This window comes from Phoca vitulina, unplaced genomic scaffold (assembly GCF_004348235.1).
Source record: "Phoca vitulina isolate PV1807 unplaced genomic scaffold, GSC_HSeal_1.0 scaffold33, whole genome shotgun sequence".
NCBI classification, from domain to species: Eukaryota; Metazoa; Chordata; class Mammalia; order Carnivora; family Phocidae; genus Phoca; species Phoca vitulina.
Genome location: NW_022589736.1, coordinates 23,478,557 through 23,622,735, shown reverse-complemented (window position 1 = coordinate 23,622,735; position 144,179 = coordinate 23,478,557). Strand labels below are relative to the sequence as shown.

The 144,179-nt window shown below is 39.4% G+C and overlaps 1 protein-coding gene across 1 annotated transcript; it reads right to left on the bottom strand.

Annotated features, from left to right (window-relative positions):
- Nucleotides 1–23,954: 23,954 nt before the first annotated feature.
- On the bottom strand, nt 23,955–114,787 carry ARMC3 (armadillo repeat containing 3). The gene is made up of 19 exons (XM_032426041.1): nt 114,714–114,787; nt 111,343–111,391; nt 97,668–97,785; nt 89,628–89,753; nt 84,273–84,341; nt 83,860–84,035; nt 81,208–81,402; nt 78,860–79,043; nt 70,464–70,616; nt 70,266–70,371; nt 52,491–52,740; nt 48,818–48,954; nt 47,791–47,959; nt 45,082–45,179; nt 44,305–44,406; nt 43,770–43,865; nt 31,486–31,686; nt 29,255–29,417; nt 23,955–24,164 (listed from the first exon to the last, which is right to left on the bottom strand). The coding sequence occupies exons 2-19, from the start codon at nt 111,388–111,390 to the stop codon at nt 23,955–23,957; spliced, it is 2,601 nt and encodes an 866-aa protein (XP_032281932.1). The 5' UTR covers nt 111,391; nt 114,714–114,787.
- Nucleotides 114,788–144,179: the final 29,392 nt, after the last annotated feature.

Here is a 144,179-nt window from a genome sequence, read left to right as displayed (position 1 = left end):
CTGCCCACCTGTCCTCATTTCTCTCTGTGCCTCAAGCAGCCGTCACCGCTGTACTCTAGCCATGTCCCGTTCTTCCTCTGGGACATGTGTGGGAATTGTTCTTTCCGGGAAACGTCACTATTCCTCTTAGCTTCCGTCATCACTATGAGACCCAGAGACCTCAAATCAGACCCGACTGAACAAGGTAGGAATTAGCTTGCATCAAATAGGACCGAGGAGTCATCAGTGCCTGCATGAAGCCCGTTAAAAGAACAGTCACACCGGTCACATATTCATGTCCTGCCATTTGTCAGGGACTTCCAAGTCTCTAAATGTTACCTTAAAAATGCCTAAATGGAAGTACCATTCCCAGCCTAACGTGAGCTTGAGCCTGTAGCTGAGGAGCGGTCTCTCCAATCTCGCAGAACAAGCAGACAGTTATTAATGGAACTGTTCTTCCTTCTTATAGATGTACTAACAGCTGTTAAAATTGCATTTGCATGGGATTGCACGAATGATTGATATAAGACCCTCTCACTTGGATAAACACAAGCTTTATGATTTCATGATGAGGTTTACCAGAGGTCTAGGTTAGGACAGTCTGACTTGAAAAGTTACAAGTTAGAGCAATCTGCTTGCATCCTGGGTTGAGTGTACAGGAGAGATTTTCAGCTGGAACCATCCGCCATTTAAAGAGAATGGGGTCTTGGCCCCGGAGGGAAAAGAATCTGTGGCTGGGAGTCCTTCGGGGCCTCCCGAGGTGGTTGGGTAGCCTGGCACAGTGCGGCTCTTCCAAGGAAGCGTGTGAAGCTCAGAATAGAGAAATGTGCTCTATTAGTCCAGGGGTCCTCACTTACTGCCTGCTGGGGAGGGCGACCGCAGGGAGGGAAGCGGGATGCGCAGCGAACACAGACCTTCTTGCTCGCACATCGAGGCCAAGGGCATTCAGGCCCTTGAACTTAACTTACGTTCGGGTATAAATCAGCAGGCTCCAAGTGCCCGTGGGTCAAGCCTCAGCTAGTGCCGGACCCACATGAGCGAGCCGAGAGGGTTTCCACGGTGCTGTTGTATTATTAGGACAGAATCATTCATTATTCTCTCAACCTTCTTTCTCCTGAGGGACAGGATCTTCGGCTCCGGACCAAGAGGTCATTGTGTCTGTGGAGTTGGCGTGACGAAGGGCCCACTAGGGGGCGCCCAGCGCCTCGGAATGGCTCGCCTTTCTGCAACGAGGAGGCAGGCTGCCAGCCCTGGTCTTGGGATGCCTCCGACTCCCGGAGGCTCTGGAACTGTTCCTGGAAGGCCTTCATCTGTCTGTTAATGGGTTTGACAGAGAAGAGCTCTGCCAGCGCCCGGATGGAGGGGTGAGGAGGGGGATCAGGGAGAAGGGAGTGGTGAGCTGGTGAGGGAGGAAGGAGAGGAGGAAGAGGGGGAGGCAGGGGAGGGAAGAGAGGCTGCTTTTTGTGGGACTGGGGAGCTCCAGAGACATTGGGGTATGGTGTTTTGCTGAGCAAATGGAGTGGCAGTGGCAGGGTTAGGGAAGGAGGCAGGTTTGGCCTTGATTAGGGGAGCCTGATGTCTCTAAGCGCAGAAGGCCGTGGGCATCCCGTGGGCCTGGCTGTCTGGGTCACTCAGGTCCCCCCAGGCCCCTGTGTCAACCACAGCCTCCATGATTTTTCTCTTGCTTTAGAGTCACACGTCTTTCTCACGTCCTCTTTCTGGAAAACAACAACGATCCATTTTGACTTCAGGGCCTGCCCAACGGAAGCGGGAGACAGAGATGGAGAAGGCCAGTTTTGTAATGGCCTCCAGCCTTTTAGAATTCCTACATGATTGTGACTAATGATTTTGAACCTCGATATAATGAACCAAGAAGGAGCTTGTCCTATTTAAATTGTTTCAGGCTAAAAATGGTGACTGGAATTTACGGGGCTCTTACTATGCTCGAGGAACAGGTGTAAACACTTAGAAAGGACCCGTGCCATTTAATCCTCAGAGCCACCTGATGAAGGAGTATTTTAGTTGTCCCTCTTTACCAAGGTAAAATGACTCAGCCAAAGTCACACGGCCGGCACAAGGTGGGGCCACATTATAATCCCAGACAGTCTGACTTGTACTGCACTTAAGTGTCTTTCCTAAAAACAAATTCAGTGAAGTGACAAAACTGGGACTCGAATTTAGAACCTCCACCTTCAAATCCTGCTGTGTCCTTTACATCACTGTTCTCAAATGCTTCCGTCTCAGGACCCCTTCACATTCTAATTATTGAGGACCCTGAAGAGTAATGTTTCTGTAGGATAGATCTATTATGATTGACTGTATTAGAAATTAAAACTGAGAAATTTAAATGTGTTAATTCATTAAAAATCACAGCAATAAACCCATTCCATGGTTACAAGCAACACATTTTTATGAAAAGAACTACTTTCCAAAATAATAAAAAAATTAATGAGGAGAAAAGGTTTCCATTTTCTGCTTAATGTAAATGTAATATTATTTGATACAGAAAAGCATGAAGAAAAGAAAAAACAAAAATCACCTGAGGGGTGCCTGGGTGGCTCAGTTGGTTAAGCATGCGACTCTTGATTTCAGCTTGGGTCATGACCTCGGGGTCGTGAGATCGAGTCCTGCACTGGGCTCTGCACTGAGCATGCAGCCTGCTTGAGATTCTCTCTCTCCCTCTCCATCTACCCATCCCCCAACTCATGTTCTCATTCTCTCTCTCTCTCTCTCTGAAAAAAAAAAAAATTACCTGCAAACCTACCACCTAAGAGAGAACCACTGTGAATATTTTTGTATATTGTTCTAGCCTCCTGGAAAGACTATATCTCCCAGACATTGTGCCTTCCAGAAACTAAAATAGTAACCTTAAATTGTAGCAATTTAAAAATTCCCACAAAATCGGTGTAGGATACCTCAAGGTTGAGCCAAGACCTGGAGGGGAAAGGGAATGACTCTTGACCATATATTTCTAGATGGAATCAAGGCCCCACTATTCATTATCCAAGGAACCCTGGGCTTGGGCAAGTCATCCAAATTTCCAGCTGTAGGTTTTATCTCTCAAAGGGAAAATAATAATTGTACCTTCAAAGGATTATAGAGATAATTAAATGAGTAATGTGTATAAACACTTTGAACAGTACCTGGAATGTAAGTATTCAAAATGTTATTATGCTTACCATTTAAAATGATTTCCTGGCACCCTTTATATTCCTTATTCAATCATATGCTCCCTTTGGCTTTAACATCTCTTGTATATTGTTACGTGTAATCTTAAATAATCGGGCAATTCTGGAGACAAAGGTAACACCCATCCTGGTACGGTGTTCAATCTCAGAAGATCATGATTTCTATTCTTACTATTATCATTAGCAGTTTTCTTCCCACACCAAGAGATTCTGATAAAGACGTGGGTGCTGTGGATCGTTAGGTTGGGCAGAGAAAACTTCCGGCAATTAACCTGTTACATGTCAGTGAAAATATAATATATAAACTTTGTGTAAAGGAAAGAGCTTGGCAGTTGGTTGGCATTGAATGCATTGTGTATTAAATGGACAAGTTAATGGAGCTTGATCGGGCCCATAGCTCTCTGAGCTGCTTTCTTCAAAATCTGGAGGCCGGAAATCATCGAAGTGTGGGATGCAAGCAGTAGAGGCCAGGCGGTCTCTACTGTACAAAGAAGCCATCTTCTTTGTAAGGTGTTCATTCCGTAGGGATGATTCCAGGGGAGTGGAGAACCTTCCATAAACAATCTGTATACCTTGGCAGGCTGGTAAAGACTCCTGCTCGTAACCTGCCAGTAAGATGAGGAAAGAGCAAACGGGTTTCCCAAAGGTCAGTTAATCTACCTATGAGAGCAAGGAACCATGCATTTTGGCACCAAGATAAGGACGAATATAATAGATCTACTATTTTTGGGTGAATTCCCAAATATTCCATCATAAGCAAGCCAATCTCTCTCTCTGCACACATACTGTGATAAGGCATATCGTTGTCCCCAGACCTTTCTCACTCTCTATATTCACTCCTCTTGCCCTGTGACTTTGCAGTTTTTCCCCACCAAAGGGGCAGAGTATATTTCCCAACCCTTTGACCTTGTGTTTGGCCATGTGACTTGTCTTGGCCAAGAGAATGGGGTGCAAGTGAGTGTGCAAGTTCTGACCCTAGGTCTTAAGAGGCCTTGTGTGTTTTCACTTGCGCTCTTGAGATTTAGCCATTTCCCTGAGAAGAACAGGCTTAGGCAGGCCCTCTGGTCTGAGGAGGGGGATGAGAGACATGGAGCAGAGTCACCCTGGTGAAGCCCCGCCTAGATCAGCCAACCTCTAGCATGCCCACAAACATGTAAGCTAAATAAATTGTTCAAAGTTATATGCCACTAGTTATAGTTGTTTGTTACACAGCAATAGCTAAGTCATCCATCAGCTCACCATCTGGCTGGAGTAAGGAAGAAGGCGGATACGATAATAAGAGAAAAGCCCTTTCCCTCTACTGGTGGAATGGGGAGAGTCAGAAAAGAAGTAAGCTGAGAAGGTCAGGGGCCAACCTTCTTATTCTTTCTTTGTTCTTGAGTATGACGGATGGGGAACACAAGAGATATTCTGTCGATTTTGGAAAAGCTGAGACCATCAGGAACCAATGGCCCATTTTCCTGGGTTAGCATGGGGGAGGCTGTGAGCCTCCAAAAGACACCTGCATTTTGCTTAACACTGCCAGGGAGCTATCGTAGAGCTTGGGCAGGTGTCTGGGCCGGTGGTCATGGCACTCAGTACTTCTGGCTTTCCCCAGTCTTTAGAGAGTTCATGGGGGATCTAGAACTCACTGTGTGCTCCAGGAAAGGGGCTTAAAGGGGTCAATGGCCTGACAGAAGCCCGGCATTAGCCAGAGAACATGTGGAATTTGTGGTCAGAGACAAAAGGCTGGGGTCTTGGTGCCAGCATAATGGTCCCCCCTCCCTGAAAGACAGGTCAGGGGCCAGCAGTTCTCCATCAGTGGTCTTACCAACCCCGTGGCTCTGCAGACCGCTGACCACCCAGATGTCATCATGGGGAGAAGTGGGATGGGAGGCGATGCGCAAGCGAAACATGCCACATCAAGCGTCTACCTAAAAGATGCTGGGTCACCCCCCCCAGAAAGCAGCATCAAATGGCAAGTGGCACATCTCAGTGGTTTCCTCGCCGCTCTGGGTATTGTAGTGAGTGCTCTTGCGAAGTTTAAACCTGTTACTGAGTGTGGTTTATTCTTTCTTAGAACCTCATTCTTTATAATGTTGTTTTCTCCAAATGGTAACAAATGTTAAGTTTTTAGTTTACAAAGAGCCCCTAAAATCCACGACCCATCTGAGACTCCAGCACACAAACATCTGCTCGCCAGGACCAGTTAAAACGTCTTCCTTCAGCTGTTGGCTCTCAGCAGCTCTTTGCAGCCTGGGTTCAGTTGGACAGGAACAACTGTAAGGGAGGGCCGCGCGGAATTATCCAGATGCGATGTAACCAAAACTGCATTTTCACGGCAGAGAGAACAGAAGCAGGCCTCCAAGCAGATTTCAGAGCCCTTTCCCGATTCTCATGCCCATGTCCTATATCCAGTTTCCCACCTCGTTTTGCATTTCAACGAAAGAGCAGCGCCTTGCAGAGTTTATTTGGCCAATGTCATCTGAGACTGCAACGGGGTGATTTGTGGAGGTAGCGATGTGTTAACTGGGCCCCAACTGCTATCCAATACCCCACCCGTAAACCTCTTCCTGGGGGCTGAAAGAGGAGCTGAGCCCTTTGGCAAGTTTACCTTTCATTTTTTCTGAGGCCTTCCAATGTCTTGGCTGCAGCTGGGTGTGCTCTCAGAGCAGAGGAGATGCTCTGGGAAAGCAGAGGTTGTCCGTCATGCTGCCCAGCGGGGGGGCAGTGAGAGCTGGAACCTTCCAGGGGCAGCGCGTCCCTGCCTCTGTGTCCCAGGTCAGCCGCCCGCAGGGCCCCGGGGCTCAGCCCGACGTGGATGAATCCCGGGGCTGATTGGATTCTCCAGGAAGAGCCGCATACCACCAAATGACCTTTCAGCTCCTGTAGATTTTATTTTCCCCAGTCAAGCATCCTTCCCCGAGTCTTTATGAAGCAAGGGGCAGGCACCATGCTTGGAACTCAGGACCCATTTGCCAGTTATTCCTTTCGGAAATTGTTTTGCAGGCAAAATGAGATGTTTGATGATTAGCAGCAATCCTTACTTCTCTACGTACGCAGTGCTTCTGGACTTAGGATCGGCTCTAGTTTGAAAACACTTAGTTTTGTGACTTTCAAAGTGAAGCCCTGGGTTCAAGGGTCCTGGGTAGAATTCTTGTGATTTGTTCCAAAGACAGTTGAGGGCTGAAGGGATTTGTGGGAAACGTAGTTTCTACTTCTGATGCTTCCTTCCCCCTTGGTAATTGGGAAGGAGTTTTAACTGGCAAGCCAGAGTCTCCCCAAATGCGAAAGAGGTTGTTGGAGGTGGGGGTGTGAACAAGGCCTCGGTCCTGGTGCCTTGGCTCCCCGGGAGGCATTTGGATGACTTACAGTGAGGGATACTGAGCAGCCACGGCACGCCTGCAAATTCATCTCCCTGAACCACGGCCTCCCTGCTCTGTTCCAGCCTCTAATTACAAATGCAAAAAATAGCTAATTTGCAATGGCATCATAAAAAGGGAAAATATGAATGATTTAAGAGCTGCTCTGCGCTATGTTGTTCGTGTTTTACACACTCAGGCAGAGAGGAATTGCTCTTTCTCCGCATGTCGGGAGAGCTCCCTCACATCTGCCAGTTTCTGATTTGGCCAGACTGTGGGAGAATTCCCACAAAGTTGCAAAGAGGAGGAGGGGTCCCAGGATGGGCCGGTCGCTGGGGTTACTGCTCAAGGCCAGGAGTCTGCCATAATTTCTGATTTGAGCTCCTTGGGGAAATCTATAATGTGGACACAGTACCTGGAGTCAAACTATGATTGCTAGAAATTATTATTTTTTAACTGTGCTGGTGATGAAATAAGGAGGGTTTGTCATGGATCATCATGGATCATCATCCAAAAAAGACGTAGAAAGGTATGTGCACGCACAGAGCCATCGATCTGACTTCCTTTTCTTCCTCTCTTCCTCCTTGCCCTGCCCTTGGTCCTCCACCATCCGAGGGGCAGAGGCATGGGATAGAGGAAGGAGCAAGCAGTTTGGAGTCCGGGGCTGCCTCTAGATTCCTGGTGTGCTCCCCGAACCAGTGGTTACCCCACAAACAGGGCAGGCCACAACCTCCCCCAGCCTGGCTTCTCCTGGGTGTGGATGGGCATGAACAGCACCTGCTCTGCCTCCCAGGTCTCTGTGGCCATCCTGTGGCCTCCCATGTGACAGTTGCTTGGTCAACCAGAAAGCCCCGGTCCAGCTCTTTCATCCTCTACCCTGCTTACTGCAGAGCCTCACCCTTGCACTTGGCCCCAGCACTCACCTACACACTCACGATGCCTTCGACACTCCCTTGGCACCCAGGGCTGTGCTGACTCCTGGGGGAGGGGCCTGGGGGGTAGGGACAGGCTCTGGTGGAGGCCACAAAAGAAGACTCTTTGCTCTTGAGGAGCGAGTTGGTCCTGTTTTACACCTCCCTTCAGAATGGAAAGGCAACTTCCCTGCGAGTGCAGAGACCTATATTCAGAACTGGCATTGCCAGGAACTGATTAAGAACCCTGAGCAAATCACTTTGCTTCTCTGGGCCTCAGTATTTCCCTGCTGTAAAATAAGAAGGTTGAACAAGATGTTCTCTAGGAATTCTTCAAGCTTTAAATCTCTATTGTTAGAATATTATTGAGTCTAGGGCAGCTGCTTTTGTTCTATTTACTGTAGATTTGAAATACCCATTTTCTCCGGGATGCTTTGGTTGCCTTAAACACGGTATGACTCGTCATTTCCATCTTTAATGGTGGTATATGTGCAATAGGAAGATAATACATCAAAGTTCTTTCAGAAAAAGTAAAAACAGGGATACCTGGGTGGCTCAGTCAGTTCAGCAACTGCCTTGGGCTCAGGTTGAGATCCCAGGACCCTGGGATCGAGCCCTGTATCGGACTCCTTGCTCAGCGAGGAGTCTGCTTCTCCCTCTCCCTCTGTTGCTTGAGTTCTCCCTCTCTCAAATGATTAAATAAAATCTTAAAAAAAAAAAAGAAAGAAAAGGTAAAAACAAAATATCAATGGACAATTCTTAGAGGTAAGCTTTAAATAAGCTTCAAATAGCAGATTTTTGGGGGTGCTAGGAAAAAATTATTCTGACATTTGTTAAAAGGACAAGGAAGGCTGTATTCAGGACTACTGCAATAGACATCAAGACTATTGCAGTAGGGGAGAGAAATCAGGCTTAATTCCAAATACAGTAAAGACAGCTAGGGACTGGGGCACCTGGGTGGCACAGTCGGTTAAGTGTCTGACCCTTGGTTTTGGCTCAGGTCCTGATCACAGGGTCATGAGATCGAGCCCCGGATCCGGCTCCATGCTCAGTGCGGAGTCTGCTGAGATTCTCTCTCCTCTAAATCTGCCCTTCCTGCTTGTGCTCTCTCTCTCTCTAAAATAAATAAAATCTTAAAAAAAAAAAAAAGCTAGAAATTTATAGCCAAGGAGCAGAGTGGCACAGAGTTGTACTAGGCAAAAAAATCAAGTGGTTATTGCAGGGTCACTTTCCCTGCAGGGGATGACAAGGGTCTATCAGGCAGACTGCCCAACTGGTGCTGGTCAGGAAATTCCTGGTTGGTTTAAGATTCCATTTCTAGGAAAGCCAAAACTGTAATTAAGTCTTGGTTTGATGACCTGGGTCTTAGCACAAGCAAACTCCATTTTGGACCTGTTGTCTTGTTTTTAACAAGGGATTCTTGCTAAACCCATGTAACAGGATTCTCGTTGGAGGCAAGGTATTAAGGATGGGGGAATTCTTACCAAACTGACTTGGCAGGACTTTTGCTATGACTGGACAAGGCAGGTCAAAGACAAGGTCGGAGGATGAGACCTAGTTGAAAAGAAACCTCAGAGGAGCCTGTCTAAAGTTTGGTCAAGGAAAGAATCTTTGTCAGTGGGAGCAAATAATCCATTTTCTAGGACAGTGAAACCCCTTTTAGGTGAATTTTTAGTATAATTATTATCAGATGATAGGTTCTTCATAGATTCTTTACAAATAAATTAAATGATGGAGGAGGGGAGGATGGTACAGGAGAAGGATAGATTCCACTTTGGTTAATGAGATGGAATCCTTAGATCGCCAGTGTGGTCGACACTCCTATTTGCAGGGGAGCTTTGTATCTTGGATTACATGATATGGGGAGAAACTACAGATCTGAGTCAACTATCTATGCCTCTGTGAAAAAGCTGCCATTACATTATGTTTACCAGGTGAAGAGACCTGCTGGAATATTTCTTGGATTTTTCACAATCCCATCATTTTGCACAGAAAGAAGCTTTAATAACCCTGTGTACTATTGACTAGTGTTCGGAAGGTGCGAAGTAAATTTCACAGCGTAGACACATATCACATTGTCTACAATGCATGCTTCTATCCCCTCCCTCTTCGTTACTGCTCCATCCCCATGCACACTTAGGATCCTTGGTTCTGGGGGTTCAATGATTCTGTCTGTAGAACAGTTCAAAAAGGAGAACAAGTTTTCTGGGTCCTAATCCACTATTTTAATTCAAGATTTGAAAATGCAAACAATTTTGAGAGAGAGATTTTGAACTAAGAGGACAACAGAGTGGGTAACTTGCGCCCTCCATCCAGGCTGCCCTAGGGGCTTGGGTAGGGCTGGTCTGGACTCAAGGAGGATGAGAAGGTAGACACAATGGTTCTGTCTTTCAGGAGTTTTTGGTTAATGGGGGAGCGCTGCTAGGAGGTACACGGAACCACTGGTACCACTGGTGTGTTAGAGAACTCTCAGAACAGGAGAAAGGTTAGCACAGGTGGAAAAAGAACCCTGAGCATAAACCACCACCAAAGACTTAGAACAGTGGAGACTCAGAAAAATGTCCACTTCTATTTGGCCTTCTCAGGGTTTCAAAACCTTCCAGAAGCCAAAGAGAAAAATGGCAAAACAGAAGAAACAGACTATCTTTCTGCAAAGGGAAAAGGAAAAATGTTTCTCACTCACCTCAGATATGGAGAGTGGAGAACATTAAGAAAACCAAAAAGCTTTTTGCTTTTCATTTATATGTACGAATACTTTGTTGTTTTCCATGGAAGAAAGCAGTTTTCAAATTGCATTCGCAGATTGATTTTGCTGAATAGATGTAGCTTCATTTTATTCAATCGGAAAATAATTCTTTTCAATTATAACCCTATTTGCAAACAACGTATTTTTAGCCATTGAACGGAACTTTTAGAGCTGTGATTGAGTGCTTCTTTGCGACAGTCTGGGAGTTCCAATGTTTGTATTTTCTCGTATTCAGGCACGCAGACTTTGGAACCTGCGTGAAAAGGCGTCCCTAAGCTATAAATGGCACAGAAAAAAAGGGAATGGTTTGCTCTTATCCACAGTCTGAGCGACTTCAAGAAAGCATTCTCTGGTTAATCTGGACATGGCTAATCAGCTCAAGTGGATTCTAGAAAGGACTTTAAACATAAGTTATATTCCAATTGTTTCCATCTAAGTCACTCTCAGTTCCTGGGCTCCTGGAATTCTGATTTAGCATTTCCATAACACCTCAGTGAATTAGAGGAGCTTTCTGGGTAATTAGCATGCAAATGTGCATTTCAATGCAAGATCTAGACAAGCTTTCACTCTCCTGCTGAGGGATTGATTTTGTTAGAGGGCCCAAGAAGGTATGTTTTTCATTTAGACACGCTTATGGCAAATTCCATGTAGGCTGTAATGGATAAGGAGCCTTATGAGAAATGAGATATATCCCCACAGCAAGTAAAAAATATCTGTGCCCTGTCCTGGTCTGCATCTGCTGGTTGAAAGATGAGGAATCAAGGAATGTTCATTTAAAGCGATTCCTGGGGCGCCTGGGTGGCTCAGTCGTTAAGCGTCTGCCTTCGGCTTAGGTCATGATCCCAGGGTCCTGGGATCAAGCCCCGCATCGGGCTCCCTGCTCCGCGGGAAGCCGGCTTCCCCCTCTCCCACTCCCCCTGCTTGTGTTCCCTCTCTCGCTGTGTCTCTCTCTGTCAAATAAATAAAATCTTAAAAAAAATAAAAATAAAAAAAATAAAGTGATTCCTGCTTTGTATGAATTTAAATTGTCGTAAAGGGGCTTTAAAGAAAGCTTCAGTCATTATCTGCAAAATAACTGTGTTAGAGGACTTTATTAAGTCGCACAATCTGACTTCATTTATTATTTCTAAGAATGACTCCTGTAGGAATGAGGGAATCAAGCCTTTGTTCGGTCTCCTTTTCCTCGCAGGAAGGAGGCCCACTGGAGAGAAGTCTGTGAAGGTTTTCCCCGGTGACATTCAGGAGGACAGTAGCCGTGCTCTCCGGCAAACGGCTCGGCTTGGAGTGCCGAAAATGTGTACCAGATTTCCAAGGGTTTTTTTTTTGTTTGTTTGTTTTCGTTACTGTTTTTTTGTAGTGGAATATTTTTCCTGTCTGGGTTGAGATTTTGTGGATGGGAGGACACCTCTTGTAGTATGTGAATTCAGACTGAGCAGAGAGGATTTAGAATGTCAGGGGGATAAGGGCAGCTCGAAGCTTCTGGAGCCATCTTTTGACAAGGAAGTGGTTGCCTGACATTTGAGCTCCCTGCCTTTTGAACAAGGGGAAGGGAAGATGAATTGGCCCCTCGGTGGTGGTGGTGGTGCGGAGAGCAGGGAAGCTGTCCTTGAATGGGTGGTGATGGGGGCAGAGGATGGAAATGCACCACTTTTTCACACCCAGGATTATGGGTACGCCATTTTTTTTTTTTTAAAGATTTTATTTATTTATTTGATAGAGCGAAAGAGAGAGCACAAGCAGGGGGAACAGTAGAGGGAGAGGGAGAAGCTGGTTCCCCGCCAAGCAGGGAGCCCGATGCGGGGCTCGATCCCAGGACGCCGGGATCATGACCTGAGCCGAAGGCAGACGCTTAACCATCTGAGCCATCCAGGTGCCCCATGGGTACGCCATTTTTTTAAGCCTGAAAGGGGATAAAATGTTAACAGCGGTTAGTCACCTCTGGTCATGGGGCTGTGAGTGACACTCTCTACAATGAGACTGTATTACCTTCAGAATCCTAAAGCATTATTTTAACCGTCCCCCCCTAACCCCCAGCAGGAGGAGGTCACGAGGTATCACGGAACTGATAATAGCAGGAAGGCACCAAGGCAAGAGCCCAGCCTCGTCTGGGCTGGAACCCCTCCTGAGGCTCCACGAACCCAGACACTGGCGGCCACAGCATGGCTCCCCACTTAGGAAATCTCCCATTCTCTGCAAGGTGCTCCAAAGGGCCGCCTCTGCCTCCGTCCTCACCTTGCCTTCGCCGAGAGCTGCCCTTGACTGTGTACCAGCTTCTAGCACGTTGATTTATGGAGCTATTTGGTGTCAGGTAATTGCCCATCAATATCCTATTTATCACCCAGCTTGTCACGGGTAGTGACTGCTATTCCACAAAGCCAAGGCCTCTGAGAAAGGCCCAGTGGCTCAAAGCACAGGAAGAGGAGGTAGGAAATGTACCATGGCCAAGTTCTTTTCTTCCCACTTCACTTATTGCTGGGCTTTCCCTTGAGCGAGGGGAGGGAAGGTGGCATGTGTCCAGAGCGGTCGCACGACTTCTGGACGCCAGGAGGATCCCTCGTGTTCCAGCCCTTCTCCCCCCAATATCCTTCTTAAATAAATGTGATCTACGTTGGATAGGCACAGCATCTGCCTATTCGGCAGGTCATTAAGTTTTTTAAAAAGTACATATGAATAGGCTGGAAAGAAATCTATCAAAACACAAATACTCTGTGGTTGATAGAAAACTTCTTCTTTGCTATATTTGCTGCGTTGTCTGCAATGAGCATGTATTTCTTAAAAACAAAATAATGCATTTGTGCCTGTTCACTGGTAACTTGAAATTCCACAATTAAGTAGTCATTCATTTGGCTTCCAGTTTTTTATATCTTTAAAATGCAGATTCTGAAGAGTCCATCATTCTAGAAAGAAAGCTTTAGAATTGATGGGCCTCCAGAGAGCGGGCTCTGGTGAGCCTGAGGGTGTGTGGGGGCTGGTGGGGAGCGTGTTGGGAAAAGAGGGTGGAAAGTGGGCTGGGAAGCCACCCTTGCCCACTCCAGGGTTTGCCAGGGGGCGCACCTGCTGACCCAGCACGCTGGGAATCTCAAGTACAGACAGGAGGACGCTCCCCGCTTTGCAGCACTGAATTCCTGGAGAGCCCAGCCATTGTCTAGAGCCCTGGAGATCAGGAAACCCTGGACTTTCCCGGCCCTCCCTTGCCCTTGAGTTTCAAGGGCTCGGCCCAGACGCCCTTGTCTCCTCCGGCCTGGCTCTGCAAGGGGAGCAAAGGAAGCTGGAGCTCTGGTTGTTTCACAACAGAAAGTCCCGGCTCCTGACACTGAGTGATTAAAAGTGATTTTTCTTTTAAGAAAAAAGAAGGCTTTTATCATACTCCTAGGGCTGTCAGAAACCATTTGGACAGATTTTCCTAGTCTTGTTTTTTTAGATGCAAACGTGGGAGGGCGTAGCTGTCCTCACCCCAACTCACCCTTACAAACCACGGGGAGAAGAGAGAGGCTTTCCGGTGTGGCCAGGGAGGTGGTTGGCTCCACTGTTCTCCTCACATCCTGTGTGGCCCTCCCCGAATGGAAGGAGGCTGTGGATGGCTTCGATCCGCAGATTCCCCCTTTATGTGGATTATGTCTGAAAATCTGGGTCCCAGGGCATGGTGTGAATGGGCTGAGGAGAGTGAACATTCACTGGATTCATTCCCTGTGCCAGGCACCGTTTTTAACAGCTTTGTGTTTATTCATCTATTCGATTCTCACAACAACCTGATGAGAAAGGAGTATTGTCATCGCCATTTTCTGGGCAAAGAAACTGAGAGCCAGAGTCACTCGCCCAAGACCTCGCGTTCGGTGAGTAGCAGAGCCAGGCTATGAACCTGGCCTTCACCCGATAAACAGACTCAAATCTCCCACCATGGTGTTTGCCAATGGCCATTTCAAATTTTGCTTATAGCTGTGCATAAAAGTTTTAAAAATTATAATGGGATACCTTTCCAGGCATTATGCTAATTACAATGTGCTCACAATTTACATCCGTAATTAGGAGACTGGGGAGTGAGTGATTCTATTGCTTGAAAAGGGAGAGTACAAATATTACTCCCTGTGGAAACCACATACCCAAGTCCCAAGAATAAGAATAGCATACCAATGGGTACTGGTGCCCAATGGGAGCCCATCATCTAAATATTCTCAAGGCCCAAGGATTTTAGCGATTAAGTATCTCAATGGCATGAATCTAAAAAGACAAGGAGTTGGGCCAACCAGCTTAAGCCTGTGCCTCTTCAGTGCAGGGGAGGAGATAAGGTCTTTTTCCACCTACCCTCCTAGGTTCTCTGGCTGGAGCCTGTAGATTGAACGGACAAAATTCTCATAACAAGAGAAAAGCATACACATTTATTTAATATAAGTTTTACATGACACAGGAGCCTTCATAAGAAAATGAAGACCCCCCAGAAAGGTGAAACCTTCGTGTTTGTATACTAGGTTTGATGAAAAGTGAAAGTCGTGGAAAACACGATAGGACAAAGGATACGAGCTAATTGTTGTAACGTTGGAGGAAACTTAGCAAAGCCTTTTATTTCAAATTCTCAGAGCCCTTCAGTCTCAGAGATGAGGAGGTTCCTTTCCTCTGGGCATAGGGAGGGCATCTCTCACATGAGGATCTCATGACCTGTTTTGGGGGACACAGGGAAAGTCAGGGAGACCTTTCTGCACCTGGCATTTCTCAAATTCCTTCAGCTAAAAATTTTCATATGCCAAGTGACCATATTTTGGAGTAGTGTGTGAACCCTGTCATCAGCCAACAACAAAACTGGAATAACAAAATTTTAAAGCCAATGGCATCTTGCAACCAAGGCATTCAGTGCAACACGGGTCTCAAGTTTCTTAGACAATTTATTTCATGTATTTTTAAATTGTCTTTTTATAGAAATTAATATACTCATTAAAAAAGTTGGGGTGGGAGGAGCCTGGCTGGCTCAGTTGGCAGACCATGCAACTCATGATCTTGGGGTTGTGAGCTCAAGCCCCATGTTGGCTATAGAGCCTACTCAAAAAAAAAAAAAAAAGTTTGGTTCTATTTTTTTTAAAAAACTTTGAAGAAGAGTTACTTGCAAATCTCTGCTTGGATTAATGTCTTAATATCCACACTTAACCTGTGACATTGAAACCTGAGCTGAAAGAACACTTTGGAGCACTTGCTAAAGACCCACTCTGATCTTCTCTGTGGAAATTTCTAGTTCATAGCTGACCTCTGTAGGTTGTTGTGTCCTTTCTACATGGTGTCTTTGACAAAGATGCCAATGGTACATGAAAAATGATAATAGAACATGTCCTGGGAGAAGCTACTCTCTGAGCATCCTCTCCCAGGCTCTGAAGCTCGGCCAGCGACAGGCCAAAGGCAAGACTTGGTTTGTTTCCTGGAGTGATTGACTTTATGGCTCTGGACTAGATTCCCAGCCAGACACCATCCCCAATCTAGCCCAGGCCTTCGGGACTATGCCAATAATGTAATGGTGAACCTAAAACTAGGCCTAAATGGAATCAGATGGTTGGTATTTGAGAGATACTCCAAAGCCTTCCTCATTTCTTCATTTGCTTTCTATGGGATTTCATATTTGTGAGCATATTCTCTGAACGTGATGGTGTAGCGTGGCACATGGCAATCCTGAGTCCCAGGGCACTCATTTAGTAAAGAACATGAGTGAGAAGGGAGCATTTGACTGATCCCATAAATGTTTTTAACTCACCAATAAGGTCTGTGTAGCTAGTAATTGTGGCTCCCGGCATGGAGAGGGCTTTCCTGTTGCTAAATTTTGGGCTGATCCTTAAAGCCAGCTAAGGTGGGTTCCATATTATTACTTCTGAGTGGGGCAGTGACGACCACCTCTGGCAATTCTTAGCTCCCTTTTTATTTTTTATTTTATTATTGTCTTGTTTGGCTAGAGAAAATAACTGCATAACGAAAATCTCATCTCATTGAACACTTAAGTTTTCTCTCTCATCCTAATCCTTAAAGGAATAAATAATTGCATATAAGCCAAGCTTTCCATTCTGTAAGCATCTATCCTATTGATCTCTCTTTCTGCATGTCTCTCTTATATGTATTAATAAAGTTAAAATTAAATTTTTTTTTTCCAGGAAGCAAATAAACGAAATCACACAGCTAGAAAATTGTGTATGCAGGATTGACTTTCAGTGATTTAGCAGATAAATGACTTGATAATATAAATATAAATGCATTCATCTGGGGTTTTCAAGGTTTTTTTCTTCTAAAAGTAAAGACCATGGAATCAAAGAGGAAAGATAGGCACTAAGATTTTTCAAAGAAAGGAACCTATAAATAACTAATTGGACTATCACTTGATTTGTATGTCAGATATGTGAGTACTTGGAGAGAACACTGTTTGTTTCAGCTGTTCTCATCAGTATGATTAATGACTACTTAAAAGTGCTTGATTCCATTTGTGTGCCGGCTGTTCTTGTGTAAAACAAACTGGGACTTTCTCAAGGTAATCAGAGTCGGACTGTCTGCAGGATTTGGGGGCTGATACCTATGAGCTGGAAAAGGAATTTGACGGCTCTCAGCTCATCATCTTGAGGTCAGACCCAGACGCTCGTGATTGAAATATCCCCAAAACAGATGCTGATTACTGGGGACTTGTAAGAACAAGGGCCTGCTCCTTTGCAGATTTTGGATGATGGCAAGATCTTAGGCAATATGGAGCTTTATGCGCTGTTAGCAAGTTAACAAGGACCTGAGAAGTCTTCACTACACAGATTACTTTAAAAGGTAAATATGAAAGAAGAATCATTCAAAATCACAGGCAAGCTGGGCCAAGCAGCAATACAAAATCATTAAACCATGGAAGCAATGCTCCACGCTTTCCTAATGAAGCACTCATGACAGGTTGCATCCTGCGGGTAGGCAAGGGGTTGGTTACATGGGAATGCACACATGCAGGATGAGGGTGATTTCAGCATAAGCTCCAAAGACAGTGAGTGTTTCTGAATTATCACTTCCCGTTGCACAAATTCAAAAGTGGCTGTGCAGTCATTATCTCCTCTACACGGAAAGGTAAAAGGAAACCAGTACCTAATCAGAGATGGCAGTGTTCTTCTTGAGCACACGGCTTCTTTCAAAAGTACTCAAATGAAAATGAAAATCCCATTTTAGTCTTTAAAGTCAGTTAGTTTAAGGCGTCAGGACAGTCAACAAATATCGTTCGAGTTATCCTTGTGCTAGCAAGTCTGCCAGTAAGGTAGTTGCCAGACCTGAAATAGCTTTCCGTCTCGTTGCAGGAGATCAAAGCATAATAGCTTGCAGTTGTCAGCTGCTTACTATGTTTAGCACCGTACTGAGCACATTACAAGCACTATCTTATTTATTCCTCAGAGCAACTTTATGAGGTCACTATTATTACATCCTCATTTTTTAAAATTTTTATTTATTTATTTTTATTTTTTTTAAAGATTTTATTTTATTTATTTGACAGAGAGAGAGAGACAGCTAGAGAGAGAACACAAGCAGGGGAGTGGGAGAGGGAGAAGCAGGCTCCTGGCCGAGCAGGGAGCCCGATGCGGGGCTCGATCCCAGGACCCTGGGATCATGACCTGAGCCGAAGGCAGACGCTTAACGACTGAGCCACCCAGGTGCCCCTTACATCCTCATTTTAAAGACAAGAAAATGCTCAACATCCCACAGCTAAGAATGGTAGATGGAGGACTCAAACCCAAGTTTCTCTGACTCCAAGGACCATGTGTGCTCTGAACTAGTCCCCGATAGTTACGTGCATTAGGAAAATGGCAGTGCCGGGCAGTAAGCATAAGGGGAAAAGCCAAAATGTGTGCCAAAGATAGGGTTATAGAGGTCATCAGAAGAGCAAAAGGCATCTGGGGAAGCTTAGGGGAGAAAGTGAGGCTTATCTGAATCTGGATTTGAACTTGTAGACAAAAGATTAGTGGGATGGTATTGAGGATAATTACCATACTTTCTCACCAACACTCCTTTGTCAAGAAAGAAAATTTGGACTCATGAGTCATTGAGCTGATACATAAGTCATTGAACTGATATATAATAAACTTTTATGTATTTATATAAAATTTTATAAAAGTGTATATATATAATTATAGAGATAATGGCTAGGGTAGGTTTCCATAACCATGTGTCAATTATCTCTATTTTATAGATGAGAAATTCCATAAAGCCTTTTATACTGTAAGAATTGATCAAGCTCCTGGGAGACAATCCTCCATGAGTTTCCTTTGTTTCTGCATGTCTTTTAAACAGAGGCTTCCTAACTGCCCTTTGTTCCAGACTATCTTTTCATGGATGTTGGCACCCAGCCTGGGAAGATATAGTGTCTCCCTCTGGTGAAAGGGTAAGTATGTTTACTGCCCATTATAAAAGATTGGGCTCTCTAAGCCCAGGGTCCCCCTCCTGAAATGCAATCCACTGCACCTGTAGGCATCCTTCTGGGTCTATCCAGGTTGTCCCCATGATACTTGGGAGCAAGGAGAATTAACACACTGCACTGGCTCATGCTGCTTGCTGTGCTATGAGTAACAAAGTCCTTTGTCTCTGACCCAGGAGTCTCATGTCTTATGCCAGCAACCATGAAACTGTGGCAGTTAGCTTGCCACTGGGGTAAAACCTCAGATACTTCACACTTCAGAAGACAGGAATATTTCTTTTCTTTTCTAGAGAGGTCAAATTTGTCCTCATCCTTATAGAAAAATAAGGCATCTGCTTTGGGCGTCCATTGGATTAATATCAAGTAGATCCATCTTAGAGCCTAAAGAAACGAAGGAAGACAAAAAGGCAGTGTTGGGGGGGGCTCCCCTGAATGTTAGCCAGGTGCTCAGAGATGAGGCTAAGTAAAGTACAACTACTTCCATGTCCATACCCTCAAAATGCTCATTACTGAAAGCAAGGGTTGACTGGCCCATGAGCCAAATCCGGCCCACACATTTTTCGGTAAGTACATTTCTATGGTTTAGGCATTATCGGTGGCTGTTTTTATGCTACAATAGCAGAACTGAATGGTTGCAACAGAGACTCCATGGCCTGCAAAGCCTAAAATATTTACTGTCTGGCCTTTTACAGAAAACACTTGGTGACCTCTGATCTAAAGAAATAAACAGATTCATGTAGAATAAAGAATTCCCCCAAAATGTGCTGAAGAGGTATGAACAGAACATTATGTGAGCATAGAAAAGAGAGCTGTAGGGCACCTGGGTGGCTCAGATGGTTAAGCGTCTGCCTTCGGTTCGGGACATGATCCCAGGGATCGAGTCCTGCATCGGGCTCCCTGCTCAGTGGGGAGCCTGCTTCTCCCTCTCCCTCTGCCGTTCCCTCTGCTTGTGCTCTCTGGCTCTGTCTATCTCTCTGTCAAATAAATACGTAAATCTTTAAAAAGAAAAAAAGAAAAGAGAGCTGTAAACGCAGGCACATACGCGCTTGTACACACACAAGATATTACCATGTTATTCCTCTGCCAAAGGAGTAATCTGGAATATGACTTAGAGAGTTTTGGGAGATGGTGCATTTTCCTTTAGAATTCTTCACAGAAAGGCTGGAATACACATACTAGTGGTGATAGTTGCTTTTTTTCCCCCCTCTAACTCAGTACTACTAAGGGTTGGATCAACTGACTCTATGAAAATTACATGGAAAATATCACTGTTTGGGGGTAGATTCTTAAAGCAATGCAATAGTAACACATCATTTGTCTACAGTTTAATAGTTAAAGATACTATTCTTTCATTAAAATGACCTGAATATCATCATATAGATAACTGACAAAAGCTTTGCTTAGGCTTGTGCTCTTAAAATCATGAATATAATTATTTTAATGATAAAAGTGGACTTGACTTCAAGGGATCGCCATCAAAGCGTCAGGTGGGAATATATAATGAATTCAAATAAGGCTGTTGCAGAACTCAGGACAAGAGATCTGTAGGATCTGCCAATAAACAACCCACAAATCACAATTTTACAAATATTAAGTATTGTTGGACAGGGTAAATTCTATTATGATTTTATGTATGAATTCTATAGGCCTTTAATATTGAGAGGCAATATAATAGCAACGGTAGAGGCCCAGATTTTAGAGTCAGAGCTGAAATTAAGTTGTGCATCTACCTTTTTTTACCCGTATGACCTTAACAAAAGTACTTAACCTCTCTGTCCCTCAGTTTACTCTTCTGGAAAATAAGAAATATTTGCATATTGTATACTTTGTATAATCCTTCCATGGACACTATGTTGTTTAGGAATTTTACAAGTAACAAAACTGAGGCTCAGAGAAGTTAAATGACTTATCCAAAAATCACTCAGCTAGTAAGGAGCCAAGTTTTAAATTTGGACTGAATTTGTCACCAGAGGCTCTGCTCCCAAATCTATATGCCTAATAACTCTGCTGTGGAGATGAAATAAGACCATGATGCAAATGACAGACGGGTGTGTGATTAGGGGCAGGAAGGGATGTGTACATATGTGAGTATACACACTGAGGCCTTTGATTCTGACAGAGTAACAACAAGCTACTTTATAGAAATTGTTTTGAAACCTCACAACCACAACAGCTGCCAGAGTTTGCACACTATTTAGGTGACAGGGTAGGATTCTAACTCAGACCTTCTTGGTTCCAGACATTACCCCATATTTCCCGGGTCTAGTTCTGACCAAATTACATGCTATGTCAGCCCAAAGCACGTAATTCCTGAAGGAGATCCTCGGCATTTTCTCCTCCCACTGTAGTGGCTTAGAAGGTCCTGTATTCCAGATAGTGCTGCTACAAAACAGAGGGATTGCTGTCAGCCTGGGTCCTTGGGAGACTGTGTGAAGCAGAGCCCCTTCTACCAACCTGGGTTTGACATGTAAAGTGACAAAAGACAAGCTACTGCGATCAGAAATCTGGGGTTTATTGCCACTGTATAGATGTCTTATTGAAATACTGCTGTCTTTTGACTATTCTCCAGGTGAATTATCTTTTCCTCATTGGTTTACAGAAACTCTTTATTTGTTAAGAATATTGACATGGTGTCTGTTACGTATGCTGCAAATGTTTTCCTCCCTATGATTTTGCTTACATTTTATTTTGCCGAACAGAAATATTTTTGCTGATGCTGTATTTTTCTGAACAGGAATTTAAAGTTTTACAGAGCCAAACTTGTCAGATATTTTCCTCTATGGCTTCTAGTTTATCTGTCAGAAATAGAGAGGATGTTCTTTTGCCAAGATAATAACTTTCCCATAGTCATTTACTGAATAGGCTATCATTGTGCCCTGCTCCTGGCAGAAAAGCTATTTTTATCAACACTAAATCCATATATATATATATCCATATATATATATATATATATATATATATATACACATATATATAATCCATATATACATATATATAATGTATCTGTATCTGTACTCTTAATATTGTTCTATTTTTATGCCCATTCCATACTAATTTCTTACTTTTTAATATATGTTCTGATATATAATGGACCCAATTCCTCTTCATTTTTTTATTGCAAATATTATTGGCATACACATGTATTCATTCTTCCAGATAAAGTTTACTATTTGTCAGGTTTCAGAAAAGAAAATGCATTGGGATTCTAAATGAGATACTAAATGTGTATATTAATACGGGGAGCACTGAAATCTTTATATTGTTGAGTTTCCATCAAGGAAAATGATGTGCATCTTCATTTATTCAGATCTCATTAAAATTTTATAGTTTTTCCTGTGTATTTCTTATTGAATCTATTTCTAGGTACTTTATACTTTGTGTTGCTATTGTGAATGTGTTGTCTTTTGGTAACACAAAATAGATGAACTTCGAAGAACTGTCTAAAAATAGAATTGAAACTCAAACCTGTGCAATAATTACCTAGAAGCCAGTTGAGAGAGACATTATACATAAATGTTTCTAAGATGAGAAAAGGGGAGGGGGATGGCCCTTGGCTTGGGCCAGACTGAAGAATGTCACGTCTACATGAACCACAGCACAGTGGCTCTGAATGCAACTTCTGCTTCCTTCCATTTTGCTGTTAGGCCATTGCCTACAAAATCCCTTTCCAGAACTTACTAGGAGGTTGTTTTTCAACAATGTTATTTTCTATATTACATTTGTCATCTGTATGAAGCTCCCAAAGAGGAATCCCCCTGGTCTTTATTCCTCCTGAGAAACTGCTTTGTGCTTTTAGCTAGCGGACCCTATTATAAATCATGTAACTGATAGCATTTCCCACTACATTGTCTGCTAGAGAGCTTAGCGTCAACTTCTCACCCACTGCTAACATATGCATGGGATTTTCATGGATGCATTCAAATTCTAAGCTTATTCCTGGCCTTGTCGAACTTTCTTTCCAACATTTACGCCTGTTTTTCATTTATTTTTATCTTGTTACATCTTACATATCTTTGTAATCCACTTTAAATGTGTTCTGGATCAAAACAGACTTGAAAATGCTTAGACGGGTATAATCCACGCACCAGTTCACGAAATTGCATGATAAATATAATTACCACACCATTTGATATAAAGAACTTTAATTTGAAATAAGGAAATACAAATTCTTTGAAGTTACCATCGGTTTGTGTAGAATCATCTCAGCCTTAATTTCTAAAATCAATCTGACTTTTGAAAACCTTCTAGTAAAATGATTACAGTAAACTTTAGACTTAAAGTCAGGCGAGGATATATATACTTTATGAGAGTCATCATATTACTAGTTTTTATTTATCTTTTAAAATGTGTGTTTGCTCCCTGTTTCATTCTCAATACTGAAAACAATTTCTCACAAAGATTTACTCTCTTTCTATATCTAAAATTTTCCAAAGAAGAATTTTTAGGCTACATAAATTCAAAACAACTATTTTTGTGACCCAGCATGAAAATGTGTAAAAGCAAATCAGAGTTGTTTTTAACTGAAGGTATATCTTCAAGTAAAACAAAGACAGGACCAAAGACAAACACAGTTTATGGGAATGGGTTTTAGAAAGATTTTTAGTTCAGTGAAGTATATTAGACGGTGTTCTTAATAATACGTTGTTTTTAAGTGTGAACAAAAAAATTTTAGAAAGGAATTTGTAATACTAAAATCGATCTATACATATTCGAACTATCAATAATCTGACTTTAAGAAAGTGGGACAAGGTGACTGAAGACATAAAACACTATTGAGTTTACGGGGCGCCTGGGTGACTCAATTGTTAAGCGTCTGCCTTCGGCTCAGGTCATGGTCCCAGGGTCCTGGGATCAAGTCCCATAGTGGGCTCCCTGCTCAGCAGGAAGCCTGCTTCTCCCTCTCCCGCTCCCCCTGCTTGTGTTCCCTCTCTCGCTGTCTCTCTCTCTGTCAAATAAATAAGTAAAATCTTTAAAAAAAAAATACTACTGAGTTTATTTAACCAACTGTTCCTGAACCATTCTGGGCGTGAAGAATGACAGGCATGAGGCCACGGTATTGTCCCAGGAACAGCGGCCGGCAGCTGGGTGCTTTACCACATGATTCCCAAAGGGCAGAGAGGCTCCTCGGGAAATAGTGGGGTGGATTACTTTTGACAATAATAAACTTTACATGAGGGACAGTGAGCATAATAGGATCTAATCAGACTGAACTCTTGCCAAGAACCTGAAATCAGAACCACCACCACCACCAAGTTCAATCCAAGTGTCCTCATTTCTACACAGAGAGAACATTTCTAATACTTTTATTTAAAGAAATAAAATCAATTGGTGAACTTCATAAGAAGTGTACGTAATGCACTTCTTGTGTGAACCCCTTTTTGTTCATTTGGTAGCTTAGAGATATCTGTAAAGATCTGCCTCTTTACTTTTTAACTTCATCAACCCGCCTGGATGGAACATGAGGTCAACGATATACACCTCAGGGGGAGGGAGAGCCCCAATCAGTCCCTTACGAGATTCATTCATCAACTTAACTTCATTCCAGGCTCTGCCATACTCCCCACGAACCAGAGAGCAGCCGATGCCAATTTTATCAGCCAGCGCCTGTGGGAGAAAACACAAGATCAACCAAAAGTGAGGAGGGAGAGGGGAGGAGAAAAATCCTTAGCTGGAAGACCCACCTTGTTGAAGGGGAAATACACAACTCTTGCAAAGAAGTGCTTAGAAAGGAGGCTGGAAAAAAAATGTGGAATATTGTGATAGGAGCCAATAAAATGTGATAAGTTCCCTTGTTCCCCAAGATCCTGTAGACTCAAAATCTCTGCGTAGGTCCTGCTGGGAAGTGACATTTTTCAGGCAGTTACACTGCATTGTATCAGCACAAGATTGATAACGTCATTGGAGAATAGCTATTCCACGGGCTTTCAGCACTACCGCATCTATCAATCTTTCCATGCTTCTAGGCTGCTCTGTGGGTGTGCTATGCAGCGGGATTGAATGGAGGGATCAAATTGGTGGGGATCTCTTTCTTGCCGATTTATTCTGTGTGATGGGGACGCTGCCGTGAGCAGGGGGTTGGCCCTTTTTGGGATGCCTGATGCCACTTCCTCCGGAGTGGCTTATGTTCCTTAGAAGCGCTCTCTTCAGTTTGTCCTGATTTTGAAGTTATTTAAAAAGTACCTTTAAAATAATCTGGAAACTTCTTAGCCACATCATAGTGGATTAAGAGACTGCTCAGACTGCCTGGATTTGAATTTTGGCTCAGCCACATACTAGTTGTTGTCACCTCAGGCAAATGACTCAGCCTCTCTGTACTATTTCTTCATCTGAGAAATGAGGATAACAACAGTCGAACCTCCTTCCTAGCAGGGTGGTTATGGAGATGAAGGGAATGAATACGTGTCAAGGGCCTAGAGCTATGAATGCTGCACAGAGTAGGTACTCAATAAGTGTTCCTAGTAGAAGACAAGAATTGTGTTGTTTTAAAAATCCATCTATATATTAATGTGATTTATTGATTACCTACTGTGTATTGACTTCACCAAGGTAGTCTTTCTTGGGTGGACCAAGATAATTAAGACATGGTTGTCACTTTTAGAGCCTTCCATCCTATCAAGTCTGAGCCTGCCTGGTAAACAGTCAACTAGAATACAACAGAATCCAAATGGATGGCATTCTGTGGTATTGTCATTTATAATAGGAAATACGCGTTTGGTCTTTGTCCCGTTTCTGGCACGGAACTCCTAAACCCTTGGAATTTCCTAAGTGATGAGAACGATAAAAGTGTCTTTCCTTATGTTAATGAGGTGACTTCTGGACCGCACTTAAGGATGGGGGCTGTTTGGCAGGGGAACCAATCTTATGATTGGGTTACAACATTTAGTCCCACCCTGAACCTGGGGAGGGGAGAGGGGTTGCAGGTTGAATCAGCCCCCAGTGGCAATGATTTCATCAATCATGGCTATGAAATGAAGCTTCCCTGAAAACCCAAAAGGCGAGAATTCGGAAAGGTTCCGGATTGGTGACCCCGTGGAGATTCAGGGAGAGTGGGGCGCCTGGAGCAGGGCACAGAAGCTCCAAGCCTTCTCCCCCTACCTTTCTCTGTGCATCTCTTCCATCTGGCTGTTCCTGAGTTATATCTTTTTATGATAAACTGGTGATCTAGTAAGTAAAATGTTTCTGAGTTCTGTGAGCCCCTCTGGCAAATTAATCAACCCTGAGGGGCTGTGTTCTTGGGAACCTCCAATCTATAGCAGGCTGGTCAGAAGCGCAGATGACAGCCGGGCTTGTGACTGGTTGGCTGAAGTTTGTGTGGCGGGGAGGGAGCAGTGTTGCAGGAGTGAGCCCGTAACCTGTGGGGTCTGACGCTGTCCCCAGGTGGGTAGTGTCAGAATTGAGTTGCATTGACCTAGCTGATGTCTGAGGATTGGGTGGATGTATAAAAGCTGCTCCCCCCACCCCGGGCCTGCCACCCCTCCCCCCACTGGAATTGGTACAAGAATCCTCTTATACTCATTGTCTAGTGGGATAGAGAGTCAAAAATAAACATGTTCTCTGAAATAATATTTATTGCTCTCTTAACTCCATGTCAAGGCACTTTAAATCATCAAAATAATCCTGTGAAATAGATAACGATTGCGTTTCCCATTTTATGGAGAGTGAAACTGAGGCCAGATCACTTTCCTGAGGAAGGTCACCGTAAGTGGTGACCTAATGTGGAAGCCAGGGAATCTGTCCCCAGAGTCTGAGTTCCTAGCCTCAGGGTGATACTGCCTCCCACTGAGTTGAATGAGTTCCCAGCTGAAAGTCTCCATCTTCTCTGCAAAGTGCGAAACAAAGTCGTCTGCTTAGAGGAAGAGGCAGAGATGAAAGTGTTAGTAGGACAGACACGTGGGGCAGAGCTGCTGCGGGAAAAGGAAAAGCCTCTGACCAGGAGCTGGAAAAGAGTGGCCAGGCCAAATGACTGTCCACATGAGTTGGGCACGCTGACTCGGCTGTGGCACTCCCCACTGTCAAGTTTCATAGCCCGAGTGTCACAGTGGAAAGGGCAAGCAATCCGACTGGCCCCGGGGGGACTGGCAAGGCAGGAGGGAAGACGGATGGGGTCAAGAAAGTGGGGGAAGTTAGTGAGCCAATTATAAGGTCTAAGGATAATTCATCTAGGCTGCCAAGGGGTAAAAATAAAGCCAAAAAGGAGGCAACAAACTGGAAGAAAATAGGGAAGATGAAGAGTATTTACAGGAGTGAACAATTTAGGAGGGTGGAAGGATAAAAGATTTTATCATTGGTATTAGCGGTCAGGCCGTCAGGGGTGGGCAAGACCCAGCTAATGAATTGTGTCACTCGATGCAGGTGTGAGGGTAATAGATTCAGTTTGGCATAATGAGATGGACTGATTGTTCGTGTCTCCCCCCACCCCCCACCCAGTTCATATGCTGAAACCTTGATCCCCAGTAGGGTGGTATTGGGAGATGGGTCTTTAGGTAGTTAGGTTCAGAGGAGGTCATGAACATGGAGCCCCCACTGCGGGATTAATGCTTTAGTAAGAGGAGGAAGAGATCAGAGCCTCCTGTCTGTCCGGGATGTGAGGACAGAGGCGGAAAGTGGCCACTGCAAACCAGGAAGAGGGTCCTCACCAGATGCTGACTCTGCTGGCACCTTGATCTTAGACTTCCCAGTCTCCACAATTGTGAGAAATAAATGTTTACTGTTTAAGCCCCCCAGTGTATGGTATTTTGAGACAGCAGCATGAGCACACTAATACAGTGCCTAGGAGATGCTCGGGTGCGGCCAGCTGGGCGCAAACAGATCAGGAATCGGGAGAGGTCTGTGGGACAGAGGAGAGAATCTGGGTACCTTAGGCAGTTAGTGTTTAAGGTCACGTGACAGGAGGACCGCACCGTAGAAAGTACATAAAGTGAGAAAAGAGTCTGGGTTGGAACCGTGAGGGACCCCCACATTGAAGGGGCATGGAGGAAAAGAGGTCACCAAAGGCGACTGAGATGAGGTGGAAAGAGAGGACAGAAGTTACTAAAGAGAGTGATGTCAAGGGATGAGAAGGATCAGTGACAAATTCTTTGACATATCAAGTAAGACAGGGAGCTAAGGCCAGGCTGCAGTGGGCTGAGGAGAAAAATGAGGCATGCTAAGGAGGGACTGAGATGACTAAGGTGCTGAGATGACTTTGAATTTTGCCCTGGAATGAGAATTATCTACAGATAGAAGCAATGTGGTAGGTTTGATTCAGACAGGCATGGGTACGAGTTCCAGCTGGGCCTCTGGTTGACCTTGGGTAAATTCTCTCTTTGAGTTCGGTTTTCTTGTCTTTCAAACAAGGGTAGTAATTTCAACCTTTGGCATTTGTGAGACTCTTCACAATTGCATTTATCAGGTGCTTGACACGTAGCTCAAAATGATGGTGGTCATGGTAATAGGAGCTATAGGAGTAGTTGTAGCTATGATGAGAAAAGATTTCTATTTCCTCTTCAAAGAGTACAGACTTAACTTTAGATTTTAAAGGAAAAACAGCTAATAGAGAGAAAGAGATTTAAGGAGGAGAAAATTTGATAAAGCAAGAAATCCAAGAAAATATGGAAGGTTGGCATTTGGATTAGAGATAGAATTCGCTTAGAACTGGAAGCAAGATATACATGGATGTAAAGAGGTTTGTAGGTATTTGGGAGGGGATAGGAATCTTATACATTCAGTCTAGAGTTCAGAAACCATTTTTGCAGCTCCTATTGTATTCCAGACACTTGACACAATGGAGAAAAAAATCACCCCCTCTTTCTCGTATCTGATCCTTCTTTAGTGTCCCCATCTCAGTGAATAATGCCATCATTACCAGTTGCCCTGCCCAGGACCTGAAAATCACTTTGTTCTCATGCAGTCCCTCATACCACACCTAGGCAGACACCCAACTGTTTTAAATCTCCCTGTAAATTCACACCTTCTTCCACGTCTTCACAGCTATTGCTTTAGTAAAGGTCACCTGTATTTCTTGCTCCAATGACCTTCCAGTTGGTCTTCCTGTCTCCAGTCCTGCCCCTGCTCTAATTGATTCCCCATTCTGTTGCCTGAACGGTCTTCCAAAATCATGTTGCTGCTTTCCCCTTAACAACATTCAGTGGCTACTCACAGATTTTAGGATCAAGTGCAAACTCACATGGTGCTTTGTGATCTGGCCCTTAGCCTCATCCAACCCCTCCTCTTTCCTTCATCCAGACAAACTACTCTACACTCCTCAGATGGACCAGGGGCTCTCATTCCAGTTATTTTGTATAAAATATTGGTTTGTTTAGAATGCTCTTGTCTTCCTTCTTTACCTGCTGAAATCCTACTTAGCCTCTAATACTCAGGCTGCATATCACTTCATCCCCTGAAACTTTCCCTGACATCTCCTTAGAACCCACAAGTCGGGCTTAGGCACCTGGGGTAGGGGCTGCCACTTTAGTATCTCTATATTCCCAGACCTTAGGAGAGCCCTTGGCCTATAGTAGATGTACGATAAATGTTGAATGAATATGCTTCCGATAGTCTGGCAAATACACACGTTACATATATATCTCAAATAGAAGTAACTCTAAACGATAGGATTGATATTAGCCAGTTAAGTGTTAGCCGACGGCTCACACCATTATAATAACGACAAACATTTGTACCTACTGGCAAGTGAGGCAAAACATCTTAAGTACCTTGAAAAGCAAAGCTCGATGGTAGAAGATTCCTTTTTTGATCAGTCCAATTGGTGTAACGTTGGATTTAAGTTGAAATTTTAGTTCACTTATATGAAGTTCCCAGCTGAAATCATGTAGTTTCTCTTTTGACACTTTACCGCCCATTTTTTCTGCCACATACCTGTGTCAATTACATTGAGATCAAATCAGTCAAGTTTAATATCTCGTTTTGGATGCTTTGAGTGTAACTGTATGTGTGAAAACTATATTTCCTCTGACTTTTATCATTGGCTTTACTTTTTAAACTTACTATAAGCGTGTTAACATTATGCCTACTGTCTTCAAACTCTCATGTATAAACTGAAATTCTAACAATTTCATTCAACACAAAGGAAGAAATGAATGCTAATTTCGATATTTATAACAAGATACAAATCAATATCACACTAAATTTGTATCAGTGCAGTCTTAAAGTTCTATCTTGCTCTTGAAAAGTATTTTCAAACGTTTCAATCTGAAATCCAAGGCATTGTACTAACATATGGTCCTTCTTTTAAGGAATTTGAACTCAGAGATAATGTGAACACATAGGAAATTTTCCCATTGGATTCCCAAATATTTTCAAGTTTTATAAGTTTTTTCCTTTTAAGTTGTCTTATTTTTATTTATTTTTTTTATTTAGAGGCATTTATGTAACCCTGAAGTGAGAGGAGAGAGGAAGGGGGCAGAAGGAAAACTAAGGAAGTTGGGTGGTATAGTTTGCCTAGGGGTTTCCTCCTCATTTGAGGCTCTCCCTGAAGAAGTCAATAAACACACCTGCAAAAATCTTCTGTCGACTGATGAAGCCTACTACATCTTGGAGTAAAGGCAGAACTGCAAATTTTAAGAAAGAATTTCCTCTTGCTGTATGTAGAATCAAGCAAAGAAGAACAACGTTGAAAAACAGAGAAAGGGGCGGGGAGAGAGCTGTCGCACGGACCCCCGCCAGGTATCCTGTAATGAATGTGGGAAACCAAAGGCACGGGGACAAATCTCTGGATCTCGCCTCGAAAAGGGCTCAGGTTAAAAAAACAATTATTTGGGAATGATGAAAAGTATTTCTGATAGGAACAAAGCATGAGGACATCTGACAAATGCTGAAATGAGCTAAATCAGAGTTCTGCTCGAGTCATCACTTCTCAAGGACATCAGGAAAACTTCAGTCGCCAAAAATGTTCTCTTCCAGTTCTGGCTGACAAGAAGTCAATGATCTGGCGGCTGTGTTTCTTGCAGTTGTCACATCCAGGTTTGATGAGTGCAATGCACTGCTACTTGGAATAGACACAAGCTCCCGTGGAGACTACAGCTGTTGCAGGATCCAGTAGCTCACTAACTGGTTGTCGGTGCCAGTTATGGAGGCCACCCTCCACTTCCTGCAATTCCTAACCCCTTACAGCTACCAAGTCAAGTTCTCAGATGTCTCTTAGTGGACTCACATTAAATGCTCTAATTAAGAAGGCAACATCACTGGCTCACACAGAGCGTCTAGCCTGCCCAAACAGCCACCTCTTAGAACGCTCACAACCACACTCGAGAGCAACGCGAAACGCAAAATATCAGACATCTGTCTGACCTAAAAATAGCGACGGTTATTTGTATCAGAAAAGAATTTGTGGGGATGGGGTAACCTGGTGATGGGCATTAAGGAGCACACGTGATGGAATGAGCACTGGGTGTTATAGAAGACTGATCAATCACTGAACTCTACCTCTTAAACTGATAATACACTATATGTTAATTCATTGAATTCAAATTGAAAAAATTAAAAAAAGAAAATAATTTGTGAGTTTACAAAGAATTCACAATACGCTTCGTTAAATTGTGAGCACCCCAGGTACCTAAGGAGTAATTTAATTTTCTTTCTTTCTTTTTTTATTTTTGGAGTAATTTAATTTTCAAACTTTTGATTCATTCCTAACTTCTTCAGGATCACGTTGAACGATGCCTTTAATGGTTTAGCTGGAGAAAATGACAAAAGTGTTTTTCTTTAAGCAATTTCCAGCTCCTAGCTCTGATTCTTGGCGGAAATAGGACCTAAAATAGAAATTGGGCATTTTTTCCAATTTATTATGTTTCTGCTTCAAGGTCAGAAGTGGGGGTGCAGTAATTACAATGTCGTTAGCTGAAAATGGGCTAAGAAATGCAAACCACTAAAATCAAAAACTTTGCTTCAGAAACTTAAAATGCCGATGTATATAGAGACCACTTACTTTGCAAGAGCCTCAATCTGCTCCTTAATATTGGTTATGGGAAATATTGACTTGGTCACTTCATACACATAAACACAGAAGCCCGGGTCGGAGGGAGGGTACCATTCTTTATCAGGGCTCCCTTCTCCGGCCAATTTTGGGGCTGCCGCAAACTCCTCTTCCTCCTTCACTTTTTCCTCTTCTTTTTTCCCTCGGTCTTTCCTTTGAGAGGAAACGGCAGCAATCAAAGTCACAAAATGAATAGGCACTAACTGCACTCCAAGTTCATCTGAAGAGCACCCCAGAAAGAGAGTATTTTATACCTTAACGACCGTATCATGTGCAGTTTTCAAATTTTTGATGACAACAATAGAGTTTTATGGTTTCTATATTATGTAAGAGAAATTAACTGTCAAGAGAACACAACATGATTGATACATATTATGAAAATCATATACTGGTCTTGCGTACAATTGCCTAGCCAGATGTCTGGTGCATAGTAGGTATGTAATAAACATTTATTGAATTGGGAAAAAATAGGTTGCCTCCTCAGGGAGTGTAAGCCAGTCTTACATCATCTCTTGCTTCAGGTGAGACCTTCTGCAAGAAGAGTTTGAATCACTGTTTTTAAGAAAAATGACCCAAAACCTGGAAAAAAGGCAAAACAAAATAAGGCTAGCATGGAATTTTCATGTCATGCAGGGGAAGACTTACCTAAAGTTTTTATAGGGAAATGTACTTAGTTCTGTACTTAGGAAAACTGGAATGTACTTTGTAAAGATATTGTTTAATTAAAATATTCTGTGAATTAATCGTTTCAAACTTAGAGAATTTGCTAGCTAACATGTAAGTGTTTGTTTAGTAGAGATGCACATTATTTCTGTCAATGGAGAAGATATGGCCAGAGGTTATAGTTTATTGTCCTGTAGGATGGTAACCAGTTTTTGGTTTATTTTTAATGTAACTCAGCCATCTTTTTCTAACATTCTTTAATTAAATTGGATATAAATCCCTAGCTCCTCAAATGTCCTTTGGACCAATATTAACATCTTACTGGTTCCCTCATTAATTTATGAGTTGAACAAAAGCAATGACATGTATTCTCATTCCAGGTAACATGGAGTAGGCACATTTAACCCTGTTTCTCCTACTGAATACAGTCCATCAAACCTGGACAGGATTCAACAGCTACTTGAAGACTCTGAAAAGCAAATGGTAGCAGGAAGATCCGAGAAGGTCTCTGGAATTACTGAACAGATGGTGAGTTTATCTTTTTATTTTTCTCCAGTATTCTCTAGACATAGCTCAAAATCCTGGAAGTGGGCATCAGCACAGAGAGAGTTCAAGGAGAAGCCCTCTTGAGAAACAGGAAAGACACAGAGTAGAGGAAAGCCATGTTTTGTTGTTTTCTTTTTTTCCCTCCATTCTCTTGTTTCCCAGCCCCCAAGGAATCCTGTGACTGTGGCAGCAGTGGTGACATCAGCATCTCATAAGAACCTAAAATAACTTTATACTCGCTCAGTCCTCATGTTGCTTGGCTGGAGATAATAGGGGCAGTCACGGCCAGAGTATAGCAGGGCAGGGTAAATAAAGTTTTCCGACTTGAGGACCAAAAAAACCCCCCAAGGAACCAACAAAGACAAGGGAGATCATGAAAAGGGAAAAGCTCAGGAAAAAAAATCAAGTTATTTATGAATTCTTAGGCTTACCCCCAAGCTGTGTACATATCGTTCTGACCCTAAACAGTACATCACAGATGTTGAGGATAGAACGATGGGAGTGACCACCACCCAAATCCTAAACTGGACACTAGTTGGCACACAGTCAGGACTGCTCCAAATAGCACGGCAAAGCCTTTGGAAACTGGGCTGACAGTGGAATGACAACCCACAGAACACTGGCTGAAACTTGTTGAAGATTGAAAGCAGCTGGGTCTGGGCACCTGACGTCTCAGAGCATGTGACTCTTGATCTTGGGGTGGTGAGTTCGAGTCCCACGTTGGGTGTAGAGATTACTTAAATAAACACAACTTAAAAAAAAAAAGAAGAAATCAACTTGGTCAACTGCTGGTTAAAACAGACACAAAAAAAGGGAAATTCTTCTTAGAATGCACATAAGACACATTTACCAATATTTTGATTACTGTAACTTTATCATAAATCATTAAATCGAGAGATTTTTTCAACTTTATTCTTTCTTTAAAATTATTTTATATACCCTTCCATAAAGGTTTTAGATTTAGCATGTCTATATCTAAAAAAATCCTGCTGGAATTTTGATAGAATTATACCAAATCTATAGATCAGTTTGGGGGAAAACTGACATTTTTACTATGTTGAGTTTTCCAATACATGAACATGGTATATCTCTTCACTTATTTAGTGATTCTTTGATTTCCTTTGTGTTTGATGGTTCTCAATATATGTTTTGAGATATTTCATATCTCATTTTTAAAGCTGTTAAAAATGGTATTCAACAAATTTTTGGTTTTCAATTTTTCATTGCCAGCATATAGAAATATGATTGATTTTTATGTTTTGACCTGATATACTGATCTGTTGCTAAAGTCACCTATTAGTCCTAAGAGGTTTTTTAAAAAATAGACTCCTTATGGATTTTCTATTCAGACTATCTTGTTGTCTGCAAATAGGAACTGTTTTTTCCCCCTCATTTTCCAGTCTTTATACTTTTAAAAATTGCCTTATTGCAATGTGTAGGTGATGAATAGGAGTGATAAGGATACAGTGATGAATAGGAGTGATAAGAATAGTTATCCTTGTTTTGTTCATGATTTTTTCAGAAAAGCATCCAGTCTTTCACCATTAAGTATGATATAATCAGTTGTTTCTCCCCCCCTCCCCCAGCCCGTGGATGCCTTTCATCAGGTCGAGAAAGTTCCCTTATATTCCTACTTCACTGACAGTTGTATTTTTAATCATAAATGATGTTGAATTTTGTCAAATTATTTTTCTGCATCAATTAATATGATCATGTGGGTTTTTTTCTTTATACTGTCAATATGGTGGATTACATTGATTGATTTTCAAATATTGAACGAGCCTTACATTCCTGGGATAAACTCCTCTTAGATGAATTATTCTTTCTATGTATCACTGGATTTGATTTGCTAATATTTCGTAGAGGACTTTTACATCTGTATTCATGATGGATACTGGGCCGTAATTTTCTTTTTGTACAACACCTTGTCTGATATTGGCATTAGGATAATGCTGGTATCATACATTGGGAAACATTCTCCCTTATTTCCTGGAAAAGACTGTTTGGAGTTGGTATTGATTCTCGAAACATTTAGCAAAATTCACTAAATGAAACCATCGGGGTCAGGAGATTCTTTTTAGGAAGGGTTTTATGAATTCAGTTTCTTTCATAGTTCTGGACTATTTAGGTCATCTATTTCATCCTTGGTGAGTTTTGATAGTTGGCAGATTTTGATGAATTTGTTCATTTCATCTAAGTGGCTGAATTAAAGTGCTCATAGCATTATCCTTCAATGTGTGTAGGGTTTGTGATGATAATTCTCTCTTTCATTTCTAATATTGATAATTTACATATCCTCTTTTTTATGCTTTGTCAGTCTTGCTAGAAGTTTATCAATGTTACTGACATTTTTAAAGAACCAGCTTTTGATTTCATTGGCCTTCTCTATTGCTTTTCTGTTTTCAATTTCATTGATTTCTGCTCCTTACTATTTTCTTCCTTCTGCTTGTATTGGGTTTATTTTGCTTGTCTTTTTCTAATTTCTTGAGGTAAGAGCTTAGCTTACTGACTCAAGACCTCCCTTTTATTCTAATACATTTAGTAAAATAAATTTCCCTCTTAGAACTGCTTTGCCTGTATCCCACAAATTTTCATATGCTACATCTTCACTTTCATTTAGTTCTTTGTAGTTTTAAACTTCCTTTGAGACTTTTGTCCCATAGATTATTTAGAAATGTGTCATTCAATTTCTGCACATCTAGAGATTTTCTTGTCTTTCTGTTGTTAATTTCTAGTTTGTTTCTATAAGGGTCAGAGATCATATTCTGTATGATTTCAATTATTTTAAAGTTGCTGAGTTCTGTTTTATGACCCCAGGTATTTGTAAATGTTCCACATGAAGTTGAAAAAATGTGTTTTCTGTTGTTAGTGGTGGAATGTTCTATAATTCATTGATTAGATCCTATTTATTGCTGGTATTGTTCAAATCTTTTATATCTTTGCTGATTTCAGGTCAAGTAGTTCTATCAGTTGCTCAGAGGGGAGTGTTGAAGTCCTCAACAATAATTTTGGACTTGTCTATTTCTACTTTCTGCTCTATCAGTTTTTGTTTCATGTATTTGAGGCTCTGTTGTTTGGTGCTATATATTAGATCATTGTGTCTTCCTCACAGATTAATCCATTTTTCATATGTCTTTGTCTCTAGAAATTTTCTTTGCTCTGAAGTCTACTTTATTATGTATTAAAGAGCCACTCCTGCTTTTTAAAAAGTTAATGTTTACATGGTATCTTTTTCCATCTTTTCACTTTCAACCTACCTATATCAATGAATTTAAAGTGAGTTTCTTTAAACAGCATATAGTTCCATATAACTTTTTTTTTTTAAGCTTTTATTTTTAAGTAATCTCTACACCCAACATGGGGCTCGAACTAACAACCCTGAGATCAAGAGTCGCATGCTCTACTGGCTGAGGCAGCCAGGTGCCCCTCCATTATAACTTTTTAATCCACTCTGTCAATCTCTGCCTTTTGATTGGTTCTTATTCCTCTGTTTTTCCTTTTTTGCCTTTCTGTTGGTTACCTGAACATTTTTTAGTTTTCCATCTTGATTTATTTACACCATTTTTGAGTGTAGCTCTTTGTATTGGTTTGTAGTGGTTACTGTAGAATTTTAGTATACATACATGGCTTATCACAGTCTGCTGGTATCCACATCTTATCACTTTGAGGGAAGTGTGGAAACCTCACATCCATTTAGCTCTCTTTACCTCTCTTCATTTTTGTTTCAATCATCAAATATGATTTATAAAACTCATGAGGAAACAGATAGCCTATTGTATGTACCCATATTTCAATTCTTTTTGCTATTCCTTCTTCCTTCCTTGATGCTTCCAGATTCTTTCATCATTTTCTTCTTGTTTGAAGAACTTCTAGTAACTAGTCAATACGTAAAGGTAGAACTGCTGGCAATAAATGTTTTGTTTTCCTTCACTTGGGAATGTCTTTACTTTCCCCTCTTCATTACTAAAGGGTAGTCTCCCCAGAGAGAGAACACGTGGTTGACTCCTTTAGCAGTTGAGAAATGTTATGCCACCTCCTTCTAGCCTGAGAGAAATGTACCGTCATTCAAATTGGAGTTTCCCTATAGGAGACTGGAGCTTACACCTGTATGAATTCTGGATCCCATGACTCAGGTGGGCTTCCTTAGGCGGAGCTATCTCCCACAAGAAAATTGCATCCTATGCTATGCTAGCAGAAAGAGAGGGAAGACAAGGACACCTCTGTGTGACTTCTATAGCCTTTGCTTAAGTGTATCTTTTCCCTGCATCTCCTGTATTATATCTTTTGCTATAATAAATCTCGGCCATAATTATATATATATATCCCCACCAGCCAAGAAAATGGGGCTAGTTCAGGTGAATTTCCTAAATTATGTCTTTGCAACTATTGAACATTCTGTTCCGCTAGCAGTAAATTAGGGGCAGGAATTATCTTTAAGTATTTCTTGAAGTATAGGGTGAAAGGTGGGGATCAGCTAAAGGTCATGTGAGTTTTCTCTTTATTTTGAGGAAAAAATACAAAAATAATTTTATTAAATGCTTTTGGATAATTACACAAAACTCTATAATCATAACAAATACAAAAGTTTTGTATATTTTTAAAAATTTATTATTTATTTGAGAGAGAGAGAGGGAGAAGCAGACTCCCCACTGAGCAGAGAGCCCGACGCAGGGCCTGATCCCAGGACCCTGGAATCATGACCCAAGTCGAAGGCAGATAGCTTAACTGACTGAGCCACCCAGGAGCCCCAAGTTTTATATTTTCTAATTCAATATTCTATTGACTGTAGCTAAGTAAAGGAGAGAGCTTAATCATGTATGAAATGTACTCACCATATATTACGGTAAAATCTCCAAGCAAAAATTAGTATTTCCCAGCTCTACCATCTAAAAACCTTTCTTCTTTTTTGTAAATGGAACATCTTCACACCCATAGTAAGATTTTCGTGAGCTGGGAACTACCACTGGAAAGGTCAATTAGAATGGCAGGAAGCATATTTAGGTTTACCTATTCCTACAGTTACAGGGTAGCTTTATAATATTTAACAGTCTGACTCAGAGACACCTGTAAAACAAAGCAGGTGTATTTCTCACTGAGTGTGCTGCCAGGAGAAAGAATCATTTGGCACATAGAAGATGCCAGCCAGCACATAGGGCTAAGTGCATCGCGGAGGGCAATCTTATTGAGTGATTAAAAAGGGATAATTTACTGGAGCTCCTGAGCTGTAGTTTTCCGCTGTTGTATATAGAAGTATTTCATCTGGACCTCTTTCCCATGAAGTCTGCCCAGTTGTGTTAATAAGGGCTTTAATGCTTGAAGGAATTTCATCTCTAAGTAAATATTGGAACAAGTGCTCAGAAATTACAAAAATAACGCTCGTAAAATTAACCCTCAGAAAGAACATCAATTTGTGATTAAGGATAGCAGAACTTTTAACTTTCTTACAGAGGCTTGAACCAAACTACCTCAGAAAACAGAGACTTACTGTGGGAATCCAAAACAGTAAGGATATTTTCTATTGTTCATAGGTGGATGAGAAGGTAGGCAGCTAAGTAGAGAGATTTGTCTGGCTCCAAATTGTGTATTGACATTTTCAGAGTTTAATCACTTGCTCCTTTTTGACACCATCAACTATTTGAACAAATAAATTAGAAGGCAAGGCTGCTGGGAGCAATATAAGTCACGAATCTGGCCCACACGGGTTTTCAATTTAGGTGGGAAGATTTTGGTCTATGGAAAATAATCACCATGCCTGGTAGCATTCGATAAATTCCACATGAGTGATAAAAATAAGAAACTCAAGATGTTCCAGAAATCTATCCCAACTGGGCATCCTGTTCAACCCATTCTATTCCAAAAGAATGAGAAGAGAGTATCATACAGGGTGGACACACAATGTATTCTGGGCTTAGAAGGATGCATGTGCGTGTGTGTGTGTGTGTGTGTGTGTGTGTGTGGTTTATTTTGTTATTTGTCAATGTCCCAGTAGGTAAGCTCTTTGAAAACAGAGGTTTTGTTCACTGCTATATCTCTAACACTAGAACAACTCCTAGCACCTAGTACAGTAAGTATTTGCTGAATGAATGAATAATTTCAAGAAAAGAAGGTGAGAAGGTATTTAAATGTGATTAAGATGTTAAGTGTGATTAAGAGACAATATCTATTTCTGAAAGACTTTTGCAGTCAGTAAAGATTTGGGGGGAAGGGAAAAAATGGCTAAGCTAAGGTTAAAAAGAAGAGCTTGAGGGAAATTATTTTAAAAATAAAAATGTTTTAGGAAGTCATTATGATGAAGATTAAGACTGAACAGCAGAAATGTTTAGGTACATGTGTAAATTTCTAAAAGACTCCAGAGATGAACAGACTGGAAGGAAACAAAATGGAGACAGGAAAGCAATAAACTTTTAAGTGTGTGTAATAAACTCATGTGCAGTCAACTTAAATATTTATGAAAATTGGTCTGAATACAAAAATACAGTACACATAGAACTTACAATACATTTACAAATAGGTACAGTAAATGGTTATCGTAAGGGAAATGGTCTTTATAAAGAAAAGCTTTAGAGGGCATATTAGATTTGTTGGCTTCAGTGAAGCCTAGGAAAGTATCAAGATAGTGGCTGGATAGAAAGGAAACTGATCACCTCTCCCATGAGTGTTTTCCCGCAAAGGAGAGCACAACTGAAACCTTCACACACAAAAATAATCTGATTACTGGTCACCCAGTGAGAGCCTGTTGCTTTAGGATTTTAATTCATGGAGCATATGGTGACAATATTCATGAGGAGAAAGAGAAAAATCATTCTTTCCTTGTCCATATTAGGCCACCCCACATGCATAATTGATTTGCTTGTTTCCCATCCTTTCTCTCCTCTTCTTTTCAAGAATTTAGCCACTTTGTGGTCCAAGATGGCTCATCATTCTTTGTCAGTATCTCTCAGTAACTTTTTGTTAACATTAAACATTCTCTATGACATTCTCAGATGAATAGAGTTAAAATGTTTTACTCTATCTCCAGGGATCCAAAGGACTAATAAGTCACAAGACGAGAAGGGTTTATCAAAAAACAGACAACAGGACAACAAGATTATGACCAATCTATCCCCCCAGTGGACCCAGGACTGAGGAGGGGAAAAGGACTGGACATACACTGATCACTTAAGTATGCAAGGCAATGGTGTAGGCACTGGGCAAACATTGTTTCACTTACTCTCACAGCACGTCTGTGAGGCAGGACTCATTTCCGTTTTAGAGATAAGAAAACCAAGTACCGGTTTTGTCTGGATGCAAAATGTGTGTTCTCCATCATGCTAACAATCTGTTTGAATGTTGGGAGTACATCAGGGTTTATCTTCAAGTGGGGGAGAAGATGCAGGGACAAGGAGGAGAATGGAAATGGTATGAGAAGAAATAATTATCTTCATTTGTTTACTTATTCTCCTGGGGCATATTGGGAGGGAGTCAAACCTCTATTCCTTTCAACAACAAGCATTCAGTATTTTAAATAATTTGTGAATACTTAAACGATAAATGTTTCTTTACTGTCTCTGGTGTTCATGATATTATTCTAGGCTCTATGACTATAAAAATGAAAAAGTCCTGGTCCCAGGTCTCAAGTAATCCGTGGCTTAGTAAGAAAGACAAATAGATCAACACCAAGCAGTTCAGGTTATATATAAGATTATTTGAATTCATGAAGCAGTGAACGCAAAGAGAATACCTAACCTGGGGTGACCAGGGAATGCCTCACAAAAACAAAATGTATAAAGAGAATGAAGAAGAGTAGGAATTTGCTGTGCATACAAGACTTGTAAGATTCTTACAGAGGATGCCATGGTTGCTGTTTGGACTTCATCTGGAGGAAGACAGGGAATCGTTGCTTTAGGCAGAGTAATATCATCAGCCTTTCATTTTGGGAAGGTAACTCAGGGGGGTAGCATGGAGGATGGGTTTGTGGAGGGCTATACAAAAGGGAGAAGAATCTTACAATAATGAGGTCAGTGTCTTGAGATATAATACAAAGGCCTGAACTGGGGAGGTAAAGCTGAAAATGGAGGGAAACCATGACTTAAGAGACATTGAAGACATCTAGTGCACGGGACTGAGACTCATTCAGTGTAGGGAGGAAAGAAGAAGGACTTTAAGACGATTCCTAGGCTTGAGCACTTGCATGGGAAGAGGGTAACATTCATCAGCTTAGGGAAGAGAGGAGGAAGTTTGGGAGTTGGGGGAACAATGAGTTTCATTTGGAACACATTGTTTACAGGGTAGCAGGAGAGAGCAGACTGGACTCCGGAGAGGTGTATCTAACTGTCAGCAGTAGCTAAAACCATGGAGAGTGAGAAAGGGAGTAAATGAAGAATCCTGGAGCATGTCAACATGTAAGGTAGTTGTGATGGGTAGATGAGGATATAGCAAAAAGGGCCAAAAAAGAGACTTATCTATAGAAGAAGAAGGTATGGATCAAATGAGATAAAGATGTGAGTGCTTCCAAGTAGTACAGAAAAATCAAACTATCAAATATTGTAATTAAAAACCCATGGCTATCTGAAGATCAGCACTTTAAAAAATTTATTTAAATTCTAGTTAGTTGACATACAGTTCAATATTGGTTTCAGGAGTAGAGTTCAGTGCTCTGAACATTTACCTGTAACACCCAGTGTTTGTCATAACAAGTGCCCTCCTTCATCCCCATCCCCCATCTAGCCCATCCCCCACCCCCCTCCCTCCATCAACCCTCGGTTTGTTCTCTATAGTTAAGATCTTGTCTCTCATGATTTGTTTCCCCCTTTCTCTCTTTTTCTGCCTCCCTGAAGATCAGCATTTTGATATTTACAAGTACACAAAATAACTTTCAACCCAGTAGGACTGCCCATTCTCCCCCAAAAGATTTAGGATTAAGAACCAGACTAAGTTGTAAGAAAAATAGATGATATTCTGCCAAGAATAGCAGCATCACCAAAGATTAAAGCTGATGTGGTATCAGAGGTAGCAGAGGGAAAAATACGCTTTGATTGATGATGGTAAGTACAATATGTATGTAATGGTCACCCATCAGACAAGTGGCCTACCCTCCCCTTATCAAGGGGGCAGAAGGTCGATTCTTCCCCAGGGCCATGGCTGGGTAGACCAAAGGGAGACACCTGCCTCAAAGCCAGCCAATACTTTGGCCTATGACGGTACGATGGTCTCTTTGGCCAATATGCACTTGAATATGCACAAATATGCTTTAGAACTGAAAGTTTGCTTGGAATCAGAGCCAGATTTGTCCCCTGGCAAACCAAAGTCACATATAAGCCACGGTTATGGGTGAGGCGGTAATCAAAAGAAAGTCAAGGAGGATAACAAAGCATCTGTAAATAAGATACCCGCAGTGGAGAGAGAAAAAGAGAGGGAGAGAGACAGAGTCCCTACAGTTACTGACTTCATCCGAGCTCCTGTCCTTTAGGGGGTGGCTGCATTTCCTGCGCTGGACTCTGGAGACTCCTCTATATCCCTGCAAGGGTTGAGTGGATTTGGGCTCCTTGCAACCGTTTCGTACAACAGCACTAACATTTGTTGAGCGTCCACTTTGTGCCAGGCACTGCTCTATGCACTTTCTACGTGCTAATTTCTTTACTCCTCACCATACCCTATGTTCTGTTCATTTTACTGATGAGGGGACTCAGGCAAAGAGAAGGAAACCAACTTGCTCAGACACACAGTTTATAAGGGTGGACCTTGTCAAAAATAACCTTTTCCTGCAACCGTTCAGATTTCTATTCTCTTGAATACACATGAATGCCTCTGTATGCCCACCAAGCCCTGGGCTAAACACTAGGGATGGGAAGAGAAATTCCTCAAATCAGAACATGTTCTTGTCCTCAAGGAGCTCTCCATGCAGTAGAGGTGAAGCACAGAGAAGCCAAAGGAGGAAAGGAAAGACAGGAAGAGAAGGTGCGGGGTGGGGCGCAGGATAGGGAGGGGAGGGGAGGGGGGGGGGGGGGGAAAGGGGGGGGGGGAAGGGAAAGGTGGGGTAGGGAGGGGTGGGTGGGGACGAGACGGGTGAAAGGGAAGGGAGGGGAGGGAAGGGCAAAAAATATCATTCCTGGAACAATAGGAGCAGTTAAGAAGCTGCGATGAGAAGAGCGAGCAAAGGAGACTTACAACAGAGAAGGAAGTCAGAAATAGGGAAACAGCCGCTCTGAGGTCTGAGGAGAGCAAACCACCGCCCAGACCTCGGGAGGCCGTAGGGGGCGGTCTCAGTTTAGAGAGCGGATACTCGAAATGCCTGCCAAACAGCCTCCGATACCACAGTGGTTCGGAAGGGCTTAAGTCAACAATAATTAAAGGGTCACGGAGTGTGGCAAGAGGTCCAAGTGGGTTTTTGAGGAATCCACGAAAGTGCTCATTAGAGAAATAATGGGTTTAAAAATACGTAAACATACGGAAAGCATGTTTAAAACATGCCAGGCCTAAAAAGCATGAAACCACATTCTAATTGTTCCATCAAGTAAGAGCTGGGTCCTATTTCCCTTTCCTCCTCTCGCTGCCTCCTGAGGGGTCAGAGGTTTCTCTGGGCGAGCGGGGGGGAGGCGGGGTAGAAGCACAAGCCGGAGAGGGACAGGACCGTGCTCCTGCGTGTGGGGCTCACCATCCGCAAGGGCAGCCGCCGGGGGAGGGCAGGGGGTCATTCTACCTTGATCATGACACAGGGTTGGACTTTTAAATGACTGGCTAGAGACTACTTTTGCTGTTTTCGAATTCAAGTGTCTGTAGGACTGTATAGTTGATCAAAGTGACCTGAGTTCTCACCCAGAGGCAGGAGAAGCAATTCACTCTGGTTAAGTTTTCAAGAGATTGCAAGAGGCAAAAATGAAGTGACTTGTTAATTACATTTCATGAGTCTCCCCTCCTACCCAACATCCTGATTCGGTAAGAAAAGCTTCCTATTTTAAAGGCCACCCCTTCCGTTCACCAACTTTGGTGCGGAATCAAAACCTCACATGACTATCCTTAGGAAAAGAAGACAGTCCTGCATTTCCTACCTTGATCTTTTCTCCTTAGTGGTGCTTTTGCTAAGAGCAGTATTTCGTCCAGAAGTAGGTTCCGATTTGTCTTCTGTGGGAGATCCAAATCCAGTACTAAAATGAAAAATATTTGTTCTAAGGACAAGGAAAAATTCATCATCGATTTCAATCATATGAGAAATAATAAAATATTACATTTGCAAGGCATTTCGTCATTTAGAAGGCATGTTTCTTTGCCATGACATGCCTGGGCTCCCTTCCCCGACGTGAAGCCGGGCACCAGGCATGACTCCATCTACAGAAAATCGAACAGAGCCGGCTCACAGCTCCTAAGTCCTGTGCTCGAGGGCTCACTGGAGATTCACAGCAAATAGCACAGAAAGCCTACTTTTCCCAGAGATCTTTTCCACAGCAATTTAAAAAGGCAATTATGAAATTATAGTACTAGAAGAATGAAAAGAATTAAGTTGCCCCAATCTAAAACCTAAATTTGTTCTTCCTCCCAGGTTGAGGGGAGAATTATTTGAGTACAGACAAAATACCATTTTCTTACTTCGTCTTTTCTTTGCTTGCTCTTCTTAAAGAAGATGAGGAAGAAATACTCCGTCCATAACCAATATCTGATGACTTATCTTCCATAGATGGAGGTGGAGAACTAAAATTTTATGTATTTGAATTATATACAAGTTAAAATACTTCATTTGTCAATATTGGATTTGTCCTACAAAACAGATTTTTTTTTCAGAAAATCATAATTGGAGATGACATTTAACAGTGATAGAATGAAAACATAAAGGAGAGGTGAAGGTAAGACAAAAAGAATATTGTTCATGAACTGGAACTGGAAATATTTTTATAAAATACATCACATAAAATAAATTATGACAGATACATAGGTAATGCATGACCATTTTAAGGAAGCATTTTGAAGCTTTAATTTTTAGCTGTACTATTTACTTCTTATTTTATAGTAAAAAAAAAAAAAAACACCTCTGGGCAGCAGTTAGAGTCCTGTAAACATAATTCGTTTTGGTTTGCTCCTATCTGCTTACACTTCCTTCAATTACTTCATGTTACCAGCATTGACTACAGAAATACATCTGGAATTGAGTGGTAAAAGGGAATCAAAGGAAAAACCACGTTGCCGGTGATTTCATGGCCTTTACTATGTCAGGCTATGAGTTTATGGACTGGTGTTCGTTTTCAGGGTGATGCCAAATACAGGGGGGCAAAAAGATACCGTCCTGGGAATCTTATATATTCATGTGATGATGTACAGACAAAAAGCATTATGCGCTTCCCTGCATCCCTCCTCCCCCAAGAGACTCACACGTCAGATTTACTGTTAACTAAGAGTACAGCACGTAGATCACTTGGTTCTTGTAAGCAGAGATCTTTCAAAGGCAAAAGTTTGGTGCCGGGATTTATCTACAGATAATTTAAGAAAGAAAAAGTAATATCCACATGGATTATATTGTTTTAAATGAATACTGATGTTCTCAGCTGTTTGAAGTAATGTAATTTCGCACACACATATGCACAGTTAGAAAGAGGAACTTGAACTTGTGGGCATCTTGCCTCCAGTTCCCCACAATCTGTATTGCTTTATACTCTCAGCTGTTTCACACCATAATTATCAGTTTGGCCCCCAAAAGCAGTTGAGTTTGCAATGTAAACATAAGGGAGTTTGCAATGTATGCAATGTATATATAAGGGAGAATTTGTTGTCTGTAAGAGTAACTGATTACTCAACAGATGACTAAAAATGTTGTGAGGATATGTAAAAATAGGTTAGTCTAGGTCCTATATTAGCAATTTTACCAGCCTGCTGAGGGGGGTCAGGCCACACCACCTTCTGGGGTCTTTTCCCAGTCGTATTACAGTTAGATCCCTCTCTCATCCAAGATACTTTCCAGGATCCTTTAAAAATCAGACAGATCATATTATTTTTCTGCCCACAACTCTGCCAAGTTTTCCTACTTCATTCAGAATAAAGGCCCAAATCCTTCCGATGGTCTACAAGACTTACATGATCTGGTCTCTACCTCTCTGATTTAGTCCTTACTGGTCTGCCCCTTGGTTCACTCAGCTACGGCTACACTGACCTTGTTGTTTTTTAAATATGCCAGGCATGCATATTCCTCTGCCTGGAAAGCTCTTCCCCCAGCCATCCCCACGCCTAAGTCCCCCAACCTTCTAGCTTTGGCTCACAGAGAGGGGAATCCCTCTCTGTGAGACCTCCCTGACCACAATTTCTAAAATCACGATGAACATCAACCCCAGTACCCACGCAGCACTATAGAACCCCCTTATCCTGCCTCTGCTCTACTTTTCCCCCCAAAGCTCCAATCATTTTGATCATGTGATATAAATTATTTATCTATTTGTCATGTTTACTGTTTATTGTCTATTTCTTCTCACTGGGGTGGTGAAAGTAGAGATCTAGGTCTTTTATTTACTGATATCTTCAAACCTACAATATTAGAAACTTAATATTTACTGAATGAAGGAATCAGAGAATTCTCTGAATTCACTGAATGAGACGGGCTTTCTTGGAGCAGTGATTTCTCAGTGGGGTGTGTGTGTGTGTGTGTGTGTGTGTGTATGTCTTATGATAGGTATGGTGGCGGCGGCAGCCGGGGAAAGCAGAAGGAAGAGCAGGAGTCAAGTTTTAGGCTAGTCATTTTTCATTATTCAAAATGTCTCGGGACGCTTGGGTGGCTCAGTCAGTTAAGCGTCTGCCTTTGGCTCAAGTCATGATCCCAGGGTCCTGGGATCGAGTCCCGCATCGGGCTCCCTGCTCAGCGGGGAGCCTGCTTCTCCCTCTCCCTGCCGCTCCCCCTGCTTGTGCTCTCTCTCTCTCTGACAAATAAATTAAAAAAATCTTTAAAAAAAATGTCTCTAGGGGCGCCTCGCTGGCTCCGCCGGTAGAGCATGTGACTCTTGATCTCGGAGTGGTGAGTTCGAGCCCCATGTGGTAGAGATTACTTAAAAAAAATTAAAAAATTTAAAAATGTCTCCGATTCGATTACCATGATAGAGTGTTTCCTGCAAATACGGTTCAGCTATGTGATTCTTTCATGGCCCTATCTCTTCTGCTTTTTTGAATCAAACTGGTCCAAACTGGCTTTTGCTCCTAGCCTTGCCCATCCCAGGGCCTCGGGTCCTGCACCTGCCCAGCAAACAGAGCATTTGGCTTTTGCACTTCTGAGCTCTCCCTTCACCTGAGGCAGGGATGGCACTTTCTGAGACCTGCACCACTAGCTGCTTGTCCCACTCTGGGCTTATTTTTTTCCCCCTTTTCATTCCTCTTCCTGCACCCCTTCTGCCTGATCTCAGGGATTTTCAGTAACTCCTACATTTTTTTTAATGAAGTCTGTGGATCATATCTGTTTCCTAGATTTGCCTAAAGTGGCATTTGTAGATTTAAAAATTGTTTTCCTGTTCTCCTTATTGCTCTTGGTTTCCAGAAGAAAGGAAAATGCTGGCTTAAGCAGCAGTGCCAAAATGTCCTTAAGATTCTAATTTTTAGCTTCCCATTTCTCTTGACATTAACTCTGAATTCCACTGTATATTGTTTTTAAAATCAGAGTCAAAAATGCAGCTTAAATGACGTTCTTCTATATTACATTTTAAAATTTGGTATTACAATTTGGCTCATTTCAATTAGATTATAATAAAATGAAACACTCATACTTCTATCCTTAATCACTAAGGCTGAACCCTGGAATTAATAGAACAGAAAATGCTCCTTCTTTTCTATCTTCCCTGAAACTTGAGAGTAGCCTCAGCAAGCTGATTCTACTACAAGTAATCAGATTCTTGTTAAATCGTATTTCCCAGTCGTATTACAGTTAGATCCCTCTCACACAAATGCAAGATCTTACAGCCAAAGTTAAGAATAAAGCTCTGATTCCCAAGTTTCTGCCTATAAAAATATACATTCTGTGAGGTGGTTAAAAAATTGCAATGTAATGGCACTGTGACTAAAGAAGAAATGATCGTACATACTAAAATACAAATTAATGCTGTCACTTACCTGACCGTAATCATAGAATCCGTCACTAATTATGTTACTTGATGACAAATAGCCAGTCAGGCTATATTTCAGAGACAGGTAGTTGTTGAGCAATTTGTTATAAGCTGCCTCACTGAATTTATTTTTTCGACTTACTGATAGATTAACTTCTTCAAGGATATCTAAAGCCCTGTCAATAAGAGAAAAAAAGCATGATTTGCTTTAAACAAGCAATCCAATATTAAGTTCTCATTTATATACCCAGCCAAGACCCTGAATGAAGAATTGAGATGGAAAGGTTAAAGACATCTCACCCTTTCAGATAAAGTAATACTGACAGAATTGTGAAGATGAATCAGTCCTTTTTGAGAATATATATGCCATGTAGTGACTCATATTCAAACAGCTGAAAAGGACACTTTGATGGGGGGGGAAAGTTCTTCATTTAAAGCAAAATTAGTATTGGGTTCCAACTTTTTCAGCTAACCAGGCAATATGCACAAACACAGAGATGGTTAGAAATAGGATGAGCCCATCAGTGGACCCTTGAGACCCTATTTGCCAGTACGCTAAGGCAACTCGCTCATCTGCTGCAGCTGGAGGACCTGCTTTGGTGGGTGGGTTAAATGCCTAATTCTGATGGAGAGGTTTGGGTGAAGGCAGGAGAAAAAGTAGATGCAGTCATGGCTCACCCATTTTATTTTCGCTTCAAAAGTGGAGAGACAGAGTTGCTGTCTAGCAATAGCAGAGGGGAGGGAAAGAGAGGCATTGATCAGGGTGAAAAGGTGGACAGGGAGATGGTAAAGATGGTTTTGTAAGGGTGCTGGGGAGATCTCCAGGTGGGGGGAATGGGAGGGGACCCCCCCCTCCCGCCCCGCCAGGCCGTCCCTTCCTAGGGAAGGTCCGCTGAGCCAGTCACAGGTCTCGAGGGCTCAGCCGCCTGCGAGCGGGAGTGTGGACTCTGCCTGACCTTCCTTGGGCCCAAAGAGTGCGCTCCTTCATCTTCTGCTCTTCCTCTGAGCCGGAGACTCCAGGCAGCTCCACTCACCCAAGCCTGCATAATTCAACAGCCATCAGCTCATCGTTGGCGCAGACCATCACTGCCCAGCTGGCGTGCCTTCTCACTTCTGCATTCTTAGAGCGCAGGAGCTCCACCAGCGGCTCCAGGCCGCCTGAATTTCTTAACTGAACGTGGAAACCAAAAGTTTATGCACTGGGAGTACAGAATATAAACGCTGATGTTTTTTTTTTTTTAAAAAAAATCTCACTTGATTGTTAAACGATTTTAACTATGTAAGAACACTTTAGGATATTTAGATTTATTACATCTAGGGGGAAGCAGTCTATTACAAAACCTTAAAGACAGGAGACCAGATTTCTGTTCAAGGTCAAGAGGAGGCCACAGGCAAATAACCGAGGGAGGTCACTGTGATTTTGCATGGAGGTCACTGTGATTTTGCATGGGAGGGAGACTGAGAACCTGTCCTCTTGCTCCCTGTGTTCATTCATTCTGCTCATCAATACTGACTGTTCATTTGGCCCTATGGTAGACAGAATGATGGTCCCCCAAAGGTGTCCTTTTCCCTGGAAGGGATTTTGCAGATGTGACATGTTAGTCAGTTTGAAATGGGGAGATTGTCCCAGGTAATCAGGTGGGCCCAATTTAGTTATAAGGGTCCTTATAAGATGGAGATATGGGTGCCTGGAGCTGAGAAAGGAGTCGTGTAGAAGCAGAGATTGGAGTAATACCCTTTGAAGATGGAGGAAGGGGCCACAGAAGGGATGGAGGTGGGTGGTAAAAGCTAGAAAGGGCAGATTTTCCCTCAAAGTCTCCCAAAGGAACATAGCTCTGCCAACACCTTGATTTTAACCCGTAAGACCTGTTTTCAGACTTCTGACCTCCTATACTATACGATAACAGATTTCTATTACTTTAAGCCACAATGTTGTGGTCATTTGTTACAGCAGTAATAGGGAATGAATCTGGTCCCCAAGGCTGGGCAGGAGGAATTGATACAGTTGACATGCTACCCATGTCACTGGACACCGCCACCAAATCGTCAGTGTGGCCAAAGCAGTACCATAGCAATGCCCTAGAAGAAGACCAATTTTTGTTATCGCTGCACAGCGTCTTCTCTTCAATTCTCCAAGGAGTGAGGAAGAGATAAAAAAGAATAAGAAGAGAATTGGACAGAACTACATTAATTACATCGTTAAAGGAAATTCAAGTAATAAAGGTAATTATTCATGGATAAAATTATTCCAATCCGGAAAAAAAAAAAAAAAGATTTGATAGAGCTCTTGTCATACTGCCTGAAATGCAATATTCTATCATCTGAACCTAGAGGACAAAAAAAGCATATTTTACCAGTTTCTATGTGTAGTATCTGAAGACAAGAGCCCTTATGGGGTATGATCCACTTGATTCAGATTCAGTGGTTTTCCGTCAATGTCCAGTGACATTTTCTTCTCAGGGATCACACTTTAGTACTTGTAACATTACAGCTTTAAAAAGTTTACTTGAAGCATCTTAGGCTTTAGCAAGTCAAATTTCTGAACATCTTTATTTCTGAGTATAATACAAGATAGTCTAACTCCATGTGTTCTTTTGGAAAAGATCTAATTCATTTATTAATTCCCTCACTCATTTACCCATTCATTTAATGACTGTTTATTAAGTATGCACTCTGTGCCAGGTATCTATTAATGGCATGGACACAGGGAAGAAAAACTCTCGGGTCATTTCCCTAAAGCCTCAAGGGGCTTATAGTCTTTCATACAAGAACCATATATGCAAAGCAGAAGACAAGGGAAGCATGCATAGGGTGTAAGGGAAGCATAGAAGAGGATGCTCCCTAGCTTGAGGGCTGAAGAAAGGTCTCATGGAAGACAGAATGGCTGACATGGGTTTTGAAGGAGAAGTGTGATTTTATCAGGTGGACAAAAGTGAGAATAGTTTTCCAAGAGGAGAAATCAAAGACATATAAATAAGAGAACAGAGCATATGGACAGAATTACAAATGGTATCGTATTTCTGGAGAATGGAGTTAGGCCTGGGAAGAGGCTTCAGGCACAGGTGGGTAGGTGTGGGTCATTGGGAGCCCATGCGCATCACGCTAAGCAGCTCAACTTTTCCTCTGGGGCAATGGCGCGCCACTGGGGACTTGCAGTGACGTGATGAGGGTCATATATTTGAAAGATCAGTCTGGAGGCAGTGTGGGAAGCAGGGGTGGCAGGCGTAGGGAGAGCAGGAGACTCAGCTGCAATATTCCTGGAAAGAGACGGACTATTCTGCAGACTGCATTGAGGTAGGACCAAAACGCTTTGATCGCTGTGTTGCCGAAGCCTAGCATAGTCCCTGACACAGAGTAGATGGTAAATAAACATCTGGTAGTCTTGGGGCGCCTGGGCGGCTCAGCCAGTTGGGCGTCCAGCTCTTGGTTTCAGCTCAGGTCCTGATGTCTTGGGTGGTGGGATCGAGCCCCCTGTTGGGCTCCTCACTCAGCAGGGAGTGACGCTTAAAAGCTTGTCGAGTGCTTAGCACAGTGCTCACTGCCTAGTAAGTGCTCAGTAAGTGTTAGCTATTGTTATTTATACTGGAGGGAGAGGAACAAAGCCCTAGGCTGTTTGGAGAGTGCTGCCTGACAAGTAAATGTGACAAAAGCAAGAGAAAAAAGGATGTTTGTAGGTTTACATTACCTTTTTGAATAGAACCAAAGACACTTTTATATGATACACTTGTAAAAAAAATGCAATTCTATGTTTTTAAAACTTTGAAATATACAAGGAACACAGGAGTATGTGGAACCCATGTGTATAATGTAACGCACTGTAGTAAAGGCACGCCTGTTTGTCTACCGCTCAGCTTAAGAAATGACGAATTTAAATGACCTTGAACCCCTGTTTTTTCCTCTCAGTTATATCCACTCCCTTGATCCCTCAAGAGGATTTCTTGAATTTGGGGTTAATCATTCTCTACCTTTGCCTTTATAGTTGCAACGTACATGTATGTTTATCTAAACAATATATTGCTTAGATTTGTATACTTTCGAGTGCTACATAAACAGAATCAGAAGTTGTATTCTTCTGCAATTTGATTTTGCTCAGCATGGCTTGAGATTCCTCTCTGTTGATGTCTGTAGCTATAGTTCATTCATTTTCACGGATGTGAAACTCCATTTTATGAATATACCACAAATTTATTTACCCATTCTCTTAAAATACTAGGCAATTGGTGTGTTTCCAGTTGTTTAGATATTATAAACAATGCATCTGGTGCACAGAGGCAAGAGACTGTTTTAGCTGTATAACTTAGAAACAGAACTGCTGGATTATACCGGATTATAGGACATGCTCTTCTTTGCTAGGTAATGCCAATTTCTTTTCCAAATGTTGCACCAATTTAATAATTTAATTTTTTAGAGTAGTTTTAGGTTCACAGCAAAACTGAGCAGCAGGTACAGAGATTTCCCCTACTCCCTGCCCCCACACACGAGCAGCTTTCCCATTATCAACATCCGTTGCCGGATTGGTACATTTGTTACAACTGATGAACATACACTGACACATTATTATCACCCAGAGTCCATGGTTGAAGTGTTGCACCGATTTCGAAGGCTCTAAATGATGGGTAGGTTCAAACACTTGAAAATGTTTCAAATTAATCCACCCAGAGGTAGGGACCAGAAAAATAAGAGAACAGACGTTATAAAAGCTCTCACCTCTGTCCGGGCCTCAACATCGCATGCGGTTGCAGCCACCACGAGAGCCGCTTTGCTCTGCACGGTCGTGTTTGCAGACCGGAGCGGGCTGATGAGGGCGTGCATGACATCGTGGTTCTGTATGCTCACACGCAGGGGCTCCTGCATTGCCATGTTCGCTAATACTGTAGCAGCGTTGGAAATGGCTCCATCTCGTTTACTGGACAGCATGTTTATTAATGGATCAATACCATCAGCTTCAGCAGCAGCACTGGGTAAATGGAGGAGAAATGAATGTCATTCATCCGAGTTCAAGAAATTGTCTTTGGAGTATACAACGGAGCTTATTAAACAAATGAGTACATAAATACGGTTTTAGAAAGAAATTAATTTACAATGCAATGAACCCAGACTTGATGTGCTAGTGATGTAAGTGGAGTCTGGGAAAATGTCAGTTGAGAATGAATTTAAATAACCCTTTTCTTACTTCTACAGCTTGTAGTTATAGAAAAATGCATGACTTCTTAGAAACTCTCCTACAGCTGTTCATTTTTTTTAACTCAGCGGTACTTACAAGACAGGAATTCTATTCAAAGAAAGCGGATTAAGATATTCTCAACCAGTAGGAAAACAGAGCTTTATTTTTATTTTATTTTAGCTTATTTATTTATTTTTTAAGAGAGAGAACCTTAATCTTAATCTGGGCATGGAGCCTGACCTGGGGCTCGATCTCACAACCCTGAGCTCAGGCCCTGAGCCAAAATCAAAAGTCAGATGTTTAACCCAACTGAGCCACCCAAGTGGCCCTAGGAAAACAAGACTTTAAATAGGGGAAATGAGTGAGTGGGAGATGCTCCTGGTTTAAGTTAAAACTCTTTAGCTCATCCTCCCCATTTTTAAAGGAGGTTGTTAATTGTAGGCAGAGGTTAACACATTTGAAGCCAGCAAAACATTTTGGAGATAAATGCTGCTTTTACAAATTAAACATCAAAGATCAAAGTCCTAATATTGACATAATAACTAGTTTTAGTAATGTAGGCATATTCAGTTGTTAAATTTCCTATTTCTGCTATAAAAAGACCACGATTATCCATAAAATATATTAATAGTCTCACAAGTAATAAGCCTACACCTCTTTTTAAGAACGCCATACTGGGGCGCCTGGGTGGCTCAGTCGTTAAGCATCTGCCTTCGGCTCAGGTCATGATCCCGGGGTCCTGGGAACGGGCCCCACATTGGGCTCCCTGCTCTGTGGGAAGCCTGCTTCTCCCTCTCCCCCCCCCCCCCCTTGTGTTCCCTCTCTCGCTGTATCTGTCTCTGTCAAATAAATAAATAAAATCTTAAAAAAAAAAAAAAAGAACGCCATACTTTCTATAGTCCTTGCTTTCTAATCACTTAAAAAGCTCATAAAGTAGTGAAAATAAAAAAGGGTATCATTTTAACAAGAGGAAGATGATTTAATTATGTTCTTTAATATTTGGAATTCTTTCAAATAAGAGATGTTCCAAGCCATAAGATTATACAGAGCATCTTAGTTTCAAAGGAAGACCCCAAACTCTGTGTTAAAAACCCATTTATATCATCATGGGAATAGAGGTAATCAAGACAATAAAAAAACATACCTGAGACTCCAATAATATGAACATCCCTTTAAGGTTTATATCTGACACATTTTTTTCCACTTAAGATCATATTAAGAACCAAAACTGAAAACAACAAGTGAGACTATATGATTCAGCCCATCACCCTGTATTCTGATGAATATTCTGATAATTAAATTTAATTTGGTAGTCACTTAAATTTGCTGATTGTGAAGGAGAAGTGACAATCTCAAAAACAGAGGTTATCACAACTGTCCGAGAGAGGGCACAATGTAAATGAAGTGTCCCGGAGGAGAAAGGAAGCTGTGATTGTCACTCAGAGTAGCTCTGAAGTGGACTGAACAACAGCAGCTGGGAAGGAATGAAATGACGAAGGCGGCCACTCTGGGGAATGCTGGGCTCCATTGGTGTTAACCCTGAAGGCACCTCCCACCCTGTTTTGAATAAATCCGTCCAGAAAACACACTGTATTGATATGAAGGCAAAATCAGAGTTTGGTTCCATATCTTCCCATAACCTAGTCCTTGGTATATATTTAATCCTTCTTGTGGTGTCTCCCATTCCTTTCCTAGGAAGGCATCCCTTTAAAATTTGGTTAGATGACACGTAAGCAGAATTTGTTTCTATAAAAATATTGGTAAGAAGGGCCTGCATCTCACTATGATAGCTGGAGGGCCAGAACTTGCTCTCCTTTCCTAGAGGACAAAATAAACACTCTTAAGATAATCTTACTTTTACTTTTAATTCTCTCCTACCATTAATCAAACGGTGGTCATTTGACCGTATGAGTAAGGAAAAATTTGGAGGCTCTAGTGTATTAGTTTCTCAGAAACTTCTCGTATTTTTACTTAGAGTGGAAATATTGAATTTTTTAAAACTGCCAGCAAGAATTTTAAATTATGCATATTTTCTAATTAATATGAGACGTAAACCTGCTCAAAAATAATTTTATTTCTTTGACTTATTTTTCAGGCACTGAACGCAATTGGTCCCTTCAACCAAAATACTCTGTAGTTTGTAATCATTGCAAACATTCCTCAGTTAGAAGGCACGATGCCTTTTGTCACTTAGTGATTTTTCCTTTGACAAGGTTCACCTTTCAAAACATCCTGGAGAATCAGGGAGGAGAACACAGTGGAGGTGTTTCATTGTAACCGTGACAGAAACTACAAGTATTATAGGTAAGTGCATACTAGTACATTCTCCAGGTCTGTGTCTTTTGTATGTTTCAGGGGTTTTCTGGAAAATTTAAGTGAATACATAGGATCCCACTTTGTCATTTCAGTTTATCTTATTTATTAAAAAAAAAAAAAAAGGGCTGCGAGATACCGAATTTTCATCAGATGCGCCTCTGCTCACAGCTTTGGTGCTTGGGTTTGCTTCCTCCTCTCTCCTGGACAAAGGCATATTTTGCCTTGATTCATTTCTATCTCTGCCTTCTGCTCTTTTCTGTGCTTTTTATGAACCAGTAAAGAGAAGTACATAAAATCCTAGCTGGTTAAGGAACCGAAGATTCTAGTACACAGTGGAATACAGCTTTTACTAAATTGAACATAACCGCCAGCACCAAAAGACAAATCGTACGTGTGCAGCTGGGAGAACAATTTGCATTGTGTGTACATACCTGCCCATAATGTGCTGTGTGCAGTCTAGTTAGGTGTGAAAAGCATAACCAAGATTAAGTTATTATGGTGGAAAAAAATCAAGCTATTATTCTTACCTAAGAAAACCTAATTTCATTCTAGAAATAGAGCACAGAATTTACATTTTTTTTTAAAAAAAGAACTGCATTAATTTTGTGTTTCAAACCCAAGACATTCTGTTTTATTTTTCCCTGTATCTGATATGTACACAGGCTGGAGCCTGTCATATTTTAAAAACACATTTCCGTTTCCTAGATAGTATGGCATTATCCAAATGAACGGGACAGAAGTCAAACTGCTTTGTTACAAAATCCAGAATTATAGGGCCATATGTCATCATGATAATCTGAAAATATTGTGATTCTTACTATCGTGAACCTCCATCAGTTGGAGTTTAATCAAGTAAGAGTTCAAAAAACTAACTAAAACCCAAATATGGTAAAGTATAAAAACATCTGTTTATATCATTTGATATATGTAAACAGAAGTGAAGTTCGGCACGTCATGTGTATCCAATTTATTACCAAGTCCTAACTCTTTTCCGCTTCCCTATTTCTCCAATCTCTCTCTTGTCTCCAGCTCCATCTCTCCTATCTAATCCAGTTCATTAATCCCTTGTGAATTGATGTGCTCTTCTAACAGGTCTCTCCAGACCAGACCCCCCCCCCCCCCCCCCCCCACCGATTCTTTCTCCAACTTTTAGCTAACGTGATCTTTTAAAATAATAATCAGATTATTATATACATCATACACATCATCAGATTTCTCCCTTCCTTAAAATGTTTCTGGTTTCCCATTGCTCAGGGTGAAGCCCTAAATTTACCACATGGCCTCCAAGGCCCTGCACGAGCCCACCTGCCTCCCCCACCAGCACACGCCCCCTCACCTCTCCCTGTGGCTTTGTGCTCTGGGCCTCTCTGCGACCTGCAACAGGCCAGGCTCTGGCTTACCTCTGGGTATTCCCATACGCCTGCGGTTCTTACTTCCTGATGAACTCTTCCCCCGGATAATTCCCACTCACCTTGCCAAGCTCAGCACAAATGCCTCTTCCTCAAGGAAGCATATCTTGACCCTCAAACTAGATACCAGGTCTCTTTTCCCCATGAGCTCAAGATCATTTGTTTGCTAAACATATATACGTTTTTTAAAATGATGTTTTGGCACAAATGGTCACACAGAACGGCAACAATCTTGAAATACTATGTTATAGAAGCTTGTTGTGGAAAGGAGTTTACCACAAAGCTTTTTGGTTAAATCCCTGAGACCCACAATGAAAAAGCACTTACAGCAGGGGCACTAAGAACGTGGTTAAGGAAAAATACAATGACTGTGCACACATAGTGTCTGTTTACAGCTCGCTGAAAATACTATGTGATTTCATGTGAGTGTGTCTTTGCATTCACGTTTTCTCTGCCCAAAAGTCCCGGCCCTACCTGTCCACACCCCTTTCCCCAGGGAACTGTAGCTCACCCTTCAAAAGCCGCTCAACTGCCCCTTCCTGTGCGGTCATTCTTGTCCATCCCCACCTCTCCTTTTTACTCACACCTTCCTTTTGCTATGTCTACACCTGGTCCCCACTTCTTAGAGGCAGGGCTTGAGTCTCATTCATATCCCCGGTGCTGAGAAGATCAATATATTTAAATTGACTTGACTCCACTCAAGGGGAGCGATGAAGAAAACCTCAGTAGGAGTCGAGAGAGGGTGAGGGAAAAATACCCAGTTCAGCTTTACATTTGCAAGAAGGCATAGGGCCCAACACAATTGAGATCTCTGCTTGTAGCACCTACAGCTGCTCTCCCCATCCCCAACACTTCCCTATTTATTTAGTGAAGCAATTTTTATACAGAGTTTAGGGAATGACATCTTGCACTTTAGACCACGTCTTAGGGATATGTCCTTTATATACCAAAGGATGTCCCTATTTTGTCTTTGCAGACACGGTCGACTCTATTTGGGTCGCGTCATCAGATGACACTTATTTGGTACTTCTCAGAAAACCTTTGTTGCACTTCGGAGGTTCACATTTACCCCATCTGCAAAGGCTGGTTACATGAATCAAGGGTGACCTTGGGCAGTACAGAAATCTGTTTAACAGAGCCCACATACAGGGTAATATGTGGAACCCGATGGAACAGATGGTAATATTGGCAATCAGAACCTTGTTTGTTAACAGTGATTACAACCATTCCCACCAGCATGACTTTTCATATGTCTCGGCGAGGTTTGTCACACCAAGGAAGACATACTGGCAGCAGACTCGCTGCAAGTGGTCAGAAGAGGTGCTCAGGCAGCGGGCGCGGGGGGCGCACGTGTGAGCCTTGTCAGCTGCCCGTGAGCCTACACAGGTGCGTGGGGCTGGGGCGCTGGCCGGGATGATAAACGGGTCTACTGGTTGTCACAGCCAGATTTGGAATGCTGTGACAGGATTCCTGACTCTCGTTCCAGCCAATTTTTCAACAAAAGTAATGATCCAAGAAGTCGAGTGTGTTCGTTAAATTGATCAATTTCTGACTACATCCAAAACAACCATGACCCTGCCGCCAGCCCCACAGTGGCAGAAGAATGGGATGTTGGCCCCCAACTCTGGCCGAACTCCACGGCTGACAAAAGTAGCCAAGAGAATTTTCTCCTGTGAAAGAAATATTATTTAAAGAAGCTGATCAGTAGTTAAGGGAGAGGATCACAATTAACTGTAGGCAAATGCTTAAAATGAAGGGTTTTTTAAGTAGCATGTAATTATTAAAGGAAAACCCAGCCAGGAAAACAATTGCATGCAGTTTTACATCCTATTGCAAAATAGGGAGAATGCAAAAAAAAAATGTTTTTTTAAAGTATGTGACCTAATTGTTTCCCTCATATTGATGTATCTCAGTGGCATAATTTTGAGACTTTCAGAGTGTGCTCTTCTGCTACGGTTGCTATGACATCATGGTTTCTAAAGAGAGCGCGGCCAGTTGCGAAGAGACTAACTAGTCCTTGCTAACCCAGCACCTCCACAAACAGCGTGCAGGTTTTTGTTACCAATTATGAGGCAGTCAGTCAAAGTCTAGGGAGATCAAATGTAATTTTCTTACAAGTGACATGGAATCCTTACTGACCTATCTGCTCAATCACAATCCTTCACTTCCATACATACCACCTTCTGTTTTGAGAGCTGGAATGCCTGCCAATAATTAACTAGCTGCCATCAGGAAAGAACAACCGTCTTCATGTTACATGGCTGACTTGTCTCCCGATAAAATAGGAATATTGGTCAAGGTGTTGGAATACTCATAATAAATGGCTTTTGCAGTTACTGAATGTTTCTGTTTAGCCTGGAAATCAGTCTATTTACGTATCTGCATGTGACAAGTGACGCAATCCCAAAGTAATTAGAGGTACCATTGTTTATTTTCTTCACTAAATAGTAAGGACGCCGCATGCTTTCTTGCAACAGCACATCAAAACCCCTGGCACTTGCCCGGCTGCCTTATTCTCGTCAGCTCTAATGTCCCCTCTTTGGAGAGGCTGTCTTGGACGAGCTTTATGTCATCCTCCCTGACCCCTTTCACAACCCGGTGTCACGCATGCTCCTCTCTAGGACATTGTGCTGCTTTATTTAATTGATACTGTTATCTCTTCTCAAATTACCTTCTTAAAATTACTCCCTATGGTCCGACTCCCTGTGCGAAATGTAGGTTTCATGACAGCAGTCTGATGGAACCTTCGATGTGCTCCCCACAGTATCCCTGCAGCCTAGAACAGTGCCTAGACATAAAGAACCCCCAAGAAATGGAGAAAGAGTTACAAAAGAAACCTAAACTCTTAACTGCCTTCACCTCTGAGATAAAATGATAAAAGTGGTAAAGAGTGATCCCAACTAGTTCCTAGTGGAAGTTGTGCTCAAGACTCCCTATGATACTGGCTAGAGGTAGTTACTCAGATGCACAAAATATAACAGATAATCTAGGCTCGCTTTTCTTTGTTCTGTAGTTAAGAAAGATAACATTTAGAGAGACTAAGACTTGCTCGTGAGGCAAGTCAATCAACCAACACAGGATTAAAACACTGGTGGTCTGACTTTTAGTCTATAACCTTTTTTACAATCATCCCTCTCTGAAGCTTTAAAAAGTGTGGTGTTTTCTAGAAAAAAAAAAAAATCCAGGGAATGAGAAATGAGGCAGGCCAGTTTGATATACAGCATAGTGGGAAATTCTTACTAACCAATGGATATATTTTTTCCCTTTTCCTTATTCTCCTTACAGAAGGAGGGGGAAGGAGAGGAAGGATAACAGAAAGGAAGCTGGGAGGAATGGAGTGGTCCTTATTATTTAGGAAGGAAAGGAGGAAATGAAGATTCACCCCTCCGGAGGGGCCGACTGGAGTTCCAGGAGCCCTGGGCAGGCCAGTCTGGATTCAGAGATCAGGAAAGCAAAGAAAAGCATTTTGGTGAAGATCTGGAGAAGTTCAGACTCAGATACTAAGCAGGAGGCAGAGAGAGAGAAAAGTTGCAGGAGTGGAGACTAGGAGTTTCAACTCCCACAAACTCCCTATGGTTGTGCATAGCGGACTACCTCGGGGTGTGTCCACCCCGCTGCCATGACCCTGGGCAAAGACTGTTCCTCTGTTTCCTCATCCGCAAAGTGGACCTAACAATTATCCCTGCCTCATGGGACTGCTTCGAGGATTTAATAATATATTCCATTTCAAGTATCTAGCTCAAAGCCTGGCCCACACACGCCAGTTCTCACCATCACCACCATCTGCTATATTCAGTGAGCCACGAGGCAGAGATTTTCCTATATCCTATCTCGATTTTTTGGACCATGGAAAAATATCGTATTTCCAAATTTGCATGTGTGTATGAAATTTTCATTTTCAGACAACTTTTCAGCGAAGTGGTCAAACCTCCAACACCTGCAGGGCTAGAGCTGTGACAGTTTCCTCGGGAGTCCCACCCAAGTCTTTCCCATTTAGGTGCAGCCAGTGAGTAATAAATGTCATTTCCAGAGAGGAAAAAAAAATCACAGAAAATGACTAATATAAAAAGTCAAGGATGAGTAAAAATGGAATTTTTGTAGGTTTTAAGTACTGCTTCAAAGTGACAGTGTGAGAAAAAAAAATCACACAATAATTTGAAAATTTTCTATGAAAATCAATAATGTTAGAAATCAAACCTGAGGGCGCCTGGGTGGCTCAGTCGTGAAGCGTCTGCCTTCAGCTCAGGTCATGATCCCAGGGTCCTGTGATCGAGCCCCACATCGGGCTCCCTGCTCCGCGGGAAGCCTGCTCCTCCCTCTCCCACTCCCCCTGCTTGTGTTCCCTCTCTCGCTGTCTCTCTTTCTGTCAAATAAATAAATAAAATCTTAAAAAAAAAAAAAAAAAGAAATCAAACCTGAAAGGGGTACCAGAAACTTTAAGATAAGAATATGCAAATGTCAGTGTCTGCTCTCTGGGTAATAAAAGCAGCACAGACAATTTTCTAATTGAACATTTCATGGGATCCCCACAGCCTCACGAAACTAGTAGCCAATAAATTTTAAACTGTGAAGGTCGACTAGGCAACAACTAACACAAAATGGAGATATGGAATCAACCTGTTTTATTGTAATATCCAGCTTTTCACTGTATATCTTTCTTCAAATCCAGTATGATTTTTCCAACCTACTACAGCCTGTGTTACAACAACATTCTCTCAGGCGGAGAAGGAATCAAGGTGCTAACAGGTAGAAATGAAAAATATCCATTCAGTAAACTTGGATGGAAATAATACAAGAATCAATTTTAAGTTTACCACAAAGACTCTTCCCATTTATTTGATCTATTAACTTCAGAAGCCTTTTAAAATAGTAAATAAACACTTTAAATTCTTTGAGATATCATCCTTAATACAAAAGTTTAAAACATCCTTATACAAAACTGAATTTCCTAAAAGGTTATGAAACTAACTCAGTTATCTTGTAGGATGCTCACATTGTGAGCATTCTAATTCAAAGGAGGTAGCATCTTACAGCAAAGTGATACTAATAAGAATTTTAAAACAAAATAATCTTTTCTATTATACAAAGTCAAGAGCAAAAAATCAGCTCTAGAGAGACTACAATAACCATGAGATTAACTAATGCTGTCCAAGCATATGCTATTAATCCTATATGGTTATATAGCACAGCAGATATTCAGTCACCAGAACAATGAATGTGTCAAAACATTTTAAAGTGACTGCACCTTAAAAGGGACCAAAGACAAATGTAAGCATCTATTAACACACATTTAGCAGGAGAATATTCTTTCTTCAAAAGCAACACAATGAAATGCTTACGAGATGACAATATTTTAACAATGTTTTAAAATATTATTTTAGATGCACCAGAGAGTGTTTCAAATTAAATTATTGTGCCTTTCATTAAAATTCAGAGCAATCTTTCCATTGCCTTTTTTGCCCCTCCCCCAACTTCCTTCTTAATGACCACTAGGGGTCAGTATGAAGACACAGTTCCCTTCACAGCAGTGAAAACAGAGCTCTGGAAACATTTTCCTGGTGAAAAACCCTTACGCAACAAAGACAATAACTGTACAGCTTTGGCATTCTGAAGTCCAACCGATACATCAAGCCTGTTACATGAGTTTGCATTTTTCATGAGACTGCATTTTAATTTTGTAAATCACAGTGGATTAGTTCTACAGTCGATGTTTCTTTAATAGCAAAGTATTCAAAGTGACAAGATTACTTACTCTAAGTGTATATGTGTGAACTGGCCAAGAAGTATGTTCTAGAACAGACGGTAAAATTTATTTTCAAAGGGTGAGATTACACGACTCTTGGCCATCTCAAAGCCATACATCCCATCTCTTCCCATAGAGGAACAGAGATGGAAGTGAAGCTTGTGGTGTTTTGCCAACTTTAGGGGAGACTGTTTTTTTTCTCCTTCAAAGTGACTGTCCTCGTTGGGTGCACAATAGCTTCGAGTGCATAATATAGCCAATTCTAAGACATTGCATTAGTCTATATATTTAAGTCTACAAATTAAAAGAAATACTTGTAGAAATAAATATACAAATATATTACCTTCCCCCAACTCTATTTAATGGGGTGAGAACGGGAAAAAAAAAAAAAAAAAGCTTTGAGAAGTGCTTTCTATACAATACTAGAGAGATTTAACATTCCAAGAAATGACTTATGGTCAGGCTCTCCCCGGACAATGCCCAATGACCGATAGGGAGTTGGGTCATGGTGAACAGATGAAGTCCTGCCTTTTCTTGAAGTGCTGTATAAAGTTCTGTACATGGCACACCTTTCAAATGGTTTCTCTACGCCTTACGTGGCTTTCTTAGGCATGGTACACCATGAATAATTCTACTATTCAGTCAATGCTTTATTTCTACGTTAGTGAAGAGAAATATTAATACTGATAATACAAAATGACAGGTTATCCACAAATAATAAAGAACATTCAAAAGTTTCCAAAGTACTCAAACACACATCCATATAATTTGGGGGCATTGTGTCTCTTTCTGGAATCCCTTTGAGGTATACTCCTTACTCATCTCCTCATTTCCTTTTTTGTGGTCCTGACCATAGGTCACACAATAGCAGATGGGTCCCTACAAAAGAGCTTTGTCTCTAGGGGCCCCTAGGTGGCTCAGTCAGTTAAGTGTCTGCCCTCGGCTCAGGTCATGGTCCCGGGGTCCTGGGATCGAGCCCCATGTTGGGCTCACTGCTCAGCGGGGAACCTGCTTCCCCCTCTTCTCCCCACTTGTGTTCTCTCTCTCTCTAAGTAAATGAATAAAATCTTGAAGAAGAAGAAGAAGAAAGAAGAAAGAAGAAGAGCAGCTTTGTCTCTGGTATTATGAAGGCCTGCAGTGGCCCAGCAATCAACTTTTTGTTTGTTTAAGTAACCACTATATGTGCTGTCATTTAGAACTTACTTAACTCACTGCTGTTGCGGAAAGCGAAGAAGGGGTATAAGAAATAAAAAATAAAAAACAAAGAAATGGAGATTAGAAGGTCTCTAAGCTTGGGCAAAATCACCCAGTTGTTCATGGAGAGAACATGGAATAAGTATGAAGAATCAGGAGTTAGTATGATTTATGAATAAACAATAGAGACTTGATTATGTATTTTCTACAGCAAAACCACAGTTTGTATTTACTTATCTATGGGTATTAATTGTATTATTACTTTTTATGTTTTTATTTTATTCATTGTCTTATTTCCTAAAATAACTATCTTTTGAGAACTATGTAGTCACCAACCATACTATTTTCTAATCTTTTCATAGTTTACTAATAGCCAAAATTTACTTAGTGTTGGCAAGGAAAATGAAAACCACAGAACTCTTTTTAATTCTTAGGACAACTCAGAAACTCTAATTCTGATCAGATCCAACAGATGGCAGTGATGTTATAAATTAACAGTTTAAAATACTCCTATAATATGTAGAATCTGCCCCTCAGAAGAATGTCAACCAAGAATATTTCTCTCGGTATTTGCATAAATAATGTACAGCTTTGATATGAATAATTGGATAGAAGAGTACAAGGTAAATATCACATGAAATTTCGCTGAAATGGTATTTCCTGTATCAAAAATCAACAACTTTCTCCTTTCCAAAAAGTATTATAAATTGAGAATTGTCAGAAAGATTAGCAGTGAACCAAGAAAGGGTAACAGTGTCCAGAGTAACTAAGGGGGTTACATTTTTTTTAAGATTATTTATTTTTAGGGAGAAAGAGGGCACATGCATGTGAGCCCCGGCGGGGGGTGGGGTGGGGGGGTGGGGGGCGGGTAGGAGCAGAGAGAGAGGGAGAGACTCTTTAAGCAGGCTCCTTGCTGAGAGCAGAGCCTGATGCAGGGCTCGATCCCACCACCCTGAGATCATGACCCGAGCCAAAACCAAGATTTGGACGCTTAACTGACAGAGTCACCCAGCCACCCCAATGGGTTACATTTTTATATAAAAATTCATTATTGCTCTTTGGTTTCTATTTTCACTTATTTTTTCCTATGGGGTTGTCTTAGCCTTCTCACTTTTTATTTATTCACTTAAAAAATAATTTTACTTTTCTTTCTCCTCTATCACTTTAAATAAGTGAATCTGGTTGGGACACCTGCGTGGCTCAGTCGGTTAAGCGTCTGCCTTCGGCTCAGGTCATGATCCCAGGGTCCTGGGATTGAGTCCCACTTCTGGCTCCTTGCTCAGCGGGGAGCCTGCTTCTCCCTCTGCCCACTGCTTCCCCTGCTTATGCTTGTTCTCTCTCTCTGACAAATAAATAAATAAAATCTTAAAATAAATGAATGAATGAATCAATCAATCTGGCTGTTCTTGTCCTTTTTTCCTACACCTCCAAACTGTTATTTTTATTTGTGTTTGTGGCCTTACCATGTTTTTATCCACTTTAAGTGATTTTTACCCTGAAGATAATAAAGAATGAGAAGTATGACTAGAAAACTCTCAGAGGTGTGTTTCCATGGCTGCTTCTGTGATTCCAATTATGTAAAAGTGAACACACAAAACAATAGAGATGATCGCTTTCTGTTTGAAGTTACGGGCACTGGTTGATGTCAGACAGACCTGTTTTTTCACTGTCCTGTTGCTTTCCATTGTATTTTGGGTAAGTCCACTTCCCCCAAATGCCTACTCTGCAGTGGGCACTATTCTAGATGCTTGGTAGGCATCAGCGAATTAAACAGACAAAGGCACTTCCTTCATGGGTGCTGGTCAGAGGAGGGTTGGGGACAGAAAATAAATAACAAACATAATGAGTGAGTTACACAGTATGTTAGAAAATCATAAGTGCGATGGAAAAGGGGCAGCAGGGAAAGAGGTTTGAGAAAAAGTGTGTGTGGGTGCAACAGTAAACAATGTGGTCATGGTGGGTCTCTTTAAGAAGGTGACATTTGGGGGCACCTGGGTGGCTCAGTCGTTAAGTGTCTGCCTTCGGCTCAGGTCATGATCCCAGGGTCCTGGGATCGAGCCCCACATCGGGCTCCCTGCTCGGCGGGAAGCCTGCTCCTCCCTCTCCCACTACCCCTGCTTGTGTTCCCTCTCTCGCTGTCTCTCTCTCTGTGTCAAATAAATAAATAAAATCTTAAAAAAAAAAAAAAAAGGTGACATTTGAACAGACTTGAAGGACGAGTGAGCCATGGGCATTCTGGGGTTAGAAGAACATTCCATGCACAGAGACTGGTCCATCCATAAGGCCTGAGGCAAAATACTACTGGAAGTTGTACGTATTTCCAGAACAGATTTTGTGATCTACTTTACTTTTCATCATTTTACTCCCCAACATCTGCTTATTTGTGAGCAAAGGAATGTGTGTCTGTCAGATTTATTGTTTTTTAAGTACAGTCTCAATTGTCTATAACTCAAATACCTGGAAACTTCATATATCCATAATATACATGAGCACTATCAGAAAGAAAGAAAGAAAAAAGAAGGAAGGAAGGAAGGGAGGAAAGGAAGGAAAGAAGGAAGGAAAAAAGGGAGGGAGGGAGGGAGGAAGAGAGAAAGGAAGGAGGAAGAAATGGTCTCTGAGGACCAAAACCACTTAGAGAAGAGGTCTCAGGCCTTCACTTATGGCTTTATATAAAATTTGATAAAGCTTGGTTACCTGATATCCAAGCTTTTAACTGACCAAAAGGAAGGCATTTGAAGAGAATTTTGGCAGGATCAGTCCTGCCAATCAGATCTACAGACAGCAGTGAAAATTGATACTGACAGCTTGCCAATGAGGAGTCGACAAGATGCATCAACATCCAAGAGGCACTGAAGCCGGAAGGTCACCCTCATGGTGCAGCAGCCGTCCACCCTCCCTGCAGGGCGCTGATACCACCACGGAGCACACGGTGGCCATCAACTCAAAATGGTGACCATAACCCTCCCCCAAAAGTCTAATAACAGTATGATCAGCTTCGAAAGTTGGAGGGAAGGATTTTAGAGTATTTTAATTCACATGCATTACAAACTTTAAAAAGCTTTGTTGATTATAAAGAATTTTCAAATATACGGAAAACTTGAGCATCCAGGAAGCCTCATTCCCAGAGAATACCAGTGAGGCAAAATCTTTTGGCACCAATTAAGGTGATATTTATAATTAAAGTTGAAACGGGTATGGGTGGTCTGGCTATTTATTTATCACTGCTACCAAAATTGCTCATCATCTTACCATTCTATTGCATATGAGTGTGTTTTCTCTCTTAAGAAAGCAAGATGTGTGAACATCTGAATACAGGTATTTTAGATTACAAATTTGTATAAAATTCTATTTTTAGACTGTAAAAATATTTTGTTTTTTAAAAGCATTTATCAATTTCACAAAAAGAGTCACCACAAAGTATATTTTTCCTTCCTTTGGTTGATTTTTTTTCCTTCAACTTATTTTTTTTTTAAGATTTTATTTCCTTATTTGACAGAGAGAGACACAGCGAGAGAGGGAACACAAGCAGGGGGAGTGGGAGAGGGAGAAGCAGGCTTCCCGCTGAGCAGGGAGCCTGATGCGGGCCTTGATCGCAGGACCCTGGGACTATGACCTGAGCCGAAGGCAGACGTTTAACGACTGAGCCACCCAGGTGCCCCGTTTTTGTTCTTTTTTTCAACTTAGAAAATTTTAATTTACCCACAACTTGCCAGGCAAAAATCTGTTGTTACATAAAGGAAATTATATCAGCATTAAATGTAATCATAACACACCAGAGAACATTCATTTCATGAAATGGGCCTCCAACTCCAGAAGGTGCCCTGGCTTTAAGAATTAAAAATCCAGGGCGCCTTGGTGACTCAGTCGGTTAAGCATCTGCCTTCGGCTGGGGCCATGATCCCAGGGTCCTGGGATCGAGCCTCACATCAGGCTCCCTGCTCCGCAGGAAGACTGCTTCTCCCTCTCCCACTCCCCCTGCTTGCGTTCCCTCTCTCTCACTCTATCTCTGTCAAATAAATAAATAAAATCTTAAAAAAAAAAAAGAATTAGAAATCCATTTTAGGCATATAGGGATATGAATGTCGGAGGGTTGTCTTCTAACAAACAAAATTAGTATTCACAGTGCTTAGCTGCAATTTTTTTTTTTTAAATTAGGCTAGCAATTATCAGGTACCTCAACAGCTACCCAGTGCACCTGGAAGACATTAACTCTGGTTTTTTGCCTTCTTTTACCACTTAGGTGTGGCAGAAAAGCAACATTCTTTCTATCCCCTAGTCCCACCACCCCAGCAGCAGAGCCGTGACTCAGCCCCCCAACCCCTATCCCACAGCTAGGAAAGGTGATCTAAGGTCCCGCTTCTAAAATGTAATGCTAGAAATACTCACCAATGCTGAGTTTAAGCTAATATGTTTTTAAAGATGATCTGAGTAGAAAACACTTCTTATTAAAAATAATCAGTCATGGTTGCTGTCTCTTCTGTTGTGGTTCTAATTAATACTCTAAGAGGCTTGCTAGAAGGATAGACAATGTGGCTTACTTGTTTTCATTCCTTTTGATTGACTATAGAATCTTTGTCAACTCCAGTCTTCAGCATTTGGTGCAAACATGTCAAATCTGACTCCATCTCCTTCTCAGAAATATTTATTTTCAATATCTTTTAGCTCAAAAGTCCAAAGTAAAAACTATACAGGCCTCAAAAGACATCCATAAAACCGCTTTTATTCATGTCCCATTTTCCATACCAAACACAAATTGAAAAACAAAAAAATCAGAAAGGACAATATATAATAGATTAAATAACTGCAATTGAAAATTTATAAAAAAATAAATTACAAAAATAGAGATGTGTGGCATCATTTAGTGTTAATTGACCTTTCTATGTTCACAAAATGGAACCTAGAGTCAGATGACAAAATTCTGTGAAATAGATGATTAAATTGCAAGAGAAAATCTGGAGGCAGCCTCTTTTAGAAGCTACTTAACATCCTAATTTTCTATGATTTTATATAAAACTGTGAGATGATATAAGCCAGGCAAACTCACATCAAATTACGATGTCTATACACTCTGGAGGCCTGTTAAAGTGTTTTAGGTAATATATAAATCTAAATGCACCTGAGATAGAAGAGTTTTAGTGTCACTGATAAGACTTTAGCACCGGCCCGACGATACTGGAACAATCACTAAATAAGCTATTTTCAAATTGCTACTTACTATGACTCAATATTCTAGAAATTTGTGTGCTTTCATATAGATGATGATGACCCTGAATTTTGGAAATTACCGTGTCAAAGATTGTAGCTTTTAAAGGAACACAATTTTGTTCTGATGCTTATACATTTTGGCTGAATTTGAATCAGGCATTGTTAGATTTTTAGTCATTGCATTAAGGACTTGTAAAATATTTGTGTGGGAGGAGTGAAAGGGAAGGAAAGGGTAAGAAATAGATTAAGTATATGAGGGAGGTGGAGGAAGATTTATTTCAAGTTAAAAAAGAGTAATTTTAGCCACAATGCCACAAAGGAATAATACACGAAAGTTAATAACTTACATATTGTGATGGTGGACTTTATGTGTCAACTTGACTGGGCAAAACAATATCCAGGTAGCTGGTAAAACATTATTTTTGAGTGTGTCTGTGAAGGTGTTTCTGGAAGAGGTTAGCATTTGAATCAGTAGACTGAGTAAAGGTTGCTCTCACCAAAGTGGGTGGGCATCACCTAATCCATTGAGGGTCCAAATAGAACAAAGAAAGTGGAAAGGTAAACTTGCTCTCTGCCTAAGCTGAGACATTCATCTTTTCCTGCCCTGGGACACTGGCTCCCCTGGCTCTCAGGCCGTCAAACTCGGACTAAATTATACCACCATCTTTCCTGGTTCCCCAGTTTGCAGATGGCAGATCATGAAACTTCTTGGCCTTCATAATCACATAAGCCAATTCCTATAATAAACCTCCATGTCTATGTATATTATGTCCTATCGGTTCTGTTTCTCTAGAGAATCCTGACTAATAAGCATACCAAATGAGATATAGGGAGGGGAAATAATTATTTTATTTACGAAAGTTGCCTTCAAGAAATTCTCACTCTTTTATAAGGTGGTCTTCTGTAGAGAAAAGAACATAGATTCTGGAGGCCAGCAGACCTGGGTTTAATTTCCAGCTCAGATATTTTAATAAATTTGTATACCCAGGAAAATTAGGTAAATTGCAGAGCCTCGGTTTTCTCATTTGTTGACAGATTATCTAGATAATTAAAATTTATAACGAATACAGATCATGTACCACAGTGTTTGGAATGCAGAGGGCATTCCTTTCCAATCTTTCCTCATAGTATTTACCCATAATATGTTGTTTCAGATTGACTTTTTAAAATGTTTCTAGATTTGCCTAATGTTCATGTCGTTTTAAAATGGATCTTTTAAATTTTTTCTAGATGTATCAAAGGTTTATATAAAGTTGTCTTTAATATTTCCAGCACTCTCCAGTTCTGTTTGTTCTGGAATCTTCCACACGAGAGGGTTTCTGAGGAATAATCCAAGATAGAACAGCTGACAGAATATGTACACTGCCTTGAAAGCCAAAATATTACAGTCAGAACATGTTGGACTGTTGGGTGGCCCCAAACGAGGCAGTGTTGCGTTGTCTGGTACTCACTTTGCATTCGCCGTGTTGCATGTGGTCAGATTAGCTAGGGCGAGGGCCGCGGCTTCCCTTACTTCTTCACTGTCACTCCTGAGCAACTGAATTAACTGTGGAATCCCTGCAGAAACCGAAAGGGAAGATGTGGGTCTATAAACATCCAGGTAAACGACAGTTTGGTGGCCTAAAAATGGGTCTGTCTGGTCTGCTTACCCTGATTATTGAAAAATTCTTTGCTGCCTGAATTCTCACACATCACTGAAATAGCTTGGGAGGCAGCAATTTTCGTTCCGTCATTTTCAGAACCCAAAAGGGCCACAAGGCATTTTTCGACCTCTTGTTCGTGAAAGAGTTTTCTATTTTCAGCTTGCATAAACCAAAAGGAAAAAAAATCAGAATGTTGCTGCAAAAACTGTGCAAGGGTAACTACTTCCTCATCTAAAATATAACAGGAATTCAAACTATTTCTTAGCTTTAAAACTAAACAAAATATATACCTGTTTAACCTTTAGAACACAGTGATTATGCAAAATGACTTATGGATATTGGAATTTTTTCCCTAATACGATATGAATAACGCAGCAAAGAAAATTCTAGGGGTGCCTGGGTGTTAAGCCTCGTCAGTTAAGCCTCTGACTCTTGGTTTCAGCTCAGGTCATGATCTCAGGGTTGTGAGATTGAGCCCCGCATCAGGCTCTGCGCTCAGCGCGGAATTTGCTTGAGATTCTCTCTCCCTCTCCCTCTGTTCCTCCTGCTCATGCTCTCTGTCTCTCTAAAATAAATAAATAAATCTTTAAAAAAATGACAATTCTATAATAAGAAAAAGGCAAGTTTCAGATTTAGAGAGAACTTATTTAACGCCAATCATGGGGCCTGGCATGGTGCCGTGTTCACAATGCTTTCTTCGCACTAAGGACAAAACCCTGTTGATTTGATGTTCACTTTAAATACAAAACTCAATATTTGAAGAATGCCTAAGGTGTACAAACTGGCATGCTGGATGCTTGAGAGAAAAAGAGAGGAGAGGAGAAAGTGAAAAAGGAGTAATAGAGTATGATCCCAAGTCTTAAGTATTTATAATCTTATATCAAAAAATCATATTCATTTTTTACCTCGTTATAATACATGCTGTTGTAGCAAAAATTAAATATTTAATTGCTAAATTACCATCAATATAATCTAAACATACATTAGCATGAGTTTCTTTATTTGAAAACAAATAAAATTATGACTCTAAGTACGTACCATATTCACTCCATCATAGAACACTAAATGAAAAACCCAAGTATTTTTAATGTTCTCTTTGTTCCCTAATGTTTTTCTCTTGATTTTGTTTCATTTTTTAAATAAATGACAACCTCATTACTATACTAAGCAAACACTACATTAAACTAAATTAGAACATTAAAACCTAATTTTTTGTTCTGTGTTCTATAGTCAATTCTAAATAAGTTACTATTTATTAAAGACATGGTCTCGAAAAAAGGTACATTAACCAAACTCAATTTTAATGCCATAAGAGGTACCAGAGACTAGTTTGAAAAGCAACAGCTTACAAATAATTCTTTGCTAATTTATTTACAGTTCCTTCAAAAAACTTTGTCTTAGGGTTGATTCTCCATGAATTGACCTTCATAAACTCAATTTACTTGATTAAAACAGAAGAATGTATGATACAGGCTCTTAGGATGTTGATATACATAAGAGACTATTCTGTTAGAATAAAAATCTCTGCAAAAACTGCTGATACTAATTTAGGTCATACATAACATCCGCATGTGGAAGTAATTCATTACTTACATATACTGTAATTAACTTGTTTTTCCAGGAATATTCTGAGAAGTTATCGAAACTGGTTTTCCACTTTAAAGTTAATACACGATTTCTATCTTCTTCCAACAATGAGTTTTTTAAATTGCCCCACTCACAGAAGCAGAATCACATTGAGATGCCACCACCTTTGCAAACATTTTTGGCCTTTGTTCATTGGATACACTGCAATCTGATCATAACTGGCACCAGCTAAATTACTACCACTTCTGTTCATTTGTCTTAAACCAATTATGAACCATGTCCTGTAATCCTATCATTTTAATCCCTTGCTCCTTTCATTTAAAATTAGGATTCAGTCAGGTCAGAACTGTTCTATAAAAATGTTGCGATTAATAGTTAAATCTCAACTATGTGGCTTCTGAAATGTTTTAAAATATATGTAGTCCTGATTAGTAATCCCTGAATAAACAAGATCTGAAAGTTTTCTAGAGTCTCTGACCTAAATTGCTTAGATTTATAATTAAGACTTCCCTGAATCTCAAGCTCTAAATTAACTTCACTAAACAGAACAGTCTGAGAGTAAGTTCTACCAGGGAAATCGGCCAAAAGAATTAATTTGTAAAGACTAACTTTGGAGTATGCAGTTGTAATGCAGTTTTTGCATTCAAAAAACAGTATATATGCCATTATTGGAAAGATTTTTCAAAATAATCTAAATACTGTGGGCAATTAGTTTCTCAACCCTGCTGGGAGTGTTCTCAAAATCCAGCTGTGTTCACCAAACCTCAAAAGTGCTGACTGCAGTGTGGCTATAATGGATTTAAAAGATGAATTAACATATTAACCAAGTACCTTCATTGAATTGCTACACCAAGAAGTATTTATATTTTAATTACACAGATAATAAAGATGGCAAGGTAATTATGCAACTAATAGAGTAATGTCCTTTAAAAATAACATTTGTGCAGTATCACTAAAATAAAAAGCATGAGGTTTTGTAACTGGAAATAAATCTGCTTGTAATGATGCTTTCTTCACCCACTCTCAGAAGTTGCTATTGTACCACCTTTGCTCCTGCTGAGATGTTAATGCCAGTTCATAAACCTCATGGCAACGTGGTAATTAACACCTTCCTCCTCCTGGTGCCAGGTCAAAGGCATACTGGTCTGGGCTTTCTATGGTGGGGTGGGGACGCAGGTTAAAAAGTACTCAACAAACAAAACTTCAAGGTTGTGTGTTATGTGTTTGTGTGTTTCAACTGTGTTTTTGACATGCAATGACAATGCATTACCTAATCTACAAAAAATGTTTGATGATGATGGAAAGTAAAAAAAAAAATGTTATAAATGAATACTGATGGTTACATTATTCTTAATAACAGGATAAAGAGCAGTATTTGTTAAAATCTGCTTATGAATGGAGTTTTCTAACAGGGCAAATAGCTTCTCTCATTTGGTAGGTTGTCTCTTAGTCTTGCTGATTGCTTCCTTCCCTGTGCAGAAGCTTTCTATTTTGAGGTAGTCCCAATAGTTTATTTTTGCTTTTGTTTTCCTTGCCTCAGGAGACATATCCAGAAAAATGTTGCTACGGCCTATGTCAGAGAAATTACTGCCTGTGCTCTCTTCTAGGGTTTTCTAACTGTGGAAAATTATTTTGAAAATTCACAACTATGTATTTTCAATACAGAAATATTAGGAGATAACTTTGTGAATCCTTGTTAAGTTTTTAGAGTTTACCATTGTTACTAATTAATATAAAATAAAGCATGATAGATCTGGCTAGGTCTGGCAGAGAGAAGTCAAGGCAGGCAAGAGTTGATATAAGAAGGGGTAGACAAGAAATATTTAGGGGTTGAAAATAAAGCACAGTATAGAATGGAGGCAGGGAAGAGGAGGTGGTTATTGTTGATCTGGCTATGTAAACAGCATAAGGAGGTAAATAAATAAATAGAAGAGAATAATCAGCTAAATGACATGTCTGTAAGATTTAGGAGCTGGGAAGTTAATGCCAAATTCTACAAGGACTATTTTGGCAGAATGGTAGAAGCAGAAGTCACATGCTTAAGGTTAAGGGATGGAGATAAGATATTGCTAATCTGTGGGGATCTCACCATCCGTTGTTTGTTCCCTTAACCCTAACTGTACTTTGGAAAGTAGTCCCTTCATTTGTCTCTTTATTTAAACTATCTGGAGATTACAGAGCTGGTTTTTGCCAAGACCATATCTGATGATAAATGGCAATCTTAATATCAAATTAGAATTTAAAGCTAAAAATCAATTAAATGAGTTTTTTTTAAAAAATCAATAATGGATATAAAATAACATTAAATAAAGCAGTTAGTTAAAATAAAATTACAAGAAAAAATCAACAGAAATAACATAGTGAGAAACTTCTAACATACCACTCTTCTTCTGTGATAGATCAAAGAATAGATAAAAAATAAGGATGACAAAAACTGTACAATGTAATTTAGAAAGCTGAGCTAAAAGGCAAATATCAAACTCTACATTCCACTGGAAATACATCTTTTTTCTATTCAACAAATATTTATCCACTTATTTTATTCATTGCTTACCTTTATCTTCTAGAATAGTGCCTTGCATATAGCATGCATAGAATAAATATTTGTTAAGTAGTAAGCAAAGAACATACCTTTTCAAGATTTCATAGAAGACTAGTATACACTGATTATTTCTTAGACCTCAGTGAAAATGCAATATTATTTCCAAAGCAAAATTTGCATTTTTTTAACTACAAATCAAAAAATGTTAGAATTTAAAATGGAAGACTTTGAACTCTGGGTCCTGATGGAGAAATGGGATCTGGGGTTCACTGTAGGTCTTTCCCTCGAAGTGTTGGCTCAGTTTGCTGACATGGTCAAAAGGCTGATTAAGATACTTGCTTCATAAAACTGAAATTGAAAATAATCATAAGATAACCAAATCTTTATATTACATAAAATGACGGTGCATGTTTTTAAAATGCTGTTCATAATACATATCACCCTACTTCAAAGAGGGTATTGTGAACAAGAGAAAGTCCAGAAAAAGTAAGAGGATGATTATAGGATAGCCTACAGACGTGACATATGGGGAAAGACTAAGTAAAATATAGATTCTTCAGTCTGGAGAAACGGTGGTTAAAGGGAACATGAAAAAAATCACAAATGACATAGATGTAATAAATACAGATTTAGTCATTTGATTCTAAAATAGTGAGGAGACACAATTTGGAACTGGAATATAGTCATTTTAGAACTAACATAAGGAAGTAGATTCATAAAACATAAAGTGCCAGATGGAATTTAAAGACTATCTGGTTGAGTTTCTTTGTATTACAAATAAAGAATGGATTTCAACAAATGGTGCTAGGAAACTGGATTTCCACTTGCAAAAGAAGGAAGTTGGATCCTTAACTTACACCATATACAAAAACAACTCAAAATGGATCAAAGACCTAAACATTAGAGATAAAACTATAAAATGCTTAGACAAAAACGGGAAAATTTTCCTGATGTCAGATTTGTTAATGATTTTTTGGATATAACACCAAAAGTACAGGAAACAAAAGAAAAAATAAATTGGATTACATCAGAATTAAAAACTGTATCAAAGGACACAATCAATAGAGTGAAAAGGCAACCCATGGAATGGGGGAAAATATTTGCAAATCATACATCTGATAAGGAGTTACTACCCACAGTATAAAGAACTCCTACAACTCAATAACAACAACAACAACAACAAAACAAACAAAAAAAACCAACCTGGTTAAAAAATGGGCAAAGGATTTAAGTAGATATTTTTTCCAAAGAAGAGAAACAAATGGACAATAGATCATGGAAAAAATGCTCAACATCACTAATAATTAGAGAAGTACAAACCAAAACACAATGAAATACCACCTCATACTCATTAGCATGGCTATTGACTAACTAACTAAATAAACAAATAGCAAGTATTGGTGAGAATGTAGAGAAATTGGAACCCTTGTGTCCTGTTGATGGGAATGTAAAATGGTGCAGCTGCTAGGAAAACGTTATGTCAGCTCCTCAACATATTTAACACAGAATTACCATATGATCCAACAAGTCCAGTCAGTATAACCAAAGAACTGAATGCAGGGTCTTGAAAAGCTATTTGTATATGCATGTTCATAGCAGCATTATTCACAGTAGCCAAAAAGTGGAAGCAACCCAAGTGTCCATTAATAGACAAATAGATCAACAAAATGTGATATATACGATACTATGGAACACTAGTCAGCCTTAAAAAGGAAGGAAATTCTGAGGTACGCTAGAACATGGATGAACCTGAGAATAAGTCACGCAAAGTGAAACAAGCTAGTCACAAAAGGACAAATATTGTATGGTTCCACCTATATAAGGACTTAAAATAGTCAAAATCATAGAGACAGAGAGGATGGTGGCTGTCAGGGACTGCAAGGAGGGAGAAATGGGGAGTTCGTTGTTCCACAGGTACAGGGTGTCTCTTTGGCAAGATGAAAAGAGTTCTGGAGACGGATGTTGGCGATGGTAGCACAAAAACGTGAATGTACTTCAATGCCACTGAGCTTAAAATTGGTTAAGACAGTAAACTTAATACTATGTGTGTTTTACCATAATTTCTATTAATTAATTAATTAATGTATTTATTTATTTTAAAGTTTATTTATAATCTCTACACCCAACATGGGGCTCAAACTCATGACCCTGAGGATCAAGAGTTGCAATGCTCCACCAACTGAGCCAGCCAGGCACCCCTTTTACCACCATTTTTGAAAGAATAGAACTCATTTCCTTTCCTTTCATCAAAACCAGCTCCTCTTCTTGAGTTCCCCATTTCAGTGAATGGCACCATTCTACCTCCAGCCGTCCCAGCCAGAAACCTGGCCTTATCCTTGACATCGCCTTCTTCCTCCTCCAACCCATGTAGTCAGTCAACAAACACTTATGGGCCCTCCCAATGTGCCAAGCACTGTGCTGGTGGTCCTCCTTGCAAATGTCTGTTTCTGGATACTTTCACCTTCCACCTAGATTACCACAGCAATCCCCTTCCTGGTCTTTTCTGGGTCTGGTCCTGCACACTTCTAATCTCTCCTCCACTTTGCAGCAAGAGGCTTCTTTCTTTAAAAAATATCTGTAATAGTCCCTCACCTTTCTAAGCCACTTCAGTGGCTCTTTGTTGCCATCAAAATAAGGTCCAAAGTCCTTAACTTGGCCTCTATCACCCATTAGCATCTGGCTCCTCATTACTTCTATAGCCTTCACTTTCAGTTTTCTGCTGCATTATATTCATGAGCCATTCTGAAAATTTTCAGTTCTGGAATTTACCATGCTCTGTCTCTCCTCTGGCCTTTATACACCGTTCCTTCTCCTTTGAGCTCTGGTGATCCTTCCCCATCCCACCACGACCTTCTTTGCCCAGCCAATTTCTATTATTTACTTCAGGTCCTAGCTTGTAAATCACCTATGTCAGGAAGATCTATCTGATCCAAGTTGACATTAGGTGGCCCCCCCAAGTGATCCTGTTCTTCTATCATCAAGCTCATTTAACATTACAGTGTGATCACCTGTTTCCTTGCCTGTTCTGGGTTTATTGACACAGAGTGGGGGCTCAATAAATCATTAATAAATAGGTCCAGAGAGGCTGTGGTTCACTCATAGTCACAACCTAGGTCATCTCAGTGCCAGTAGTGGGACTAGCAGTAGAACTGGACCACCAGGGACTCTCCACCCAGTGCTCTTCCCACTGCTACGTCACATGATGAGTAATGAAACTCACTATCCCAAGAGGGGCTGCGACCATCTTGAAATGGTCCAGCCACACTAGACAAAAGAGAAATTGCAAAAATTTTAGGTCTGATATTGTCCGTGTCTTGCCATTGCCCTTTCTTTTGGTCTCAAATAGCTAAGAAGTCCTGAGAAAGTTGGAAAACAGAACTGATCAGGTTTGATAAGGTCTAAATTCCATATGACAGAATACTGAATCAAGCAACTTTTTCCAGTATTAAAAACTTAAATTTTATAGCCTGTCTAGATTTGGCAAGTTCCCTCTATGTTAACTATGTGCTGGATGGTGAAACTCGACTTACTGCAATAAAACTCTGCCTTGAAGAAATCAGTATGGATTGAGAAGGAAATGTTTCCCATAATATATACACAGACATATATACAGATGTGAGTATATATGTTTAGAATATAAATCACTTAAACTAGTCAAAACTGTCATCATTTATAAGAGGAGTGATGTGGAAGGGGGAAAATAAAATCACTTCTTTTATTAAATAAAATACTCCAAATATACATAAATTAGAACTATAATTTCATCTTCAGTGCTTGTGATATAATTAATCTCTCATATTTTACAGATTTATGTCAACATAGCTTGCCACTGAAATGAAAATTGTATTATGTATACAGTATGAGCATATTATTTTTCACAGCTATATCACATGGCACTGCTAGTCTCCGGCTGAAGTTGAAATTACTGTATAGATATCATTCCATATTGAAACAACATTTTCAGGATCACAAACAATGTATGGATTCTGTAAAATTTCAAAATCAAGAGAAATAAAGGCTTAAAAACTTAATTTATGAATGAATTGCTTAAAAAAACACAATTAAATCATAGAGTTTATTATATCCCTGACAAAGCAATCTCTACTTTTACTCATTGGCATTAGGATGAATGTTGGCCCCAAATAGCAAATATGGCACTATTCTCAGATGACCACTTAAAAGCAGACAAATACTCCAGTGCTTGTTAGTACTAATCAAAATCAAGAATAAAAGAGGAAGTATGTGTGCTTAGTTTATATAAAATGAGACATACGATCATAAGCTGCTTTAGTTATTGCTTTTGCTGCGTTCTTCTGAATATCAGGAATTGTAGAGTTTTCTGCAAATGAGAGGAGCTTCTTAAGACCCCCTGTCTGCTGAAAGAGCACCAAAGTATCCATATCTTCAAGGCAATTTGCTATCACGGAAAGTGCTTCTATATGAAGGTCATTCAATTCCTAATAATAAAAGCAAACACAACTTTAGAAAATTGTACTAAAAGAGATTGATACTTCCCAAATTTTACTATAAGACAAAGGTCAGTCAGAATGTACTGCTGTTAACTTTGTTGTGACAGATGTCCAAGGAAACAGTTTTGTTTATGATCATAACATCGCTCTCCCTCACAATTTGCCCCATCTCTTCTTGTTTCGCCTACTCCAAAATGTTCCACAGATAAAAGATAATTACTGGACGTTTCCAGTAATGGTAGCCAAGTGAAGTTGCTCATACAACCTCCTACCAATAACAATTTTAAAATCTGAAGAAAATATTCTTTGAAAAAGCAGACAGAAGCTGAAGGAAAGTGTATTCCTTAAAATCTCCTACTGGTAGAGGAAGTATTATAAGTTTGTGGCCCTCTTGCCTGAGGAATCTCCCGAATCCCCATCGCTGTGGAAAACTGCAGCCTTACCCGAAGAGCGAGATGTTTAAAGTGGGAATCCTTAAAGTGAGAGGAACACAGGCAGGATGCTCATGGAATTCCCTGTCTTACCATGATGCCCGCCATCCTGAAGCAGCTGGCTTGACAGAATGGCCTTTTGAAGACTTAGTTACCGTGTCAGCAAAGTGGCAATACCTTGCAGGGGCCTGGGCAAGGTTCTCCACGAGGTTATTATGTTCTGAATCAGCATCCAATATATGGTGCCGTTTCTCCCATAGCCAGTGATGGCGAGTCCCGGAATCAAGGGGTGGAAATGTGTGTGGCAGCACTCATGATTACCCCTAGGGACCCATTAGCAACATTTTTGCTTCCTGCCTCCCAGACCTTATGCTCTGCTGGCCTAGAGGTCTTAGTTCCAAAGGGGAGAATGCTTCCACCAAAAGACACAACAATGTTTCCACTGTACTGGAAGTTAAAACTGCCACCCAGCCACTTTGGCCTCCCCATGCCTCTAAGGCAGGCAAAGAAGGGAGTTACAGTCCTGCTGGGGTGACTGATCCCAGTTACCAATGGGAAATTGGACTGCTACTCCACAGTAGAGGTAAGAAGACTATATCTAGAATATAGGAAGTCCTTAGGGTGTCTGTTAGTATTACTACGCTTTGTGATTAAGGTCAATGGAAAACTACAATTACCGAATCCAGGCAGGACTACTAATGGCCCAGACTCTCAGGAATGAAGACATGGATCACCCTACCAGGTAAAGAATCACATCCAGCTAAAGTGCTTGCTGAGGGCAAAGGGAATATGGAATGTGTATTGGAGGAAAGTTAGTTATAAATACCAACTACCACCATGTGGCCACCTATAGACAAAAGGGTTGTAACTGCCATGAGTATTTCTTCCTTATTTTGTTATAAATAAGTGTGTATGTGTGTATTATGAAATATCGTTGTTTTTTCCCCCTCTCTTATCCCCTTAGGTAACATAAGATGTACTAACTTTAAAAATTAGCATTAATTTTATATCATAGTATTTAAGTTACAGGATATCAAGGAGAAGAGTAAATATCATTACATCCTTTTCTGGAGAAAGGGTTAGTATGTTTTGGTTGTACACAGGATAGTTATATCATTCCAGGCAGAAGTAGGACCTTGCTACTGCCTTTATTTGGAGACTGAGTATGATTTAAGGAGATGTGTATGAGTGCCAAATTTATAAGTGATGGACTTATGATGATTAATTTTCATGTTTTAACTTGGCTAGGCCATGGTATCCAGATATTTGGTCAAACATTATTCTAGATGTTTCTGTGAAAGTATTTCTTTGGATGAAAATAATATTTAAGTCAATAGACTGAGTGAAGCAGATTACTCTCCACAATGAGGAGTAAATCACTCTTCTTATTTTTCCTTTGAGAAAACTATGGCCGATAAAGCTTAAAAGACTAATTCTAGGTATTTCGGGAAATCATAAACAAGATCCTAAACAAGAATTTAAAAATCTTAAAATTCTAAACCAGAAGATTAAAAAAATTATTTTATAATGGCTCTATCATTAATCTGATTTAATCATGCTGATAAACAATGTAGCAATAAGCAAATTAGTCCATTATACTTAGTACTATGCCTAAATATATTAAAATTTCATTTTTTAAAATATTCTTTAATTCATATTTTATAACAACATTTAGAAGAGATACATTTCCTTGTAGAGAGTTGAATGAAAGTTATAAATACCTTAGTTTCTAGGATTTTAATAAGGTGGTCCATTCCTTGGTTGTCCCTTAGCATTGCCCGTGCCTCCTTATCATTTGTAATAACACCTAAGGTTTTGAGAGCCAACAACTGAATAATTGGATATTCTGACTTCAAGAGATCTAATAAAGGGGGGACTGCATTTAGTTCTTGAAGTGTAGCTCGACACTGAAAATCCTGCCATGAAATACAAATGATCAAATAAGTAACTTTTAAAGCAAAATACAGTTAGTCTCAAGAATGGAAAACTCTATCTTCTAACAAAGGACATTATAAGTTATAAATTTCCCATCTTTTATTCCAGATTCCCTTCCAAAATACCTCACACAAAAAATAAGCAAACCTTCAACTGACAACACCTAAATATTCATTTTAACTCTGCAGACATTGTCAATAACAGGAAATAGATGTGATCTATGACTTCTGCAGTTTCTACTGTTTCTTTATTATCTGGCAAATTCCTTTTATTACAAATAGCATTGCAATAAATCTGTGCATAATCAAATTCTTTTCACACTCTGTACCTTGTTTCAAATAGTATTTGATAAAATGAAATGATGGCATCAATTCCTTATTATCTTTATTCGAATGGAATGTTTATGAAATGCTTACATGCACTCAATGCTGTTGGCAGACCCTGTGCACACAAATTTTTATCAGGTTTAGTTCAGACACATGACCTTTATTTAAGACATTTAGAATATCAAGGGGTCATTAGAGTCTAGATGAGTTGCTCCACAGTGTGTGTCTATAATTTTGTGTGTGTGAGTGGTGGGGAGAGGGCTAGTTGGGGGTCGGCAATGGACAAAACAGAGCAAAAAGTCATGAAAAGCCCCTGAACTCTGACTGCTAAATCATGACACTTAAAATCAAAACATCATAAATATAAAATAGTATTAAAGGTGGAAAAACCCTACTAACAACTTAGGTTTCTCTATCCATTCTTCAATGAATGCTTCCTACAGATATAAAAATTGTGGGTTGCTATTTGTTATAGGTTGAATTGTGTCCCTTCCAAAATATAAGTTGGAAGTCCTAACCCTCAAAATGTGACCTTATTTGGACATTGGGTCATTGTAGATGTCATTAGTTAAGATAAGGTCATAGTGGAGTAAGGTAGGTACTTAATGGTGTCTTCAAAGGAGTGGTGTCTTTATTTTTTTTTTTAAAGATTTTATTTATTTATTTGACAGAGAGAGATACAGCGAGAGAGGGAACACAAGCAGGGGTAGTGGGAGAGGGAGAAGCAGGCTTCCTGCAGAGCAGGGAGCCTGATGCGGGGCTCGATCCCAGGACCCCGGAATCTTGACCCAACCGAAGGCAGACGCTTAACGACTGAGCCACCCAGGCGCCCCAAGAATGGTGTCTTTAAAAGAAGATGAGACAAAACAGAGGAAGAGATTGCAATGATGAAGTTGTAAACCAAGGAAATTAATATACTGTTATTAACTAGTATACTTCTGTTCTGAAGAATAGTGAAGGCAAGCTTTTCATTTCTGTTTGATAAAAAAAGATACAGGGAAATAAAAGCTATGAGGAGTCTTGAGATGAAAGACACTAACACATTGACAGGGTTATTTAGGCCTATGCAATGAGAGAAGGTAAACAGCTGAGCTTCCTTCAGCATGTCTCCCTCGCAAGAGCAAGGGTAGAAGCCAGTGAGTGCCCAGCCATGTGGCAATAACTTCTAAGGCCAGGAATGTAGGTATGCTTTGCTGTCTTTGGGCATGAGCTCATTGCCTCTCCATGAAACGGAGGCCTCATCTTCACTATCTCTTCCTTTTATACTCCACTGCTGGCTATTTAAGATGGTGTTTTTGTATCTTCAGTTGATCTAAAGCTTATCAAGTGTGTGTGGGAATTGTTCAGGAACCTGAGCAGGGAAAGAAGCAGAGGAGGCTGTCCAGTGTCAGGAAGCTGACCTGCTGTGGGTGTGAGTGTGTGTGTCTTGTGCAACTGCAGCAGGGGCAGGGACACAGAATAGCACAGGGGGGGGAAGAGGCCAAGGGAGGCTGTTTCTTTCCATAACTAAGGAAGACAGTTCAGGGACATAGCATCTTCCAATTGTGAACAATGAATTCTGTTCAGCATACTCAACTCACTGGGTCTTCACCAATAAATAAGTCTAACCCAAAATGTTGGTACACTGAATAAGGCATATATTGCACCCAATGTGCTTAGATCACCAAGGTTAGGTCAATAAATAACTGCCTGAGTCAAACTTGGTTCAATATATTAGATATCCTCTTGCAGAAGAAATACATTCATCTAGTATAATCCTGCTTTAATTTGCAAGCCATTCTATTCTTTCAAAATTTAAATACACTTCTAAAATGCCCTTTCATAGACCTGTACTCTGGAAAGTATAAAACACTGAAAGAAATTGAAGAGGACATAAAGAAAAGGAAAGACATCCCATACTCATGGATTGGAAGAACAAAGTCTATACTACCCAAAACAATCTACACATTTAATACAATCCCTATCAAAAGACCAACAGCATTTTTCACAGAGGTAGAACAAACAATCCTAAAATTTGTATGGAACCACAAAAGACCCTAAATAGCAAAGCAATCCTGAAATAAATTCTATAAATAGCTATGGTCAAAATACACTTTTAGAAATTACTCTCACCTGGACCAAGTTGTAAATGCACTCAGTAGAGTTCTTCTTCACGTCAGGGTCTGGGCTGGCCAGCAGTCTGATGAGTGGCTCTAAGCCACCATGCTCAAATATTTGCACTTTGCCGGTATACTCTGCAGACATGTTTGCCAGGCAAAGACTGGCAAACTCATGGATAACCACTTCCTCTGCGCATCAGAGATAAACACACAAGTATGCAAAAGGCTTACTCAAACATTACTTTAAAACATGTTTTGAAAACCAAAGCTTCACAAATCTTACTTGGTTGGAGCCCATCTTGGTTTGAGAGATTTTAATGACAATTCACAACTGATACTACATAAACTATTTTCGATGAGTAGTTTAACCCAATGTGAAAAATAAACCAGCCCCGCTTTTGAAACAGATGTACGATGGAAAGTTACCTTCTGGAGCAAGCTGAGCAATGACAGAATTCATGACATCTAACTCCCTTAACAATTTTTTTATGTCATCTACAAAAGGAGACACAGAATATTAATGTTTATTAATAATAATAATAATGGTGATGTTGTTGAAATAGTCCCTTATGAGGTAGGCTTTATTATTACCTATCTTACAGATAAAGAAATTGAGGCTCGGGGCACCTGGGTGGCTCAGTTGGTTAAACGACTGCCTTCGGCTCAGGTCATGATCCCGGAGCCCCGGGATCGAGTTCCGCATAGGGCTCCCTGCTCAGCAGGGAGTTTGCTTCTCCCTCTGACCCTCCCCCCTCTTGTGCTCTCTCTCTCTCTCTCACATAAATAAAATCTAAAAAAAAAAAAACATTAAAAAAAGGAAACTGAGGCTCAAAATCACACAGCAAGTGAACGGTGGGACCAGGTGGCTTGCCCAGGTCTATCTGCCCCTAGACAGACTCTGGCTTCTGCTCCTTGATCACTGAGCTATACTACCTTCCAAAACACCAGAAAAATGCAAAATATGCCTGGAACATAATCAGTAAATTCAAGTTACTGTGCCCTACATTTGTTCATTATATAGTAGAAACTCTTTGTTGTGTTGCTTTGTTGGGAAGGGTATTTTTAAATTTTGATTTTAATAAAACTTGTACAGAATGCACATGAGAATTATCCCCAGGCTTTTCGATGAATATAACTTGTTTGCATTCCATTTTCTTATCAGAGATGCCAAAAATGATAAAAGATAAGTATACTGATTTTTTTTAAAGTTCACTTTTATATTATTTATGCGAGACTAAGTCCAGGCAGGTTTGCCCCTACTTCTCTCCTGCCGTCCTTAACCCCTGTTTTCTGAGAAATAAGGCATAGGTATGAATTTAGTTTTTGTAGTTTCTCTTCTTGGTCAATTATTTTTACTTGTAAGCCAAAATTAGCATTACCAGAATTTTGGAAAATTTCGCTCTGCAGCAGCTAAGGCGGATGGTCTCTGGATGAATTTTTCCTCATTAACCACTCGGTATACTTGACTTTCAAGCCACCAAAACTTCTGCTCTCTGTTTCTGTTCAAAATGGCTAAAGAGGGCCAGCAACTTTACAGCTAGCTCTATGTATGTGAGTAAGCTTGAAGTACAAAAGAATAGTAGAGCTTCTGGAAAGTATAGTGTCCCAAAGTGGAGGACATTAGTTTTCAGTCAACATTTGTTCAAAAAACAGCAGTATCACCTTGACAGGGAATTAACCAAGTTAAGGCATAATACTCAGATCCTTCCAGGTGTTTTGGCGAACTATATGAATGGGTACCCTCTGGAAGAGCTGTTTCTATTCTCTTCTCACTGTGAGGAGTCCAGGCTCTATTTTTCAAAATGAGAAGGCCATACCAGTCTATTTTTACATGCTTGACGCAAAATATTTCTGGCCTTTTCGATATCTAAGTTCATTCTCCATTCGATATACAAAATAATATGTCGGGAACATTCATGCTCCATGTGCTCTCTGCTCCTCTTCTCTGCAGGAAGGACCTGCTCCTACAGGGAGAAGCCAGCTTGTTGCATCTGTATGTGCCATCACCCCTTGGTCTGTCCTGACAAGTCCAAAGTTCTCATCAGAGGATTTTCTGTGCCGTGAAAGGCCCTTCTTGATATGAATTTAGCCAAATGTGATACATCTAGTAGATCTATCCACTAAACCATTTTCTCTTGGCTCACCGGCTGATTCAGCTTCACTGACAGTTCTTATAAATCGGTGGCATACCTGATCAATTTGTTATTCTGCTTTTTGACACCAAATTGCCCCCCCACAAATCTTTCTTTTCTTGCAGTTAAATCAGTAAAAATAATAAAAATAAGGGATAAGCAGCTATTTTCAACACTTTAAAAACAATATTGCTCTCTGTCCCCTTCTCTCTCAACAGACTCCCATATATGGCAGCTGAGTAGAAACTCTGACTTGTGGTTGGTCCACATAAACCCATTCTCGCTAAACAGTGTGACACCTACAATTTTAGATTGTTCCAGAACTGCCGGCACCTTCACTTCCTGGGGCACCTTCAAGTGATCTGTTTTCATTGCATTCTTATTTACAGGTTTTGGTTGCATAGTATTGACCATCTAATTTATTTTTGACCCGGTATACTCTTTTACATCAACCATTTCTTAAGATGGCAAGCTCTTCAGATTGCCATAAGTAATGTAAAGTCTGAGCTTCGAGGATCATGATGAACGCTCTCTTTAGCTGACTTCATTAAATGAGTCTCTGTTATATGGCCTCATCAAACTAAATACAAACTGGCAGGTAAAAGGAGACAGCAGCTCCATTTTGAATAAAAGGTTTAACAAAGTAATTTAAGTGCCTGTCTTGAAGGACCCAGGCTTGGCAAGGGCATGTAACTCAGTAACTTCAGAAAAAAAGAAAAGGAAGAAAAAGTAAGATTTGTTTGCTCTCATAGCAATCCTTTTAGCACCTGGCATTCTACTGGAACATTCTGTTGGATCATCCTCTATGAACATAGTGACATCACTGGATACATGAAAGTCATGTAAAGATACAAATTTCTAAAGAAAAATCAGTTATTTAAAAACAGCCCAAAGATGATTTAACCATGCAGCAGCAGAGGTACATTTATTTACATATGCGTCCGGAAACATGCCTTTTGATTTAGGCAAATAACTACGTGCTCATATTTTATCCCATGTCACCTTGGACATGTATGCAAAGTGAACCACTAGCTATTAATGTATTGGCTGTATTAACAAAAAAGGAACTCCACAAGCAGTTGGGGATGCCATGTGTTTATCCATGTCATCAGGTAGTTCAAATAGACAAGGAGTTCAGTCCAATAATGGCTTAATTTTTTCCACCCAATTCATGGAATCAAAAGAAAGCTCTTGGAGGTTCATTCATCACATGTAAGACCCAAACGCTCACTGGAAACCACCAAGACAACAAAACTCTTTCCAGTGTTATGGTTCGTCGTTGCAGACCGCACTCTCGTCTAGCACTGGTCACAGCCTGGCCAGCCTGTAGGTGTGGCTCGACAGGTCTGAGCGCCACTGCATTTAGCCTCAAACACAACAGTAATTCTCAATATTTTGGGGTCACAGACTCCTTTAGAAACTCATGAAATTCAATATAGAAATCCTGCTCAGGAAAATTCTGCAAACAATTTGGAGGGCTTCACAGGTTATAAACTCCTCACATATTGGAAGATGGAAATACTCAATTAAAATGAGTAACAGAAATTAAGAACAAAAGTAAACAGGAAAGAAAGTCACAGAAACCTAGACCTTAAATTAGAAAATATAAGTATACTCAGGCAATTATAACTCTCCTTTCCAAACGAGCTGCATTCTCCCCCAAAATCACTTAGAAGGAGAACCTTAGTATGTGCACTAATGTTAAGGATCGGAGAAGATCTGATGAATAGAAAGCCCCCTACGCAGGAGCCACAGGCTACAGTTCTAATTCTAGCTCTGATCTCATCTCTTCCACCAACCACCTGCGTGACTGCGCCAGGAACCTAATCCCTTCAGAGCTCGTTCCTATTTTTAAAATGAGGAATTGCAGGAATTGCAAAAGACGTGTTACAAAGCACCACTGGTTCTCAAATTCTGTGGTGTATAAACAGAATAAAACATAAGAAAATTTTTAATTTTCTCTTTTTTTGGTTATAAATACATTCAATAAGGCTCATTCAATATGGCAGAATTAGTATACAGGCAGCCCCTGAGATAAATTCATGAGGGTTCCACAAGACAAATGATTACTACCTCATTTAACTGCTCTGTACCTCAGTTGCCTGATGTCTAAAGGGAACGATAATAGCACCAACCTCATTAAATGACAATATACAAATAGCATATAGAACAGTGCCTGGCACATTGTAAATGCTGTGTGAGTGTTGACTACTGGTATCATATTCTGGGTTGGTGGAACATCCTCTGTCCACAACCGTCTTCATCCTGCGGCCATCCGCCGAGCCCCTGCCTTACAGAACAGCCACCGTTCGAGCTGGGGCAGTTGCTGCCTGACGGAGCCCCATCTGTCCCCCAACACTGCAGGTGCTGTTCATGCAATCTCTGCAGCTGAGGCTGAAATCGCACAGATGCCACAGAAAACTCTCCTTGCCCTTCTCTTCCCATCTTCCTGTCTCTGACTAATGCCACAGTCCCTGATGGACGCCATGGAATAAGGAGTACGCCGCCACCCCACCCCCCCCCGCCCCCGGCCCACCCTGTCTCACACAGGATTCAGGAAAGTGAAGTGGGGGGGGGCGGAAGCTGAGGGAGGAAACTGCTTGTGTTTTTGCTGAGACTGGTGAGAGGGAAAATATGATAATTTTAGCCCCATGCCATGAGAGAGAGAGAGAGAGACATGTTTATTCCTAGCTGCCTGAGTTTCATGTTAGAATTCAGTCTCTACCAAGAATGTCATTTTTTATTATAAAGTCAGAAGTCTTTTGTTGGCTAACTCAAAAAACCTACCATTATAACATGAAAATGACTTTCAAATGGAAAACACATCCTGTTCATTAGTCAGGGACTGCCTTTATTGCCATGGTTTTGGTCAAACTGATATTCTAACAGACATAATAGCACGTTTTAACTAATGCTATTATTCTGCCATATTAAATATATGAAAATATTCAAGCAAGTAATGGGTCTGATTTAAGAAATAAAAACATGTCTAAAATTATTTTTGGCAAAATATATTTTTTGCAGTTTCAAAAAATAAATAAATGTATCAAACCTCTTTACCCTGGGCTACTTTCACTGTGACATACATATGAAGTGTAGCTTACATATAAGCAGACAAATTATATTATGCTAACTCAAGAAAAATATCTATTTTAATTTTAAGAGACAATGATTGCCCTTCAACTTGTTAGACTGGAACATACTACATCACCAACTTTGACAGTTTTTGCATGGATAAATTTCCACATATTTTTATATTTTAAAAATATCTCTTGGGGTGCCTGGTGGCTCAGCTGGTTAGCCTCTGACTCTTGGTTTTGGCTCAGGTCATGATCTCAGGATCCTGGGATGGAGCCCTGCATCTGGCTCTGTGCTTAGCAGGGAGTCTGCCTCTCTGCCTCTTTCTCCTTCTCCCTCTGCCCCTCCCCGCCCCCGACCAGCTGGCGCTCTCTCTCTAAAATAAATAAATAAAACTTAAAAAAAACTCCTAAAATATGAAATCATACATCTGTTGTATTATACACATTTAACTTTTTGTTAACATTAAAGTCAGTTCAAATAAAATTCAAACAAATCCCTTAAAATTAAATTTTAAAAAGATAATGTATTATGTGAGATTATTAGATAATTTTAAAAAGTTGACACTTACTGTTAGAAGTCAGGATTCCAAATATCATAGTAGCATTTCTCCTTACAATTTTGTTTTCATGGGTGAGCAGTTTAGTTAAGGGTTCCACAGCTCCAAGTTCAAGGAGGGTAGCTTTATTTTCTTCACCTGATGTCATAGGTAAAATAAAATCATGCATGGATAGCATCAATCTCATCAAAACTCTTCCTCGTGTCATTTTAATTTCTTATTTGCCATTTGCCTTTCACATTCCTCTTTGCTTCCACATATATTTCTCTCGGAATAAACTTTAGAGCACAGGTAGCCTGGACAACAGCCGTTCTCCTTCCTCCTGCTGTCGACAAAGCTGGCTTCCTCTTGTCATTCAGTTCTTAGCTCACCCTGCACCTGCTCAGAGGGGTCTCCCCTGACCACCCTATGTAATGTTAATGTTATCACTACATCCAAGCCTTTCTTATCCTTCTTTAGTCTACGTTCTTCATACCACTTGGCGATCTCCTTGAACACTTTGCCTGTTCCACTCTAACTTTTAATTTTTCATGAGGACAGACACCCTTTCCGTTCTATTCTCTCATATCCTCAGTGCCTAGCATAGTGCTAGTCATGGATTGGCATAATTAATCACAAGACTTAATTAACATACACAGTCTCCACTTTGAGTTAAAGTGGGATGGTGGGGTGAGTTCAGGGGGTTCATTTTTCACCCAACGGGGTTACAGTTCCTATTTTGTCAGGCAAGATATGCCTGCAGCTAGCATGAAGGTATGCGCACAGAGGGGAGGGCTGGGGTCACTGGGGACTCCTTAGCTGTGGCAAGAAGCCCCAGAACCAGAAGGCCAGATAAGGCCAGAGTCCTGCTTAACTGTAGAAGCAGTTTGTCCATATCTCGATGAGCAGGATAGCATTCTACGAAGTCAGGAATAATGCTTAGGTCCTGATTAATTTCAGCTTTTCAATTTCACAGGCAATGAAAATACAGATTTCACTTTCAAAATTAATTTGAGAGTATAATAAAGTCATTCTAACTTTTCTTGCCTTAGTTTTCTCATAAAATCAGAGTATTTTATATTTTAAGTTATAGGTCCACATTCTGATAAGACACGGACTATAGCTTCGTGGAGCCCATGGAATTGCCCTGGATCTAAATGGTCAAATCTGTTGCCTGGTAAGAATATGTTGAAATACGCATTGTTGACTCTTACAAACTTCTTTTCAAATCTTCCAATATTTGCATTTTATGGAAATTTAAAACTTAATTTCTTAGATGAAAACATTTTGTCAAATGAATCTTAATTTAAGACAAATTTTAAGATACTAATGCTTAAGTAAAAACATTTTATATATCAGATTGTTATAAAAATTGAAAGTTCCTTTAAATTTTCATTCTGAGACTTTTATTACTTTTATTTACTTTTATTAACTTGAATTATTTCTTCATTAAAACATATTTCTTCTTCTTCTTTTTTAAATAATGCTATATATTATAACTTTATGATCAGAAGAGGATTTGCAAAATTAACAACCTGTGTCATCTTTTACATCTATTTTTATTCTTTTTTAACAGCTTTAATGAGATGACATACAATAGACTGTACATATTTAAAGAAAACGACTTGATAAGTTTTGACATGTGTTTAACACCCATGAAACCAAGTGCCACCATGAAGAACATATCTAATATCCCCAAAAGTGCCCTCTTGACACCTTGTGATCTCTTCCTCCTATTACTATACATTATTTTGCATTTCCCAGAACTTTATATAATCACGCAGTATGAATTCGTTATTGCCTGGTTTTCTCACTCAGTCTAATTATTTTGAGATTAATCCACGTTGTAGCATGTATCATAGTTCATCCTATTTATTGTTATTTACTATTCAATTATATGGATATACCATGATTTGGCTGGATCATATATGGTTGGTGTACATTTAACTTTTCGAGAAACTGCCGAACTGTTCCAAAGTGGATGCAAAAATTCCAGAAGTTCCCCATCCTAACCAACACATCTGTCCATCTTTCTGATGATAGTAATCTTAGAGGGTGTGAAGTAGTATTTCATCATGGTTTTAATGTGCATTTCCCTCACAACTAATGATGGTGAGCAAAAGGTACACTTATGCCATCCATATATCTCTTTGGTGAAGTGTGTGTTCAAATCTCTTGCTCGTATGTATTTTTAAATTTTGTTTGTTTTATTATTGAGTTCTGAGAGTTATTTATGTATTCTGGACACAAATCTTTTATCAGATATATGATTAACAAAAATTTTCTTGTTGTCTATAGTGTATCTTTTTAAAAAATTACTAGACTTTTTTTGAGCAGTTTCAAGTTTATTAAAAAATAAACAGGGGTGCCTGGGTGGCTCAGTCCGTTAAGCAGCTGACTCTGGATTTCAGCTCAGGTCCTAATCTCAGGGTCCTGGGATCGAGTATTGCGTTGGGCTCTGGGCTCTCTCCCTCTGCCTTTCCCCCCGCCTCTGCTCATGCTCTCTCTCTCTCAAATAAATAAATCTTTTAAAAAAATGAACAAACAATACAGAGTTTTCATATACTCCATCTCCCTTCCCTCCCCCATTTCTCTTACTATTAACATCATGCATTAGTGTGGTACATTTGTTACAATTGATGAACCAATATTGACACATTACTATTAACTAGAGTTGATAATCTACATTATGGTTCACTATATGTGCTGTACAATTCTACAGGTTTTGAGAAATGTGTAAGATTATGTTTAGCTTTCTAAGAAACTACCAAATCATCTTCCAAAGTACCTGTACTATTTTGGACTCCCACCAGCGATGAATCAGAGTCCCTGTTGTTCCACATCTTCACCAGCATTTTATGTTGTCAGTGTTTAGAATTTTAGCCATTCTAATAGGTGTGTAGTGATATTTCATTATTGCTTTAATTTGCAATTTCCTGATAACATATAATGTCTTTTCACGTGCTTATTTGCCATCTGTGTATCTTTTTTGGTGAGGTGTGTGTTTAGGGTAAATTTGATAAAATCCAATCAATTGTCCTCTTATGGATTATGTTTTAGTGTCATATCTAAGAAACTTTTGGCTAACCCAAATACTCTTTTGGTAGCATCCCACAAATTTTTATATGTTATGTTTTCATTTTCAATTTGGATTTTCCTTTTGAATTCTTTCACTGACAGATTATTTAGAAGTGTGTAGTTACTTTCTATTTAATGATTGTCCAGAGTCCTTTGTGTTAAGTGATTTTCAATTTAATTCTATTGTGGTATGACGTATATTTTATATGATTGGAATTCTTTTAAAATAAATTTATTAAGGCTTGTATTATGGCTCAGAATATCACCTATTTTGATAAATGTCCTGTTTGTATTTGAAAAGAATGCTATTCTGCTTGGAGTGTTCTTTTAAATATCAATTAGGTTAAATTCATTTATATTGCTGTTCAAATCTTTTATATTCTAACAGATTTGCTATTCATTTGTTCTTTCATTTATTAATAGAAGGTTATTAAAGTCCTCAGCTATAATTGTGGATGTTTATTTCTCCCTGCATTTCTAACTTCATGTATTTTGAAGCTCTGACATTATAGGTTTTTTCATAGCTTTTTTTCTTTTATTTAAATTCAATTTAGTTAACACATACTGTAATATTAGTTTCAGGGGTAGAATTCATGATTCATCAGTTGCATATAACACCCAGTGCTCATTACATCAAGTGTCCTCCTTAATGCCCATCACCCAATTACCCCATCCCTCCACCCACCTCCCCTCCAGCAACCCTCAGTTTGTTTCCTATAGTTAAGAATCTCTTATGGTTTGCCTCCCTCTCTGTTTTCATCTTATTTTATTTTTCATAGCTTCTTGATTAATTGACTCTTTTATTATTACAAAATGAGCTTTTTTATCTGATACTACTCCTTCATTATTCTGATATTAGTATAGCCACTCCAGCTTTTTTTTTTTTTTAAAGATTTTATTTATTCATTTGAGACACAGAGATACAGAGAGAGAGAGAGAGCATGAGGGACAGGGAGAGGGAGAAGCAGGCTCCCCACTGAGCCAGGAGCCTGACATGGGGCATGATCCCAGCATCCTGGGATCATGACCTGAGCCGAAGGCAGACGCTTAACCATCAGAGCCACCCATGGCGCCCCTCCAGCTTTCTTTTGATTAGTGCTAATATATCTTTTTTTTATCCTTTTACTTTCAAGTTATTTGTGTCATTATATTCTAAGTTCATTTCTTGGATGCAGCATGTAGTTTGGTCTTGCTTTTTATAGACTATAAAACTATCTCCTTGTTAATTGAGTACTCGGCCCATTTACATTTAGTTGGATTATTGATAACATTAGGTTTGAGTCTACCATCTTGTTATTTGTTTTTTGTGTGTCTCATTATTCTTTTTTTCCTTTTTTTCATTTCTGCCTTCTTTGTATGAATTGAATATTATTTTTATGATTCCATTTCATTTCCTTTGGTGGCTTATTTGATATTACTCTTTGTTATTTTAGTGGTTGTATTAAAGTCTGTAGTATACATCCTTATCACAGTCTACTTTCAAGTCGGGATAGAGCACTTCACATATAGTGCAAGAACCTTACAATAGTATATACTTCCATTTTTCTGCTTTCTACCTTGGTTCAGTTGTTGTCATATATCTTATTTTTACAAGTGTTTCTGCACAGTAAATGATTACTATTTTTGTTTAAGATAACCAATTTGATTTTTAAGTGATTTAAATAATGAGAAAAAACTTTCTGTGTTACCATTTCTAGTGTTCTATCTTTATTATTTTGTGTAGATCCACATTTCCATCTGGTATCATTTTCCTTCTTCCTGAAGGACCTACTTTACTATAATTAGTAGTGTGGGTCTGCTTGCAATAAACTACTTCAGCTTTTGAATGTCTGAAAGAGACATTATCTCACTTATGTTGTTGAAAGATATTTTTGCTGGGAATAAAATTCTAGGTTTAAAGTTTTTATTTTTCTTTCAGTATTTTAAAGATGCTGCTCCACTGACTTCTTGCTTGCATCATTTGTGATGATAAATCTACGGTCATCCTTATTTTTGTTCCTCTGAATGTAATGTGCTTTTCCCCCTGGCTTCTTTTTAAGATCTTCTCTTTATCACTCTTTTCAAACAATTTGATTTTGTTATACCTTGGTGTAATTTTCTTCATATTCATTGTGCTTGGGTTTTTATGAGCCTCTTAGATCTGGAAGCTTAGAGTTTTTGTCAAATTGGGGAAATTCAGAGCCATCATTTCTCCTAATACCTTTTCTGTCCCTCTCTCTTCTTTTTCAAAGACTCCAGTTACACATATATTCTGTCAGTTTTTATTTACTGATGATTTTATATCCTCATTAGGAGTTATATTTTCCTGCTTCTTTTCATGCCTGGTAATTTTTTATTGGATGCCAGACATTGTGAATTTTACCTAGTTGGTAAATGGTTATTTTTGTATTCTTCAAATTTGTTTTGGGACACAATTATCTGGAAACAATTTGATCACTTTAGGTCTTGCTTTTTAAATATTTATTAGGTAGTACTAGAACAGAGCTCGATCTAGGGCTAATTATTTCTAACTATTGAAGCAAGACCCTTCTGTGCATTCTATACAATTCTCCATGAATCTTGAGATTTTCAAGTCTGGCTGATGGAAACAGGCACCACTTGTGGCCCTGTGTGAGCATCAGGCACTGTTAACTCTGATCATGTTAAGTGCTTTGTCTGACTTCAAGTAGTTCCCATATATATACCTCCTTATCAGTACTCAGCTGAACACTTGAGTCGGACCCTTTGCCTATCTCCTGAGTTCTCTTTCTGTGAAACTCTTTCCTCTCTGTTACTGAAAACTCTTGCTGCCTTTGTCTCCCTGAACTCTTAGATCTGTCTTCTCAACTCAGAGTCCACCAAGCTCTGTACAAGTTACCCCTTCCTGTGATGTGGCTGCAAATTCTCTGAAATTGATAAGCTGGGGTAATCATAGAGTTTATTTCCTTCATTTCCTATCTCTCAATGGTCACTGTCCTTAATTGCCTAATATCAAGTGTTTTGCCCACTGTTATTTCATAGATTTTTGTTTTCTTAGTTGTTTCAATCAGGAAAGTAAATTTGACCCCTTGGTCCATCATGGCCAAAAGGCAATGTCCTATCATTTATCTTAAAAACACAGTCAGGGGCGCCTGGGTGGCTCAGTCGTTAAGCGTCTGCCTTCCTCTCAGGTCGTGATCCCAGGGTCCTGGGATCGAGCCCCGCATCGGGCTCCCTGCTCGGCGGGAAGCCTGCTTCTCCCTCTCCCACTCCCCCTGCTTGTGTTCCCTCTCTCGCTGTGTCTCTCTCTGTCAAATAAATAAATAAAATCTTTAAAAAAAAAAAAAAAAAACACAGTCAGAAAATACTGCTAGTATAAAACACCAGACTTACAGTAATTTCTGTATTGACTTCACATAAAATATATGCCCACCTATTTCTTTACCTCATGTCATTTAAAAAAGATGGCATTTGATGACTCTGTATGGCTGAGTGAGACTCATGTTGCCATAACTGCATGATCCAGTGTCTCCCTGATATCTGGCCCAGAATTCTACACAATTACTCATGAACCATACCTGCCAGAAGCAATGATTCTGGTTTTTATCTGGATTCCCAATGATGACTAGAGTGATATAGCAAGGTGAGTATTTCACCATTTGCTACTTGAGTGATTTGTTGTTTTCTCATACAAGTCCCAAAACAATGTTTAAAGTATCATTTCCTTAAAAATCAAATTGCCCCCTTCTTAGTTTAAAAGGTTTTGTTAAAAATACCAAGTTATACTAAACTCTTCCAGTATTCTCAATTAAAATGTTATACAGTATAATAAAAGTCTACTTTTATCACCACTTGGAATGAACTAAAATATAATTGTCATTTATGTTTGTAAACCCTCTATGAATAAACCTTGCAAGAGAACCTAACTTGTACCATGTATAGTGTTTTAATAAACTTTATTTTTTATAACAGTTTTAGTTTTACAGAAAAATTGCAAGGATAGTACAGAGTTACCACATATCCCATACCCATTTTCCCCTGTTATTAACGTTTTACATTAGTGGTACATTTGTTACAATTAATAAACCAATATTAATATGTTACTATTAATTAAAGTCCATGTTTATTCAGATTTCCTTACTTTTAGCCTAATGTTCCTTCTCTGTTCCAGGATCCTATCCAGGGTCCCCTATGACATTTAGTCATATATCCTCAACTCCTCTTGGCTGAGAGTTTCTCAGACTCCTCCTGTTTTTGATAGCTGTGACAGTTTTGAGGAGTACTGGTTAGACGTATTTGTAGAATGTCCCTGACTTGGAACTTGTCTGATTTCAGGGTTATAAGTTTTGGGGAAAAATAACAGAAGTGCCATTTTCATTACAGCATGTCAAGTTCACATATTATCACTATGACTTATCACTGTTGATGCTGATTTTGAGCACCTGACTGAATAGTGTTTGTCAGGTTTCTCCACTATAAACCTACTCTTTTTTCCCTGTTTCCATATTGTAATCTTTGAAAAGAAGTCACTATGCAAAGCCCATACCTAAAGAGTGAAAAGTTATATTCCACCTCCTTCAGGTCAGAGTACATAAATTATTTGGAATTCTTCTGCATGGGAGATTTGTATTTTCTCTCCCATTTATTTATTTATTCAAGTATTTATTTATATCAGTATAGGCTCATAAATATTTATTTATACTTTGGGTTATAATCCAATACTACTTTATTTTCTTGCTCAAATTGTTCCGGCTTTGACCACTGGGAGCTCTTGCAGCTCCTGTGACTTAAAATTTTTTAAACAACAATAAAACCTTCAACATGACTATTCTATGCAGTGACTAAATTACTCCTCAAGATTAAGATAGGCACTTAGGGAGATATATTAGTTTCAGGTAATGCATTACATGATATTCTGGTTGTCTGAAAGAATTCATCTGACAAGAAGTGAATTAAAGACTAGGGAGAAAGGGCCTATTACATAGTAAATATTTTAAGAAACTAATGAAATAGAAAAATAAACTGAAAAAACCAAACCTTTTAAAGCAAATCTATAAATGGCTTCACATGCTTTAGCCAAAATTTCTTCTTCCGGAGAATTAAGCATTAACACCACAGTTGCTGCTTCTTTGCTTTCAATCATTAATGGATCAAACTGAAATGTAGAGAGAAAAAAACGTCAAGTTCACATATGAGCTTTAAAAAACACGTAAAAAATGAATGGTGTCTAGAAACTTGAAGAGAACATAATCATACTAAAAGGATGTGGTCACTGCCCATGAAGTGCATTATAAAGTTTTTATTTAAAAAACATCACTGATAGATAGTTGCCAGTATTGGTGGCTTTGGAATTCCTGGGGTAATGGCAGGAAGAGCAAAGCATTTTGAATCTGACAGACCTAGTCTCTCAACTTAGCCATGTGGAATCAAACAAGTTACTTAAGCTGCTAGAATTTCAGTTTTCCTTTCCTGTATAATGTGTATAATGATACCTATTCTTCCCGAAGGATCAAGGAGAGGATTAGAAATCATATATGTAATGCACTTAGCACACTGTCTGGCACATAATAGATGATCATTAAATAACATATACTGGCATAATTCTTAGTTGATACACAAGAATCCTTGAGTACCTGTATATATTAGATGCCCTGACAGTCCTAATAATCAGTACTTGCTTCTAATAACTATTCTTTCTGAGAAAGCAGAAATTACATATGTGAAATAACTAAAAAGCAAGAGAAAACCACATATAACAAAATGTAAAATTGGATAAAACCTGAAACAGATTTTATGGTAATGGTAAAATGGTAATACGGTGTAAATAAAAAGTATAGAGCTCTAGGAAGATCTCTATTGTGTTATGAGATCTTGAGAATTCATGGGTAGGCAAAATGCACAATAACAAATTCATGGCTCCTATGGGTTTTCTTCGGTCAAGGTGAAAACAAATTATTACACCATTTTTCTTCCATTTCCAGAGACTGGTGAAGGAGGGTGTTCTGCTTATGTTAAAGGAAAAAAATGAATTTCAAAGTTTTAGCTGGCTCTTTATGTTGGTCCTTCCTAAATGGACATCTTATTGTGTCTGGGGATATAATTAAAATTGGTGTTCAGTTTCAGGCTGAGAATGGAGGGACAGATTACTCTAAGTAAGGAAGCATAATTGTGTGAGGTTGGGAGAGTGAAGAAGACAAAGAGAGCAGTAAGCAATGACCTAAAAGGGCACAGCTGGGATAAAAATCCCCCTTGCAGGGGAAATGGCTGTTGGATTTCAGGACAGCATTATTTAACATCCAAATTAAAGCTGTTGTTTGTGTATGTCTTACTCTATACTAGAAACTCTAAGAGTTACAAAAGTCATAGTGTTTGTTCTCAAGCCTCTTGGACTCTTTCTGGGGAGATAAAACTTCATTAACATTCTGCCAGGGGTGCCTGGTGGCTCAGTCGGTTAAGTATCTGCCTTCGACAGGTCATGATCTCAGGGTCTGGGGATCGAGCCCTGCATCAGCCTCCCTGATCAACGGGAGTCTGCTTCTCCCTCTCCTTCAGCCACTCCCCCTGCTTGTGCTCTCTCTCTTTCTCATAAATAAATTAAAAAATCTTAAAAAAAAAAAAAAAGTCTGCCACATGCACCAAGCTTGTGGCATTTGTGGTTTTCCAGTGACATGAACCAGTGAGAAAAGATGGCCCCTGTAGCGGAGCCCAGAGCAATGGCAAAGACACTGGCTTCAACACTGATCAGAAGAGCACAATGGCCCAGAAATCCACAGAAATTTTAAGGGAGGACTTCTGAAACTATTTGGGGATTGAGGCTTGAAAACCATCAGGCACTCCTAAAGTCAACAAGTATATTAACTATATATTTAAACAAATTACTTGGCAAATGCTCCAGTCAAAACTGAGGAAGACAAAATATAAAAACAATAGTAGTAGATCAATAAATACAATAAAATATATAGTTAAGCTGAATGATAGTGATGTTGTGAATCACAATGTAATTCTTAAGGATTTCTGAAGTAAAGATGACACATTATGAGAAAAAAATTAAAAATGACTTGGAATTAAAATTCTAGAAATTTTTCAACAAAGCTCATGTAAAGGAAACAGGATTGTTCTGGTAAAGAGAATGAGATTATTGCCCAGTTATAACTTATTTTTTACATTGATATAAAAAGCAGACTTAAATATGTGTTTAATAGACTACAGATAAGTAGAAGTTCCAAATTATCAAAAGGAAAGGGTAACAAATGAAAGTTGTTCAATTTAGAAAAAGGGAAGAAAGTACAAAAGAGACACAACATGAAAATATAGCAAAGAGACATCTTAAACTTAAAATAAACCTTAAACTTAAAATGATAGGAATAAAATCAAATATATCAATGACCAAAATAAACATCTATAGGGCCAATAGATTTCATTAATTAAGATTGTCAGATTGGGTTAAAAAGCAAAATCTACTCTGTTTTTTGTATATTGGTGCATATTTCTTCCACTTGATCTTACAGAATACAAATTCAGATCTAAGATATAGAACATTTCTATCTCCGCCTCACACTCCTTCCCCCTCCAAAAAATCCTCAGAAAGACCATCGTTATGTGACTTTTAAAATCATCAATTAGTTTTTCCTGTTCTTAAACTTTATATAAAGAGAATATATATGTATATTTATATATATAATATATATTCTATAACATAATTTATATATAGAGAGAAGCATAGAACATGACTTCTTTCACCTCTGCCTTGTTTAGCACAGCACGTCTCTGAGATTCATTCACATTTTTGTACTACTAAGTCATACTTTCTATAGCTGTATATTATTCCGTTGTATGAAGGTTTGGGTTCTTTTCTTTCAGTTGGAGGCGATCATGAACAAAGCTGCAATGGCTATTCTTGCACATGTCTTTTTGTGGATATGTGTCTTCATTTCCCTTGGGCACATACCGAGGCATGGATTTGATGAGTCATAGGCTAGATACGTATTTACCTTTCACGGATACTGTTGAACAGTTTTCTAAAGTGGTTTTATCAATTTATATTCCCACTAGTTATAAATAAGAGTTCCAGTTGTCCCACATCCTCACCAATCCTTGGTATTTTCAGTCTTTTTTAATTTGCCTTTCTATAGCTCTTAGATTATATTTTTAAGTCAATCTGCTTTTCATGGTTGTTGCAGTGGAAGAAATGTTCTACTGCTCTATATTACTACTACTGCATCCTGCGCAGAAACAGAAGCATTCTCATCACTTTTTAAAATTCTCTTATGTCCCTTCTACTGACTCTGACTCAATACATCGTCTATCTCTCAGCTTTGTCTTCTGCCATCATGCTTGATACTCCCATCGATTTTTCTTTGCTTCCTCACAGAGAGGTTTTCTGTAGCGCCCACAGTGTTCAGTCTTTGAGGATTTCTTGGTAGCCAACAAGCAAATGGTGTAAGATAAAGCTTCACTGTTCAGCTACTCCCACTACACCTATTCCTCCTCCTCACTGGAGTCCCCACCCCATTCACTCCCTCTATTTCCACTTCAGCTTTCTCGTTTCTTCACTTTACTTTTTATCCTGCTTAGATTTCATGATCTATTGTCTTAGTAACACTCCTGCCAAACCCTAAATAAACCTTTGTGTCCTTCTGTCTTCTCATCAAATCAATTTATTTTTTTTTTAAGATTTATTTATTTGACAGAGATAGAAAGAGAACACAAGTAGGCAGAGCAGCAGGCAGAGTGAGAGGGAGAAGCAGCTCCCCGCGGAGGAAGGAGCCCGATGTGGGGCTCGATCCCAGGACTCTGGGATCATGACCTGAGCCGAAGGCAGCCGCTTAACCAACTGAGCCACCCAGGCACCCCTCATCAAATCAATTTAAAATATCCAAACCATGAACAGACACTAGAAATTTCTTTCTTTGCATTTGTGCTCAAGCATCCGAGCATTCTAAGAGAATGTTAAACTACAGGGAAAATTAGTGTTACTGTAAATTCATGATCAACAAATTCACAAGAGCCTCACGTATTCACAAGAGCCTCTGCACATATTCTTCTATTGTGTTAAAGAAAATGTGTCTCTTACTATCTCAGGAAAATATCTAATGTGTGCTTTGGATTTTTAACCCATTCATCTTTAATTCACTCATTCATTCAATAAACACTCATTCAACCCCTAATAAGTGCATTATACTGAGAAGAGTGCATTAAACAGGATAACCAAGTCCCCCATTCTCATAGAACATACATATTCCCAGTTATGTCATACCATTAATCATCCCTTTTTTTCTCTTGAGTAGTCACCTTCCTCCTAACAATTAAATTATTCCCATTACTTCGTTTGAGTCCACTTTACAGAGGGCCAATTTAGATTCAGTAAAATGCACCTAACTATGATGAGTTTTAATAAATGTATATGTATGTATAACCAATAATATGTGGAACTTTCCATTACCCCAAAATATTTGCTCCCACCTCTCTGCAGTTGATTCCCTTTCCCACATCCACTCTAGGCAACCACTGATCTGCCTTTCACTATAGATTAACTTTGCTTAATACAAAATTATTACATCGGTACCCTTTATGTATGGCTCCTTTCATTTGGCAGAATGCTTATGAGATTCATTCAGATTGTTCCATGTATCAGTGATTCATTCCTTTTACTGATGAGTGATATCTCATTGTATGAATACAACACAATTTGTTTATCCATTCAATTAGCTGATGGACCTTTGGGTTGTTTCCATTTGGGACCATTATGAATAAAGCTGCAATGGGCATTTTCATATAAGTCTTCTTGTAGATATATGCTTTCATTTCTCTTGAGTGAATACCTAGGAGTAGAATTTCTGGCTTGTCTGGTAGTGAATGTTTAACTTTACAAAAAAAATAATTTTTTTTCCAAAGTAGTTTTACTATCTTGTGTTCCCACCAGCAATGTATCTGTATCCAACAATAGATATCTCTTCACTTATTTGTCTTGTCTCAGCAATGTTTTATAGTTTTCAGCATATAACATTGCATTTATTTTGTTAAACTTATCTCTAAATATTTCATTATTTTTGATGCTAATGGCAAATGATATCTTTTTTTCTTCATGTATTTTAAACAAGTGTTATTAGGTGAACAACATTTAGGACCATTTTTTCTCTTACAAATGAACCTTTTCATTAAGATGATATGTATCTCTTTTTCTCTGGTAATATTATTTGCCCTGTAATATAATTCATCTAGTATTAATATAGGCACTCCATCTTTCTTATGATTATTTCAGTGTATCTTTTACCATATTTTTACTTTTAACCTATCCATATCTTTATATTGAAAGATTTCTTGTAGACAGCTTATAGTTTGGATCTTGTTTTTTTATTCAGTTTGACAATCTCTCACTTTTAATTGGAGTATTAAATCATTTACATTTAATATAGTTACAGATATGATTGGGTTTTAATGGACCATCCTCTTAGTTGTTTTCTCTCTTTCTGTTGGTCCCTGGTTCCTCTTTTCCTGTCTCTTTTTAGTATCCAATTTTATCTCCTCTATTGGCTTATGAACTGAGTTTTCTTCTGATTATGGGTCACATATTTCTTTGCATATATAATAATTTTTATTGGCAACTAAACATTGTGAAAATTATGTTGTTGAGTGTCTGGATTCTTTTGGGGGGTTTCTCTTAAAGGATGTTGAATTTTGTTCTGCTAGAATTTTGTTGTTTTATTTATGCTTCAGCTTGATCTATTTAAGGCCTGTTTTAAAGCCTTATTACAGCAGGTCTGGGGAAGCCTTTGCTCTAGGGCTGGATTAGCCATACTACTACTAAGGCATGACCTTGCTGGGGGCTCTATTTAATACCCCAGATGTTCAATAAGATCTCTCCAATCTTTTGGATCAAAACCAGAATGTCTTCCAGACCTGTATGAGTCTAAAAATTATGCAGCTTACATCTCCCTGAGAGTTGTTCATGCCTGTTCTTTGTCATGAGCATGAGTTTCACCCTGTGCAGCTTAGACTTCAAAGAATCAAGGGGACCATTAACAAAATTTCTGGAGCTATTTTTCTATGTATTTCCCTCCTCTCTGGCACTCTGCCCTGCAAATTCTAGCCACCTTAGCCTCTCTAAACTCTGGCTTCTCAAAACTTCCTTATTTTAAAATAAAAATAATCTTTCCCTGGATGTTAATCACCTTCCAGATGCTATCCTATGCCTCCTTCCCTTTCAGTCAGAAATTTTATGAACTATTGATTTTTCTCCATTTTCTCCCTCTCACACTTCCTGCTGAACATCTCTAAACTGACTTTTTTTTTTTTTTAAGATTTTATTTATTTGACAGAGAGAGACACAGTGAGAGAAGGAACACAAGCAAGGGGAGTGAAAGAGGGAGAAGCAGGATTCCTGCTGAGCAGGGAGCCCGATGCGGGACTCGATCCCAGCACCCTGGGATCATGACCTGAGCCGAAGGCAGACACTTAATGACTGAGCCACCCAGGCGCCCCTAAACTGACTTTCATCCTCATCAGTTCACCAAAATAGTTCTAAGACCATCATCAGTGATCACCATGTCACCCATCACTTCTTGACATTTTTATTTCATTTCTAGAGAATTAAAATAATAAACAATACTTGAAACTGTAGAAGCTTAGGGTTTACTTTAATTATCAGGCCTCCAGCTTTCTAGATAAATTTTTTATTGCTTTTTATTCATGGTAGTTTGGGTATTGAAAATCCTTGTTTTTTGTTGTTGTTGTTTGGGGGGTTGTTTTGTTTTTTTTCACAGCTATATTCCTCTGAACTTCCCTATAATAGCACTTAATACATTGCATTGTTTCTTTAGTGTATGTGTCTTCTTCAGTATGTTTACCATCACTTACTCAGTTGTTCAAGCCAAAAACTTTGAAACATCTCCCAACTCCTCTTCTTCTCACACCCCACGTGCAATCCATCAGCAAATCCTGTCAACTCTACCCTCAACATGGATCCCCATTTGGCCACTTCTTGCTTTCTCCATAGTTACCATCTGGGCCTAGCTGCATAGTTTATGGCTCCTCTGTAATAGCCTCCAAATTGGTCTTCCAGTTTTCACTTTTCTTTCACATTGTAGCTAGAGTGATCTTATGCGTTTTGTTTTAAACATAAATGAGATGTCGCTAATCCTCTACTTGTAACCTTCCACTGGATTCCCCTTTTGGCACATTAGAAAAAAAAAATCAAACCTCCTTAATACAGCCAAAAAGGCCCTACATAATCACCACCATCCCACTACCTTTGACACCTACCTCCTATTCCCTTGCTTTCTAATTTCCAGCCATACCAACTTTCTTGGCATTCCTCACACACACGAAGTAAGGCCTTAGTTATTATTCCCTGGCTGGGGTGCTCTCTCCAGATATTTGCATAGCATACTTCCTCATTCCATTTGTCTTTCTTAAGTGTGACCCACTGGGAAAGCTTGCCCTGACATGGATTTTATTTAAAGTAGCCTGATCACTCTCCATCCTTACAACCTACTTTATTTTTCCTCATTGATCTTATTGCTATCTGAATTATATTATTATTTGTTAAGTGACTGTTTCCCCCAAATATTCTATATTTGCTATTCTGGTACTTCAATATTTTTAAAGCTGACTTTATAAGCATGTGAATAAATATGCCATGTTAAAACAAGGAATGTCATGACACAATGACTACAATTGTCAAAGGAGTACATGAAAATATATTTAAACTAAAACTATCATAAACATCTTTAATCCTTCTTTAATCGTTGAGAAAATACTTCAGTATTTTGCCATGTCTTCTGGTCATCATTAAGAAAAAGGTGATATGGGGTACAAGAAGCTTAAAAGGAAGATTCAAACTGTAAGAGTTACAATCTAAAGAGTTGTTAAAGGCGGAGAAATACCAATATTTGGGAGATAGCGGAGAAACTTGGCATGACATTTGTTTCTCCTACAGAGCCTACAGCATTATAGTAATTTTTTATTAAAAAAGGTGCTGAGAATAAAATGATAGCTATAACAGAATGCCACACAACTAAATAAATAATAATGTGCTGTAATTACATAACCCATCTGCTTTCCTGTGAGGAATTCACAGTCACCAACAAGCTGGTTGTGAAATTATAATTTCACACCCTATACAAAATAAATGATGAGCAAAAGTTATTTATAGAAAGAGTGAAATAAAGGGGAAGGATTTTGACTAAACTTTAAATTTTAAGCTCAGTCAATTAGAGAAGCATAGACTTTATATCTCTGTTAAGGAAACAGATTGTCTAGAATAGTGCTGCCCAGTAGAATTTCAACGATGGAAATGTTCTGATTCTTCATCATCCGATGCAGCAGTCACAAGCCATGTGGGGCATTTGAGCACTTGAAGTGTAATGTGACAGGAACTGAATTTTTCATTTAATTTTTAGTTGTTGATTTTGATTGATTTTACTTTAATTATTATAAATTTAAATTTAAATAACCACATGTGGCTAGTGACTACTGCATTAGCACAGGTCTAAAAGAATACAAAATTATAAAGTTGAACTCAGTGAAAGTATATAAATCATGACAGTTTAGTGATTTTTATGGTACCAATAAGGGCAAATAAAAGGCTTGTTTGATGTCGATTGGAATGTGTTTACTATATCAGTGGTCTCAGATCACAAGGAACCAATTACACAGGAAAAGAGAGACAGATAAACAGAAGGAAGCAGACTACCACTCTAATACAAACTTTTAGTAGAGAACATCTAGACATCAGTTAAAATCCGCTAAAAAGTGTAAAAATTAAAATGAAAACAGCTAAAATGGTCTCTAGTCTTCTTTACGACCTGAATTAAAGTAAAGGTTTAGAGCCACGTAAGCAAGCTGATAATTGTTTATACAGTTTTGTATATGTTTATTAATTTATACTAATTTTTATTAAGTCATTACATTTTGTTTATCTGTGATGAGGGCGAAAGACAGAAAAATAAATTCCCATAAACCTTCATTTCTGAAATAAGTCCGTTTTGGCAGTAGGTGACAGAGCGTCAAGGGTTGCATTCTGCGGTTGATGAAAGTGTCCTGGAGAAACAAGACCCTGGAGACATCCACTCCTTCAAGGAACTGGGTTTGGTTGCCCAGGTGAGGGAGCAGGTTCTGCTAGTGCCTGTCACTCTGACTCAATACTCATGGAGCTCAGCTCCCCCAGATGCACTGAACTACGAAGAGAAGGTGCTGATCCATTAACATAAATCTTCGGGTAACTTGATACTTACTGAGATTGCAGAACCATAGTCCCTTATGAGTTTAGATGCTGTGGATTTATCCACTTAAATGCGATTTCCTCTGAAATATTAAGAAAATAAACATTCCATGCTCATAAACTTGAAGACCTGACCGTGAATCATGTCGACCACACCCCAGGCCACCAGGAACTTCAGTGGCCATCTGGTCTTCCACAGTTGATCTCCCTGCCTCGTTTGACAATTCATAAAAATTCTAAAGTTTTACAGAGTGATGAAGAGCACCCTCAACTACATCATTCAAAATAACAACTTCTACTAAGTTCTTATCTAGTGCCAAGCACTGTTCTAAGCATCTTATATTTATCTAACCTTGCCTCATTGCTGTGAGTAGTTACAAAGTGGGTATCAGTTCATCCTCCCTGAGGTGTACAGAGGTTGGGAACTTTGCCCCAGATCATAAATGGTGGATGATGTAGTAAAGATTCAGTTTCTGGTAGTATAACTCGGAGCCTATATTCTTAGTCACTGAATATCTTGCCTTATATTAAATATTGTCTATTAAGGTCATTTGCTAGTAACTCTCTTATGTAATCACTCCACAGAAAGTTTGCCTTTTATTTAAAGCATCACAAACAACCTTTCAGCCAGACTTAGAAATGATGTGGGGAGGCAGAATATAGTTGCACTGCTCGTTCAAGCTATATCTTCCCCACATCCAAGCTAGTGGTCACTTTCATGAGAAGGAATGGAGGTCAATACAGCATATAGGCATATATTAAATGTATGCTTTGACAATGAGAAAATTAAGAAAAGCAAAGGGAGCTTTATTTTGACCATATGACTGAACATTCTTCTTTCTGTCCCCATAACCCTTTTTAAATAGTAGATGAAAGACTAATAAAAATACAAATCTTTGGAAATAATGTTTTTAGGAACTCTATAAGGAAGTTATTATTTGACACAGGAAAGTTTATTTTCTTAAGCAGTTATATATCCATCTTTTAAATTTGGTCTTCCTTTAAAATCTGTACAAGAAAACTTTTGTAGACTTTGAAGAGGTACACCTTGGAAAAAATTTCAAGTTCAGATAGTTTAAATTGTGGCATACTGTTTTGAAGTATTTGAATTTGTAAGATAGAAAGTGGTTACATACTTTCACACTAATCTATCAGCTTTATTAACATAAAGTCAGAGTAGGGGGAGAATGGAAGGACCTTGAGGAAAGGTAATAGTCAAGGACCACTGGTAACTGTTGCATGCCTTTTTTTTCCCCCCTTGGTCTCACTCCATATTTTTTTTTTTTTTTTTTAAAGATTTTATTTATTTATTTGAGAGAGAGAATGAGAGACAGAGAGCATGAGAGGTAGGAGGGTCAGAGGGAGAAGCAGACTCCCTGCCGAGCAGGGAGCCCGATGCGGGACTCGATCCCGGGACTCCAGGATCATGACCTGAGCCGAAGGCAGTTGCTTAACCAACTGAGCCACCCAGGCGCCCACTCCATATTTTTTAAAGTATAATTAACATACAGTGTTATATTAGTTTCAGGTGTACAATATAATGATTCAACAATTCTATACATTTCTCAGTTCTCAAGATAAGTGTACTCTTTAATCCCCTTTATCTCATCCATCCCCCACTTACCTCCCCTCTGGCAACCACCAGTTTGTTCTCTGAATTTAAAGTATGTTTTTTTTGTTTGTCTCTTGTTTTGTTTGTTCATTTGGTTTTTTCTTAAATTCCATGTATGACTGAAATCATTAGGTATTTGTCTTTCTTTGTCTGACTTACTTCATTTAGCATTATACCCCCTAGATCCTTCCATGTTGTTGCAAACAGCAAGATCACATTCTTTTTATAGCTGAGTAATATTCCATTGCACATATATATATGCCACATCTTCCTTATCCATTCATCTATGGAGGGATACTTGATGCAATCCCTATCAAAATACCAACAACATTTTTCACAGAACTAGAACAAATAATACTAAAATGTGTATGGAACCACAAAATATCCCAAATAGCCAAAGCAATCTTGAGAAAGAAGAACACAGCTGGAGTTATAACAATCCCAGATTTCAAGATGTACTACAAAGCTATAGTCATCAAAACAGTATGGTACTGGCACAAAAATAAGACACATAGATCAATGGAACAAAATAGGAGGCAAGAATATAGAACGGGGAAAAGGCAGTCTCTTCAACAAATGGTGTAGGGAAAACTGGACAGCTACATGGAAAAGAATGAAACTGGACCCCTATCTTACACCATACACAAAAATAAACTCAAGTGGATTAAAGACCTAAATATGAGAGCTGAAACCATAAAACTCCCAGAAGAAAACACAGGCAGTAATTTTTTTAAAACTGGCCATTACACATGCTTTGGCTGTCCCTAAGGCTGTTGTGAACTGCTAGATTTCTGGTAACACTAGAATTAAAACCGTTTCTCAAGTCCTTGATTGTGCCCCACAAGGTCTAGAGTACAGAGGACAATGCAAGCAAGATGTTGCAAAATTATAGAAAGTGTATTAGACAAATATATCTATTGCTTAATAGTCCCTTCACTCCAATTGTAATTGGACAGTCTTTGTCGGCAAGCTCTGTGTTCCTTAGTCCACTTTCCGGTAATAAGATGTCAATAACGTTATTGTGCGGGGCACCTGGCTGGCTCAGTCCATGGAGCATGTAACTCTTGATCTTGGGGTTGTGAGCTTGAGCCCCATGTTGGGTGTAGAGATTACTTAAAAATAAAATCTTGGGGGGCGCCTGGGTGGCTCAGATGGTTAAGCATCTGCCTTCGGCTCAGGTCATGATCTCAGGGTCCTGGGATCGAGTCCCACATCGGGTTCCCTGCTCAGTGCAGAGCCTGCTTCTCCCTCTCCCTCTGCCACTCCCTCTGCTTGTGCTCTTCTGTCTATCTCTCTGTCAAATAAATAAATAAAATCTTTAAAAAAAATAAAAAATAAAAAATAAAATAAAAATAAAATCTTGGGGCACCTGGGTGGCTCAGTCGGTTAAGTGTCCAACTCTTGATTTAGGCTCAGTTCATGATCTCAGGGTCCTGGGATGGAGCCCCTGTTGGGATCCTCATTTAGCAGGGAGTCTGCTTGAGATTCTTTCCTTCCCCCTGCATGCTCACTCTCTCTCTCCCCCTCAGATAGACAGATAGATAAATAAAATCTTTAATAAACTAAAATAAAATCTTTAAAAAATGCTACTTTGCAATAAAAAGTAGTAATGCAAACTTAGAATGCAATGAAAAAAAAAAACAAGAGAATTTGGAATGTTGTAGGAGTATGTCCAAAGGGAAAGCAACTAGAATGATGAAAATGCATCATGAACCACAATGACCATCTATCTCTGCAAAGCTTTCCTAGACCTGGGCAGACAGATGTTTCTGCAGCCTTTATTCCCAACTGTACTGAAGGATCATACATAAGAAGTTACATAAGGGTGTGTGTGTGTGTGTGTGTGTCAGAGTCTAAAGGAGTCCCATAATAATAAGCCTTATATACTAGTGTTAACTGTGTGCCAGGTACTGAAAACTTGATGTGCTTTATTTCATTTTAATTCATACAACAACCAAAATGAATTGGACATTACAATTTGCATTGAAGATTTTTTTTTTTGAACTGAAATAACTCAGCCGCATTTGGCAACTGTGCCAAACAACACAGCTCATGAGAGGCAGAGCTGAGACATAGCTCACATCCGTAACCACACAGCTCCAGTGCTGTTGGGAAGATACTGCACTAAGCTCAGCCTCCCTCAAACTATAAAATCCTACGAGTCTATTGACTGACTATAAGCATTTTTTTTCATTCGCATTTTATTTGAAGAAAATTACACCAAATGTCTGTTTCAAAATAAGTTTCTAAACTGAAAACTGTCCAAGTTCATTTTCTATTTTTAACACAATCTTTTGGTAATTCATAAACTTTAAAGAAATAAGATAAAACCATGCTTTTAAAAGAGAGACAGGGTTTTGTGCTGTAGGCAATGCGTTACTCAAATATTTGGAATAGAAAAAGAAGATGAACCCACACTTTTCTCTCCATAGAACTGGAAAATACAAGACTTCTGATGTCCAAGTGGTCATCTTCAGACAACCTTATTATACCTATCTAGTAGCTATAGCATAAACTCTAGTTAATTTTGAAAATTCACTTGGATGATTAACATTAATGACAGGCAGGCAAATATAAATTTAAAATATTTAAAAGAACAAACCAAAACTATTTGTTCATTAACTAGGCTTATAAACATGCCGTCCACATACTGGAAAAGCTAATAATTACTCTCTAATTGTGCTAATTATGTAATGACAACATTATAAATGTTGTTTATATAATGTTAGATTTCTCTAACTAATCTTATCATTAGTCAGACTTTGGACTTCTGCCACTGTGTACTCATGCATATACTGGTATGTGCCAAACTGTTTGAACAATTTATTTTTAAAACTGGTTGTTAATGTGCTACTATAATATTCAAATCAGAAACTTACCACATCCTTAGGAGGAGGTTCTGCTTCCTTCTTTATCTTTTTACCCATTCTGGAAAAATAAATAGTTAAAAGTGTCATTTGTAAAGGGGCACCTGGGCAGGTCAGTCGATTAAGCATCTGACTCGATCTCAGCTCAGGTCTTGATCTCAGGGTTGTGAGTTCAGACCCCGCGGAGAGCCCACTTAAAAAAAAAAAGTTGTCATTTGTACATCGTGTATACGATGTACAAACCTCTCAGTTGCCTATGCCCTTAGAAGGAGATTCATTTCCTTATTTTGATTTTACCTAAAAAGAGACTATGCAGTACTTGTAGAAATTATCGTACACGTACAAATATGTTACCTACATTCCTATTTCAGATCCTCAAATTTTAAGGAACTTATTGATAAGATTGTTGAGCATTAGTCTGGCTTCCAGTTCGTAAGAAAGAGAATACATTAGTGACATAACTTTTACTTACATAACAGGAAACAGTTTACCATGCTTACAGCTCACTTATGGAGGGCTTGGGAGACTAAATCCAAGTTACTTTTGAGATCTGCAAGAATGTTTTGCCACAAAGGGATTGGTCTGCTTTCTGCACTGATCTAACCCAACAGTGTCTGGTACATAATAGGCATTTGATATTTATAAAAATCATTAACTGTTTTTCCTGGGAGTATGATTTTATAAATGATACCCAAGACATAACCAACTGCAAACTAACATTTGTGTCATTTTCCCAGATAACCAAAAGTTTTTTCTAATATAATCCATAGCTCATTAAAACAAGTAATTGAGAATCTGAAGAGATGTATTCTGGGGAAATTGGAGTTATTGCTTGCAAGACCCTTTTCCACCTGCCCTTGTATGGAAAAATGTGCAGGAAAAATGCCTGTGCAGGAAAAATGTCAAAGCGTTGGTACTCAAAGTTGATACACCATGGAGGAGTAACTCCACCTGGGTACAGAGATCTTTCCAACATGTTGGTGACTGTTAGACTGTTAGAATAACCCCAGAAATCTTTTGAATTTTCTCCAATGAGAGTTTATGCTTGGTATTTGCGCAATCTCAAACGGTATAAACTAGTCTCAAGGAAATTACTATAGTTTCCAGAGAAATTCTGGGAAGTCGAAAATCCTTGGAGAGAATCTACATCAGGGTTAATTCAGATAGTTTGTCAAGGCACAAATGTAACTCCTAGCATTAGAGACATGACCAGAATTTATCACATATTTTAAAAAGCCACATGTTCATAGAAACTCCTAGGGACTTCTGACAGACATCCAGGTCCCTAATTTCAGGTCACATACATTTCAAGATCTTTGAGGGCCTGGGCAAGTTTATGCTGTGATGCACTACCTCACATTATATCCAACATATTCAACATTAAAAATGTACCCACATTCTCCATTAAATACAATTTTCATCATAAAAAGTTTTGAAATTAAGCATTTGAAATTATTCAGCAGTTTGTACACCTGGAAATTCTTACAAAATGAGAAAATTGTTTTCAAATGTAATTTAATATTAATAAAAAACATTTAACATTAATTTTTCAATTTTCTTTTCAGATTTTAGAGGCAATATTTTTTTCAAAATTCAAACATCTTTCATAGATGCTTAAAAAGCACAGACCGTAGACTTTGTGTCTATAATATTCCAAGCAGATGCATGGAAACTATTCTAAACAAATGAAAATCTATCCTACAACTAATCTCTAGGAAAAAGAAATTTCATAGCTCTTTGCAACCAATTCCAAGATACAGCAGCCTTTGACTTACATAAGAACTGCTTATGAATAATGTTTGAGAAGGAACTGAATTACACCTACACAAAGTTACTGTAGGTCATCTGATTTTCACTCAGGAACTTATTTTTCCCATTTCAGGATAGTGGCTTTGAATAATTGCATATTGAAGAGTATAGAGGTTGGAACAGCCTTAACACAAGATTAGAGCAATGAAGCTGATCTTAGGCAATACCGTGAAGTAGGAAGCATTTGGTTTGTGTTTTTATTGCCAAATTGAACATAATAGTTAATGGGGGGAGAAAGTATACAACTGACAAAGAACCAGGGCAATGAGCCTCAAAGATAACCCTAAGGTGTTTTTTTTTTAACTTTGTAAATTTTCAACATTTCACTTAAAAGCAACATGATACAACCAAATTACCTCATATTGTTTTATTCTTTAAAAATGTGTTTTCTTTTAAAGCTTCAGAGGTGTCAAATTAAGAAAATAAATACCTTTGACTGTTGGAAGCAAACCTGCTTTCCTTGACTCTTTTACCACCTGCCCATTGATGTTTTTTTATTGTGCTAAAATAAACATACCATAAAATTTACCATTTTAATCATATTTAAGTGTATAGCTCTGTGTCTACTGTCCACTTATAGAGGTAATACATTTCATTACAGAAAATTTGGAAGACAAGGAAGGGCACATAGGATAAAAAAAAAATCACTCAGGAAAGACTCAGGGAGATCAGCACTATTTCAATATAGTTCCTTTTTTGTGTGTTTTCTATAGTGATTTTACCATCCTACCTGGATTTCTAGCCCCTATTCTCAACTTCCCTTCCTGGAACCATTTTCCTACTATATTCTTAGACTAATGGACAAGTTCATGGAAGCTCAGTCTCCATACATTGCTCCAATCATCTCCAATGAATCAGGATATCATGTCATTTAAAATCATACTGTAAAGTGCACTATTTATCTAGACAGTCCCCTATTGTTGAGCATTTATTTCCAATTTCCTGAAATTATGGATAAGGCTGCAATGAACATCCTTAGCCATAAAATGTTCATCAACATTCCGCAACTGCTTCTTTAAGATAAAGTAAAATAATTGGATGAAAACGCATGAACTTCACGGCATTGAGTACGAAAACAAATCTGCTTTAAATGTGCATCTTCTCGATTATTAGAGAGGAGCCACATTTTTCCCCCACAAATGTATCACTCATTTGTACTTCTTGGTGAACTTTCAGACTACACGACCTTAAATGTTTGCCAGTGGGGAGATCTTTTTTGAGAAAACTTGAAGGGGGAGGGGGAAGGCTAGAACAAGTGGGGACTCGCTTCTTGAGTTGCTGAGAGTCAAGTAACGGAATCTTAGACCCTCAGATCCCCTCTACGGGCCTCAGTTTTGTCACCTGTTAAATGGAAGGCGGCCGGGATGCTCATGAAACCCACCCCGACCCCCGTCTAATATTGCGGGCATAGGGCAGGGACCAACAACCCCTACAAGGTGTTCGTCCTTTCCCTCAGTAGCCCCAGATGTCGCCACCCGCGGGGCACCTTCTCCTTGCCCAAGTTCTGCTGGGACCTCGGCCCTGGGCCTCTCCTAACCGCGGGCGTAGCTGCGTAGCCGCACGCCTGCCTTTACCTGCCAGGAGATCCCTCAGAGCAGCGCCTCCTCAGCCCTGGAGAACTGTACCCGCTGTGGCCAGCGCGCGCCTCTGGGCCACTGTTGTTCTTGGTTGCTAGGCGACACCGGGCCGCGCCTGCGCGCGCAGGGAAGCGCGCGCCTCCGCCCAGGAAGCTCGCGCTCGGCAGCCCTATGGCGCTCATTGTCCCGCCTTAGGAAAGCCGTCGGTAGGGAAAGAGCTCGGGCGTCCTCCGCTCCCTGAGTGCAGTGCTTTGAGGCAGGATAGACGTGAGAATCCTCCTCTTCCTAGTTGTTGCAGGCGAGCCCAGGTGAAAACTGTAAATCAGCAGGCAGTGCAGCCTCAGCTTCTAGCCAGCGGACCGGCTCTGGGCTCACATACTCTGAGATGCTACTGCTTTCTCCCAAAGACAGGCCTCAGCCAGAATCGTGCAGATGACTTCCAAGTCGCCACTTCCTGTCCGGACTCCACGAAGCCACAGACCTGCAGGGCCGACACTTTGCATGCACTAGGGTGTCTAGTCGGCCCTCACAGAACTTATCTTGTCCCTTCAAAATCTCCTCTTCCACCTTTCTTTCCTCTTTATGCCATTCTTCCCAATGGCCTAGATCTCCATTTCCCTTCTTCGTCCTCCACCCTCCCCTCCAATCAGCGGTTAAGTCAATTGGCCCTCTTCATTTTGTCTCGTATCTATTCCCTCTCTTCAATCCTTACTGTCACCCCAACCCACGTCATCCTTTTTGGCTTCTGATGACTTCCGTTCCTCTCTCCTTTCTATTTATTCACCATACCAGAGACAGATCAACCTTCCAGAAACTATTGTTTTAGACATGTCACTCCCCTACTCAAACTTCAGTTGGCTTCCTAAAATAAAGTCTGAACTCCTTAGCCTGGTATTCAAAACTGTCTGCCCCATCCCTATTCTATTTGTGCCGCCCACCATTCTCCCACAACACAAGTCCCAGTCAAACGTACGTTCCCCCAATTTTTCCATACTTTAACCCTCTGGATTTTACTCACTGTGCTTCATAATTTCATCTATTCAACAAATATTTATTAAGCATCTACCATTTGCCGGGTCATGTGCAACTTGTGTAACTCCTGGAATATTCTTTCATTTCTACTTAATTAAACCCAGCTCAAACGCCATCTTCATAAAATACTCTTTGATTGGACTTTAGCAAAAAAAAAAAAAAAAAAAAAAACTCTCCCTCTCCTGAATTCCTCTCACACTTATAAAACTCCATCTCTTGCCTGCCTCTGCTGGTCCCCCAGCCCTAAGAATGTTAGATGTTTCTTACAGTTTCTTCTTTCATATCCCTTTATGTCCTTATATCACCTTTTAAATTACCTGATAAACAGCTTTATACATATTTAAGAATTCTTTATATTAAATTTTCTATCAAATGACTTGCAATTTCTGTCTCCTGACTGGACCTTGAGTAATACACTCCTAGATCTTCAGCCTCTCCCTCTCTTCCAGCCCTTTCCCCTTCAATATAGGAATACTGTGAAGTCTCTCCCTTGCCTCATTAAAAAAAAAAACAACCAGAAACAAACAAACAAAAAACCTCCTTTCAACCTGTATTTCCTTGTAGCTATCATTCTGTTTTTCTCTTTCTCTTCTTGACCATGAGTTTCCAAAACAGTAGCCTGCATTTGATATTTCCACATGTGTTAACCTCCACTCACTCTTCAAACCACAGTGATCTAATTTGCTCCCACTACTAAAACTACTCCAATCCATTGGCTGTTTCTTAGTCTTCATTTTCCTTGACATCTCCACTGCATTTAACACTCCTGATGATACCTTATTCTTGAAACACCTTCCTTGGTTTCCTTGATACTACTTGCTCTTGATCCTCCTACTTTTATGACCACTATTTAAGGTCTTTTCTATACAGACTTAAGTGTTGATATTTCCCAGGGTTCTGTCCCTGGTTCCCTTATCATACTTTATGCTTTTCCAGGGTGATCTTCTTTATTTCTGTGACTTCAACTGCCATACATATAGCTCCCCAGCTGACTTCAATACTGAGCTTTAAGTTCATATATCCTTCCTTTTATTGGAAAGCTCTATGTGGATGTCCACAGGCACCTCAAACATCAATACTACTCACCTAAACGCATCATTTCCCTTTAGGAGCATGCTTTTCTATTTATCAAGACATACCACTACCCAGGGCGCCTGGGTGGCTCGGTCATTAAGTGTCTGCCTTCGGCTCAGGTCATGATCCCAGGATTCTGGGATCGAGCCCCGCATCGGGCTCCCTGCTCGGCGGGAAGCCTGCTTCTCCCTCTCCCACTCCCCCTGCTTGTGTTCCCTCTCTCGCTGTGTCTCTCTCTGTCAAATAAATAAATAAAATCTTTAAAAAAAAAAAAAAGACATACCACTACCCACCTAGATACCCAAGCATGAATTCTAAATGTCATTTTAGAGCCATTCTCCTTCATATCAGTTATGTGGATTCCCCTAAAACTCTCTTGAATTTATTCTCACCTTTCCATTCCCATAGTCCAAGTGCTGAATGTCACCATTCTTTACCTGATTTCATCTAACAAGACTTCTGACAGGTTTGTCACACTCTAGCTTCATCCTGGCTTCAATCCACCTTCTCCAAGATGACAAAAGTAATCTTTGTAATTTGTTTCCCTCTTTGTTGGCTCCCGATCACTCCACCATATGCATGATGAAATACAACAAGATTCCTAAGTTAGCATTCAAGAGCTTATTCTGGCTAACTCCTCCATATTGCAGTAGCTTCTCTAATCATGAAAGAAGGAAAGAAAGAAAGAAAGAAAGAAAGAAAGAAAGAAAGAAAGAAAGAAAGAAAGAAAGAAAGAAAGAAAGAAAGAAAGAAAAAGAAAGAAAGAAAGACAAAGGAAAGGAATAGCAAACTGCTCATAATTTTCCAAGTACACTATGACATTTTATGCCCTTCACTCTCCTAATCAGGCTGAAAACCATCTATTTGTCTTTCAGAATTTATCTTAGTTATGATTTCCTCCAGAAAGTCTTCATTGGCTTCTTCAAACATGGTGAAACATTTCTCATTTTTTGCCATCACTGTGCCTTACACTTGCTCTATTTCTGCTATTTTCACAAGATATTGTAATTTATTTGTTTATATGTGTGTCTCCCCACATAGGCTCTTTCTAAATGTTCTTAAATAACTAACGTTTGTTGAATGCCCATATGAGCCAAGCAGTGACAAAGTGGTTAAGTGCATCATTAAATCCTCACCATAAGGCTTTCAGGTACGAATGATGTAATTAGCATAAGGTCACTCTACTAATAAATGGCAGACCCAGAACTTGAACCGAAGTCAGCTTGAATTTTATAACCATGTTCTGAACCAATGAATCATACCAGCCCATTCTGAAAATGCACTGCTATGACAAACTGTAGAGTTTTCATAAAGTAGTTTAAAGCTACTGTTTTAATTTTTTCCCCACGATTAGTCTGTACTGCACATGTCTATATTTTGGGGTTCCTTTTTATTTTAACATATATGGCTGGATGATTTTTGACAAATGTTTACAGTCGTGTACCTGTTACTACAATGAAGATATAGAGCATTTCCATCATCCGAAATTTCCTTCATGCCCCTTTGAGGTCAGACCTTTCCCTCCAACCCTCTTCTCCAGCAAAAACTGATTGTTTTCTCTCCCTATAATTTTGGATTTTTAGAATATCTTATAAATTGCACTGTGCAATATGCTGCCTCTTGTGTCTGGCTTCTTAATTTAGCATAATGCTTTGGAGATTTGTTCATAGTTTGCATGTATCAGTAGCTTGTCTCTTTCTGTTGCTGAGTAGTATTGCACTACATGGATATACAACATCCAATCACTGGTTGATGGACATTTGGGTTCTTTCCAGTTTTGGACTGTTATAAATAAATCTGCTCTAAACATTTATACACAGGTTTTTGTGTGAACATATGTTTCTCCTTCCTTGGGAAAATACCCAAAAATGGAATTTCTGGGTCTTATGCCATGTGTATGCTTGATGTTATGAGAACTTGCCAAACTGTTTTTCCAAAGGATCTATACTATATTCGCATACCCACCACCAATGAGTGAGTGATCCAATTGCTTCCTATGCTCTACAACACTTGATATTGTCAGGCCTTTAAATTTTAGCCATTCTATTGGGTGTGTAGTGGTGCCTCCTTCTGGTTTTAATTTGCTTTCCCTTCATGACTAATGATGAGCTCATTCTATTTTTTGCTAACCATGTCTATATCTTCTTTTGTGAAGTATCTGTTCAAATATTTGTCCTACTTTTAACTGAGTTGTTTGTCTTATTACTATTGACTCATAATAGTTCTCTATATATTTTGGATACATGTCATTTATCACATATCATTTGGAAATATTTTCTACCCAGGTTCATCATAGTGGAAAATTAAATTTAGAGACCATAATTTAAACACTAAGGTTGCTCATTGCTACTGGGTTGGTCATTGCTTCTAAGTCTTTTCAGAAACCTGGTGAAGCTATGAATTCAGCACACACTATAAATCAGAAATCTACAGATCCAGACTGTGGCTATAAGAGACAAGATATTGTGTGGCAGTCATCGATATTCTCTGGTTCTCTAGTCATGGCTTAAACTTAAAACTCTAAGCCTGTCATTTTCTGTCTCAGAACTACTAAATATAATTAGAAGTAATTTGCCCATTCTGCATCCCTTATGGTGCTTTCCTCCACCACACTGTACTCTAGCAGTAGCCACCTGGTCCTGTCAAAACTGTCTCCAAAAGGTACTTCTTTCTAGGAGACCACAGGTGACTCCCATCAGACATCCTCTCAAAGTAAACAGATCTCTTCACTGTTTTCAAATTCACTCAGGTTAAACAACAGTTCCAGATTTACATCTTGGGATTTCTTTTTTTTTTTTTTTTAAGATTTTATTTATTTATTTGAGATAGAGAGAGGGAGAGATAGCGCAAACGAACGGGGTGAAGGGCAGAGGGAGAAGCAGACCCCCCGCTGAGCAGGACCTTGGGATCATGACCTGAGCCGAAGGCAGATGCTTAACCAACTGAGCCACCCAGGCACCCCATATCTTTGGGTTTCTAAGGTCAGCAGCCATTTCTGGTACCAATTATTGTATCATTTAAAGTTCCACTTTGGACAAAAATCTATTCTAGTTGACAGGGAATTAGAGATTTAGAGCATAGTTGCAAGGCCTGGAGGAACAGGTGCTAAGCTTTCAGAGATGATTTTCAAAACAGTACTGCAAAGCATTATTCACAATAGACAACACATGGAAACAAACTAAATGTCCATTGACAGATGAATGGATAAAGAAAATGTGTATCTATATACAACGGAATACTATTCAGCCATAAAGAAGAAGGAAATCCTGCCATTTGTGACAACATGGATGGACCTTGACGGCATTATGCTACGGGAGATAAATCAGATGGAGAAAGACAAATACTGTATGATTTCACTTATATTTGGAATCTAAAAACATTGAACTCATAGAAAAAGAGTAGAATGATGGTTGCCAGGGATCAAGGAGCCAGGACAAATGGAGAGATGTTGGTCAAAGGGTACAGACGTTCAGTTATAAGATGAATAAGCTCCAGAGATCTAAAACAGAGCATGGTGACTGTAGTTGACAATAACTGTACTGTATACTTGAAAGTTGTTATGAGGGTAAAGCTTTAATATTCTCACCACCACCACAACAACAATAAAATGGTAATTATGTGAGGTGAAGGATATGTTAACTACCCTTGTTGCAGTAATCATTTTACAATAAGTATGTGTATCAAATCATCACATTGTACACCTTAAACTTATACAATGTCGTCTGTCAATTACATCTCAATAAATCTGGGAGCAAAATAAATATATTAATATATATTAATAAGTACATGAGTATATATTAATATTTAAATATTTATATATAAATAAATATATCTCAATAAATGTGGGGCAAAAGTGGGCAACCAAGAAAGCCAAGGAATCATGGAGCGCCTGGGTGGCTCAGTCGTTAAGCGTCTGCCTTCGGCTCAGGTCATGGTCCCAGGGTCCTGGGATCGAGCCCCACATCGGGCTCCCCGCTCAGCGGGAAGCCTGCTTCTCTCTCTCCCACTCCCCCTGATTGTGTTCCCTCTCTCGCTGTGTCTCCATCAAATAAATAAATAAAATCTTTAAAAAAAAAAAAAAAGAAAGAAAGCCAAGGAATCAGGAAGCTTAAATCATGCAGAATAATGAGGATTATCTCAAATTCACTTGTATGTTCTCCAGTAATTCTTTTAATCCTCAGCCTTTTTTTTTTTTGGTCATGGAAAAGTTATCAAGTGAAGCAACAGTGCCTAGCACTTTCTCAGATAAATAAATAAATCTTTTTTTAAAAATAAAAAACTAATATTTTGAACATCTTAAAGAACTTGATCCAAGATTGGTAGGACCCCATCAGATATATGAATGTGCAGTGTCAATATTAATGGATTTAAAGAAAAAAATCACTACTAATGTTTAGTAACTGTTAGAATTTGAACATTAAAGTATTAGTAAGACCAGTGGAGCAATGTGTTTATGCTGGAAGAAAAACTTCACAAAAACTTTGAAATAGTATGAAACATTTTAAAGGATTCAAAATCTGTTCATTATCACAAAACATTTCAATGTTGCATTTGTCAAAGATAAGGAGGCTTTTATGCTTAAAAGTGGTAAGTCTATGAAGTAAGATTTTAAAAGATCAAAGATCAAATTATCTGATAAAGGGGAAGAAAACAGTTTTCAGTCATTGAAGAAAAAGTGCTAATCTGCTCTTTGCCACCTCTGCTTGTGGAAACATAATCTCTGACCAAGGGGACTATGAAGAATATGAAAGGTCTGATTAGGAATTACATGGAGCAGTTTTGAGCTGCAAATCAGGTTGGTGTGTGTGTGTGTGTGTGTAAAATATTCACAGAAGCAAACTCAACTTTTCATTTTAAAATGTGCAGCAAAAAATAAATAAAAATAAATAAAAATGTGAGTCCATTTTATTTGTAAATTTTTTATAAACTCTATATTCAATGTATCTCTCCTTTTATTTTCTTTATCATAAATATATAATATAAAGATATAAAGGAAATACAGTATTTTTTTTTCATGAAACCCCATATTGACTCCCTCAAATCCTCTCCAGTTCACCTGGAGGACTTACAAATATCATCATTTTCTGTATGTGCCATGATGTGGAAAAGTTTGAGAAACACTAATCTAAAGTCGTGCTGGACAAGGACTTTGTTTTCAACGGTCCTGGTCTAGTAATTTGCCATTGTCCATACATGCAGAGATCATTAAATGTGTTTATTAGACAATTTATAATGAAAGCTATTCCCACTTCCTCCAAATCAGTGTACTTCCTTTCATGGTCTTAAGGTACTTGAGCAACAAATTAGCTATCAGAACATTGAGGGTGACTGTGAACTAGGGCTAGAGGAGATGAGAAATCTAATGGATTTTCCTACCCTACCACAGACAACACTTCTTTTGCATCTGGATTATTACTCACCTCAGATCCAGCCAGCATCTTTCTTCCCTGGACTCTGTTACAGTCTACATAGTTATTTCCATGGCTAGAAGACATTTTGCCCCTTCATATTATATATGTTTAAAAATCAGTGTCCTGGGGCAACTGGGTGGCTGTCATTAAGCGTCTGCCTTTGGCTCAGGTCATGATCCCAGATTCCTGGGATGGAGCCCCGCATCTGGCTCCCTGCTCAGTGTAAGCCTTCTTCTCCCTCTCCCACTCCCCCTGCTTGTGTTCCTGCTCTCGCTATCTCTTTCTGTCAAATAAATAAATAAAATCTTAAAAAAAAAATCAGTGTCCTTAGGGGGCACCTGGGTGGCTCAGGCAGTTGAGCGTCGGACTCTTGATTTCGGCTCAGGTCCTGATCTAGGGGTTGTGGAATCGAGCCCAGCATTGGGCTCACCCGCTGGGGGTGGAGCCTGCTTGGGATTCTCTCTCTCCCTTTCCCTCTGCCCCTACCCCTTCCCCAACCCCACCCCACGTGCACGCATGCGTGTGTGCTCTCTCTCTCTCTTTCTCACTCAAAAAAAAAAAAAAAAAATCAGTGTCCTTAGGTATTATCACCTTCATGCACTACCCATTAGTACCATGGTGTTGGATGCTAATCAAAGGACATGATACTATCAACTCTCCCACGTTAACAGCTTGAGAGTCTTAGCATAATAACCTTCATCTGATGCAGTAGTTGTATTCCAGAAAACATGTTTTTGAAAAGGATTTTTGGAATCTAATTATACTTTAAGAACATTAAGAGAGTTCACTATTTAGAGAAATCTAGAGATGAATCACCTTATACTGAAAAAGAAGAGAGCCCTTCAATAAAAGAAAGCAATTATATATTATTTATCTACTTCAGAAATCTAAATTTGTTAAAGTGAGGGGGTACATTTGTATAATTTAGATAATTTATCATCGTATGTTTCTTTTAATGTATTCTTTGAACTCATTTCCATTCAAATTGAATTAGTCATATGGCTGATTGTTGTAAATCAATTGAACTTGGTTGAAGATAAGTAATAAAAATGTCACTTCTGTCTGTAACATTCAATTCAGTGTTAGCCATGTAAGAAAAACCATAAACAGTATGGTAACCTTCCACCTTCCCTAGAGCTTAAGCATACGCAGTTTGCCAACATGTACTGTCAATAGTTGCTATTTTTCTCAAAAGTAGATTGCCACAAGGCAGTTTCTTCCACCACACTGTGTTATTTAAAAGTTATCTGCTTTTTTGGCCGCTGTTCAAGAGAGTTCTTTGCCTGTAAATCCTCTTTATCTCATGCTATGGTTGAAGCAAAGTCTTGGCACAGTTTCAGTGCATTTGTCTTGTACCAAGGGGAAAAAAAAATGAAGGGCCCCAGAGACTGACATTGTTCTACAAATGGTCATGAATCAGTGGGGAGTCCTGTGGGCTATTCAAAAGGGTAATATCACTGAGTACCCACTGCGAAAGTGAGATCCCCTCACACGGAAGGCAGCCACACCATTAAAAAAGGTCATTTAAAAGCCTGAGAGATAGAGTTTCTAAATAAGCATTACTCATTGTATACTTGACTCCAAGCCTTTAGAATCAGCCTAACTTAGACTGGGTCCATAAGTAGCATTCATTTAGCTCTTAGTCTTGGTTTTACATTCTTTCAATCCTGAACTCAGTTTCTGTAATTTGCACTATGGAAATACCAGCTTGTTTGCTAGAGGTGGTGGGGTTGAGGAGAAAGTAGGATGCGCCCCACTTAAAGAAATTGATAACAGGTGTCTCAAGCAATATATCCCTTTGAGATGACGTCTCATGCTGTGAAGGATGGCTTAGAATGACTTCTTCTGCCACTAGCCAGCTATCTACATGAAATGTGGAACCTATGCTTGTGGATGAACAGCAGAAACTGTGGTCTCAGCAACCCCTTGATATGAAGATCCCCCTAGTTTGGCTTCTGGCATTCAGCTTGTTTTAAAAAAAAAAAAAAGAAGCTGAACAACTGTGTCTATTTAGCAATCCCAGTTTAAGGACCCCTTGCACTGAAAATAAATGGGTTGATCAAAAATACAACACAGATGAGAAGCACCAAAATAAAGTCTATTGAATAAAATGGGACTCCCCAAGAAAACCAGTGTGTTGGTGGTAGAAAGAATGGTTCTCTGAGCTCTTCTCTTTGCCTGTTATGGTGAGTGGTAAGGTAATCCAATAGCACATGATATTATTGAGGCCAGGATCCCAGGTCAGATCTCACATTGGCTTTCTTAACCAAAATGGGCCAAAGATTTTGGTTGGATCATGACTGACAAATGATTACTGCTAGAAAAGGAGTCTGAGCACAAGCCTTTCCAGTGGCAGGTCATGAATATCATCCTGTCATCCTGACTATGGAGGATCTTTGGGCCCTCCTTGTTTGAAGGGCTGGGCCACCCACATGGATCTGGTTCCAAGGCAACATCATTTAGGTACAGTTAGTTTAGTTTCTACAAATTATTGGAGAGTTTTGTCTAATTTAGGACAGAATTATCAATCTTTCATTTCCAAATTATTTTATATTCCATCACTTATTTCAAGAAATGCCAAGTAACATATAATGTATTATTTGTTTCAGAGGTACAGGTCTGTGATTCAACAGTCTTACACAATTCACAGCGCTCACCATAGCACAATGAAGGGGGGCGGAAATCAGAGGGGGAGATGAACCATGAGAGACTATGGACTCTGAAAAACAAACTGAGGGTTCTAGAGGGGAGGAGCGTGGGGTGATGGGTTAGCCTGGTGATGGGTATTAAAGAGGGCATGTACTGAATGGAGCACTGGGTATTATACGCAATCAACGAATCATGGAACACGACATCAAAAACAAAGGATGTAATGTATGATTAACATAACATAATAAAATAAAATAAAATAAATGCCAAGTAAAACAGGCTTTAAAAACAAATGAAAATTGGAATACCTGGGTGGTTCAGTCAGTTAAGTTGTCTGCCTTTGGCTCAGGTCATGATCCCAGGGTCCTGGGATCAAGCCCCGCTTCTCCCTCTCCCTCTGTCCCTGTTTGTGTTCCCTCTCTCACTGTGTCTCTCTCTGTCAAATAAATAAATAAAATCTTTTAAAAAATGAAAAATCTTACTTAAAATTAACTAAAATTTACCTAAATTCTTGAACAATAGAAAAAATAAGCAAAAGATAATAATAACCAACTATAATATGTTTTGAAATAAGTAGAGGGGAAAGATCCCCATTGTTTGTTTGTATTTTTAAAAATTATAATGGATAGATATATCTACCTGTGAACATCTTAATTATTAAATATGTAAAGAAATAATTTTTAGTTTCAAACAGAGTATAATCTATAAGTGAAATTTTATAAATTTAAGAAAATTATAATTCTCAAAAGATCAGCATTACCTAAAGTGTATCTTTAATTTTGACTAAACCTTCAACTTCAGGACACCTTGAAGGAGTTAATGATTTTTTTGAACAGTTGATTGCAAGGGTATAGGGCTTATTTTAAATATGGCTCTTCTGTAAGAATCAAAAAATTAAAGAGGGATAAAATATTCTGAAATCTTTATTTAATGGAAGACTGAGACCAAGCTCACACAAAGATTAAGCAACAAAACAAACTCATAAATACAAATGATTTTCTCTATAACATTAATCTAATTTAATTTTTCATCATGGAGCTGATATATATTAAAAGAAGGGGAAAATCCAAAAAGAAAATATCAAAATAAAGAAATTTAGTTTCCTTCCATCCAAAATAGGATGAATTCTTTATTTCAAGTTTAGTCTCTATCTCTTGTAAGCACATTCCTATGGATTATATGTAGAACTACATATAGTTCTACATATAATCCACTTATTATGCAATTTGTTTTCATTGCAGTCATAACACACTACTTGGTCCTTTTACTTTAGAAACTAAGCATAAACCAATGTTACTCTACTGCTCTTACTTAGCATTCAAATTGTAACAGGAATTAAACACTAGTGACTTTTTTCTTTTAATCCATTAATGTCGACCACATACTTTATATTTCATGTAGATCTTGCAATTTTGGATTATGTTCATTACATTTTTGAACATCTTAAATATAATCCAAGTCCAAAGCTATCATTCTAAGCTTGGCATTACTAATTGGAAATTAATTAATTCAAATAGAAAGTTGCTATGCTTGGGGTGCCTGGGTGGCTCAACTGGTTGAGCATCTGACTCTTGGTTTTGGCTAAGGTCATGATCTCAGGGTCATGGGATTGAGCCCTGCATCCGGCTCTGCACTCAACAAGGAGTCTGCTTGGGATTCTCTCTCTCCCCCTCCCTTTGCCCCTCTCCCCATGCACTCTCTCTCCCTTTCTCTCTCTCAAATAAATAAATAAATCTTAAAAAAAAAGAAAGTTAGTATGCTTTATACTTATTCAGAAGAATGTTGTTATAGAATGTTACAGTTTTTGTAATGAGAAATATTTGCAATTTCTATTCTCTAACTATAAAATTTTTAATTAATTGGTTCACTAGAATAAAAAATAGCAGATCATACCAGAAGTTCTACCATCCACTAGTTCTGAATACTACATTTTATGATTTAAAGGTTCTAAGGTTGTCCTTCAAATAGCTTCAATCAAGATAAAACTCATCTTATATTTGCAAATGACATATCAGATAAAGGGCTAGTATCCAAAATCTATAAAGAACTTATCAAACTCAACATCCAAAGAACAAATGATCCAATCAAGGAATGGGCAGAAGACATGAACAGATATTTTTCCAAAGAAGACATCCAAATGGCCAACAGACACATGAAAAAGTGCTCAGCATCACTCGGCATCAGGGAAATCCAAAACAAAACCTCAATGAGATATCACCTCACACCAGTCAGAATGGCTAAAATTAACAAGTCAGGAAACGACAGATGTTGGCAGGGATGCGGAGAAAGGCGAACCCTCCTACACTGCTGGTGGGAATGCAAGCTGGTGCAGCCACTCTAGAAAACAGTATGGAGGTTCCTCAAAAAGTTGAAAATAGAGCTACCATACGATCCAGCAATTGCACTACTGGGTATTTACCCCAAAGATACAAATGTAGGGATCCGAAGGGGTACGTGCACCCCGATGTTTACAGCAGCAATGTCCACAATAGCCAAACTGTAGAAAGAGCCAAGATGTCCATCGACAGATGAATGGATAAAGAAGAGGTGGTATATATATACAATGGAATATTATGCAGCCATCAAAAGGAATGAAATCTTGCCATTTGCAACAATATGGATGGAACTGGAGGGTATTATGCTGAGCGAAATAAGTCAATCAGAGAAAGACATGTATCATATAACCTCACTAATATGAGGAATTCTTAATCTCAGGAAACAAACTGAGGGTTGCTGGAGTGGTGGGGGGTGGGAGGGATGGGGTGGCTGGGTGATAGACATTGGGGAGGGTATGTGTTATGGTGAGTGCTGTGAATTGTGTAAGACTGTTGAATCACAGACTTGTACCTCTGAAACAAATAATACATTATATGTTAAAAAAAAAAAAGAAGATAGCAGGAGGGGAAGAATGAAGGGGGGGATTCGGAGGGGGAGATGAACCATGAGAGACTATGGACTCTGAAAAACAAACTGAGGGTTCTAGAGGGGAGGGGGTGGGGGTATGGGTTAGCCTGGTGATGGGTATTAAAGAGGGCACGTTCTGCATGGAGCACTGGGTGTTATACGCAAACAATGAATCATGGAACCCTACATCAAAAACTAATGATGTATGGTGACTAACATAACATAATAAAATTTTTAAAAAAAGATAAAACTCATCTTAAAAGCCAAAATCAAGAAAATGATCTATATCTGCTAAAATAATCAGCTGTCATTTGTTACTTTGGCCTTAAAAGCAAAGCTACTGGATTCCATTTCCATCACAATTTGCCCCATGACTTAAGTAAATTGTGTAGTGTTTTGGAGATATGTAACTGATTCAAATATTTAGATACATATTTAAGTATGAATATGGATTTTCCAGTATTGTGACTATTGATAAAATGATTTGATGGCCAAAACTATTTTATAGAGCACTATTGTGCAGTACCAGCAACATTACTAGACAGAACAATTAAGCCAAGATAGAAAGAAGGAAAGGGCATACAGATTAGAAAGGAAGAAGTAAAATTGTCTCTGTTCACAGATGATGTGTTATACATAGAAAACTCTAAAGACTCCACTAAAAACTATTAAAACAAATAAATTCAGTAAAGTTCAGGGTACAAAATCAATATACAAAAATTAGGTGTGTTTCTATACACTAACAATGAACTATCAGAAAAAGAAATTAAGAAAATAATCCCATTTACAATAGTTTCAAAAAGAATAAAATACTTAGAAATAAATTTAATCAAGGAAGTGAAAGATGTGTACACTGGAAACTATAAAACAATGATGAAAGGAATTGAAAAAGACACAAATAAATGTAAAGATATTCCATGTTCATGAATTGGAAAAATTAATATTATTAAAGTATCAATACTACCCAAAGCAATCCACAGATTCAATGCAATCCCTATTAAAATTCCAATGACATTTTTCACATAAATAGAATAACCAATCCTAAAATTCTTATGGAACTGCAAAAGACCCCAAATAGCCAAAGCAATTTTGAGAAAGAAGAATAAAGCTGGAGGCATCACAATTCCTGACTTCAAACTATATTATAAAGTTATAGTAATCAAAACAGTATAGAATTGGCATAAAAACAAAAAGATCAACCAAACAGAATGAAGAGCCCAGAAATAAACTCATGCATACATATATGGTCAATTAATTTTTGACAACGGTGCCAGGAACATACAATGGGTTAAGGACAATCTCTTTAATAAATGGTGTTGGGGAAACTAGATATACAATGCACCATACACAAAAATCAACTCAAAATGGATTAAGACTTGAATGTATGACCTGAAACTCTCAGAAGAAAACACAGGGAGTAAGCTTTTTGACATTGGTCTTGGCAATGATTTTTTAGATTTGACACCAAAAGCAAACATAATAAAAGCAAAAAATAAAGAAGTGAAACCACATCAAACTAAAAAGCTTCTGCACAGCAAAAGAAACCATCAACAAACTGGAAAAGCAACCTACAGAATGGGAGAAAATATAGGCAGATCAAATATCCATTAAGGGGTCAATACCCAAAATATACAAGGAATTCATACACCTCAATAGCAATCAATCAATCAATCAATAAAAATAACCCAATTGAAAAAATGGGCAAAATACCTGAATAGACATTTTTGCAAAGAAGACACACAAATGGCCAACAGGTACATAAAAAGGTGCTCAACATCACTCATCATCAGGGAAATGCAAGTCAAAACCACAATGAGATATCACCTCATACCTGTTAGGACATCTATTATCAATAAAACAAGAGATAACAAATGCTGGAGAGGATTTGGAGAAATGGGAACCCTTGCACACTTGGTGAGAATATAAACTGGTACAGCCACTATGGAAAACAGTATGGAGGTTCATCAAAGGTGAAAAATATAGCTACCATATGACCCAGCAATCCAACTTCTGGGTATTTATCCAAAGGAAATGAAAGTTGATTTACCAATGAAATTACCAATGAAATAATATGCTGTTGTTAAAAAAGAGAATGATATATATGTATTGACTTGGAATAATCTCAAAAAGACATTAAGTGAATAAGTAGAGTGCAGACCATTGTGAATATCATTCTACTGTTTGTGGAGAAAAAACTCTGAAAGACATACAAGCTGGTGATAATTGTCACATCTGGGGCAAAACTGAATGGCTAGAGAGCCAGGGTAGGAAAGAGACTTATTCTCGGTGGGATAACATTTGATATCTTTTGTGTAACATGGGATTACATTTGCTCGTTTAAAGATAAACAAGATCATTTATAAATAGAAAATTAAAGCAAAAGGAAGGAGAGGAGGAAGAGGAAGAAGAAGAAATTTGGATCTGGGCAGCCTATACCAAGAATGCCAGACTTAACAAAAGCACGGGTGTATCCAGTTGGCTCCTTTTTTTTTTTTTTAAGATTTTATTGTTAAGTAATCTCTACACCCAACATGGGGCTTGAACTCACAACCCCAAGATCAAGAGTCACATGCTCTTCCAACAGAGCCAGCCAGGTGCCCCCAGTAAGCTCCTTAAGCCAGAGATCATGGTCCCCGACTATTGGACAGTCTGAGGTGACAAGATGAACAGCCAGCCCCTTCCACTGCTGCTGAGACAACCAAAGCCAGTGTTCTCCTGCTCCAACCAGTGGAAAAAGAATTTAGTTCCTTAGAAACCCATGCATTTCAGAAACAAACCTGTCACCACCTCTCTTCTGACAGGGGGCGCTCACCCTATCTGAAATGGTAAGAAACTCAAACACCAAACTCCCAAGCCAACAAAGATCTTTCTTGTTTTTCTCTCTGCATCTCAGGAGGTTGGGAGAGGGCAACAAAACTCACTTGTGTTTTACTCAGTCTCCATCTCTGGAACTAGAAAATTAGTCCTTAATTAGACTACTAGTTTCAGAAGCAAGATGGTGGTAATACCAAGAAGAATCTATTGAAAAATTACATTTGATAAATTTCTACCTCACTCCTCTATCCAGAATTTGACTTATCGTGTATTTCACAAACTAAATATTAGACCCTCTTCTTCAGGACAATATGGTAAAGAATATAGTAATTAGAATATTTATACTAGTGCTTTATTTTAGTAAGGTTTTTTACTTAAAAACTATTGTTGTTTCTTTCTACCATTTATGATATATAGTCCTATTTTCTGCAAATATATTTAGAGTATCCCTGGAGAAATACACAATAAACTTAGTATTAATGCTTCCAGGGAGAGAACTGGGAGACTAGAGGTAGAAGGGAGACTTGTTTTTACAGTATATTTTTTGTACTTTTTAAATTCTCTAACAGGTGTATGTAATTCCATTTTATCAACTTGTTCTTTAAAAATCACCATTTACCTGACTAGACAATAAGCCTAAATAAATTCTGATCATTGGTGAAAAAAATATATATATTGTTGTCTCACAGATGTTTTCTACTTTGATTCATCTGAATTGCATGAACAGGTTAAAAATAGTTATACTATATCTACAAAAAGGGTAAGGTAATTAGTGACTACAAAATCTTAATATTTTATAAAAGCTGTTGGTAACTCACCAGTTCTTGGCCTCCATGGTTAGATATAAAAGTATCAGAGGAGAGCAACAAATGACACTACCAAGTTCAAGGGAGAAGGAAGAAGAGTACAGGACAGCTCCAAAAAGTGGGCGATATAAGCTGAATTTCAAGAAATGATTATGTTTTAGCCAGAGAGACAATGGGCGGATCTCATGTCTGATAGAGGAAATATTATTAACAGAATACATTTTGCAGACTGCAGGAAAGTTACTATGACATGAGTTGACACAGCCTATGTGAAGGGACAGGAGATAAAGCTTGGAAGTAGAAAGGGACCTTCTGTCCATGACATTTGTGTAAAGCATTTTGGGTTTTATGCTGCCGACTTTGGGAAAACACTTTATAGTATAAGCCAACTACTGAGGTTCATAAAATTAAAATAGACCAATTTGCATCTAGGAAATTCTACACACAGATAGATGTCTTTATCAACAGTATATTGATACGTCTTTAACAACATTCCACACAGGATGTCCCTTGCAACCCTCTTTGGGGAGGGATCATTAAGAGAAATCTAGGTTGACTAGATTCACTAGAATCATTCACAGAAATCTAGGTTGACTAGATCACTCAGACAGTGACCTGCCAAGTGATCAAAACACCTCCTTCCTAAACTTTGCTGTGCCTCTTTTCCCAGATGAAAATCACATTGAACTGGCCTGGAGGTAAAGGCAGCCTTTGCAAAAAATTAGAAATCAAAAGGTTATTACTCAAGTTTTCCAGGAAGCATCCTTAAGCAGCACGGCACAGCCCACTGTGGGTTGGGATTTCGCTGACCAAGATCCTTTTACGGCACCAGTTTTGGGAAATGTTGGTGACCCCCCAAGATAAAGAACCTCATCCCCAGCTTCTTTCTGGGCTTGCAAAATCTGCCACACAGATGTCACTTGGGTGTAGATGGCTTTTCCTCTGCCCAGCTGTGGCCTGGCGGTGAAAGAAGGAAAAGAGGCTCTGGCTCCTTGGATGTTGAGCAAGACAGTTTGATTTCTCTCTCTTTGCAGGGATAGGCTGCCGCTGGCTTCCACTGACTCAGCTGGGGATTAGAATTCCTCTGAGACCACAGACAGCCTAGTCCTCCTGTTACTGTGACTGAGGCCATAGAGCTTACAAAATAATGCCTCTTACTCTGCTAAAAGAACATTTGCCTCCTACCTGTGTCTGTATTTATTAAAATATGCTCTCCGTTTTACAGGAAAGATCTCTTCATGAGCGAAACAGAGAAAGCTACCTTTCTCAATTGGTTTTACTTTGATTTCCAAATTCCTCCCTTGCTGGAGGGGTGGAGGGAGAAGGGGAGGGTCACAGGTTGGACTCTCCAAAAAGCAGCTGTGGTGGTGGAGCTAGGAATATAAACATTGAATTGTGGAGTACACGTTACAAAGGGAAAGGGGAGAAAGCAGGATTGGGCAGGGGAAGCTGTGAGACCACAGTGCAGACAGGGTAGAATCTACCACCAAAAGGCAGGACCCTGGATCAGAGATGGCCCTTCAGAGAAGTTCTGCCTTGGGCAGAAATGACTAAGCATTTTTTCCATTGCCTTGCTCATCACTGACTAGAAGCCATCCTGACAATTGTGTGATGTTGGTTCAAAGCTGAGGAAGATCCTGCTAAGCCATCACCTGGATGAAAAATACCCTGTAGAGTCTCCCAGAAACACACTGAATTAAATGTGCAAGAGAAATCTTTGTTGTTTTCAGTTACTGAAATGTGAGAATCTTGGATATGTGGATTCATTGTTTTCATCTATTTTGGAAAAATTTTGGCTATTACTTCTTCAAATATTTTTCTGCTCCTCCTTCCTCCCTCTGGCTTCTGGCTGATACAAAGTATCTAGATCAGTGTCTAGTAATAGGTCCTTCTATTCATTACTAGTAAATGCATCACAGGGCGTGTGAGCTCTGGGAAATCAAATTCCTTCCTCTGTGCTACTTCTTTGCCATGAACTTTCACTGTTGTATGTATAAAACTGAGTATTAATTTCCTAGGACTACTGTAACAAAGTATCACAAACGGGGTGGCTTGAAACAAGAGAAGTGTATTTGTTCACAGTTCTGGAAGCTACAAGTCCAAAATCAAGGTGTAGGTAGGGCCATGCTCTCTCAGAAGGCTCTAGAGAAGAATCTTCTTTTTGCAGCTTCCTAGCTTCTGGTGATTGCTGATAATCCTTAACATCCCTTGGCTTGTAGATGCATCATTCCAATCTCTGCCTCCATCCTGATGTGGACTTCTCCCCTGTTTGTCTCTGTGCTTCTGCCGTCATGTGGCCTTCTCCTCTCTGTGTGTCTCTGTCTAAATTTCCTCCTTTTTATTAGGATACCAGTCATTGGAGTATGGCCCACCTTAATCTAGTATGACCTTATCTTAACTTGACTATTTCTGCAAAGACCCTATTCCCAAAGAAAAATGGCATCATAAGTATCAGAGGTTAGGACTTCTACATATCTTTTGGGGAGACATAATTCAATGCACAACAAACTGCATTATCCTTATTTGCTTGTATGTAAATTTCTCTTAGTAGACGGTTAGCTTCTTGAGAGCAGGAACTTTACTTTAAACTCTTAGTGTCTAGCATAGCATCTGAATTATATTTAGGTAAATGTATACAGATGTATCTCAGTAAATTATTGTATAGAAGGCATAAATAATGTATAGAAGGCAACTTAACCAAATAAGAACAACGCTTGTATTGCTAAAGACCAATCTGGGAAAAAGCATAGGAGAAATAATAGAATATTAAATAAATATTTTGATTTTTGACTGTGACTCCAAGTCTTTATATAGTATTTCACTTACTGTACAACTTTTGTTTGTAGGTAGCAGAAAAACCCAACTCACACTGTCTTAAAATAAAATAGAAGCATATTGGCCCATGCATTTAAAAAGTCCAGAGGTAGAGGGCACCTGGGTGGCTCAGATGGTTAAGCGTCTGCCTTTGGCTCAGGTCATGATCCCAGGATCCTGGGATCGAGTCCCACATCGAGCTCCCTGCTCAGCAGGCAGCCTGCTTCTCCCTCTGCCTCTCTCTCTGTCTCTGTCTCTTATGAATAAATAAATAAAATCTTAAAAAAAAAAAAAAGTCCAGAGGTAGAGTCTTTTTCATGATTCATTGGCTCAATGATACTAGCCAAGAGAAAATGTAGAAGATTTTTTCCTTCAACCATGACAGAATAACTGGCAATGAACTAGCCATAAATAACTAAAAAATTGGACGAAATATCTGAAACAACAGTTTTTAGACATTGTAAAACAGTCAGGACTGTGATACTTGAAAGAAATGAAACAAATAAGGTGAAACTGATGATCACTATTGGCTTCTGCCTAGAGGCATTTTCCAGACTGTAGCACAATAAGGGGGAACTAGGCAGACCACAGTGTTCTCCCCAAACTGAAAAGACTGGGATTAGAGTTTGGGAATGCTTAGGTGAATGGAATTTGCAGGGCCGAATGCTGGGGAAAATGGGAATTGTGCAGAACCAGAGCTCAAGAAATGTGCAAATCTTCACAAGGCTCTGTGAATACTACATGGCACATGTGCAATGCAGAACTCCATGAGGTCTTCCGAAAGAGTTGTAAGCTGAAAAATTCCCAGAGCTCACATGGGGCTGGAAGATATTTGATTTTCTAACTAGCTAGAATGGAGAGACCATATTGAAAACATGGAGCATTCAGTGGAGACCCCAGAAGTGTTACAACTTAGTGCTAGTGTAGTTTAAAGCTGAGGCTACTGTAGCCCCACCTTAACAAAGTTTATAAAGAAGCACCAAAAGGATCAAACTGATCCACAAATAACTTGCCTTCCAGTCATAACAAAATTCAACACTCTTTAAAAGAAGTTTTCCTAAGGGTGCCTGGGTAGTTCAGTGGGTTGGGATGCCAACTCTTTGTTTTAGCTCAGGTCATGATCTCAGGGTCATGAGATCGAGTCCTGAGTTGGCTCCATGCTCAACGAGGAGTCTGCTTCTCTCCCTCTCTATCTCCCTCTGCCTTTCCCCACACTCATGCTTGCTCTCTCTCTCTCTGTCTCTAATAAAGAAATAAACCTTTAAAAATAAAAAAATAAGAGAAGTTTTTATAAAAATCCAGACACCCAATAACACAATATTCACAATGTCCAGCATCCAATAAAAATTACTAGATATGCAAAAAACCCCAGAATACTGTAACTCATATACAGGAGAAGAAATCTGTTAATAAAAATAGACCCATGGGCACCTGGCTAGCTTAGTTGGTAGAGCATGTGACTCTTGATCTCGGGGTCATGAGTTCAAGTCCAACAGTGGGCATGGAGTCTACTTAAAATAAAAACAATAAAAAATGAAATAGACTCAGAATGATAGTGATGATAAAGTTAGTAGAAAAGGACTATGAACTCACTATTAAAAATATGCCAAGGAATGAAAGGAATACATGAACATAATGAGAGAAATTAAACCATATAAAAGTAACTTTTAGTGTTACAAAATACAAAATCTGAAATGAAAATTTACCAGATAGATCTTACAGCTGTTTGGACTCTGTAGAAGAAAAGATCAGTGAACTTGAAAACATAGCAAACAGAACCTCTCTAATATGAAACATGGAGAGAAAAATGGCTGGAAAAATAATGAAGGATTCTTAATTTTCTATGATACATGATTACATATGTGAAATTGGAATCCTAAAAGGCTAGGGATCAGAAGCATATTTGAAAACATATTGGAAAACAATTTTCCAAATTTGATGGTAAGTATAAATTCACAGATCCAAGAATCTTAATAAATGCCAATCAGGATTAACACAAAGAAAAGTACACCAAGACACAGTGTAATCAAATAGCCGAAAACCTATGACAAAGAGAAAATCTTAAAAGCAGTCAGAAAATAAAAAGCACATTATATACAGAAGAATGAATATAGAAAGGAGACAAGGCTTCTTGTTTGAAACTATACAAGTAGAATATTAATATAGCCATGTCAGTTTGCTTTTGTTATGGTTTATATCCATTAACATTCAACATCTCAGTATCTTTATATTTAAAATGTATTGGTTTGTCTTTTTAGCTTATCTGAAAGTTTTTTTTTTTTTTAAGATTTTATTTATTTATTTGACAGAGAGAGAGATAGAGAGAGAGGGAACACAAGCAGGGGGAGTGGGAGAGGGAGAAGCAGGCCTCCCGCAGAGCAGGGAGCCCAATGTGGGACTCGATCCCAGGACCCTGGGATCATGACCCGAGCCGAAGGCAGACGCTTAACGACTGAGCCACCCAGGCGCCCCTGAAAGTCTTTCTTTTTAATATAGTGTTTAGACCATTTACATTTAATATAAATATAAGTCTACCATCTTGTTCTTTGTTTTAAGTTTCCATGTATCACTTTCCATCAATAGACTTGTGTTATTGTCACTTCTTAAAGTACATTTCTGTAAGCAACAAACTTTCTCAGTCTTTGATTGTCTGAGAAAGTCTTTATTTCACCTTTTTGTTCTTGCTTTCATAATTTTAAAATGCATCCTTAAACTGATTTTTTTTGGTTGAAATTAATCAATAGCTGTATCTTTCCCTGAATCATAGCAGAACATAAGCAGCATTTTGTTTTTCCTTTCCCTTTACTCCTATCTGCCTTACTCCTGCTGTTTCATGTATAGAATTTTTCTAAAATATTTTCTTATTTTTCAATTGGTTTCAAATTTTAAAAAATCAACACTTACTTAAATTTAGTGTTTCACTGATTTATTTCTTGCATCCTGCTTCTTTTTAAAAAATTGAGATATAATCAACATATAACATTATATCAGTTTCAAGGGTACAACATAATGATTTAATATTTGTATATATTGCAAATAGATCACCACACTATATCTAGTTAACATCCATCACCACACATAGTTACAAATTTTTTCTTGTGATAGGAACTTTTAAGATCTACTCTCTTAGCAACTTTCAAATATACAATACAGTATTATTAACAGTAATCACCATGCTGTATGTTACATCCCCAGGACTTACTTATTTTTTAACTTAACCACCTTCTATGTCTTTGCTCCATTTCTTCCTCTGGAATATATTTTTCTTCTTTCTGGATATGATGACTGTGTAATGTGCCAACTTGGCTAGGCTGAACTACATTTCCCAGAATTTCCTTTCTTGTTTGTTTCTAGTTAGGATGCTCTCACATGTTGTTACTGATTTGCTAATGCATCCCACAGGCAGGAAGCAATTGCAGCTAGGCCTGCAATTGTTTTACCTTCCTCTGGATCTTCCTTCCACTTCTCTGGCACACAAGCCAGGCTTGCATGTTTAGCTCCATGACACTGGGCCCAGCTTCTGCAGGATACCTTAGTCACCAATGGCAGAGGTTTCAGTCTCTCCTCAAGGGGTTCTGGTTGGTGTTTGTGGGCTCCATCCTACTCATGATCTTTCCACCCTGAATGCTAGCCCTGTGGATTTCAAGCTTCAGTATCAAATGCAGAGACAATAGTTTCACAAAAACTGCTTAACCAGCTCCCACAATTATATAGGGATATATATATCCCTATACAATTATATAGGATATTCTATATATATGTATATCCCTATGTAATCCTTAGCCCCTACAATTATTCATATATATTAATTATATATAATTATATATACTATATTAGGTTTTTTTTTAAGATTTTATTTATTTATTTGACAGAGAGAGAGAAAAGCAGGGAGAGTGGGAGAAGAGAAGCAGGCTTCCCGCTGAATAGGGAGCCCAATGCAGGGCTTGATCCCAGGACTCTGGGATCATGACCTGAGCCAAAGGCAGACACTTAGCAACTGAGCCACCCAGGCGTCCCTATATTAGTTGTATATAATATATAATTATATATCCACTATATCCCTATATAATATATTTATCCCTATATAATCCCTATAACCAACCCCTATATATAATATCCCTATATTATATACACATGTTTATTTATATTCCTAGGTACAAAGAGATTTGTTGAAGAAATTGGCTTACCTACCTACTGTATATATATATACTTACACACATATATATATACATATATGTATCTACTTACACAATATATATGTAAGTATTTACTCGTACTATATACACACACACACACACACACACACATATATATATATGCATATAGTATATGTATAGTGTGAGTTTTATACATACATATATATATATCACCTACTGGCCCTGCTTCTCTACTTCCCTAACTGATACACTGGAATACATCTATTAATTTATAAAAGTTCTTTTATAGCAATTATTCTTACATTTCCAGCTGTGACTTTTAAAATTTGGAATTCTCTGCTTTCCATATTTTAGAAGCATCTCATAGTTTTTGTTCTCCGACTGTCCGCCCCAAAACAATTAGGGATTTACCAGTTTATTTTATTTATCTTCTCTTATTTCTAGGGTTTGGAAGGTATAAAATAAGGCTTTGGTCTGAGCCCATCTGCTATCATGAACCAGAATCCTTTAGTAGGTTGAGGTTTTTTGTTTTGTTTTGTTTTATTTTGTTTAAGTCATCTCTACACCAACATGGGGCTCAAACTCATGACCCCAAGATCGAGAGTTGCATGCTCTACTGATTAAACCAGACAGTTGGTTGTTGCTTTTTGTTTTTTGTTTAATGAAGTGTCTGGAACCATTTTTTACAAAGGCTTAGAAAAATGTCATCATTATAGCTAAGCCTTCTTAGTTTGGACAGTATGAATTTGTGAAAGCTTTAAATATAGAAATTTTAAAGGAACAAAGGGTGAAGCCATAACTTTCCGCATCTGAAAATCACTGACAGGTAGTTTGGTATAATGTTAGAAGTAAAGAACACGTTCCCAAAAAGACACATGATAGAATTTCTACCTATTGAGGGGTTAGGGAAAAATATTCTGCTTAAATGGCAAATAGCTTCTTTCTGAGGAGAAAATTAATTATCAACTTTACCTTAATTTTTTCATGTCACATTAACATAAGCTTGATTTCAGAAAAAAAACTCTCAAAAAACTATTGTCTATCAAATTTTGAAAATTATAAAATGTTAACTACATTAGCAAAGCATTGTCACATAACAGTTCCTAAATGAATCTCAATTAGCATATCAATTCTTATGTAAATCATGCTCTTAGGTGCTAGAGAAGTGAATTCTAGCACAATTTAATTCTTTTTTTTTTTTTTTTAAGATTTTATTTATTTGACAGAGAGAGACATAGCAAGAGAGGGAATACAAGCAGGGGGGAGTGGAAGAGGGAGAAGCAGGCTTCCCACAGAGCAGGGAGCCCTGTGCGGGCTCGATCCAGCACTCTGGGATCATGACCTGAGCCAAAGGCAGACGCTTAACTACTGAGCTACCCAGGCGCTCTAGCACAATTTAATTCTTAAATAAATTAAGCTGAATAATCTTTTTGCTCTGTTAATTGCCTCTCAATTTTCAAATTATTTATTTATGTTCTTTTTACACTATGACTAGCAATCAAAGGGATAAGGTATATAAAGCATTTTGTAAACTATAAATCACCAGGAAAAGGTAAGGTAATATATCGTAACCCTTGGTTTGACTAAGCCCTACCCTACAGTAGTGGTCATTGAAAAGGTCATCTCTCACTTGTACATCTGGTAATATTAATTTTTCCCTGTCAATACGCCTTTCACATTGTTAGGAGGAAATTATACAATGAAGTTTAAATAACCAAAGATGAAAGCAACCAAATTAAAATGTGCTAATGGTATTTGAAGACTAAACCCTCCCTAAGCCCCAATTTGCTCTTTTCTGGTGTTTGGCCTTACATATACATTTAGGAAAGGAACACAGACTGTCTGTCCTGGGCACCAACCTGCCAGTTCCCAGATGCTGTATAGTGATGAATTAACTTGACTCAAAGAGAGGTTTGGCCTTTGTCCCCGCTCCTGGGAGTTAATCTTTGTACCCTTGGAATTTCCGGAAGAATTCTGATAAAAATGTGTTGTTATTCACAGTGAGCCCTCAGACCACACCTAACAGTTTCTGCTAATTAGATGACTCATGGTGGGCACCTGACAGGTTATGCAAAGAGATAGCTCAGTATAGGGGCCCTGCCTACACCAATAGTTTTAAAGTGAGCCCGGACCATACCATAAAGACTTTGAGCCACATTATTACCAAGCTTAACCATAATGTGGGCCATGGTCAATAGTCATGCCTACTTAATGAAACCTCAGTAAAATTTCGACACCAAAGCTCAGGTGAGCTTGTTAGTTGACCACATTTGTGTACTGCCACACATAGACACCAGGAGAGTAATGCATCCTTGAGGACATGGAAGCTTCAAGCTTGGAGCTTTCTCAATCCCAGATTCTGCCCTATGCATTTCTTCCTTTGGCTGGGTCTGATTTGTATCTTTTGCTACAAGAAAATTGTAATCATATACATAGTACTTTCCTGAGTTCTGTGAGTCATCCTATCAAACGAATAAGACTGAGGGAGTCTGTGAATTTGTGCCCAGTCAGTTTGATGTAAAAGTGGCCCTGGGAACCCTCAAACTTATGGGTGGTGTCAGAAGTCTTGGGCAGACTTGGCAGTTTGGAGGATTGTGCCCCTCACCCAAAGTTGAAGTAGATAGATTTAAGATATGCAGGAGCTAGATTTGGTGGCTGATTGGAATTTGGAGTACTGAGGTGGGAGGTTGACATGGATGACTTGAGCCAGTTAGATGCCTATATCCCAGTTCTTTATCTCCCTAGTGTCTCTGTTACCTGATTTCCTTCCAGTTCTAGTGGGACTGATGAGTGACTTTTTTTTCATTCATCCATTCAACACACATTTATTGGGTGTCTACTGTATCCCCAGCAATGTACTAACATTGGACACTTGTTCTCATGACCCCCACAGACCAGAGAAGAAGAGAGATACAGAATAATTACCCCTGCAAATAGTGAGAACACAGAAAATAGGCCCTGAGCTAGTCTTAGGAGTCAGGGAAATCTACCTAGAAGTAGAAGAGCATTCGAAGCAGAGCAACTAGCACATGCAAAGGCCAAGGCAGGAAGAAGTAGATCACACTGGAAGAAATTGAAAGGGGCTACCACGGCCAGGCAGCAGAAAGTGAGGTGAGCAGAGATGGGGAGAGGGAAGAATTGTCTGCTCATGTAGAGCCCGGTGCATGTTATTAAAGATTTTGGAGTTTATTCTTGGAGAAGCAGGAAGCAAGATTTTGAAGGGTTTATTTAATAGTTACTTGATGTGCATGAAGAGACCCTATGCCCACTCCAGGGATATGACTGGTATTAGATAACTGTTTCAAGGTGATGATAGTGCAGTTAGGAGTGGAGGAGCTAAGTGGATAGATTTAAGATAATGCAGGTGCTGGATTCAATAGAATTTGGTGATTGACTGGAAGTTGGACTACTGATGTGGGAGGTCATGGATGACTCCCAGGTGTCAGACCTGGGCAACCACGGACATGGTGGTGCCATTCACTGAGGCAGAGAATACTGGAAGAGGACAGGTTTGTCAGGGAAACACCCCAAGCTCCATTGAACTTGCTGAATGTGATGTACCTAGAAACCATGTGTTTGGAGATGTCTACTATGAAGCTCCATTTATGGGTCTGGAGCTGAGAGGAAAAGTCTGTGCTGTATACGTAGATCTAGATGTTGTTGGTGTGTAGTATTCATGAATTCATGACAGTGATAAACTTACCTAAAGAGAATGTGCACAAAGAGAAGCTCTAGTAAAACTTTAGCCATACGCTCTGCTCAAACACATCAACCCTTGAGACCTTTACCGGGGAGTAAAGACTAAGTTGGGGCAGAAGATAGAGGAAGAGCCAGAGAAAGTAGATACATATGATCACCATCTTTCCCTCCTTTTCCTCCTTCCTCCTCAAGCAGGAAGTTAGGGAGAGTTGTAATGGAAATGGGTAGGTTTTAGGCATTGTCTGGGGGTTATCTGGCGATCAAACTCCTGCTGCTGTAGGAAACTGCCTTACCAGAGCTAGATCTCTGCTCCTTTTGCTAAAAAACAAGCAGTAACTACATAGCTAGCACTGAATTTTCTGTGAGGCGACTGAAGTGTTAATTAACTAGATGGGGGGAATCCGTTCACAATTTGTACTATATCAAATCATTATGCTGTACACTTTAAGTATCTTACAATTTTATATTAAGCTTCAATAAAGCTGAAATTAAAAAAATAATAACTTCAGATAGCTTTTTTTTTTGCTTTGTGGTTTTCTTTTTTAGGGAATAGAAGGATCTGTTTTGCATGTAAATATTCAGATTATACTAACTTATTTTATTCTTGAATGGTCTTTTTTAAAAAAGATTTTATTTTTAAGTAATCTCTACACCCAACACGGGACTCAAACTCACAACCTCAAGATCAATCAAAAGTCTCACGCTCCACTGACTGAGCCAGCAAGGCACCCCTTATTCTTGAATGTTCTAATGCAATTATTCAAAGAGTTTCCCAGAGATATCAGTCAGAAGTCTTGTGGGGAATGAGACCTTTAACAGGTCATGTACTGTTGCCAGCCCATTTCCCAGCCCCAAGACTCCATGATGATACAGCTTATCATCCCATTCAGATACACCAGAGTTAAATCATATTCTATGACAAGTACAAGTGATATAACATGAAATTCTCAGCCTCATTCCCTCAACACCAATATTATAAAATGATTTCCGTCTCTTCAGAATAGGGCCTGACAAAATAGTCACTAAGCTATGGAAAGACTGGGTTTTAGCCAATATCATTTTCTGTCTTTAACCACTGAAATAGCTATGTGGCCATCCAGCTCTCATTATGACCTTCATTTGTCAGGTGCTTGAAAATAGCCCAGACACTTTTTCCTCCAAAGAAAGGCACCCTCCTGGGAAGGATGAGCCAGAAAGAGAGAGAAAGAGAGAGAAAGAGCCATCAAGATCACAGCAGGAGCTAGACGTCCTATTTCCTGGGAGAGCCATTTTGATTTGTGCTTTGATGAGACTGCTCTCTGCCTAGGAATGCCCTTTAAGACATGCAGCTCTCCCATCCCAGGCACAGGCTCCTAAAGGAGCAGGCGAGATGTGTGATTTCGTCTCTAGCTTGGCTATGTTTGCTTCCTTGCATTCACACTTACTGTCACTCTGACCCTTTCTGTGCGCCTCCCCCACTCCAACCTGGCTCCAGAAAGATTTTACACCCATAAACCACAGAGATAGCCTTCCAAAAATTTTTTTCAGAAAAAATTACATAAAGTGCTTTGCTACTTGCTCTGCTTCTCATGCTCCTAGTTATGCAAAATATTTCTAGGTATATGTTGTACGCCCAGTGCTTCTTATGCCAAGAGAAAACTTTGCCTGATCAAAAATGTTTATCATCTTTACAACATTTCATGGAAGTTGATGTAACTGAGAACTATTTTCTCACTCATACCCTACTCTTATATTTAATGACCATGTGAGGAAAGAAAGCAGATTAAGAAGCCATTTGAATCTAAATCACTCTATATCTGAAACTAAATGAGAGCCAGGACAAATACAGATACTCACAATTTGATAAGTAGTTGGGGATGTCCTTTGTTCCTAAGCCTTTCCTGGCATGATTCTATGAGAGTTTCTTCATATTTGTGAGGGTCCACAATCCAGGTTCAAGACCATCGATGAAAATGCCCTGAGCACCAAAGGGCTGGTTTTCAACACATAGCAATATCTTCTTCTTGGTTATATAAGTAGATCCACTTCAGGGAAAGAGAAGGAGGAGAGCAGGGTCTTGATATTTGTGATATTAAAAGAAAATCCAAGGGGATCATGAGGGAA

Excerpts from the sequence above, each read along its gene's own strand:
- ARMC3 (XM_032426041.1), bottom strand. The coding sequence starts at position 111,390 with ATGGGTAAAAAGATAAAGAAGGAAGCAGAACCTCCTCCTAAGGATGTG. Across the intron at positions 89,754-97,667 it reads TTATAGATTTGCTTTAAAAG|GTGAAGAAAATAAAGCTACC; the intron begins GTTTGGTTTTTT and ends CTATGACATCAG. Across the intron at positions 84,342-89,627 it reads TGGAATCCTGACTTCTAACA|ATGACATAAAAAAATTGTTA; the intron begins GTAAGTGTCAAC and ends CTCCTTTTGTAG.